The sequence below is a fragment of the Strongylocentrotus purpuratus genome, unplaced genomic scaffold (assembly GCF_000002235.5).
Source record: "Strongylocentrotus purpuratus isolate Spur 01 unplaced genomic scaffold, Spur_5.0 spur5_scaffold_13, whole genome shotgun sequence".
Lineage (NCBI taxonomy): Eukaryota > Metazoa > Echinodermata > Echinoidea > Camarodonta > Strongylocentrotidae > Strongylocentrotus > Strongylocentrotus purpuratus.
The window spans coordinates 31,309,542-31,453,720 of NW_022145598.1; the positions used below are offsets into that span (position 1 = coordinate 31,309,542).

At 37.7% G+C, this 144,179-nt stretch overlaps 4 protein-coding genes and 1 long non-coding RNA gene across 10 annotated transcripts in view; 4 read left to right on the forward strand and 1 right to left on the reverse strand.

Annotated features, from left to right (window-relative positions):
• The window catches only part of LOC115923113, a 3,099-nt gene extending 588 nt beyond the window's left edge, over positions 1–2,511 (forward strand). Inside the window, exon 2 of the mRNA XM_030983356.1 lies at positions 1,509–2,511. Within this exon, the coding sequence (XP_030839216.1) occupies positions 1,528–1,878 (351 nt within the window). The 5' untranslated portion in view covers positions 1,509–1,527 and the 3' untranslated portion in view covers positions 1,879–2,511. The remainder of the gene's footprint in view (positions 1–1,508) is intronic.
• Positions 2,512–26,505: 23,994 nt separating this feature from the next.
• On the reverse strand, positions 26,506–31,225 carry LOC115923114. Of its 2 annotated transcripts, none has more exons than XR_004063795.1 (5): positions 30,990–31,225; positions 29,141–29,288; positions 28,144–28,446; positions 27,102–27,260; positions 26,506–26,669 (listed from the first exon to the last, which is right to left on the reverse strand). It is a non-coding gene; the product is annotated as an uncharacterized LOC115923114 (long non-coding RNA). The 2 variants fall into 2 exon arrangements; XR_004063794.1 differs by having other exon boundaries at positions 29,141–29,293.
• A 21,427-nt stretch (positions 31,226–52,652) lies between these two features.
• Positions 52,653–66,174, forward strand: LOC105442855 (low-density lipoprotein receptor-related protein 1). The gene is made up of 7 exons (XM_030983357.1): positions 52,653–52,876; positions 55,911–56,162; positions 56,585–56,750; positions 59,130–59,257; positions 61,480–61,776; positions 63,516–63,782; positions 64,629–66,174. The coding sequence occupies exons 1-7, from the start codon at positions 52,813–52,815 to the stop codon at positions 64,760–64,762; spliced, it is 1,308 nt and encodes a 435-aa protein (XP_030839217.1). The 5' UTR covers positions 52,653–52,812; the 3' UTR covers positions 64,763–66,174.
• Positions 66,175–82,200: 16,026 nt separating this feature from the next.
• Positions 82,201–97,276, forward strand: LOC115923115 (low-density lipoprotein receptor-related protein 8-like). 3 transcript variants are annotated; one of them, XM_030983358.1, is made up of 7 exons: positions 82,201–82,317; positions 84,323–84,574; positions 84,989–85,154; positions 86,146–86,273; positions 92,775–93,068; positions 95,151–95,417; positions 96,311–97,276. In XM_030983358.1, the coding sequence occupies exons 1-7, from the start codon at positions 82,254–82,256 to the stop codon at positions 96,472–96,474; spliced, it is 1,335 nt and encodes a 444-aa protein (XP_030839218.1). In that variant the 5' UTR covers positions 82,201–82,253; the 3' UTR covers positions 96,475–97,276. The 3 variants fall into 3 exon arrangements, with proteins under 3 accessions (XP_030839218.1, XP_030839220.1, XP_030839221.1); XM_030983360.1 differs by having other exon boundaries at positions 96,314–97,276; XM_030983361.1 differs by lacking the exon at positions 92,775–93,068.
• A 13,679-nt stretch (positions 97,277–110,955) lies between these two features.
• On the forward strand, positions 110,956–126,030 carry LOC115923116 (prolow-density lipoprotein receptor-related protein 1-like). Of its 3 annotated transcripts, none has more exons than XM_030983362.1 (7): positions 110,958–111,285; positions 113,295–113,546; positions 113,961–114,126; positions 115,118–115,245; positions 121,800–122,093; positions 124,174–124,440; positions 125,326–126,030. In XM_030983362.1, the coding sequence occupies exons 1-7, from the start codon at positions 111,222–111,224 to the stop codon at positions 125,472–125,474; spliced, it is 1,320 nt and encodes a 439-aa protein (XP_030839222.1). In that variant the 5' UTR covers positions 110,958–111,221; the 3' UTR covers positions 125,475–126,030. The 3 variants fall into 3 exon arrangements, with proteins under 3 accessions (XP_030839224.1, XP_030839222.1, XP_030839223.1); XM_030983363.1 differs by having other exon boundaries at positions 110,959–111,285; positions 125,329–126,030; XM_030983364.1 differs by lacking the exon at positions 121,800–122,093 and having other exon boundaries at positions 110,956–111,285.
• Positions 126,031–144,179: the final 18,149 nt, after the last annotated feature.

Genomic DNA, 144,179 nt, shown 5'->3' on the forward strand with positions numbered 1-144,179 from the left:
AAATTAAATAGCGCTTACGGCCATACAATGGTAGCTGCGACCATGAAAATGTGATTTTTATTATGGTCTTCAAGGATTTGTGGGAAGGGGCAAGGCAAAACTATTTTTGTTGATTAAAACGTACATTTTGCACTGGGGGCAGGCTGTAGATTTCCTTTTTAAAATGAACTGCCCGAAAGGGCCAATGCTATCTGTAATTTCTTTTCTTATGCTATTTTTTCTTTCTTTTTCTATTTAGAATATTTTGTCGTAAGATGTCTTCTCCTCGAGTCCTCGAAAACTACATTATTTTGCTAATTTCTAAATAATAAAAAGGTTAGGGCTTTCAGGTTATTCTGTTAAAATACGTTTCAGCATTTTGTGGAAAAGTTTTTCTGAGGGTTTGGGGCAAAATAGCTAAGAGCATCTGATGGAGAAAATTTCCTCCATGTTGGAGGAAAATGAAAGTATAATATATTTTCTTTTTTAAATTTTAAAATCGTTTAATGCTTTTGGGTATCTGGATGTCCCAAATACTTCTTCAGGCGCTGCCACGGTATATTATTGTTTTAGCCATAAATTCCGTAATAAACTGGAGAGAGAGCGACTTGTTGTAGTATTTTAGGGGAAGATCTGTAAACATCGGGTTTTCACACTTTGTGCTCCTGAATATCTAGATATAGTAGTTACCCCCATTTTAAAAGTAAACCACAGTGTTCTAAATTAGTTGGACGTAGAAACAATATTATGCCTGAGCATGTGTTCTATAAAACTATTATTAAATTGAGTAAACCATAATTATTTAGCACTCTAGCAGAACAAGACAATGTCAACCTACACCGGATGAAGAATGGCAATATGCAGATTAAATAATTTGCCAAACGGTATTCATGCCAGACTGGGTAATTCATTGATTGAACCACTACACCATGACTTGACATGACTATACCAGAGATTTGAACATCTTGTCAAAGGACTGTAGAGCCAGGCTAGGATTCAAATTTCTCATTGAAGTTGAGCGACTGAACCACTACACCACGGCGTCGCGATCAGTCAAACACTGTGGTTTACTTTTAAAGCTCAACTGAGTGGGATAAAACTTTGTCATTAGTGTGTCTATTGTCTCTCATGAATAAATCATAGGAACAAAAGTAATAATAGTAATAATGAAGCATGATTGCAATGCCAGCAATAATACTGTGGATAACATGAATACAAAATAACAAAAGTAAAGAAAAAATAAAACAAAACATATTGCTCACATGGGTAAAATAAAAGTAAAAACTACCCCTGTTCCCCCACCGCCACCCCTCCCTCTACCCCATACTCTACCCCTGTTCCCCCACCACCACCTCCCTCTACACCATACTCTACCCCTGTTCCCCCACCGCCACTCCTCCCTCTACCCTTACTCTACCTCTGTTCCCCCACCCCACCCCTCCCTCTACCCTATACTCTACCCCTGTTCCCCCACCGCCACCCCTCCCTCTACCCTTACTCTACCCTCTCCTCCTCCTCCTCATCCTCAGTCGCCTCGCTAGCCGTCCAATGAAGTCTCCAGTCATCGTCTTGCTGTCCCCATTCTCCTTCCTCATCCCTCTGCATAACCTCGATCATCTCAAACACCTCCACATTCACCTCCTCCTCCTCCTCATCCTCAGTCGCCTCGCTAGCCGTCCAATGAAGTCTCCAGTCATCGTTGGGGTGCCCCCACTCTCCTTCTTCTTCTCCATCCATCCGGTGAACCTCGATCTCCTCGAACTCGATCTCCTCGAACTCCTCAGCCCCCAGCACCTCCTCTACGGCCTCAACCTCCAGCACCTCCTCTGCCTCAGCCTCAAGCACCTCTTCTACGGCCTGATCAGCATCCACCGCCGCCAGCGCCTCAAGCGCCGCTAATTCAGCTTCCTCTTCTTCTAAATACAGGGTCATGTTATCTGGAAAAAAAGTCCAGTCCGAATAAATGAAAGCACAGGATTTATGTGAATTCAGTCAAACAAGGCCCGGATCCCTTACAACTTTTTAGATATATTTTCCCGCATACGTAATCTAAAAACGATCCGGACATTGAAGACCGCGATGGAAAAGAGTGCGAAGAAACGAAATGAATTGGGATTATTAATCATTATCAGTTATTTTTTGTTCAATATTAAATCACGCGGGGCGTCGAAATTTCGTTTAAGGAATTAAATATGGTAGTTGAATTCATGTTAATGATATGCCTTACCAATAGCAACTTGTTTCTGCAAAGTCATGCGTTATGGTGTCATCATTATGAAAGCCAAGAATGAACTTTTATTTGATGTATTCTTTTAATCATTAATGATCATAACTCATTCTCTGTCTTTTCAAAATCATTATGAACCAAATGTAGCAGCTCTCGACTTGTTTTTGATAATTAATGTTTTTTCTGCCTGAGCTCCTACTGTCTTAATACAGCCATGCATGATTTAGTAATCATTATTTTGATGCCGTACGCTAGAAGAGAAAAATTATCTTTTCAATAATGTATGCATTAAATGAAAACATTATTTGCGTTTATTTGTTGATAAAATTGGGTTACCCTTTTAACCCTTACTGCACTGGGCTTTTTTAAACATCTGACTGGGGAGGGGGGGGGGGGGGGCTGGGGCTCCCTCCCTTTCTATGATCTCGGCCGTCGAATGTCCGATGAACACGAAAATTTGCATGTTTGAAGATATTCACGTAAGAAACAAGATGGTATAATTCGTTTTTCCTAATATGCAAGTTGTTGTCATTAAACCCTAATTGATTATGCAAATGCTAATGTCATACATTTTACAGAAAAAAATGTACATATTTGTCTCAAGACTTTCGAAGAATCTTGAAAATGCATTGAATAAACGTTTCCTTCATTTCAAATTCATGACATTTCATCATTTTTATATTTGGAAATGCAAAGGTTAATTTGCATAAATTATGAATACGCATATTTCATCATTTTATTTTCTTATGTATTTTAATGTTTTATATTTCTTATTATATCTATTGTTTTATTTCTAATGTATTTGCTCGGGAACATATCAAAGCAAGTTGATATCAATTTATATCTCACACTTGTTTGAAGAAATCTAAACCTGTGTTCACATTTTTGCTTGTACATGAATATGCAATTATAGCACTCTTTGATGACATGCGCATACTAATAATGTGACACCTTACAAGTATATCTGATTTCGACGAAAATGGTATCAACATAATGAGTAGGACCTCGGTGCGTAGTTGCGTAGAAACGACAATTTAAAATTCCAGGGGGGGGGGGGGGGCTCCTAGGCCCCAGTACAGTGAGGGTTAATACAGGGACAGCATAGATATACACTTATGATACGCACATAAACAGAACCCTGTTCCTTATATTTTGACGTTGACAAATCATGGAATGAAATTTTCTCCAGCTATCTGATGTAAAAGATACATGGAGATATTTCCCATAATATTGAATTTAATGTCGCCAATAGCCTAACACTAATTTCATTTTAATTTTGATAAAAAAAATGAACATGGTATGGAGTAAGCAGCAGGCCAAGATGGATCAAACACTATATTTCAGCGGCTTTCAAGGTGTGTTAACTTTGCATAATAGACCATGCGAAGCCGTAATGAAAAAAGGCTCCAAATTTTGATATTTTTTATTTTGAAATAATAGTCATACTATTGAATGGCTTATTTCGGCCAATACATGAAATATCGAACTCAATATGCAGAAATATTTCGTTCAATATTTCCTTGTATTGACCCTAAAGCCATCCAATAGTATATTCTTCTTGTATCCATGATTGCAAGATATTTTTAATGTGAGGAAACCCAAAGAAGAAAAAAATGTGTCATGCGGATAAAGTCTTTCAATTCCACAAGTGGAGAAAGATATAATAAACAAATTATAAACTTACGATGCTGAGTACACTTAGGAGCGACGCCAGGAAATCGGGAATCTCGGCTGCATAAACGGCCTTGACGCGTTACTGACGAACACTTAGTAGGTCGGTTTAGGTATAGATTGACTAACCTGTATGACAAAAACAATATCTAAATATCAGCTTGTCATTTATGGAATAACTATCTATTATCAATATAGTGATTTTTGAGGTGCAAGCGACCCCAACATAATTATACAGGCATATTAACACGTTCGTGGGGAGGGGGTCGTAATAAGTTGATTTCTATATCGCAACAGGTCCATGATCGCATTTACGCATTACTCCATTCTTTTTGACACAGACTACAATTTTGTGAGTATTTGAAAGCCCTTATCACAATATCTGCTTCATCTGTGTAAAATTCTAAAAAGTGATTAGGATTTTTTAACGGGCGAGGGGTCAATTTGTCCAATTCCATGACAACAATTATTGTTAATCATAAAAACAAAAACAAAAAAACAATTGACTGACTTTTAACTTAAATGAATTCATCAGCTGCAATTCTTCTCACATTCTGAGTTTGTCAATAAATTAAATCTTCGATGTAATTATATCGGTTATACCTTTAAAATGGAAGCATATTTGCTAAGACCCATCTAAGACAAATACGAAGAAGGAATTATTGTAGCATGAGCAAAGTTACTTAAGTATAGGTGAACTAATTCATACATTGTGTGTTGACAAACTCTTTAAAGTTCCAATTTCCCAAAAGAAATGGAAAAGTATTCTTTCAAATTAAGTTGTTAATTGGAATCAAATTTACATTATTCCTTTTAATGTTATTTTTCGACAAAGTTAAGGTATTTTCAGTTCCAAATAACTCACAACTTGTAATTTACTTTATAATTTCTTTCTAATAACTTTCCCTTTGTCGTCTTACTTTCATCATCATTCCTCTCCTCCATGTCTTCACAGTTCTAACTGTTCCATTCTTCTCATTCCACTCCCTCCCTCTCTATCTCTCTCTCCCTCTCTCCCATCTTCCGCAGGTCTTCCTGTTTTTCTTTCTTACTTAACCCTCTCTCTTTAAATCGTTCTCTCCCTGACCTTTTCCCTCCCTTTCAGTATTTGTTTAATCATGTTTTTATGGTAAATCCTTATATATTTTGTAGCTTTATAGACATTCAATGTGCATTACGGTTCGAAATTCAACAAATCTTCTAATAATCAGTATTTACTTGTTATAACTCAGTTAATCAGCCTAAATTTCTATTTAAAATATGAATATTCATCACTTAACAATGATTTCAAAAATAATAATAATGCCGAATCTATTTTATTTGTATCATCAATTTGTTTGCAAGTAGGGAATATGTAATATTATAGGGAGTTACGATCTATCCGACTGTGTATTTTTTGTACTTGTCTATATATCTAAGTTTTGTTGAAATGCTTTTTAATACTTGTAAAACTTGCAATGTAATTTAGCTTTCGGGCTACCATTTTGCAGTTGTCTAATAAAACCATTCTACTACTACTACTACTACTACTACTACTACTACTACTACTACTACTACTACTACCATTTTCTTGTTGTCAATAAGTATTCAAAGGCTGTTGGTATATCCCATTCTGATGTACGTACGTTTTGTTCAGAAGATTCTTAGATGATGTTGAAAAATATACTCTGAAAATAATATTAAGTTAACAAGTATTAATTTCATCTTTGTCATCCCAGGTTGAAATTATTTCTCATTCAATTTCATTATTTGATGCACAACATCATATATTTTCATGTTTTAAATGTTTGAAGGGATCTTGATCACTTCCATGTTTTCAAAAGAAATTGAAATATCATTATGAAGTTGAACAACCAATATTTGTATGCGCAATAAGAGAGGTATATTTTATTTCTCGATAGATGGAGGTATGTCCAACTTAAATAAATACTAGAATAATACCAACTAAATACTAGAATCTTGTTTTTCATTGTACCTTTCTTTGTCAAATGTATTTATACATCATTTTGTACATTTGCTTATACTGTTTTATGCTTTGAAAAAATTGAATAACGACATTAGTCGAAGAAAAAAAAGTGAGAGATTTGAGACAGAAACATCATTGTATTGCTCTTAAAGATAATGTGTCCCTCTTGCGGCCTAAACCAAATTAATGCAGAATATTGCAGGGACTATGAATATGTCACGTGTGTCTTATCTGTGAAATGTATAGTTTGCAGTCTCCTATAGTATTCAAATTATGCAAGGAAATCCGTTTTAATTCATAGACTTTACTTTCAGACACTATTGAGTGACAGACTGACTTTTGTTTTCTTTGGTAATAACATTCATAAAATGAGATGTAAAGGGTACATGAGCATTTTGTTTTACACATCAATAACCCGATTCTTTTAATGGCCAAAATTAAGCAAACTGAATCTTTGCGCAGCACAAAACGTACGATCAAACGGTACTAAAAACCAGACCATTTTCTACGCATAATTTTCAAAACGTGTTGCGAAAATTCCTAACGGTCGATATAATTCCAAATATCAAAAAGGCAATTGCCAGTTCTAATCTTTTCAGGGGAGTTTTCAGTACCTCTTGTTTATGATGGGATTCACACAAAATTATATTTTCAGCCTGCAAAAGGAAAACACACCACCTGAGTGTGTACTATCATTTTGTTGGTATTTATGAAGAGCAAAGGAAACATGCACAGAGTTGGTATTCAGGGAAATTTTAGATATGAAAGGTGTTAGTATTGGGGATGTAAATATTAATAATTTTCGTTATGCTGATGAAACTATACTTTGCGCAGAGAATGAAGCAGATTTAAAACATGTATTGGATATTGTAAAAGTCAAAAGTAGGATTAGTTAACCCTAAAAAAGCCGGGCTATTTGAGGTCTTAGTACGGCCGGGGGGGGGGGGCATTATGGCCCCCTTAAGATCTCGGCCGTGAAACGGGCCGATCTCCGCGAAAATTTGCATGCATGTCAAGTGAAGTGTATAGTATAATATGATAATTTAAATTTTCTGAAAAATTCACTCATTTGCATATTTATGGTAATTTATGCAAATAAGGTAATACAATTACAATTTTACCCATAAATCATACATTATTCATATTTAAGCATTCTTTTTCACTTCATATATTCATTAGACCATTTGGAATAACAAAACGATACTAAAAATATTATGAAGAGCCAGCTTTTTCCTTATGTTATCTCTTGTTTTCATATTTCTTATGTATTTAATTGTTTTTTATCAACTTATGTATTTTATTGTTTTTGTGGTTTTATTTCATTTCTTACTACATTTCAACTATTTTGACTCCCAAAACAACCACCTAAACTTTAAACAAGACCCAATAACCAATGTTTGATCTGTTTTTTTAGGAAAAATGACATTTCCTTATGTTTTGTACAGAAATCACAAAAAAATGAGCGATTTTCGGGCTGACATGCAAAGACAAAATGTCACATGACCTTGTAACTGTAGGCCCGGTTTTCAAAAGAAATCTTTTAAAAGATGCGCAAGACTCGAAAGAAAAAAGTCAGCGAGCGGCGGGGCGCCATCCATATGCGTTCCAGAACAATCAGGAAAATCATGGAGGGGGGGGGGGCATAATGGCCCCCGGCCTTATTCGGGTAAAGGAGACACAAATAAAATACTTTTGAAAATATGTCTTGTTTATATCTAAGGCTTTACCCACTTAACTTAACCGATCATACGCTTTTATTTCCACATTGTAAAATCCCCAAAGGAGTGGGTAATCTGCCATGGTAGGCAAGCCATAGTTAGAAGTGTATTCTCTAGTTTTCAGACCTACATTAATTTTGAGGTAAATTCTATCTTCGAATGTGTAAACTGAATAGTTTAAACATATTTGTTAACGTTTGGAATGTTGAAGTTTTGTAATTTTGATGTGCTGACGCCTAAAACATTGTACACGAATTTCATTACATCGTATTTTTCTAAGAATAATATATTGGTGTATTTTTATAAACTATCAAATGAAAATATCCAGGTGATACCCATCTCAAGAACAAAACTGATTCACCGGTCATGTAATAAAATTATTTCCTGGAATCATTTTTAATCTTTAAAAAAAATTCCTAATTCATTTAAATATTGGTATTGCGACTAAGGCTATGGCTAGGCTCTTTTTACTCGCCGATAGTATTAATTTCACGAGATACTAGCTAGTAAGCTCTTCATGAAACAGTTAAGGAAGATCAGAGACATCTCCGAAGTTGGCGGATAAAGTTATGACTGTCTTGTCGTTGGTTTCTAGGAACGGGCCCCTGGTCTATTGTCATGAATGATCTAGAAGAAGTACCGGTAAACAGCGATGGTAGACGAAGGCGTACAATACTTTGCCTCCTTCCTTCCCCCTGTTAGCCGGTCATATCAATTTCCATGTAGGTCTACGGAGGAGGATTAAGGTCTTGATCTTCCCTCGCAATTCGTCGTTTTTCGGGTTGTAATAATCAATGAATTGAATTTCAGATCATTTTTGAAACCCCCTCCCTGATGTAGTGTTGTTTAATTTGGGCTTGGAAAATAATACAATATTCAGATTTTCTGGATCGGGCCAGTAGGGATGAGAAATACCGTGTGAGTAAAAAAAAAAGTTAACACCTACAAAATTGCTAATTATTTTACAAATCATCTATGAACAGTAAATTATTAAACATCTTATGAAAGAGTGTTTTATCCCGAATCATTTAGGATCATTTTTGTGTGGTATGTGTTCACGCTTGGGGGCATTGTTTGCGAGAGTGCAAAAATCGAGTTGCGCCGAAGTGATGCCTACAGTATGTGATATGCTGGGATTAAAGTGAGAGAATGAATTCAATGTATGCTTTTTTGCAGAAAAAAAAGTCACAAACACACACATGCACATACACACACTCGATAACAAATGTTCGTTAATATTTGATATGTGTGGCATGATTAATTTTGTTAGGGATTTTATTTGGATCTGCAATGACCGAATTAGTACCCAAATCCCAATTGTTTTATTCCAACATCACAAAAGAAACTTTGACGCAAGTCGATTTCTGCACTCTCGCAAACAATGCCCCCTGTTTATCCAAGCGTGTATGGACACATACCACACAAAAATGATACTAAATGATTCGGGATAAAACACTTTCATAAGATGTTTAATAATTTACTGTTCAAAGATGATTTATAAAATAATTAGCAATTTTCCAGGTGTAAACTTTTTTTACTCACACTGTAGATGCTACCCTTGTTGATGGACTTTGGGAGGATACTAGTACAGCAGGTCGTTAGTACAATATTCCTAGCCTTTCAGTGCCACCCCTCCCATCTAATAAACAAGACTGATTCACCGGTCATGAAACGAAATACGCACAATTATATTTCACAAATAATTGTATAATTTAATCTACACAAATTAAGTATATTGCATATCTTATTCCCTGATACTATTTTTAATCACATTTTCATTCCTAATTCATTTAAATAATTGCAGTTTTCCTAAAATTACTTTTTGTTTAATCCGGTAGAACTGCGACTAAGGCTATGTCTTGGCTCCTCTTCTTGCCGATAGTATCGATTTCACGAGATGTCTAGCTAGTAAGCTTTTCATGAAACGGTTTAGAAAGATCAGCGACATCTCCGTAGTTGCCTGATAAAGTTATGGCTGTCTTGTCGTTGGTTTCGAGACACGGGCCCCCTGTGGGTTTTTTTTTCATCTGCGAGCATCACTTTCCTATCGTGGAAAAAATGTGCTCGCTCAAGCCTAAATCATGCAGCTTGGACCCGGTGCCATCGTGGCTCATAAAGACTTGCGTTGACGAACTTTTGCCGATAATCACATCGACAATCAACCTCTCCCTCATGTCTGGTGAAGTCCCCGAAGCGTTTAAGACCTGCCTCATCACACCTCTCCTAAAGAAGTCATCGCTAGACAGGAATGACTTTAAGAACTATAGACCAATCGCCAACCTACCCTTCCTTGACAAGGTGTTGGAGAAATTCGTATCCATTCAGCTCAGGTCTTATCTGGAGTCCAACGACTTATTCCCAGCGAACCAGTCGGCGTACCGGCATCATCACTCAACAGAGACAGCCTTGTTAAAGGTTGCCAACGACCTTCTGTTAGCAGCTGATAACGGACTTGAAGCCTGTCTAGTCCTTTTAGACTTTTCATCTGCATTTGATTGCCTGGACCACGCGACTCTCTTCAATCGGCTCGAAACCTGCTACGGCATAAAGGGATCTGCTCTGGAGTGGGTAAAGTCATATCTCAGTGGTCGTTTCCAGAGAGTAACTGTAATGGGGTCACTGTCACAATCCTTTCCTCTCCGTTGGGGAGTGCCTCAGGGGTCGGTAGTGGGCCCCCTGTTATTTACCCTCTATACTGGTCTTCTTTGCCATTTGATCAGTTCGCACCATGGTATCCAGCACGCCATGTACGCTGATGATACCCAGCTTTACCTCGTTATGAGGGCTGATGTCGGTGACAGAAGAGATGCCATTAGTAGACTTTCAGATTGTTTAAATGATGTCAAGACATGGTCCTCAACCAACAACTTGAAACTTAATGAAGCAAAGACTGAAATGCTACATATATCGTCTAGGTTCAGGCAGCAGACTGATGATTTCCCCCCTCTGGATCTTTCTGGAGTTTGTGTGCAGAAGTCGGAGTGTATACGAGATCTTGGTGTAACTTTCGACAAGCACCTCTCCCTTGCGCAACATATACGCAACAAGTGCAGAGCAGCTTCTTGGGGAATAGCCAGGATTGGCAGAATTAGGAAGTATCTCGACAATCCTGCTACGGAAAAACTTATCCATGCATTCGTTTCATCTCACCTCGATTATTGTAATAGCCTTCTAGCCGGTCTACCTCAATCCCACATTGCACCCCTTCAACGCATCCAAAATACTGCCGCTAGACTAGTCACACGTACCAAGAAATCTGAACACATTACCCCAATCATACAGTCTCTTCACTGGCTACTGATACGGGAACGCATTGTCTTCAAAATCCTCCTCCTTGTCTACAAAGCTATCCACAACCAAGCCCCCTCATACCTACAGAGCCTCATCTCACTCCGATCCTCATTAGCTTCTTCTGCATCTCGACGTTTACGCTCCCATGCTACTGCCCACCTTCAACTGCTGCCTGGACCTCGCACCAAGACACGCTACGGAGACCGCTCATTTACAGTTATTGCCCCCAAGTTATGGAATATTCTCCCCATTTATATACGAGAAGCCCCTACATTAGAATCAATTAAGTCTCTCCTGAAAACCCACCTCTTTCCATAACTGTGATTACCCTCCCTCTCCCCAAGTTATTTATTTTAAGCGTACTTAATACTACCTTGCATTTTAATGATATTGTAATTTCTATTGCATAATGTTGTATTTAAGATTTAAGATGCATAATTATTACATTGAATGTAATAATTTGTATTTAGGTTTTATTTGAATATTTCACATGGTTTATGATAATTCTGATTCCATATCTGGTGTATTTATAATTTCAATCAATTTTGATGCAGTCGACTGACTGATTGATACCCTTCATGTATGATATGTATTTTGAGATGCAAAATTCTTATATTGAATGTATATAATAGTTTGCATTTAAGTTGTATTTACATATCTCATATGGTTTATTATAATTCTGAGTCCATATCTGGTTTATTAATATATATTTCAATCAATTTCGATGCGACCTTATTTTGAGTAATGTCATATTCTTCTTTGCCGTTTACTTGTAATTCAATGTTTTTAACATGTTCCTTTAGTATTTCTCACTTTCCTTCCTTATCCTTTCTTCTTTCTCGCGCTTAGAAACATTGTATTAAGCGCATTATAAATGTAATGTATTATTATTATAAAAATGTGCTCATCTGAATAGGTCGAATAGGGAATAGCTTCATAGTAGTTTCTCTCCTCCACCCCCCCCCCCCCCCCCCTCTAAACAAAAGAAGAAAAAAAAATGAAAAAACAAAAAAACAAACTTGAAGGAATTAAACAATAATGATAAGCGGGAAGAAACTTACTCTTCATACGTTAGTTCCGCCTTGTGTTGCCAGCATGTTTTTGTAGCGTGTCGTGTTTTGCGCTTACATCTCTCGCGTCCTACGGTCTTCGTGAGGCAAACGCATCTGTGTCGGATAGCCCCGTACATACTAGCGTGCTCGAAGTCAATATTCATCTACGTAATGAAAGCAGAGCAAAGAAAACACATACAATTAAATGACTGAGATATTTAATCAAATTTGAATGGAAAATTGAATTGAAAAACTAATTTCCATCATCACAGTCAAAGACCAAAAGATGGATAAAATGGATGACAAAGATAAAATGATTGTTTTACAGAGTGAACGGTATTACAAAAATACATATAAAGTGACATTATTACAAGTACATATCATGTCACCATATTACAAATAGAAAATGAAATGCTATGCTGATAAGGCTTGATCATTCAATGCACACCATGCGCATTGGAGATAAAGATATTGGTTAGGCCTACAAATAAAGAAAACTGGATTGATTTTGATCGAATATCAAATTGTATTTCCCAAGAACGGGTCGTAAAACCTATCGGGGTTCTGGTGTCTGGACCGAATCTCACTTCCCTTTTAAAAATCAATTTGACTTTCCTTAATTATCAAACTAACACATCTGCCTCCGCCCTAGCCATTTCAAGGTGTTTTCTTTTTGGATAGGTTTTGTTCACCTTAATATCTCCAATTCTCATTCAAAATAAATTTTCTTTCATTATAGTTTTAAGATGTCCCTCTATGAAATTTGGTACAATTTGAATATGACTGTGCTATACAGTGCGTGAAAAAGCATTCCCAATCCTTGATATAATCCCATTATAATCTGTGTTACCTTGAGTTATGTCATTTTAAAGAGTAATTAAGATTATGTATAATGACACGGATGACTGAGCAACAGCTATTTTCAAGAAGCATTGTCAAAATCCTTTTCTACCAAGTTTAGAATGGAGAAATATATATTTTTCAAAAGCCCTTGCGCATTATTATTTCAGTCCAAAAACAATTGCTGATTTTACATTCATATTGTACATTTGAATGGAAAAGGTGAATCTGTCAACTCAGACAAAAAAAAAAAAAAAAAAATCTTTATTATGCTGACACAATATTGGCTTTTCTCATATTACCTTCTAAGGTAAGCCATGTGATTTCATCCAAAATTGAGAAAGTTTACTTGGGATACTATCCCTTTTCCAAGAAATTTTACTGTCAGCATCTTTGTTAGTTATGATAATGTGTTCTTTCGCGCATTTAATAAATCTTTGAGGTTAGTAAACCTCTAAGCTTTCATGTGCTGCTCGAAACAAATAACTTATAAACCTTATACACATCAGAAATGTGAAATGTAGCTATGGATAAATGAGCGGAAAGAAGTTAAAAATGAAGAGACAAGAATATAGGCTGAAATAACTCAAGATTGTCACGGTGATTGAAATTAGGTCATTTGAAAGCTTAGATAAAATGGATCGCTTTAAATGATGAAGCGCTACAGTTTGAAGGAGAATTTCATTATTAAAATGATTTATAAGACCAAAGTAAAATATGCACGACGCGTTACTTTGGCATATCCCACATTTAGTGCATGATCTCAAACGTTAGACAAGGAGATTTGACAGCACTTTTTAAAAGACACTGATGATCGATCAACCGTAGCAGGAAAAAAATCCCAATAGTGCAGGGGCAGAAAACAAGTTACTCATACCGCGAAATACATTCACGATCACATTGATTGTGAATTTGTAATCCCAAGCTACCAAAGTTGGGTATACGTTCTTGTTTACACACTCATTACCTTTAAACGTAAATTATTATGGGACCGGGCTTGCCCGGTGATGAACGGAAAATACCTCCAAGTATTGTAATGCCATGATATTTGCTTAGTTTGTTTCGACATGTTCCTTATTGGCATATGATTATATATATAATCAAATCGTGTTTCTGAGGATTTCAAGATTAACATAAACATGATATATATAAAAATTTAACCACACATTCTGCTGTATAATGTCGCTACATTATCATGTACTTACGGTGAATCGAAAGGTGGATATCTGCAGAATCGTGTTGAACAATGGCCTAAGGATAAAATACAACAAAAGAGAAAAAAAGGTCATTAAAGCGAATAAGATATGTTAGTACATAGAAGTTAAAGGAAACCTCATCCCAAAATATAAGTGTATAGCTTTTCTGAAAAAATGAGATGTATTCATGCCCTATAGTGTATAATACTCCTTACGAAAATATACAGAAGATATATAAATGAATAATTATGTTATTGACATGATGCCTTTTAGCATGACATGGGCGCAGCCCATTTTCTTGAAAATGTCACTAACCAGTTAAAGCTACATTTAAAGATACTATGTCCCTTTTGCAGCGAACAAAAAATCTGTAGAAGTTTGCAGGAATTACGAATATGTCATGTATGTCCTATCTGTGAAATTTAAACGTTAGCAGACTATGCAAGGAAACCTGTTTACTTGCTAGACTTCACTGTCAGACACTAATGAGTGAGTGACTGGCTTTTCTTCTTCTTTGGTAATAACATGCATTAAAATGAGCTATATAAATACATGAGCATTTGTCTTCATCAATAACCCACTTCTTGTAATGGCCAAAATTAAACTGATTGAATCTTTGCGCAGCATCAAACGTACGATCATTCGGTACAATGGTCTGAAAATCAGACTATTACTTACTGGCTCTAAAGCTCTTAAGTCGATTCAAAAACTAATAGTCGTTATTTTCCCACTTAAAGACATTTTCAAGCCCCTTGTTTTTAGGGAAGTTCTTAATTAGTATTATCTTCAAATGCTGTTGGAATTTAACCATTTCATTTTGTTAGCCTGCAAATGGGACAAAGTACCTTTAAGTGAGTTGGAATGACTTTTTCAATTAATAACAAATACCTTATTTTTCAACGAGAAAAATCAAAGATGAAAAGATAAAATTCATATTTGGTGAAATATATGTATGTAACCAGTGGCGTACCAGGATTTTTTTCAAGGGGGGGGGGGGAAGTTAACAGTTTTAAATCGGGCCGAAAATTTCGCAACGACTCAGCCAGCCGCTGAATAAGCGGGGAGGGGGGGGGGGGGGGGGAGTAAGAGCACATTTTTTTAAATTTTGGTTCCAAAAATTTCGCAACGACTCAAGGGGGGGGGGGGGTAAGGTCACTTTTTGGGGGTCACCCTTTGGTAGAAATATATATATATATATATATATATATATATATATATATATATTTAAAAAAAAAATATTTCTTAATTTATTTTTTGTTTATTATTAAAACAAAATGAGGGAGGAGGTTTCCTAAAAAAAAAAAAAAAATCACCCACATAACAAAAATTGAGGAGTAGGCGTATGCGCCTGTATATAACAAGGGATTTATTATTGTAACTTATTTATTGAAAAATACTAAAATGTAGTACAGTCAAACCTCCGGACCGCATGACCGTTACCAAAATCGCGGAAAAAGGGGTCAATTTCAAGCAATGTCCGCGGACAAAATATTCCTCGAAATATAGAAAATAGGGGTGCACAGGTGTCCTCGAAACTGATAAATAGGGGTCAGGAAAAAGGGAAAAGAGAAAACCGGGAAGAAAAATTCTCGGAGCCGAGCCTTGTCCTTGAAATATGGTTAAAAAAAGGGGTAAATTTGCGAAAGTGTCCTTACAATCTTATAAATAGGGATATTCTAAAATACGATTTTGTCCTTGTTTTGACGTAAAAAAGGGGGTTAAATATCACAAAATGTCCTTAAATATTGACCGCAATAGGGGGGTATTTGCATTTGTGGTAACGGTCATATGCGTCACCCTCTGCGGAGGAGTGACCCCACCGGGACGAAACCGGGGACGAAACCTCCCTAATGTTGGCCGAACTGGCAACAACTAATGTTTGCAGTTTGGATTCTGTCTATTGAAATACTAGTATTCTTATCAGGTGAATGAAATAGTTTGTATCGAGGCACTTCACAAAGACGTATGCATTAAATTTGGTTACATTAGAAAATTGCCTATTATTGGCATTGCATTGCAATACCTCCATAATATACGTACGCGTTCACCGAAAAGTGAAACCGCGTATTCTATCGAGCCGGTCTATTCCCCCCCCCCCCCCGGTCCCGAACATACAACAATCTTCTGTGTGCCCATGCCGTGGGCCATTATGCATTGGCGTACAGAGGATTTTGTTATGTTGGGGACCGGGGTAAAATTCAATGAATTCTTGAACATTTATTGCATTTTTTTTTTTTTTTTTTTTATTTGTGGGAACTGCCCCCTATCCTAGCCCCGCTGCGTACAATCATGGTTCAGTGACAAAACAATGGCCTCGTAACTGTGAGGCCCCAGGATCAAAACCATGTCGATGTGCCATATTAGTGCCCTTTTGTGGTGCATTAATCCTCATTACTGTCATTTGTGACTTAAGGGCGTAGGTCCCCTAGTTGATAATCAAAGTAGCATACACATGCTTCAGCAGTCACGCAAAACAAACACTGACAAATTATTTATTCAATAAAATCTGAGAATGTATACTATCTAGATCTATTAGGAATAAATAATTGTCAAAATAATTCCATAAATTGTGGTAACAAAAAATATTCCAACTATATGAACGACAGTGTAGTAAGAAAATTGTATGACCAGGGAGCTGTCATACAAGGAGTGGAAACTCTTGTAATTTACTTAATCGCATGCGTGAGTTCTAAAGCGTAACAATGGGATGCGTAACATTCCACTTGGCTCTGCACTGTTAAAACAAGTATAAAAAACTGCGGGTTAAAAAATTGTTGACTAAAAAACGCTCAACCTTGGTTAAAAATGTAGTGTTGATTAAAATTTACTTTTAATCTTGCGTTGGTTAAAAACAGTGTTGATCAAAATTATTCCTTTTAACCTATGTTGGTTAAGTCTAAGTCGTTGGCAAAAATTGTAACCCAGCATGGATTAAAAACAAAATTCCGACAGTAATGATAGCCCCCTTCTGGTTAAAGTTTAATCAATGTTGATTAAAGTACTGGTCACGTGACCCAACGGAACGATATCGAAGCGCGTAGCTAGCGATCGCTCGACATACAAATAAAGTACATGCAAAGTACATGCAGTTTACGCGTGCGACAAAATTAATAATGGAGGTTGTCGCGAGGACCTGAGAAATGGGGGTTTGGACGGTCTAATCTCCGTGTTTTCAGGTAAGAAATTATTTTAATATTATCATCATCAATTCTAAGATTGTAAGGAAGAAGTGAAATAAGGTTCTTGCTCAAATCAAAAACGATTTGTGTCCCCTAGGCTGTACGTAGCTCAACCAATAAGTAACATTTCACTTGCACCGTGCACCTGGCTCTCTCGTAAGCACAGTACACACACACTCATCAGTCTGCAAGAATCTTCAACCGTGAAGGAGGCAGACCAAATTACAAATGGAGAAGTGTAGGCCTATTACGGATCACCTACCCAAATTGCATGCATGAATAATAATCTTATTTTTAAAATCTAATTGTATCTAATTGTTTAAAACAATTAAATATAAAATAAGATGTCATCATAAAGTGAAACGTCTTTATGCATGCAATTTGGGTAGGTCATCCGTTACATGATTTACTGGCTGAGCTGAGCTACAACCTACGGGCCGGGATAAAAAGCGTTTTTAATTTGAGCAAGAACCTTATTTCACTTCTTCCTTACAATCTTAGCATTGATGATAATCATATTAAACAATTTCTTACCTGCAAACACGAGGATAAGACCTTCAAACCCCCGTAAGTTTAACCAACAGTGGTTATAACTGTAACCAAGTTAACCAACATCGTGTGAATCAAAAAAGAATTAACCTACAATGGTTACAATTTAACCAACGGCCCATGTAAGTTTAACCAACATAATGTGAATCAGCCCCGAACAAAGCATAAATAACCAACAAAAGATTAAATTTTTAATCAACAAATGGTTAAAGTTTAATCAACACCATTTTAACCAACATTGAGCAATTTTTTTTAACCAATAATTGATTAAATTTTTTAATCAACCACAGGTTAAATTTTAATCAACAGGCTGTTGGTTAAAGTTTAACCAACGATTGTGTGATTCACCTGGTAATCCGTGGTTGATTAAAATTTTAACCAACTTGATTAAAAATTGTAATACTTGTTCTAACAGTGTGGGATTCCATGCTCCGAGCCGCTCTTTCACTGCGGGGAATTTCGGAGGCCAGCACCAGCTTCACATTTATAAAATTGACTGCAAAATTTCAGTGTAAATTATACATTTTATATGGTGATTGTATTGTGAATAATGCATCAATTTTTTTTCAAGTTTAGTACTCCGCCCTTCCTATAATTTGTGTGCCAAAGTTGGTAAAAGAAAAATCATATCCTGACGACACCTCAATATTTTAGGATAGTCCGATATTTTTGCATGTTTTAATGTCCAGTCATTTAATCCATGATTTACAATCTTCGATAACTTTAAGTTACTAATGTGTGCTTTCGCGTGCTTTTTGTATTTTGCAGTTGGCAGAAAAAGTATGAAACTATAAAAGTTTGTTTTTGCTTATTCAACTCCTTACACATTCAAAAATTGATGAGAAATCATTGAAACGGACAACAAACATTTGCTGACATACCATTTTCTGATGTAGGAATTCTAAATCCTGATATTACATTTGTTTTTATCTCACCACCTGCCAAACAGTTGCTGAGTAGCACATAATATTTCGGCGGCTTGGAGCATGGGGTTAGGGGCGGCGATTTCTTTTCATGATTTCTTTTCATGACCTTTACAGGTTTTGTATTCAAAAATTACATTCCTTAGCAAAACTATAGTATAAACGAAATACAGATTTTCTACAATATTTACTCGTACATTTTTAATGATATTATGCGAGGGAGCGTAGCGACCGAGCAAGAAGATTTTTGCATTTTTACTAGTCTAAACACTGCACTCCTGGGCCATCCAGAGCCTAAAAATGTGTTGCAGTCTTTAGTCAGTATTTGCTATACATTTTTGGGAGGCACTTTTCAAATTTCCCGAGGGGAGTGATCCCCCTAAAAAAAAATGAGGGAGACGTGTCCCCCTCCGTCCCAAGGGATCGCCGCCCCTGCATGCGGTCAAAGGAGAGCGGCTTGATTCCACTCCGTGTATGACAGCTCCCTCGTATGACTTACAAATAGTAAAATTGTATACGCCGTTAACAGTACTAGTAGGCATAATAATAGACCTTCGTAACAAGTGTAAACATTCAAATTTTCATGAAAAGTACAAATTAACAACACGACAACAATGATAATGATAACATTAATACAACAATGATAACATTAAAAACAACAATAACACAACAACATTTACAACCGTTAATGATACCGGCATGACACATTAGCATTTATGGAGGAGATGGTAAAACATTAAACATGCAAACGTTCTTTACAGGCAGCTTTTGTGAAACATATAAATAATTCTATCCGCTCCGGTAAGACAAATATTCACATTACAATTATGGGCATGGATTAATTTTTAGTCATGAGTAATTTAAGAGAGAGAGAGACATACAATCAATTTCTACTGATATAAAGCAACGCGACAATAAAGTAGGCTTAACACAGACTTGACCATGATAGGAGGTACCTGGAGTAAACATGCAGAATTTTATGATAAACATCGTTTAAACTAACTATTACAAGCATCAACAAAAATAACCACAACAACAACATTTAGGAGTTAATAGTTTTAAATGATGCCGACATGACTGTAACATATTATACAGACCGTTATTAGTCAATGTTTGTTTTTAAAGTGATCTTTATCGGCAGCATTTGGCGAAGAAATGAGCACATGAAAGTTCTATCTGATTTGATGTATACAAGTAATACAAATCTCAAAAACAGATAGGTACATTTTCAGTCATGAGGCTTTTAAAACAGAGAAACGGTCATGTTATATTGACACACAATAAACGTGATAGGAAGATGAGGGTTGGGCGCCATGACAGGTTCACACATAGCTTCATCACTATCCTGGCTGTGTATTAAAATCTGTTCTGTTGATTCTCAACATTTCAAACACCACTGTACAGAACTCAACTGATTTCAGTCAAATCGGTACTTTAGTGACAATTGATGACACCTAAATAGCAGTAAGATACAATTTTTAAAACTTTTTTTTCTCTTTTTTTCTTCTTCAATTCAATTCAATTCATTTATTTTTTCCTCTTTCAATCGTTCATATTGACAATGATGGTACATTTTAACATATTTACATATATACATATAGATCAATTTGCACAATAAAATACATTAAACAAATGAACATGAAATTCAAAGGGAAGGAGGGCCGACTAAAAAGCAGAGCTTGTAGGGTGTAAACCCCCCTGTAAAAGTAATTATTATTTTATGAGAAAAAAACAACAACAATAACAATAAATGATTCAGTAATACAAAAAATCACTTTTAAACGCAAAACATTGATAAATACATACATGTTTAAAAAAAATAAAAAAAATAAAAGTTGCATAAAGTCACACTACAAATTATATTTGATTGGGGAATACAATAGCCTAGTAACTATTCTGAAGAAATACACTGTATAATACCATTTGAAAGAGAATTCCACAGTTTTGGACCTGTAAAAACAAATGTCTTTTGTGCAAAAGATGTTTTATTTAATGGTAGATGAAAAGAGCTCGCCTGGCGAGTGAGGTAACTATGAATCGAATCATTTCTTACGAACATATCATTAAAAGGCAAAGGTAATTGTTTAGCGTTGAGCTTGTACATTAACTGTCCAAGCTGAAAAATATACAAGTCTTTAATTTTCAAAAAAAAATTATTCAGAAAAAGATTATTCGTGTGTGCCCAGAAATCTGCATTAATAATAATACGAATCGCTCTTTTGTGTAATATAAAGAGTCTATTAAATTGGAAAGTTGCTGCACTGCCCCAGGCAATAAGTCCGTAATTCAAGTAATGAAGAATAAGCGTAGAATACAAAGATAACATAATACAATGGGGTAGGAAGTGTCTTAATTTGCTAAGGATACCAGTGTTGCGAGCAATTACTTTGCAGATGTTGTCAGTGTGCGCTTTCCAAGATAGTTTTTCATCAATAACTAGCCCCAAAAATTTAGTTGACCGATGTTAGGGAGAATAATTAAAAAAATCAAATCGTGAGTCTACTATCAATCTTGCCGATCAGCCACATCGTATTCATTGGGTGCATGTGTGTGTATTTTGTACCATATATTGACTATTCATGTGACTGTGCAATTGCTGCCTCTTAGCACGTAGTGCAGCTCTAATTGGCATTGACAATTAGCATTGACTCGCTATGCTTTGCTGGATAGGACAGGACTACACACGGATACAGGACCTTTTTTATACCATGTTCTTATTCTATAAATCGAAAACAAAATTCAGAGTTAAAACCATAAATGGGTTAGATGACCCCTGCATGTTAAATAAATCGTGTTAAATAATCTTAAAAAACAAAATGAACATGAAAACGATTTCTACAAACTAAGGCAACTTTTGACGAAGAAAATCTAAGACACCAACAATCACTCAATATTAGTTAGAAATTACATACCCAAACATAAAATCACATTATTTCTAATGATACGGAAAGGGAAAATATAACCGAGAGCATATCTACTGTTCATATCAAACCATAATATTGTTAGACATAAAACATAGTGAAAGAATGACCACAAATATAAGAGAGACAAGGAAGGTGGTGTTGACTTACGAAATTCTGTGAGACAAGTCTGCAGATTAGTGAAGGCTGTTGGTATTTATACCAGATAATGATCAGAGACGCTCGCATTGAACATGACCATTGAACTATATCAAACTCAATGGATTAGCTTGTCATCTTGACCAGTAACTTGGAGTTCTATTCTTATCTTCCTTGTCCATCGCCAGCTCTCTGAAAAACGGCTTTGTCATGTTGGAAGTAATCATTGTCCCCGTCACCTCTGGCAAATTCGTAGCCGTTCACGTCTCAAACTGACGAAGAAAAGCTCCAAGCCTGCAACAAAGCATTGGCAATGTTTTACACTCAGGATAAAGGGGAAACATTCTGGGACAATTATCATGCAAATCTGCTGAAATAGTCATGTCTTTGTCATCCCTCTTGGCAATAGATGCTTTCTAATAGTATATGCTGTAAAGTCAGACTTTAATTCCTCTCCCTGATCAGGGTTTTAGGTGCCCATTCAATCCTTCAACATCATGCTTTGTAGCCTAACCAGGAGAGCCAAATTTGTTTTGTACAACTGTAACTTCAGTCCATGTATACAGTTTCTTATACTTACAACAGCATTGGTGAACTTTATTTCTGCAGGATTATGCAACAATAAATGTGCAGTAAAGTTTCATTATACAGGGTTAATTAAGGTTCAGTACGAAACTTATTGGTGAATGTAAAATGGGGATTTCACCGGCCAAGCATCCGAGGTGATGCTGAGAGAGGGACACTGTATTAAAATACAAAATCAAGAAATTTTAAAAGTTTTCACCCCCCCCCTCCACTGAATCGCAACAAAGAGAGATAGAGAGAGAAAGGGGGAGAAAATGTAAGAGAGAGAGAGGGGGAGAGAGAAAGAGGGCGAGAGAATGTGTGTGTGAGAGAGAGAGAGAGAGAGGATAGTAAACCCTCCCATAACACAAGTATAAATATTTCCATTAGCAGTGTACGTGGCCCTTGGTAATTCGCATTTCAGTTCCGCACCCCCCCCCCCCCCCCCTACCAGTGCCCGCTAAATGGCTTGACCGAGGCTACACTCTTCGATATCAGGTTAGGGTTACGTAATTTGTTCAAATGTTTGGGAATTACCTTATGAATGTACATTTTAATGTAGAAAAGATATCACACATGCTAATGAGGGTCTTGGGGCTATTTGTATTACATTCAACCTTACCCCCCCCCCCCCCTTCCCATCAACCCGCCAGTGTCCGTTAAATAACTTGGCCCAAATCACGGTACTAGATTCCTATACTAGTTAGGGTTGAATAATTATTTCAAATGTGGGAGCCTTACCTTATGAAAAGACATTTTAAGTGTAGACAAGATAACACACAATGTGCTAATGATGGTCTGAGGTTTAAACAGCAAAGGAATATTTTCTGAAACCAGCTATATTCTTGATTTGATTAGGTTTGGTAAAAATAAAACGGCTATATTATTAGAAGTTTATAAGATGAGTGCAGAAAAATATTTATCGTCTCAGGTTAAATATAAGTGCAATGTTGCCATGCCATAATTAGCAGTATGATTATAGTTAATAGCCTTTTCGAAAGTGAGCGCACGGAATTGAGGCATTTCTTGTCAAGTTAATATTTTCATTGGGGGCAGTAGTATCAGTGTATGGCTGCATATCGTGGAGGTGTCGTGGTATGATGGTTCATTTATTTGACTCTCAAGCCAAAGTTTGAGGGTTCGAATCCCAGCGCAGCACTAATGTCCTTTGGCAAGATGTTTTGCCAATCTCCACCTACGTGTTAATGGGTACCTGGTAACTGGCCTTATATTAAGTACAGGGCCCTCAGGAAGAACAATGTTAATGGTGATGATGGTTCACTGGGTAAACAAATTATTATCATTCACCATTTGTATTGCCTGTATTATTATCATCATTATTAATAGCATTGTTACTAATGTGACTCTTGATTTATTTATAGTATTCGGGTTCTATCTAATATTTACTAGAATCTCACCATCTTTCTGTTACATTGTTTATGGACGCTTGATTTCATTCGGAATAAATTAAATTCAGGTCGTGTCTGCATTGCAAACTTGTAATGCAAACTTGTAATGTGTAAGTTTTGTGGCGAGGTACCCTTGAACTTGGTTGCATGCGACAGGGAAGATATATACTTTGTAGTTTTCAAAGCATTGCGAAGATGAAACCTTATTAATTGACTTTAGGAGAGAAAAACACAAGCTAGGAATGACCTTCATTTATATCCCCCCTTTTCACTTTTCACTCTATTAAATATTATAGTATGTGCAATCGGCTGGTACAACATGAACAAACTAGTAAATGATCCGCATCCATGGCGAGCTGCGTCAACTTAGTGGAGTAATGGTGTGACAAACACACAGACAATAAACGGACGAGTCCATTGTGATCTTGAAGGGTAATGGCCCGAATTCACAACGGAAGTCTGAGGATAAACCCGGTTTGATCAGACCAAGGTTTGTACAAACCTCGGTCTGAGCTCAAACCTGGTTTATTTTCAAACCCATTCCACAAAGGAAGGTTTGTATAAACCTTGGTCTGTAATTCCCAAACCTCCGACCAAGGTTTGTAAAACTAGTCTCAGCCATAGGGTTTCTAACATAATTTTTATGGGCTAGGGTTTAAATGTTAAGAATTGAAAAAACTGTTAAACTAAGCATTCTTAGTACGATCCGGACATCTTAATGAGCAATCTTGAAAAGATGATGGTTAGAACATCTCTGAAATAAACTTTTTCATGAATTAATCGAACAAAACTGGCGCGCCGGTGCAGAAAGTGCCCCACGTACTCACATTTGTGTGGTGCTGGTGAAGCACTCGATCTGACCCAGAACAAATTGACATCGGCACCTGAAAACCTTCGTTAGATAAATACATCTAAGGTTGTCAAGGGCTCTTTTAAATTAACTGTAAGAGTATTATTGTTTTGGGGGTTACAAATTCTTATCAATAAAATCACCTAATAATAATAATAATAATAATAATGATTTAATATGAATTAAGTTTTTATTGTGATTAATAAATTAATTCATTTGATTGCAATTGTTAATTACTATAGATTTATAGTTATTTTGTTAGAATGGTCAATCAATTATTATTTTAACTAGTTCCCCGTTTGTTTCCCCAACTGGCTATTTTTTCACATCAAAATTGTAACTAGTAAATGATTTGTTTCCATATAATATTAATTTAAAAAAATTCCTCTATGGCCATCTTTTCTTTCTCTCTCCCTCCCTGTCTCTTTCTCTGTCCCCGTCCCTCCTCTCTCTTTCTACCCATTTTTGTTCTCTCTCCCTCCCTTTCTCTCTCTATTAATTCTTTTTCTTTCTCCCCTCTCTCTCTCTATTCATCTTTCTCTCTCTCCCTCCCCGTCTCTTTCTCTGTCCCCGTCCCTCCTCTCTCTTTCTATACCCATTTTTGTTCTCTCTCTCTCTATTAATTATTTTTCTTTCTCCCCTCTCTCTCTCTCTCAATTCATCTTTCTCTCTCTCCCTCCCTTTCCCTCTCTATTATTTTTTTTCTTTGTCCCCTCTCTCTCTCTATTCAACTTTCTCTCTCTTCTTCTTCTTTTTTGCAATGAAACACATAATGCAAAACCATGCAAACTGCAAACACACACATCTGCACCCCCCCCCCCCCCCCCAAAAAAAAATGGAGAAAGAGAGAGAGATAATCTGACACATATCTATTTCAGTTATCTTTGTAAATATATGAAAGCAAGAATATTGTATTTGTATTTTCATGTTTTACATAAATAATTGAGCATACAACACAATAGTAATCTACCGTTTGTTCAAACAATGCAGTTCACATTTGTAAATTTTGTAGCATGCTTATATGAAATATAGCCCACTAGAGGTTAAGAGAGGCTCTGGAAGGCCAATTAAAAGTCTCACTGTAGCGCTATTAGCAGAAAGAAAATCAGAAATACAACAAAATGGGTGACGAAAATTCAAATTTGCACATAAAAGTTCTTTAATTCTGACTTCGCTTAGTAGAGTAAATAATATTTGTTTGAATACTCTCCCCTAGCTGACAACCAAATAATTTATATTGACCCACCCCTCAACTCAGCAGTGTATACAATGCTAATTATAGTTAAATCGGGTGCATTTAATCTATAGAGAACACTTAATTACAAATACCGTCAGAGTGACAACAAATACTTATCAAATAAACATAACGTCAAAAATATTCATAAATAATCAACAGTTCAACACCCAGGTTCTTGATGTAATGCTGCATAACTACGAAGTATTGTGGGAACACCAGGGAGGGGCCTACTCTTTCTTCTCAGTCGTTTTCTTTACTGTCTTCTTTGCTTTTTGGGGGGCTGCCTTGACTTTCTTTGCGGCGGCTGCCTTCTGCAGTTTACATTTTGAGGTAATTCCAGTTGCAATCGAGTTAAATCTGTATTTTATAACTTATTACCGTATACATTGAAATTTTTTGTGGAATCCTTAATTAAATAATGTATAGCTCACTAAATAGATAGATAGTGGTGGTTATTTTACTTGACAGCTAAGAAAGCAATAAATACTTGTTAGTAAGCTCCAGTGTTAGCTGTTTTAGGCTACACTTGGCCAAACCAATGCTATATTTGCACAACGTGAATTTCCCCAATATGGGCAACAGGAAAGCATAAAAATAATTAAGAAGTGTCGAGATTGATGAGGCATGGAACGTCCTCATCCTTGCATTTAATAAATATGCGCTCAATCACATATCTCCCTTTTTTGTGTGTGAAGTGTTAAAGCCCCACTGTACTACTTGTAGCTACTTACTCCCTCTATATAGAAAACTTCCCCAATCTGTGCCTGTTAATCCCCCATGATCCTCTTTTTCTTATGTTAATTGAGAACTGAATTGATGAGATAGCCTCCCGTCAGTGACCTCGCTGGGTTGTCTAATCCTCTTTGGCTGAACTAGTACAGATGGCCTTTAAAGCACATCTGTGGTCGACCCTCTGAATGAAGAAATGGCTTCTGATGAGGCAGAGAAGGCATGGATACCTGCAAAATTGAATGGACCAAATAAACAATATCATAAACAATATTCTTAATTTCAACTTGTTCATTTTTTTTCTTGGAGAGGGGTGGGGGGGGGGGGGGGGGGGGGGTAATACTATAGAAAGGATACAATGTATTGTACACATAATCAGGAATTATTCAATCCTGTGTCACTAATACAAAACCTATGAGGTTCCACTTGACAACAAACTAATCAAGTTGCATCCAGATATCAAAAACATTAATTGTGATTTGTGAACTGAAATTTAAAAGCACATGAGCTCGTTTGAATTAATTACTTAATGCGAGTTGTTACTATATTACCAAATGAACATTCCTAACATGTCACATGTTGGCCAAATACAAAAAAAGAAACAAGATTGATTAAGAAAAAGAATAAACAAATGTTTTCTTATAAAGAAATAATCTACCTACCCTATAGTCTATCTCCAAGAATCAACTGTTATTCATATGCCCTAGCATGAAGCTGTCAATTCAGTGCACACTCAGAAAAGATCCTGGCATCGTGGCTGCTACCAGTCCAGGCCATCTTGCAACGATACTAGTTATTTTCCCAGCATAATCACAGACAACCTGTCAATATGAAATAACATGTTGGCATTAATTAGTTATGAAAACTCACTCATTTCACACTTCAGATAGGCCGTGAAATGTATAAATTTCACTTGTTATTTATGGTAATTAATGCAAATGCAGTTGAATATGTGATAATTGCTTTCAATATCTATTTATACAACAAAAATTGGAAGAAAATGCTAATTACCCTATATTTATTGACTGATGAAGTATTTCTTCATTTTTAACTCATGTTTTCATTGTTTATCTTGTAACAATGTAAACAAAAATAATCTCACTTTTAACAAAACATTTCGAGCCTAAAACAACAAATGCTTTGTGTGTGGGGGGGGGGGGGGGAGGAGGGGGTACCCACTCTCGCATCTTTTTATTGGAAATGAACCTGTTTGTTTTTCTATAGTTTAAAATATATAGTGGTAATTGCCATTGATCAATTTACATGCTTCTCTTTGTTGTTTTTTCTTTCATTGATCAATGGCAAAAACAGTGGCCCAATTGCCATGGCCATCAACAAAATATCAGAAATCTAGAGGTCATATCCGTATTGCCAATAGAAGGATGGAACAAGTTTTGATTTTTCAAATTTCCCTTTCGTTAAAAAGATATTAACGAGTGTTAGGATTTTTAAGTTTAACTATCCATTGGATATTCTTAACTGTGTACAAAGGCAGTGAAATGAGTACCTGTACGCGAATATTACTTTAATATCCATTTGGCCACTAGAAATCTTGCATTAGTTTACCAATGAATTGGCATGGATGTACAACACACAAGACTGGAGAGTGTATATATCTAATGTGAAAATTTTGCAACCTACAAAAAAAAGGTCTAAAGGGAAAGCCGTGCTGGATCCAGTCATGATGTATTCATTTATTCTCACCTGAACATCGATGGAGTACCTGTTTTTCCTATTGAAGTAGTACCTGGCTCTTGCCCCACAAGGGCTCCTGATGTAAACATGTGTCCCATTAACAGCAACTCTTGGAAATCTGCAGTACTGGAAAAACTGCTTCTGAATAGTAGTCACTTTTTGCCTTGTTGTAACCTGTAGGAAACTTCATGACTTGTCCCTTTCTTCTGACAACAGCTTCGGAAACATCTCTCACTACTCTCCATTCGGCAAACAGATGAATGTGACACTACATGCCACCTCCTCACCATGCATCCTTTAGATCGAATTACCCTTAAAAAAAAAAAAAAAAAAAACAAGCATTCAAATAAATCATTTTTTTGCTGGTTTATGCTATATATTTTTGCATCCCTAACTGTCACTGTCACTTTAAAAAAAAATTATCCTGATTTCTAGATGTGGTGTGAGTCAGTTTAACGTAAAAGACAAAATTGTCCATGCCTTTTCTAATCTCCTTTACGGCTTCACCTTTTGTAAAATAAGTTTAAGTAGTTAAGTAGTTTTACACAAAACAACAAATCACAAACCTGTTTCCAACACATAATCTGAATAATTTCCTCATGTATTAAAGCCAAATAACAGTATTGGGAAATGCCCCACACACAAATTAAGGCTTCCATCACCTACAGTACCATGTAAAAGAATAAATATCATAACTAATTTATCAATGTATCGAATATGACAGAAAATGCTTAGAAATTGAATAAATTTATGTAAATGCACATGTGTATAATTGCATTGGGGGCTTGCACGGTCGTAGGCAGACCAGCGAAGCAGGGCAAACGAACAGTGAATTTAGGCGGTCAACATGAATTGAAATATTTCTGCATTTTAATAACGACACTAGGGTTGGATTTTACAACAGAAGCCCTTTTTTTGTATAGCTATGTTAACAATATTCATCAAGTAGTTTGGCCATGTTTTCGGCAACTTTCCCAATACAGAATTTGAATTCAAAGTAGCCTACCTCAATCTAAAACAAAAGGCTCATCATCCAGCGGGTTTTCCCAATCTCAGACTCAGAGGCCTCTGCCCGGTTGTGCTGCTATATATTGCTTCAGCTCCTCCTCCAGGTACACCAGCTCATTATGCTGAATCAGCTGCATTTCTACCATCTTTACTAGAGTGAAAATAAAATTAATCAAATGTTTAAACAATGTTTTTAAATCAAAGAAATGTTATTAGACTATTTGTGCTTGTGACTTTGTGGGTGATCCTTGCTCTGGAGACTAACCCAGTTAATTAAGACATAGAGTAAAGTACCCGGTTTTCGGCCACTTAAGACAAAATCCTATTTATTGGACTCTTTACTTCCTATTTATTATCATTTCTTGTTCAAATCATGAAGCAAATATTATTATTATTTAAACAAAAAAAGAATCCCCCCAAAAAATCACGAATTGCCATGACAATATTCATTTCAATTTTCACTGTTTTGGAGCCGGTTATCGGCCGAGCGTTTCAGTTTACGGCCGCATGTACAAAGTCAATAGGAAGCGCTCGCGCGCGCCGTGCGTTTCTGCGCTGATGTATAGCACAAGCGGGCGGAGCAGGTATCCCACGCCGGAGCTCCCGGGTGCTCGCCTGGCCGAATACAGGCACAGCGGTGATCGGAAGTTGGAATCTGAATTAGACAGACATATCGTGTGTGCGTCGCGGTGTGCGGCTGCATTGATTTAATACATGCGATGAGATACTTTTGAGCTTGCGACCAGCACAAAATCGGGCTCTATATCTGAAAAATACTTGAAATAAAGCTCATTTTATGGTACCCATATTTCTTACATACACGCGTAAGAAACTCGATTTTTCAGATTTGGGTAGCGGGACCGCCGATTACATCGCTAAAATGTGATATTTTAGGATATATTTTTCATTGCAAATGTGGTTCTTCAGTGACACTGGCATGGTATGGTATGTGTGGGATATGTGTTATGCTATTATGCGATGTATTTTAAAGTGATTTTACCATGTATCCAACCAATTGGCCGAAAACCGGAGCTGACCGATTACCGGGTACTTTACTCTAGAACCAGATCTAAATTTAATAAAACTAAGCTTTGCTTGTCATGACTCATACTAGATCTAGTCATACTCATAGACAGAAATAACCGTCTGAGTGATATGGGTCATTTCTTTAATAAAAATAATATTAATAAAACTGACATTTGTTGACATTCTATAATCGGAGGTCTAGGTCTAGTGGAGCCAGACGTAGTCTCGGTGAACAACCGGCGATATAGAGAGACTGAAGCTTTTGGTCTAGACTATGCCTGTCAGTGTGATTCATTTTGGGGAACATTGGCATTGCTGATGCCATTTCAATTTCTATTTATTTAGGTACCAGTGTCAGTGAAACAAGTCAAGTGATGGACATCATATAGGGTCTAGACCTAGATGATAGATCTACTACTAGGCTAGAGCCTGGTATTATTATCATTATCATGAATTTGTAATAACTAGTGTAGGTCTAGGCCTAGTCTAATTGGCATGTGTCATGGCATTGCTGACAACAAGACGAAATTAAACATGACAGTCATACTGACATACTCAGATATACTATGATATAGTCTACTGTAGGCCCGGCTAGGCCCAACTCCAGCCAAGGGTCAGAGGGTGCGAGCTCCGCCGCCGCCTTGGGCGTTGGACTCGAGCTCCCTCGGACTCAGTCTCTGAACTCTGGAATTTAGAGGCCGTCGGAAATGTAAACACCTAACATTTCATGGAAAATGGAAAGTTATAAAGCATATCACATATTGAAATGTCAATAAAGTAAAGAGTATGGATTCGACTACATGTACAGGTTTTATACTTACGATTTTAAGGAAAGGATCGAGAGATTGAGAGATTTCAATTGCAGTAAAATCGGGCTGACCAGATACTATCGCAGATTGTTTTGGCGGTGAATTATTTGGACAAAATCAATCGAGCATAAATTATCTCCACCCAGTGCTGCATCCTGATTGGTTGATAGCTCTCAAACCAGGTTTGAGAAATTACAAACCTCCTATCTGAGCAGTCTGTAAATTTCGGGTCTGATGACTTGCTTTGTGAAATGTAATTTCAGACCAAGGTCTGAACTCAAACCTGAAACGCGTCATATGACGTACGAAAACCTTGGTCTGAGCTCAAACCTCCTTTGTGAAATGCATTTCAGACCAAGGTCTGAACCAAGGTCTAAAACGCGTCATATGACGCACATAAACTTTGGTCTGAGCTCAAACCTTGCTTTGTGAATTCGGGCCAAAGAGTCCGAAAAGATAACTGCCCCCAGGGGCGTACGCAGGAGGGGGGGGGGGGGGGGGTTCAAACCCCCCCCCTTTGGTATTTTTATGTGTGTAAACCCCCCAAAAAAAACCAAACCCCCCCCCTAAAAAAAAAGTGTCCGATTGAAAAAATCCTGCGTACGCCCCTGGGTACGAGCATATGCGTACCCTAAATAACACTGAGTGGGGGGGGGGGGGGGGGCGGGTAGTAGACTTACTTATCTGAGATTAGACCAAGTGGAACATTAACCAAATGGCTTTTAGCCTAAATGGTCATCAGACCAAACGGAACGATTACTAGACCATGGACCCATAGGTCCCCGGAATAGGTCCATGATGACTAGACAATGCGGAGTAAATGGGCAGGGTGTATACCATTACGGGAATATACCAATTGGGTATGCGGACTGGGCAATTTACCATCATCGTTTGCCTCATGACATTCACCATGAGATGGCGCTGTTCATCATATGCCAATCAGCAGCAGCAGAGGCCAATGGCATATTGATATTCTTGTTCTCTCTCAAAATATATGCTACTTTTTCTGTCGTACTGATGATGGGGGGGGGGGGGGGGTGGAATTAAAGGTGGTGGTACACTTTGGAGACGGAGGACCAACAACGCAGCTAGGGAAGGAGCGAGTTGCCTTCTGGTCTATAACCAGTTCGACTACTATCCAATATTTATTAGTCTATTCCCCTCTACACCCAGCCCGTCTACTATCCACATGGTCTTACAATAATTTCGTCTTGTTATCATGTGGTCCAATGACCAATTAGGCTAATATCCATTTGGTCTAATTCCAAGTTTGTATAATGCCCGTTCCGTCAGTCTGATAGTCATTTTGATGATTATTATTGTTTATGCTTAAATGATTATTAGACCGTATTGATAGTAGACAAAAAATAGTAATTAGACCCAAAGCATAATGTTCTTGGTTGGGGTGGCGAGGGAAGGTGAACAGTTACCTGTCTTGATGGGTGTGGCCCACTCCCCCCCCCCCCCCTCCCCACCGTAAGTCTATCAGAGCTAAATATTAACTTACTTGGATTCGAAAGAACAAAATGATCCGATTCGGGGTGATGAAGGAGTAGGGGCCAAAAGCTACATGTATAATGGGTTCAAACTTCAAAGGATAGAGACACAAACTCCTTAAGGTACTGGTCACCTTTTTTTTTTTTTTAATTCAATTTTGAATAATTTTTTTTTTGTGCCCCCAGTGCCCCCCGTGCCCCCCGTGCCCCCCCCCCCCGGACCCGCCAATGCCAGTTTATAACTGGTCTATTTGCATACTTCCAGTTGCACCAGTTGATAACTGGTCTGTGGGCATATTTCCAGTTGCACCAGTTCATGTGATTGTGGGAATATTGCCAGTTGCACCAGTTGATAAATGGTCCGTGGGCATATTCCAGTTGGCAGTCGATAACTGGTCTGTGAATTCCAACTGGACCAGTTAAAATTCAACTGGTCTGGGTCAACTGGCCCATTTCAATTTCCAGGGTTACCAGTTGGCTTCAACTGCAATTCAACTCGACCAGTTGCAACTGGTTTTTCCTTCTGGGGAGGCAGGCTAAAAAGTAAACAAGCTTGACCTCAAACTTGACTTTTGTGCTCCTAGCTTCGATGAAGGTAAGTAGAAATTATCAATCATAGGGTCGAGGCCTAACCCAAAGAATACAACAGAGAAAGTAGATTCAGAAGTTGCAGTATTTAGAAGAAAGCAGTCAAGGAATAGTATTCCTCCCTGTAAATTGTGAAAGTCCCCAGGATTGCAAACAGTTGGTAAGCTAAAATTACATTATTATCAAAGTTTATAAATTATATGTGCTGTCACTTATACCATAATACTTGGTTCAATAACTTATTCATATTTGTGTATTTCAAGCTCAAAGTAGAGTGATGGAATTTGACACTAGCTCTCTATCAAGCATTATACTGCATGTACATGTATACTTGTACACATACACACAAACACACACCCACACACACACATACAGTGACAGTGATAGGCGTTAAGTCAGATTTAATTAATGTGCTATATAAAATAGATATAATCTCTATCTTCCGTGTTATTATTAATATGTGCTTATGTTCAAAGAAACTTTATATTGGTTGATTTATATAAGAATATTATATATTATATATATAACACATCAGCTATATGGTGTTGGGTTGTTTGGAAGATCTCTGCGCCTAAGCACGAGATCATTAGTAGTATATTATAACGTTGTAAAGTTGTATCAGTTTATCATTTACATTAGTGTTGTTGTTATGAATTAGTTTAAGAATCACATATATGATCCATCATTTCCGCCAGACTAGTAGATATATTCAGATACTTATTCTGATAATTAATACAGCAAAAAATATAAAATGCACTGCTCAACCGTGCATGCATGATGTTCATTTTTTATTGGAAGAGTTTATAAAGGGCCGTTTCGCAGGGCACTTTATAACGTGTGCAGTACCCGCACGTGCTTACCAGTGTATGTTGAAACTTTCGACCCTGCCCATTATTCTGATATACTTTATTTCTTCCACGGTTGCATAATCATAATTATGATATTATCTTACAGAGGAATAAACCAACCTTCCAGGCGCGGATCCACGGGCCGATTCTACAGGCCTGGCCCCCCAGACCCCCAAAACGGCGTTAAAAAATAGGATAGTTACGTACATTTTACCTTTTTATTAAACAAAAGCGGGGCCCCCCCCCCCGATATTTTTAAAATTTTGCCCCCGCAAAATAAAAAAAAAGTGGTCCTCCTCTCCAGCAACCCCCCCCCCCCTTCCCCCGCTTATTATTCACCGGCCGGCTGAGTCGGCGCAAAAAAAAATCCTCATAAACTGGACCAAAACAAATCTATATTTGTTTTGGTCCAGTTTATGAGGAATCATATTTCAAACTTATTTCAAACTTATCATATTTCAAACTTGTTTCAAACTTTCGCCATTCTGTTTTTCTTATTTTACTGCTTCCATACAAATAAACTGGTCACAAGTGTTTAGATTGCCTCTAACTCCCTAAAATGCTTACACGGTTTTGATTTAATTAAACGAGCGCGCTCGCTAAATTCGATTCAACAACTAGTGCTCATTATTTTCCCACAAATTATTACGTTCTGTTGATGATGATGATGATACTGGTTTTGTTGATCTGTTGATTCACGGACGTAATCATCCCAAGATATGAAACATGAAACTGTAGATATATTGTGAATTAGGCAGACATGATAAAACAAAATATTTAAAAATTGCTTCAGAGAGGGAGAGAGGGGGAGGGGATGGGTGGAGAGACAGATTGATTGATTGATTTTTATTCGACAAGCTTCCAACATACAACAATATACAATAATAACAGATCAAAAATAAGTCAGCTTGAACAGGATAACCCACGAAAGCTCGAGAGCTTATTTCCAGTGGGGTCCCTTACAGACATGTATACAATTAATAAATTAAAATAGTAATATTTACAGACAGATAAGAAAATTAAAAAAACTACTTATTAAAGATAATAATAACAACATTAAACTGATGATAGAAATGATATTAAGTACAAGAAGAAAAAGAAGAAGGAGAAGAAGAAAAAGAGGAGAAGGAAGAAGAGGAAAATAATGATGAATTTGTAGAATTTCTATAACGTACGAAAACATAAGTATATACAACATGAAAAAGTATGAACCGACAGAAGAATAACAATTTCAATCATATAACATGTCATTCACTTCTCTTCTCTGACTGTCAAGTATTAGGTATTCCTTTAATTTCCTCTTAAAATGATCATAGTTTCCTATTTCTTTTACACCATTGGGAAGGGAATTCCAATGTTTTATGGCATTGTAATAAAACGAATTTCCAATACTACCTACTCTTTCTGGTAAGTTAAAGTTGAATCGTCTATTTCTTGTATTATAATCATGTACGTCAGTAACAAGATCGAAGTTGGATCGAATATAATGATTCGCCCTAGTATGATATATTTTATGCACGTGATGCAATGCGAGTTGTTTTGATCTTTGGTCGACTTCAAGAAAACCAGCTTTAGAAAGTTCGCTATAGCCAACATGAGTTCTTGGACCAGAACAGTTGATAAATCTCACCATTTTGTTCTGTATAATCTTCAACTTCTTTTGATCTGACTTGTTTATGTTACTGTACCATGCAGGGTTAGCATAGTCAAATAAACATTGAATAAGAGCAAAACAGAGTGTACGTCTTGCTTTTAAATCCATACAACTTTGATATCTGTACAAAAATTTCAGACGAGAATTTGCTTTTTTTACAACTGATTCTACTAAAGATGAAAATGAAATTGCGCTAGCCAACTCAATGCCTAAATACTTCACAGACTCTTTTCTCTTGATTGCTTGATTATTGTGTGTCACTTTGAATTCAAATGACTTTTTAGAACTACTTTTAGAACAAAATAAAATGCTTTCTGTTTTTCCCAAGTGTAAAGAAAGCTTATTATCAGTCATCCAATCGACACACGTAGACAGCTGTTCACTGAGCTTTTCCTCAATATATTTAGGATCAGGATTTGAATAGAGTAGTACGCTGTCATCTGCGTACAATAATAGTTTGAAGTCTTTTATACAAATACACATATCATTTATATAACTTGAAAATAGAATTGGGCCTAAAATACTTCCCTGAGGAACACCGCATGTTATAGGCATTAGTTTGGAACGAATATCATGAATGGCCACTACTTGGTGCCGATTAGATAAGTAGGATCTGAACCAATCTAAACTTGCCTTATCAAAACCCATTAGTTGTAACTTCTTCAATAAGACGCAATGATTAACTGTATCAAAAGCTTTTTGCAGATCAAGGAGCACCATACCAACAAAGCGTCCTTGGGAAGTTTCTCTCCTCAAATAATCAGTCAAATGAATTAGACATGTTTCAGTCGAATAATCATGTCGAAAACCAGATTGAAATTCATAAATTATATCATTTTCTTTGAAGTATCTTTCAATTTGAACACAGACCGATTTTTCTAGAATCTTTGATGCTACGCTTAAAACACTAATAGGTCTATAGTTGCTAACATCAGTTTTATCTTTCTTTTTATAAAGTGGAGTCACTTTTGCTATTTTCATATCTTCTGGAAAAGTACTCGTCAAGATAGATAGGTTCATTAAGTAACTTAGAGGCTTAAATAAAACCTTCGCACCATCTTTTAGAAATTTAGCTGGAATCAAGTCTAACCCAGTACTTTTTGATACATTCAACTTACGTAACTCTTTGAAAACATATTGTTCACTGATTGGTAATAACTCGAAGCTGTTTTCACGTACACCTTTTCTTTCGTAAAAGTCACGAATACAATCATTGTCTGCGCTGAAAAAGTCTTTGGAAGGGGGGAGTTTGTCTACTAATTTGGCAGCCACATTTGTGAAATGAGAATTGAATTCATCAGCGATGGCCATCTTATCATGACATAATTCCCCATCAATTTTAATGACAGATTCTTGTTCTTTTCGCTTCTTATTTTTCAATCCTAAGCTTTTTAGATTCTGCCAAAGTTTTTTCGAATCTTGTTTATTTTCTTCTATCTTGTTTTGTAAGTAATCGAGTTTAGCCTTTTTCACCTCTCTTTGGACCATATTTCTTAATACTCTGTATCTTTTATAGAGCTTCTCATCTTTTGCTCTTTTCCTCCATTTTTTGTATACTATATTTCTCTCTTGAATTAGGGAAAGAATATCTTTAGTCACCCAAGTTTCTGATCTTTGTTTTATTCTTATCCGTTTCAGTGGCGCTATGATATTCAAATTTGAGATAAAAACATGTTGAAATATTGACCATGCCTCATTTACATCTGTACAGTCAGTTATTCGTGACCAATCAACAACAGATAGTTGAAGATTGAAAGACTCTTCTGTATATTTTTTCATGGATCTGATATCATTAGTCCTGTGATGACCTATAGCCAGTCTAACATTTTTCCGTGTACAGAAAGTAAAACAATGGTCGCTAATACCTAGATCAATGACACCACTTTGACTTATTTTATTTTCTTTGGTACAACCAACATGATCCAATAGAGAAGAACATGTAGGTGTAACGCGTGTTGCCTCTTTAATGAGTTGACTAAACCCATGAAGACTCAACAAGTCAATATATTTTTTAGCCAGTGGCGATTTGCGAAGAAGACAAATATTCATGTCTCCTAAAAGAATTATTTCGTCATCCTTCTTTAATGTATCAAGAATATTGGACAATTTCTCGATAAACAAATTGTTTTTCGGAGGTCGATACAGAACACCAACAACAATTGGTTTTGATCTTGGTATAAGCAAATTTATCCACAGGGATTCCGTATCTCCAGTACTTATAGCATCCATAATATTAAATGCAATATCATTTCTGATATAGAAACATACACCACCTCCAGAGCCAGAGGATCGATCATGGCGTATGATTTTATATCCGTCTATTTCAATTTCTTCATCATTTATGGAATTGTTTAACCATGTTTCAGTGAAAGCAATAATAGACAGCCTTTTTCTTTTTAAAAGAATTCTAAGTTCCGATATCTTGTTTAGAATAGACCTCACATTAAGGTGTAAAAAATGAAGACCTTTAACTTTAAACTTTTCTTCAAATTCTTGATAAAGAGAAGTGTTTTCATCTCTGAGGTTTGGCTGAATTACTCTTGCTATCGCTTGCTTTTCAGGTGTAACGCGCGTTATCTTAAAATAGTTTTCTTTTAGTCTATCCTCGTTTTGGCTTTCTTTCTCTAAACAATCGTCGTTAAATAATGAGTCACAAAAAGATGGCAGACAACATGTTAAACAATTCCACTTCTCATCAGGGCATTCATAATATAACCTGCGGTACTCTGAAAAACTGATAGCTTGACAATTAGTGTGAAACCATTTTTTACAATAAGAACACAGAAGGCCGTGTTGATTACATTTGACTGGCTTATCACAGTTCCCACAAGGGAACTTATATTTTCGACCGTCAACTATAATTTTCGGATCATCACTAGATTTTGTCAAACTTTCACTTAATTCAATACCCTTCTTACAAATTGAAGATATTTCGCCCAGTCTTTCATGTCCACCTTGGATGGTCTGAAGGCTGGTTTCGGTCGTGACCTCTGATCGACTGCACTGAAATCCAAAGATCTCCCAGAAACAGATTCGGCGTAGGACTTTACGGGGCTGCTTTTCTCCTCATCAGAATGAAGACTCTGGTTTTCTCGGTAGATGGCTTGATGCCGCCTTGCTCCTGCAGGTTCACTGCCTGTAACTTGATCGGACGACCGTTGAGTCCAGCCATGGCCTCGTGTTGTCGGTTGGTCAGCACTGTTGATGAGGCGTTTCAGGTTGCCTGCCAAGATTCGTTGACCGGCTCTGTTGAGGTGAACGCCATCACGCCCGAGATGCTGCTCGCTGATATCATTGTTGATGATGAGGCCCCATCTGTTCTCGCTGGCTGCCAACTCCATCAGATAGTTGATCTCATCAACCCGCTTCTTGTCCGCTTCACTCTCCCCTCTACGATGGATGATCGTAGAGACTGAGACGTTAAACCCCTCGGCAGCAACAGACTTGCCGAGGTCTGTGATTTGGTGGCAAACTTCACCAGCACCCTCAGAGATGTTGTTGGTGCCAGCGTGGATGATCAGTTCTCCCCCTGGCTTGAGAAACTCGCAAGGTGAAGAGGTGAATATGTCTCTCACTTTTGCACCGGGAAAAGAGACGCACCTCACATTCTTGCTGCGGGAGAGATGTCTTCCGTCGATGTGTTTTATCATGGAATCACCGACCACAACTACATCTCGTTTGTTGCGGATCACACTATGTCGGTGGCGGTATCCCTCCATCTGCTCATGGTATGGTGGTGAAGTAGAAGTAGAGTAAAGTACCCGGTTTTCGGCCACTTAAGACAAAATCCTATTTATTGGACTCTTTACTTCCTATTTATTATCATTTCTTGTTCAAATCATGAAGCAAATATTATTATTATTTAAACAAAAAAAGAATCCCAACAAAAAATCACGAATTGCCATGACAATATTCATTTCAATTTTCACTGTTTTGGAGCCGGTTATCGGCCGAGCGTTTCAGTTTACGGCCGCATGTACAAAGTCAATAGGAAGCGCTCGCGCGCGCCGTGCGTTTCTGCGCTGATGTATAGCACAAGCGGGCGGAGCAGGTATCCCACGCCGGAGCTCCCGGGTGCTCGCCTGGCCGAATACAGGCACAGCGGTGATCGGAAGTTGGAATCTGAATTAGACGGACATATCGTGTGTGCGTCGCGGTGTGCGGCTGCATTGATTTAATACATGCGATGAGATACTTTTGAGCTTGCGACCAGCACAAAATCGGGCTCTATATCTGAAAAATACTTGAAATAAAGCTCATTTTATGGTACCCATATTTCTTACATACACGCGTAAGAAACTCGATTTTTCAGATTTGGGTAGCGGGACCGCCGATTACATCGCTAAAATGTGATATTTTAGGATATATTTTTCATTGCAAATGTGGTTCTTCAGTGACACTGGCATGGTATGGTATGTGTGGGATATGTGTTATGCTATTATGCGATGTATTTTAAAGTGATTTTACCATGTATCCAACCAATTGGCCGAAAACCGGAGCTGACCGATTACCGGGTACTTTACTCTAGTACTAGTAGGTGTTGACAAAGATCGGTCTGAGCTGTCATCAGTTGCGTCGTTGTCAACAGTTGCGTCGCTGTCATCAGTTGCGTCATCAGAGATAACTTCAGAATGGGTGATGTTGGTTTTGGAGAACAACTTCAGGTGCTTGGCCTTGTAGTCACGAAGTTGATCTTCAATTGGCATTGATACACTCTTGGCACTGTTGTCTGATTCCGTGATCTCGGATAGTATTTCAAACCGGTTATGCGTAGCAATTGTCGGGAAATATTTGGTGGTAGGCCTAGATACTTGTTGTTGTGCCCTCAGATTCCCTTGCTCCTTCTCCTTCTCCTTCTCCGTCTCCTTCTCCTTCTCCTTCTCCTTCTCCCTTGCACTACATCCTGACTTATGGATCCTGCTGAGTATCGTCGTAGAAGTAGAAGTAGAAGTATGCTGTTCGAATAGATTGTTGAACTTCTTCTCGATAGTATCTAGCCTACTATTCAAGCCTTTCATTTCACTCAGTACATTATGCAGTAGTTGTCGGCAGTCTGCGTCATCATTGAAGACATCATCTGGCTTTTCATGTTTATCTTCATCTACATCACCAGCGGCATTAGTGTTCCTTATTTCGTCTAGGCCTACTGCATTTTCTAGTCTTTCAAGAAGGATCGCCTTTACTCCGTTTGTATGCATACCTCTTTTCTGTAACTCAGCACGTAGTTGCTTCACGCGGAGTCCACGTAAATTTGTTGGTAAAGTTTCCATGGTTACGTTGCTGCGTTGGTATCTGCTGGTCCTTTGCGTAACTTAACTAGTATGGCGCAATATTTTTGCGCACAATTGTTTTGATGCTACGCAGAGTGTTCAAATTTGAAATATAAATTCGCTAAAAAACTGGATTAAAATTGACGAAAAACGAATATATCTCGGAAAATGTTCACATACCGTCGAAAAGAGTGAAATGTCCACAATCACAGGAAAATTTCCAAGACGTAGATGTATAACAGTCAAAAGAAAGTGCACTATAAACGCACAAAATATGGGAATTTACGGAGCACCACAAACACACGTCTGCCTCTGTCAGAGGTTACTGTTAGAGAGAGAGAGAGAAAGAGAGAGAGAGAGAGAGAAAGAGAGAGAGAGAGAGAGAGAGAGAGAGAGACTACATCATGCATGTACACGTAAAATGTTAATTGCGTCTTGCCGATATTTATCACATCGATTAGGTAATAAGGAAATACACCAGATGAATACATTTTTTCTTTAATTTTTGAGATGTATCTTTTAAGAACCATTCAACATTCTTTCACACAAAATACGAAATACAACATACACAATAAAACGATAGAAGGGGTAGGGGAGTGTACGGGACATGATACATCTCTCGTCCATTTCCTTTTCTTTAATCTTAACATTAATGTATTCGATTTTTTTTAAAGAGAAGAATAAAACAACATTCCACAACAACACCACCAACCCAAAATAATGTGCCCCCCCCCAACCTCTAGAGATTACGCCAGCCATAGTGGAATGGGCAACGTTCTTCGCAAACACAGTGTATGTGTGTGTGGGCGGGTGTATTTTGGAGAAAGATGTGAATTGATAATAGTTTACAATCTTAGTTTTTCATTTCTTGATGAAGGATATCAATCACATGTACCATGCATTCTTTTCGAGGCACCTGTAAAGTTATGGATGAAGGATGAAGGATATCAATCACGTGTACCATGCATTCTTTTCGAGGTACCCGTAAAATTATGGATGAAGGATGAAGGATATCAATCACATGTACCATGCATTCTTTTCGAGGCAGCCGTAAAATTATGGATCTTCAGTGACTGGTTTCTCAGAAACTAGTGCATATATAAAGCCAGTCACAGAGAAATTATGATTTCGACCGGAGTCTCTTCTAAGTGCATGGTATAATTGACTTTATTCAAATATAGAATTTCTTGGTCAATTTCGTAAGTTAGCCACACAAATGCAATTTATGTTCATTCAATTTCGCCGATTCTGTCACCGCAGCTGTTAATTTTCTTTCAAATTCGATTTTTAGCGTTTAAATTCATAAAACGATTATTCAAAAAAACATTTTATTTTCATTCGAATTATTAAAACGTGTTTCTTTTTCTTAAATTTTCATTCAATTTAAAGATACTAAAATTTAAAGAGTAGACAACGATTTAAAATGGTTTATTGACAGGCTGACAAAATGTAGGTCAAGAGGTTGTTTACATTTTTGAGGGAAATTCACGCGCTAAGAAATGTAATACTTTGTATTACATTGGAAGGAAATGTACAAGCGTATTTACGCTTATCAAGCAAGCGCGGAAAATACCGCCAGCAAATTAAAAATAGCACGAAGGGGCTTTCATTCTAGTTATGGCTTTCATTTTGAATGGACAAGAAGAAAAATTTACGGAGTCTAAAACATTATTAGAGGATTTGGATTAATACTAAAGTTAGCACTGCACTGGAATAATTAGTTGGATATAGATCTATAACGCTGAATTATTTCTTCTCGTGAGCGACCAGCGAGATTATACTCGGGTTTTGGGCTGGCCTTTGTCGTTTGGCCTGATTAGAAAGGAGAGTCCATATCATTATTTTGGTCTGGTCGCACATCACACAGTGGCATCACGGCATAGGCGGGATCGAATGCTGCGTTTCACGGACGTGGCAGTCACCGGCAGTGCACCACATCGCCGGGTGAGTCTCTCTTTAAGGGAATCGAAAACTGATCCGAGGGGAAACGGTTGCACCATTTCAATACACGAAATTGAGGCGGGTAGTTGTCCCGTAAAGGCGTAGACCGAATTTTCCGTCTCTTTCGTTCGTTAGCCTCTTATTGGGGTAGGGTCGGCTCTCTCTTTAGAGACGGAAGCCGTTTATACACATGTCCTTGCTAACGCCACGGCCAGTTCTGGTCGTAGCGTTTTGCCCCCAAAATCCCCCAAAATGTCATTTTACCTCGAGCATGTTATATTGTAAATTAGGCCTAGGCTATAATAAATCAGTTCCACTTACCAACTTGACTGAAATAATCAGTTTAATAGTCCCTTTTTAGGAAATTATGGGTCAAAATCGAAATCCATTTTGAAAATCTTTTTCAACATGGATTCCGATTTTGACCCATAATTTCCTAAAAAGGGACTATTAAACTGATTATTTCAGTCAAGTTGGTAAGTGGAACTGATTTATTATAGCCTAGGCCTAATTTACAATATAACATGCTCGAGGTAAAATGACATTTTGGGGGATTTTGGGGGCAAAACGCTACGACCAGAACTGGCCGTGGCGTTAGCAAGGACATGTGTATAAACGGCTTCCGTCTCTAAAGAGAGAGCCGACCCTACCCCAATAAGAGGCTAACGAACGAAAGAGACGGAAAATTCGGTCTAGTAAAGGCGGTCCTTAGATATTTGAAAATGCGCCCGGGAAGTGGGGAGGCTTTCTGTTGCTCATATGGTTCGCTTCCTCTCACCAGGCATGAGTTCAGTGCCATGATAAAGGGATGCATGTCATACAGAGGTATGTTGGCGGCGAAGTTTTCCGCCCATTCTTTTCGTATAGGTGCGGCTACAACCGCTGCTATGGCGGGCTGCTCGGACGCCCAAATACAGCACATGGGTCGATGGGCTTCCTCCGCGCATCGCAGATAATTGTTGTTTAAATATGAGCAATGTTGCAAAGTACCGTTGGGGTTGATTTGATTTGATTTGATTTGATTCGCCAGGTATACGTACAAAATATAACAGAGTGAACGTGTCCGGGGCCAATAATGAAAGGGTGAGGCGGCATACACAGGAATGAATATATGTACAACACACAGAGGAATAAGTCCCTCGCCTCGAGAGGTTAAATAAGCTAATAATAATAATAGCAATAATAATAATAATGGTGCTACAACATGAAAATGAAAACGAAGTCAAGCAGACAACAAACATACATGCAGAACAAGAGCAAGAAAACACTAGAAATGCAATCGTGTCACAATGATGTGCGTGCAATGACGCCGTGTTTCTACGTGTCAAACGAATGAGCTTCTCTCGCCCTATCCAGAGCAATTTGTACGAAGTCTGTAGCTTCTGTGATAGTGGGGATAGGTAGGGCGAAAGAAAGGCCTTAATAGTGACCTTGATGGGATGGTAGTGACTATGCCTACGAAGTTTGAAAGAAATTGGGATAGGGGAAAGGACGTAAGGGCTCGCAAGCACTGCATGCAAAAACCAAGGGGATTTGATGCATGTTCGTCTTTGCAATAAAGATCGTTCTTGGGGTCAAAAGCGTGAACCCGATATGCCCCATAGAATGTGCGTGTAATGCATGAGCGGAAAACGTACAGGATCTGTATTATGACCGGAGTTAAATTGTTTTTTCTCTCTCTCTTTATGTCTCTTTATGGGCCGTATTTGGTATTATTAGAAAGAGAATTTCATGATTGTTATTGTAAATTACTTTTTTTTTTTCTATGATAATCTTATGGAAACACGTGATTTAAAATAGATTTATAGGACAAAATGGCGTCTTAAATAGCCCCATCGACCAATTTTAAAAATCCGGCCAAGAGGTGCCCTGGGTATTGGAACTCGGCATGTCGCTGCAAATTTTCAACAAAAAAAAAGGATGTTTAAGGGGCGAAAAGCAGTCTGAAAAAATGACGTCATAGCCGATACGTGTTAGATTCGGGCGGAAACTCGGCGGAATTCGTGTAGTGACCTTTGTTCAAATGCGATTTATTCACAATTTTCTGTGTGAACATATACTTTACTTGGTATCATTCGAAAGGGCACTTCATTGCGGTCAGTTTGACACCATTGTTATCTTCGCGCAATGTATTGCACGCATTAAACGCGCTATTATGTAATGCATAGTAAATTCATCATTTTTGGTGATTACTTTGCGCTGACATATTCGAATTTTACCAAATTTGGTAAACAGTTGTCACGTATTAGGATACATATGTCTGCCAAGTTTCATTGATTTAGGTATAAAGATCGCCATTTTAGAGCAAGTTGAATTTATTTCAGAATTTTCTTGAAAATGGCGAATTTGGAGGGCAATTTTCTCAAATCTGGTCAGTGATAGGGTATATAATTTTGTAAATGGCTGGAAAGGGCATATCATCAAGTATCTAAATCCAAAAAAAAGGGTACGGGTTTGCCAAGCCATTATGGAGATGCGGCCACAGAGAGAAAGCCAATTCCCAAAACTTTAGAGGGCGCTATTTATGTTGTGCAAATCCATTGGAGCGTGAAATTTGGCATGGCTATATTCAATTATGAGATAAAGATACTGTGACATTTAAATACAAAAAGGAATTCACATGAGAAAGTTATGGCAGTTTTAGATTATTTAGGGGTCCATTTTTCAAGAACTTGAGAGATTTTTGACGAAGTCGGTTTCAGATTTGAATTTTGAGTACGAAGATGGCATTTTAAAGGTCAGGTTATACGTCGCAGACAAAAGAACATCTCTTAGACTATCTAGAGGAATTTGTTAGAAGTTTGTAGGATCTAGGATAGTGGAGATAGGAAGGAAGAAAGAAAGGCCTTAAAATGGACCAGAAACGGACAAAATGGCGCCTGGACGGTTATGCATGAGTGATTTCGAAAATCGAAGAATGTAGTGACCTTGATGAGATGTTAGAGACTATGCCTATGAAATTTGAAAGGAAACGGACATGAGGAAAGGGCATAATTAGTGATGACAAGCACTACGTGCAAAACGAAAGGGATTTCTGGACGATAAGGAAAACCAGGAGAATATTAATGGGGCAGAATGTGAACGAAAACAAGGCAATGACGAAGGTCGTCATTGCAACAATGGGATTTCAAGTTCACATTAACGCATGTTCTTTGGAATACAAAATGCTGCCCAGTCTTTTCTTATTTTGTCCACAGAACAAATATGGATAGTAGGCGACTCTATCGTTTTCTGGGCCCATCGCAGGGCGGAGCGGACTGGCTGCGCCGATATGGATTTGAGGACGGTCATCCATTGGGCTGGAAAGCGGGGCCTTCGCTTGGACCAAACAAACGCATGGCTAGAGTCGATTACCAGTGGCCTGACGAAGCCGACCGTTTTAGTGTTACACGTGGGCACGAATGACATAGAGGGATGTTCGAAGAGGGCGATGGCGAATGCGGTGAACAGATTAATCACATCGAACACTGAGACGACAATAATATGGTCTGACATCCTAGAACGGGTAGAATATAAATGCTGTAGTCCGGAGAGCAGGAAAAATTAGACGATAGAAGGAGGGCCACGAACCGATACGCTCGCGCCTTGGCCGGCAGGAATGGGGGAAAGGCCATTCCACACCCCGACATAAGGCATAAGGATAGGGCTTTATATAGGCCGGACGGATTGCATCTCTCCAATGAGGGTTTGGACAGGTTTATCACTGACCTGAAGGAGGGCCTGTCCTATCTCGGTTCATCCAAGTAGTTAAACAATGATAATGTTACAAAACACGTTGTTTGTTCTTATATTTCAATGTTCTTATAGTTCAGTGTTCTTATATTTCAGCGTTCTTATATTTCAATGTTTAAGTCTGTTCGGGTAGCAAAGTAAATCCCGCAAAAAAGTTTGAGTCCGGCACCGCAAGATCATGTTTTTGTTGTTGGGATAAGAGTGCCTTATTTTGGGAGTAACAAAGTTGTGGAGAGTAAATAATGGTTATATGGGGCAGGTTTAGGTGGACATTGGTAAATGACCAGTTTTGCGAATGCTTCATTTCGAAATGGGCATTAACGGTTTAGTCACTTCTTTGAGGGGAATGAATTAGGCATAATGATGTGCCGGTGTTGTCGAGATAAGTTTATTACGATAAATAGGCGGGGGCCTAGCATAACTTTAGGCATCACTCGATTTTATAGGCGGGGGGGCTGATATAATGACTTAATGTATATAAGTTTAGCCTAGGCATCACTCGATTTCATAGGCGGGGGGCCTAGCATTGCATTTGTAAGCATTTTTTATGATTCAATATATCTGTGTTATGTTGTTATGACACCCAGAAAATCAAAATGTGCGAAATAAGCGTCCATCTCAAAATGTTAATAAAGCCACGACATAAACGCAAATTTGGTTGTTTGTTATTTTTGTTAGCCGTGAATAATAAAATTTAAAGAGTAGACAACGATTTAAAATGGTTTATTGACAGGCTGACAAAATGTAGGTCAAGAGGTTGTTTACATTTTTGAGGGAAATTCACGCGCTAAGAAATGTAATACTTTGTATTACATTGGAAGGAAATGTACAAGCGTATTTACGCTTATCAAGCAAGCGCGGAAAATACCGCCAGCAAATTAAAAATAGCACGAAGGGGCTTTCATTCTAGTTATGGCTTTCATTTTGAATGGACAAGAAGAAACATTTACGGAGTCTAAAACATTCCCACCACCTCCCCATTATCTCCACCAATAAAAGTATTTTTAGTATATTAGTGGCATAAAATAAGTATTGCTTGGTGGTTCGAAGTAGCCAAGGTATACGTATTAGTACGGAAAGGATTTAGGGTTTCAGGTATGAAAGGTACGGATAGGGTTTATGTAATAAATTGGTCAGTGATTTATGAAGTTAATGCAGAGCCGGGGGCATTAGGCCTGGTCGCACATCAACTTGCGTCGTGCACAAAGAAAGTGGGCCGTAGGGGAATTTTTCCCATTGGGTTTCGCCCCTACCCGGTTTTGTATGGGTAAATCACTAATCACATGGTACTGATAAGTTTATTGATCAATAATTGTCATCCGATAATTTTCGACCCCACTCAATTTTTACATGCGAGGGGGTTGCCAATGTATATTCAGTCGAATTTGTTCGCATGTCAATTCTTAGTTTTCCGGCCCCCATTCGATTTAAATGCGGGGGGACCTAGTTGTACCTACACACTTTCAAACTCAGGGTGTCACGCTTTAATCTTAGGCATCATCCGATCTTACAGGCGGAGAGGCTGGTATATATATACATCTATATTCTATAACTTTAGGCATCACTCGATTTTATAGGCGGGGGGCTGATATAATGACTTAATGTATATAAGTTTAGCCTAGGCATCACTCGATTTCATAGGCGGGGGGCCTAGCATAACTTTAGGCATCACTCGATTTTATAGGCGGGGGGCTGATATAATGACTTAATGTATATAAGTTTAGCCTAGGCATCACTCGATTTCATAGGCGGGGGGCCTAGCATTGCATTTGTAAGCATTTTTTATGATTCAATATATCTGTGTTATGTTGTTATGACACCCAGAAAATCAAAATGTGCAAAATAAGCGTCCATCTCAAAATGTTAATAAAGCCACGACATAAACGCAAATTTGGTTGTTTGTTATTTTTGTTAGCCGTGAATAAATGTACTATATCCCTTTTGCAGCCAGCATCAAATCTGTAGAACTTTGCATAAATTATTAATATGTTATGTTTGTCCTATCTGTGAAGTTTAAACGTAATTAGCAGTGTCCTAATATTCAAATTATGAAAGGAAATCTGTTTACTTGCTAGACTTCACTGTCAGACACTATTGAGTGACTGACTGGCCTTTTTTTCTTCTTTGGTAATAACATACATAAAATGAGCTGTATTGGGTACATAAGCATTTGTCTACATCAATAACCACTTCTTTTAATGGCCAAAAATAAACTGATTGAATCTTGCGCAGCATAAAACGTACGCCCATTCGGTACAATGGTCTAAAAATCAGACTATTACTGGCTCTATAGCTCTTAAGTCGATTTGACAACTAATAGTCATTATTTTCCCACTTAAAGACATTTTCAAGCCCCCTATTTTTAGGGAAGTTCTAAATTAGTATTATCTTTCAAATGCCGTTGGAATTTAACCTTTTCATTTTATTGGCCTGCAAATGGGACATAGTATGTAATAGCGTCTTCCGTGAATTCAAATTCGTTTCTTTGCATACAATTTAACACGTTTAGCAGAAAAATTAAACATGTAAATCTTACCCAGTATGATATAGAACCCCACAAGCTTAGTTCCATGCTAAATCCATTTCAAATTGTATAGGTTGGTAAGCAACAAACATGTTATTTATCCTCACTAGGGGTGTATACCCACTAAATCATCACGATTTAGCAACTGAACGTTCATGTGTTAAGTAGATATAACCTAGCCACATCAATATAGAATTAGCATGGAACTAAGTAAGAGTGTCTTTTTTATGAATATGCAATGATATAAGTGCAAGCAAAGTGTGTGTTTACAGACTACAGTTGTATTTATTAGAGTGGCGTACCATAATGGTGGGGGGGGGGGGGGGGTATCAATTACGATTGTGACTGAGATGGTAATTGTGACTGTGATCACGATCGTGATTGTGATTCAGTGTGATGGTGATTCAGATTTTGATGTGATTATGATTGTGATTGAACTGATACTCATAGATTGTTCTTAACATGTTCAATACAGACTAAATAAAATTAACACAGATATAAATGGCTTCAAAGAGATTACGAACATCGTATAAATTATCAAAAACAAAACCAAACAAAACATAAAAAATGAATCAATGTATAGAGTATTGATACCCTCCCCCTACCATTATGGTACGCCACTCCAATACATACAAATACAAATCAATGATTATGAAAAGTTCATGAAAGATTTTGTGAAATGTATGCAAGCAGTATGATACAAATCATATAGCCTGGGCAAAAGCATGGGGAAATCAAGTTTTGGGGGATAAAAAAAGAAATTAATGGGACAAATATATAAAGCAATTGATAAATAGTGAGGCAATGACGTCACAAACTGATAACCAAATTGGCAATTTGTGTTGTGATTTTCTAAGTCCCATAGCTCTTTATACTTCATAAAAATTCATAACTTCCCTGTTAGTTATCCGATTTTACTTAAATTTTGTTTGCTCTGTTTGTCTTGTTTTTTCTGCATCTATTAAAAGCAAATTATTTTTAAAGTGGAATTAGACTTTCCCATAATTCTCTCATTCCCTCTCTTTATTGCATAAAGAAACTATGAATATAATCTTTTGCTTTGATTAAGAACATTTGAACATTTTATCAGTATCAAACAGGGAAAAGAAGTGGAGAGGAAATTATTCAAAACGAACATTTAAGATACCTGCTAAATGTTCATTCGTGATAGATACGAATGCAAGTATGCTGTGGAAAAATTCATTATAGAGCGATGATAAATCAATTATTTGACGTCGATTGATTCGTTCATTTTACATGAATGCGGTGACTTGTCGGTAAAAGACCGGCAGGCTGTGGTATCTACTCAATCTATCAAACGATACGAAATCTAGCTGTAGTTAATACACAGACAAGAAAATAAATAAAGCATGTAGATGCTAGAATGATGACGATGACAATGATTACAAGTTTGAATACAAAAATAATCTAACAATGTGTTCTGAGGTCATATTTATTGCAATTTTAGGCAGTTTTATCCACCAGCGTGTTATTGAACAATATGTATGCTCGATAAAAAATGTTTGTAAAAGGTATGTTATTTTCCCAGCTCAGCACATGTTCGCAACCTTAGCAGGTCTGAACAAAAAATGATTCTAAGAAAAATATTTAAGAATCTATGAAATATATTTAGATGTTTGAATAACAAAATATGAGTTGTTTTCAGCCCTGCAAATCAACAGGAATCAACTTATGTTTGGATGTCACCCGACATTAAAAGGGACTTGGTAAAATTATTTAGATGAGATAAAATGGTGCTAAGGAAGTGAATTCAATGCTAGATGTACAATTAAAGATAATCTGAAAGTTTGAGTGAAAACAGACCATTATTAATGATACAAATTGGGAAAAAATGAACTGATCGATTCCTGAATTCTCCCAACTGTATTATTATAATTTAACTACATACTAGGTGAATGTAAATCGTAACAAAGCAATGAATTGGCTCTATATACCATTCCAGACATTTAAGTGTTGGAAAAAAAGAAGCCTGTTTTGTGTCTTATTTTCATGGAAAACAGTTGGGAAAGAAATAAATCAAAAATTGGATGGGAGAATTTACTGTTAGAGGGTGTCGCATAGTGACGCCTTCAAAGAAAACCATAATATCTTTGTGGTTTGAGACTTTGTTCAGGATTTGTTTGCATTTTAGAGGGTTAGTACAGTAGAATAAATATAATAAGTAACATTTCATACCAAAATTACGCAGTTTTTTTTATCAACCTTCCGATGTTACCGAGATATCGCTTCTTGCTCTGTTGAATTTGTTATATTTTTAACGCTACAAATTTCCTGTTGTTATTTTCTGCATCCTCTCTCTCTCTCCACGTTCTCTTGCAGGTGCGGATCCAGGGGGCCGAGCGGGCCTTGGGGTCCCCCCCCCCCTTGTGCAAAAAAGAAGAAGAAAAGAAGACACTACCTTGTTTGTTTTTTTGCTCAAGGGGGGGGGGGGGGGGTTGAGTATAAAAAAAGCGCTGACTACCCCCCCCCCCCCCCCCCCCACTGAGCGAAATATCGGCCGGCACGATTTTCAAATTTCAGCACACTAAATTTCAAATTAATTTCCAATTTGGGCCTCCCCCCCCCCCCCCTAAGAAATCCTGGATCCGCGCCTGCAACCTTCTAATGATACTAAACACAGCGGTAATTATCCATGACAAGAGAGATATAATCCATCAATCTAGAGTTTCCCATTTTTTGGAGGGGTTTATTTGGGCTGGGAAGTTTCAGATGAATACCTGCATACGACGACCCAGTTTCACTGCAGTGAACCACTTACTTGATTGGCTCACCCGAGATTTCAGTGAGAGTCTCCCGTTTAAGCATATTTCATAATTATGTGGTGACGCTACTGCTCACATTTTGTAACTTTTAAAGTTAGCAACTAAAATGTTCATACCCCTACCAAGTTTTGTCATTTCTAAGTATGTAGAAAATTTATTTGTCCCGATCTATACTATACGTCTAAAGTATTCAACAATTTTTTTTTTCTGTCTCTTTCTGTCTCTGTCTCTCTCTCTCTTTCTCCTTTTACCAATATTTGTTCCTACATATTCGTATTATTATGTATCAATTGAGGATAGTCATGCTATCAAGCTTTGCTTACTTTATCAGCTCTTCTGTATGATGTTTTCGATTGGTTACTTTTATTATTCGACATTATATTCTTTTGAAATGTGTAAAAATGTGTAATGTTTTGTTTGTTATATATGTTTGTAAAAATGCAAAAGAAAAAGAAAATCAAACAGAAATTAATAAATCAAATCAAATTAGGCCCTTATTAACCAGTCCACTTGACTGGCTCACCAGACATTTCAGTGAGAGTTTCACCTTCAATTGACTACGTACTACCTGAAATGATACAAGAATTACCTTGTCATTACATGTACAAATTAAATGATCCAATTATTCATGCTGGTAGTTCGCCTTCGGAATGCCACTCTATATTGATACAGATATTAAGGTACGAGGTCGACTGGACTTTTTTGCAACCTTGATTTTTGCAAATCGACTCAACGAATGTGCTAATCATCTGGAGCGAAATACCCTCATATCTAACCCAAGGCTATTCAGTAATATCATTTGACCAATACTCGACCATTAGCCTTCAAGGAGTATACAGGTGTAAAATGAGATTATGAAAGCTGCTGTTAAACATTATAAAAGCCCGTTCTCAAGACATATTTTAAATCAAAACATTTATTGCTTCTCCCAACCAGAACCAATTTTGGTAGACACAGAAAAGACGCAGTTCATATTATTCTACGGGAGATAATTCCGAGATGGCGCGTGGAGGAATGTGGCATATTTTGGTGTTGGTCTACACAATCTTTGGTATTCACATGAGTAAGTATCAGTAACTCTTAAACAATACAAATAATACAACTACATTTACAACACGCAAACATTTAAAGCGACTGATGTCCTACAAGACTCTGAAATCAATCATAAAATAATTGTTTCTTACGTTTTAGTTATTACTCCTGGGAGGTGTTTCACAAAGATTCTAAGTCGAACTTAACTCTAAGTTGGACTTAACAATTATGGAGAGCCATTTGTAGCCTTATAATAAATATATTCAACAGCAAAAATTCAAGTATTTGTTAGACTTTTCATAAATTCCCCATCAAGAACATAAAATCTCCCATGATAATAGAAAATATGAATGATTTATATCAACTTGTTATGCCTTTTAAAATATTTATAAAGAAATATTTTCAAAGATGCTAATGGCTTTCAAACTTAGAGATAAGTTCAACTTAGGATCTTTGTGAAACACCCCCTGGGTTGGGACAGGGGAAAGTATATGAATGCCTTACCAAAGGACAGAAACCCTGCGGCTGAGTCTCAAAATCGAACAATGAAATGATTGATTGATCGATATGCATTCTCTGGTGCTATGCAAAGGGGGTACATCATAGAAAGGATTTAGATCTACACTTTTAGAAGATAAAAGAGAGATAGAGAGACTTTTAGTGGTTTGAGCCGATTAGTGACGTCTAATATTGAAGTTTAAATTTCATATATAATAATTCGAATCAGTGCCGTAATCCAAATATAATATGTAACAATTAGAAAAAATAGAAGAAACAAAATTTTAGAGAAAACAGACGGCAGCGTAAACGTGTCTCGTTATCGGCTCTTAGTCATCAGTATGGGACGTATTAAGTTAAAAAGGTTAGTACCTCTGCCAGTTCTCCCTCCTCCGCCCCATCGCTGACCAAATTTCATCAATTCGAGGATATTTTATGAGTTTTTGATCCGACCTTATATTGGTCATTTTTTTTTTTTTTTTTTTTTTTTTTTTGCATCAAGGCGATCTCCATCAAAACAGGAATATTATCGATAACCGTCGACAACAAAGTTTGAGGAATATTCTATAGTTGATGAAAAAAAAAGTTGTGAAGATTTATAGGTGTGATGGATAAAAACAGCATTGGGTAAATTTGTGCTTTAGATGTGTCATTCGACTTAAAAGTCCTTAGACAAACGACAAGTCGATCAGATAGATGTAATTAAAAGGCAAAAAAGTGTCATTTAAAGAAAATTCTAGAAAGGACGAAAACAATAAAGAAAGAATGGGAGGCCTATTACTTTGCTCATTTTACGTTGCTCATTTATCCTTTACAACTACAATCTTATTGACAAGTTTTAATTTGCTTCTTGTCTTTAGAATGTATTTCTAAGATATCTCCATGACATTTTACAAATGACATATTAATCAAAAATATGTCAGTGGTGAATTTAATCAAGAAATAGTGAATTAAAATAACTTGAATAGAAAGGTTTTTCGGGAAATGCAGAAGAGTCGGGTACTTGATTATTGTTTACTGAAGCTATTCACGAACCATGAACATATATATATATATATATATATGTGTATATATATATATGTTATATTCCTAAAATGTCCTGGTTCTAAGTAGCCAATTTAAACAGAGCAGAACTCCCTTTTACAGCTTCTTTTTCTTACCGTGTAAATTTCTATTCAATTATGCGTTTGAACCATGATCATACCTTACAAGTTTTATAAAATTGACGTGACCCTTCGAACCCTTGGCTTTACATTCGTTAACCAAATTAAACAATTAAAAAACGGATCTTGACTGTCGAGTCGTTAGTTTATTACTCTTTATAATTACACGAAAAATAGTAAAGATACGATATTATCATGTTTTAAAAAATCGAATAGCCGGAAAACATGTAAAAGGTTTTTAGAACAAATTTCGCACTTGATGACAAAAATGTCTATAAACACTGTCTTGTTAGAATACGTTATTCCTGATTTCAAATAAGTATAATTTCTAGTGATTAAACAACGTGGTTTCATCAGTAAATGACATAGACAGGGAAGGCACAATTTGCTACAAAGCAATTTTCAAATTCGTTGCACTTTTTTTTTATTGGTTTTACATAAATTAATCTTGTTTTTATGCATGGGAAGGTTGAGAATGATGTGATAGTTATGATCTTAATGATTTTTTTTTTTTAATCAAACTTTTTGATAGTTTATTAAATATGTATTTTTGAAACTATTGTAAATATATTTTTTATGTATTACTTGTTGTTGTTGGTTATTTGTGTTGGGTGCACAGATAGTAAGATCGAGCTCAAAAAGATACGATGACGATTGTAGAAGCAGTAGTAGTAGTAGTAATAGTAGTAGTAGTAGTAGTAGTAATAGTAGTACTCTCTAAAAGAAATCGAGTGATCACGGACGTCACTCCTCTGGAGAGTGAAAATGTAGTGAAAATAGAGTGACCATTCACTTTTTTCTTCTTAGAGACCACTCGAAAATCAATCGCATTCACTCCTAAACAAGTGATCCCTGACGTCACTCCCAAGAAAGTGAAAATAGAGCGTAAATTCCCATTTTTTTAGAGAGAGAGTAGTAATAGTATTCTTTTATTTATTTATTCATTAAGTCAGTTCGTGTCACTATGATGGGGGGGGGGGGGGGGGGGGGTATGTCCGACACACGTAACAAACAAAAAGCCTTCTCTTTTGCTTTTGAATTTAACGAGAAATATTCACCAATTAGCTCTAAGCATCATTAATATTTGTCCTGGATAATTTAGTCCAACATACGTCTTAGATGATTAACGAAATATTGTGTGCAACTTCTTCAAATTGCTGTTTTAAATAAACAGTTTACTGTCCGGTTACACAACCTGTCCGGACACACAACATCTGGGTATAAATGTTACCAGGTGTGGTAGAACTAACTTGATCGATTATTTGCAAGGGTTACCTACTTCAGAAAAGAAAGAAAGACTTTAATAATGACGCTTTTTGATAAGCTTTTTAATAAGCAATGTATTCCTGAATCCCATGTAATCTACTTTTTTGGTATATACTTCACAATCGTCTTGCTACACAGATACTGCTCAGATATTTATTGGTGATACGAATGTCCCTGGTATCCTCTACGCTTTCCTGCCGGAACCACGGGATGATACCAACATCATGGACACCCTCTTCAACCTGATACCTCTTCCAGAGAATAGTGGAATAGATGGAATCGACTATGATCCAGTGAATGAAATGGTGTACTGGAATGATTTCAATAGGGATCAAATAAGTCGAATCCAACTTGACGGCACGAACCGAGAAGTCATTGTATCTACGGGCTGTGAGTGAATAGCAATATGCTTACTTTGCAAGTGCAATGTTTCCATATATTTTACAATGAATTGTCATTATTTATTTACCATGATTAATCATAGTAGGGTAATAACGCAATATACTTTGCGGATACTATCTGTCATTGTTAATTCGAACATTAACAGTGGGCGCATACACACCACATGTGCAATACGATATAACGTGTTGAAAAGAGGGTAATACCTTTAAAAATCCCTCCTGATAAAACGCAACGTTTCATTGGCAATTTTAAAGCTAGCCCATCACCATGAATCTTATTCATGAAGATAAATTGCAAGTGCGTAATCGATCTTGTGATAAAGTAGCGATGTAAAATAATATTATTATTATCATCATTCTTATTATTATTATCATTAAATTGTACTGATCTATCGTTTGAATTCATTTCAGCCCCTCATTCTATCGCTCTCGATCTGGTGAACGGGAAGATCTACTGGACGATGTATAATGACGAGGCTATCTCACGTGCCAATCTCGACGGTAGCTCGGTACAAGAACTCTTCCATTATACGAATTTTGTACAACCTACTTCAATCTTGGTGGACCCCGTCAATGGGTAAATTATTATTATTATCACATTAATTGGCAATGGCTGAATAACATTATCGTTAAATGCACATATTGTGAAAAAAGAAAACAGGCTGACTATAAACCCATCAGAATCATTGTTGTGTAACGGGGCCTTGAAGCTGTAGATTAGGCTTCTACCAACTTTTACACTTCGTAGGTATCAAAGCTTCCATCCACTTTTGAGGACTATCTCATGCCAATCACACAAAAACCGTAATGACTCATGCCTATAGTCAGGCGCGGATCCAGGATTTCTTAGGGGGGGGGGGGCCCAAATTTGAAATTATGCGAGCCAAATATTGGTACGTAATGGTGACCAACAGTGACGTAGTGCGGGAGGGGGGGAGGATCGGTGCAGGGAGGGGCGATTTTCCCACACCCTCCTCCGCGAAACGCGGAAGCTTTGACGTTTCATTAAATTATTAGAGAAAGAAGACGATTCGTTGTACCGTTCTCGAAAATAAGTCTCGTCTGTATTTAGTTTTTCCCCTCTCGCGCGAAGCGCGGAAAATTTTACGATTTATTAAATTATTAGAGAAAGAAGACAATTCGTTGTCGAGTTCTCGACTCTTAATCCTCGTCTGAATTTAGGTTTCCCCCCCCCCTCCCGTGCGAAGCGCGGAAGCTTTTAAATTTCCTAAAATCATTAGAGAAAGAAGACGATTCGTTGTACCGTTTTCGAAAATAATCCTCGTCTGAATTTAGATTCTTCCCCCCCCCCTCCTCCCGCGCGAAGCGCGGAAGCTTTTACGTTTCATTAAATCATTAAAGAAACAAGACGATTCGTTGTACATTTCTCGACTCTTAATCCTCGTCTGAATTCAGTTTTCCCCCTTCCGCCCGAAGCGTGGAAGCTTTTATGATTCATTAAATCATTAGAGAAAGAAGACGATTCGTTGTACCGTTCTCGACTCTTCATCCTTGTCTAAATTCAGTCTCCCCCTCCCCCTCCCGCGCAAAGCGCGGAAGCTTTTAAGTTTCATAAGATTATGAGAGAAAGAAGACGATTGGCTGTACAGTTCTCGACTCTTAATCCTCGTCTGGATTCAGGTTCACCCCTCTCGCGCAAAGCGCGTAAGCTTTTAATTTTCATTAAATTTGTCTGCTCCTTTTTCTTCCTACGTCCTCTTCCGATTTGGGGGGACCGCCCCCCCCCCTTTCCTGGCTACGCGCCTGCGGTCAGATAAACACATTTTGATACCTTGTCTAACCCCGCAAGCTCAGGGGTTTAAGGCAATAAATTACGGTCAGATAAGCATTCAGGGGCCCGTCTTAGGGCCCTGGTGGGGTCGAGACGGCGGAGCCGGCCCCGGAAGCTCAGGGGTTTTAGGCGTTTAATTAAGGTCAGATGAGCATTTTTTTGTATACCTTATTACCTTGTGACACTGGCATGTCACTATTTGGCGTGGGGTCCAGGGGCGGAGCCCCAAAAAATCAGGGGTTTTAGGCATTAAATTACCGTCAGATGAGCATCTAAGGGCCCGCCGTAGGGCCCTAGGTGGAATCCAGGGGGCAGAGCCCCCGGAAGCTTAGGGGTTTTAGGCATTAATCACGGTCAGATGAGCATATTTTGATGCCTCATTATTTTTTAACACTGGCAGTTAACTATTCTTTCTTTCTAGCTCTCATTCTATTTTATTTCTCTTTAATATACTTTTTTTCAAAAAAGTGTGGGGGGGGGGGGGGGGGGGGAGGGGATCGGGGCTCCCGATCCCCGCCGTACCTCGGGCCCTGACATATAGGAATCTCAAGAATCATATTTCTTGCCTGGCTGTAAATTTAGGAATTTGTCATTTTCCAACAAACACATACAAACGTATAATTTACTAAAAGGTGTGGAAAAATCTCGGAAATTATGTCATTTCAGCATTATTTGTAATCCACCGTTGTGGAATTAGAAATAAACCACGTTTGAATTTGATTTCCCCCAAGCCCCCCCCCCCCCCTATCAGTACGCCAGTATCTCCTCTTTTCCCTTTTTCTTTCCCTTTCCTTCCTTCTCTCTTATTTTTTTGATTGGGGGGGGGGGGGGGGGGTCAACAGCCTGGGAGGCAAGGCCCTTTCGCCCCCCCCCCCCCCCGATCTCCTTCTTCCCTTCTTTCTTTTCTTCTTCCTCTTTTTTCTTTCCCTTTCTCTCTTCTTTCCCTTTCCCTTCTTTTCCTTTCTTCTAACTTTTTTTTTGCGGGGGGGGGGGGGCAAGGCCCGCTCGGCCCCCCTGGATCCGCGCCTGCCTATAGTTTTAGTACTTTAGCGCCTTGACCGTGACAGGGATTCGACCCAGGAATCACCTGATCCACAGTCCGCTGAAGTATCTCGCAGACCACACACCTCTAATTTCAAAATTATGATTATTTCATCTTGAAAGGTTTCTTGTCTGGTCAACACGCATAGTCAATCAAGTTGTCAAGGCAACACTAAACGCAACTAACGAGGAGGTAGTGAGACCCATCTATGCTGAGGGGATGTTCAATGAGGAATGTGCTGATGACACCAGTAAGATACTTACTTAATTGTGTTTCGTTGTGAGTCGGGCATTTTTTATTGTCACGTCGACATAGTGAACTGCAACATAAAAACTGACGATCTGACGATCTGCGCACGCGCCTTGTTATATCCCTGTCCACACTACCAGAATCGAGAACGCGTCCACCCCCCCCCCCCCCCCAGTCCGTGAACGGAGAGATACCATTCCTGTTCCCAAAGTGTCCGGTAAAGGGGTACTTTTCACGCACCAAAGTCCGGCTCGTAGTACACACAAATCCGGCTCATAGTACACACAAATTACACACCGGACTTCGGGGGGGGGGGGTGTTTTAAAGAGGACGGAACATGCATATGCGTACCCTAGATAACACTGAGTGTGTGGGGGGGGGGGGGGCGTCCACCTCTGTTTTAACGATCAGCTCAAACTAGAACGCCGTTCTGTATAGTACGTACCTAACTATCTGTACCAGTAGAAGTCAGTGGTACCGGTTCGTGTTCTGACCACATTTAAAGTGTCGCGGACGGGGGGAATGGATATGACGAATGGGTCACATCATCTTGTTCACTAGTGCGGCGTGTGGGCGTTGACTGAAATCGAAACGTTTTCAAATGGAACCAACCGATTTGTAGCCTGCTCGGTCGCCGCTGGAATTAAGGCATCGCCCAGTGATTTTTGGAGAAGTCGAGCAGGCTGTCGAGCCCAAGCGATGGCTGAGCGGTGCTCTGTCGATTTCCCGTCGATCGCCGGTCGATTTTAGGTCAAAATTGGGCGAAATCGGAGAGCTTCTCTAGTGAACGACTGATGACCCACCGATTCCCGAGCGGTCTCCTACCGGCCACCGGCTGATTTTAATGAAATTGCCCGGCGGCCGGCCGGTGATCGGCGGGGCACCAAAATACGCTCGGTGCCCGGGGGGGGGGGGGGGGGGGGGGGGGTCGCCGCCCGGGCACTGGCCTAATCGAGCGTTCGCCTTCGACCGATATAAGTCAAATCGAAGCTGCGAGGTCAACGGCTGCCGGCCGATTTTGAACTCGCCGCCCAGTGACCGACCGATCTCCCGGCGACGACATGGCAGTAACTGGACGGCGACCGTTCAGCAGCCTTTGACCTAGCGGCTTTGATTTTAGACCTAAATCGCTCGACGGTGAACGCTCGATTAGGTCGGTGCCCGGGAGGCGACCGCCCGGCCACCGAGCGTTTTTTGGGCTGCGAGTGAAAAGTGAGCAGGCGCCGCCGAATTTTAACTCCGCGCTGAAACTTCAGCAGCGACCGAGCGATGCCCTAAAAACAAGTGGTGCCCGGGTGGCCGCTGCTCGATGCCCGGGCGAAATTGGCTAAGAACTCGCCGCCCGGCCGCCGAACAGGCTACTTTTGGGGGTTGTGACCATAGCTTAACTGGGTGAACACGCGCTCTGGACGTAGACGGCGTTCTCGTCGACACAATCGAAAATGCCTTATTTGCTACGGTAGGACTGTGTCTTTGACTCGCCAACCTAAGAGTCACCGTGTCCAAAAATGAATGCAAAGTTAAGGGTTTAAATGTTGTATGTTAGTTTTTGGCATGCTAACGGATTGCCGTATAGGATATGATTAATGCGGAGAAAAGAAAACAATGCAAATAGGATAACATCTTATGTATCCAACAAGCATCCCTTCCATTATTGGGTCTTGTAACACAAAGCTTAGCAATGGATTGTGCTATTGATTTTTGCGATTGATTGCATTGATCACTATGTGCAATCAATCTTAAAAATCAATCGTACAATTGCTTAGATTTGTATAATGGGGCACTGATCACCGAGCACCAGTTATACGTGGTAGATCTAGTGACGAAACCGTTAGTCTGTCGTTACTTCCATATTTTGTAACCATTATGTAAGATAAAACAGTACACATTTACAATTGGAGTGTACCCAATATTATTAGATAATACTTTACCTCACAAATATGAATGTTCCCTTTATTCCAAATATATTGGGTACACTTTTATGGAGTATATGAGCATGGCAATTATTTACTAAGAATCATTTACCAAGTCTATGGCATATATCTATGATATATATGTATATATATTTCATTTTGAAGGGGAGGGGTAGTTTTGAGGCTTTTATATCGGTCAAAATTGCCAGAAAGAACCGTTGAATAGAACAAAGGGTAATAGCCATATTCAAAAAAATTGTGCAGCCTGCATTTATCATCTAATATTTTTTCTTACTATTTCTTATACCAGCCCGCTTGTTTTACTACACGAAAAGGACTGAATTAGGCGTCACGAATCTAGACGGGAGTGGGAATAGAACCATCAAAGTATTCTCCACCGAAACAACGGGTAGTTCTCTCAGCAAGTACGGCAGCAGGCTGTTCTGGTCAGCTCAGTCACGTTCTACCACGAGTTATGCCATCACGAGCTTGATCAACGAGTATGATATGAAGTCATCCACTCTCACGATTCACAACAGTACGGTGACATTGACGAGTGGCAACGATCTTGCCATCAGCCCTGTGACTACTCGGATCATATCAAACAGTAAGACGCCTGTGTCTCAGGCCGCGTCAGATCTCTGGATAAAAACATGAATATACAAATTATACTATTTTTGAGAGCCATTAATGTCTGGTGTTTTAAAATATAACTTTGTTTTTTCATTTTTTTCTCCACTGTATCCGCTTTTCTATGTTATTTTAAGAAACACAAAAAAGATAACATGATACAAATAATTTAACAAGTTAGTCTGTTTAATGAGAACTCATCTGAGCATGCACAACTCTTTGCGCAGCCAGGAGGCATTATTATTCATTTATTCATTATTTCTTTTAATAGAGTAGTTTCATTCAGTTCCACTGGAAGCCAGTGGACCTGCTTTTCAAGAAAGCCCTGCATTATGCAATAACAGTGTCAAAACATAAGAATATTAATGCAATGATAAATAATTGTACATAGGCCTACATGTGAAATGTCAAATTAAACATATATCTTTTTGGAAATATCACTATTTTAAGCATACAATATCTATAATTATTGCACTAACTAGACCACGGTTAGGGTTGTGGCTCTTACAGGAGATTCTCGCTTGTGACACCAGCGGAGGCGTACTTGAACGCGAAGACCGCGTATTACCTGGTATAGACACATTGAAACCAGATATTTTTCCGTTTAAATAATGCCTGCTTAGTCATTTATCCTTCTATCATGAGTATGGTCTCGTAGTATGCACTTAAAAGACATGCGCTTTGAAATTATGGTATTTTAAGCAATTATTAATTCAAAATCATTTCATATGTTTTCATAACCAAACTAAACCAAACGTATCAGCCATCCACTCAGGTTAGACAATTGAGTTTCTGAATCTGTCACTTCATGCTGTATGAAATTATTAATGCGCGACTTTTTGTTGAGGTTTTTTTTATGTCATATGTTTACTAGAAATTAAGCTTCCAAATCATGTACACATTTAACTAAATATCATTTTGAATTATTGAATAATTCACGCGTAAACTTGAGGTTTCTTTATAGGGCCTAAAATAAAAACCTGTTGTACTGCCCTAGGGTTAGGGTTAGTGCCAAAACATGGGTCGGTCGGTCGGAAAGTTTTTTTTTTTTTTTTCGCCCTCTTTGGGCCGATATTTTTCAGTTTTGAATGTTGTTTTTTCTTCCCGCCCTCTTTCGGCTGCTATTTCTCAGTTATTAATGCTTTAATACATGTGTTTCAGCGTCATCATTCCATTCATATCTTTTTCACCTCATAATAATCCATGGTTTGCAATGTTGTGTTGATCGAGATGTTTACAACTTTACGCTAGTAGGATTTTGAAACTAAGGCAGAAGACGAGTGAGAATTTGGGAATGATTTGATTTCATGCATTTATATCCCATTTATCCCAACAAACAAAATATTATTTTTTTTTTTATTATTTAATAATAAACATATTCTAAAAAACGGTAAAAAAAAAAAAAAAATTAAAATGCCGACCGTAGATTTTCAGATTTTTGGGTCGGTCGCAAAGGGCAATACAACAAGTTTTTATTTTAGGCCTAGGGTCACTTCAATTTTCTTCTTCTTCTTCTTCTCTTTTTGCATGCAGCGTTCAGCGTCAAATGCACGCTGCTCAAACATATATTATGAACACAATACGAATGTAAATATATATTTGCAATATAACTTTTTATATTTATATAAATATATATATATATATATATATATGTATATATTTCTTTATGAACTAGATTCGACGATTGATATTAAAATCATGTATTTTTTTTAACAGCTCCATATAATGAACCCGTTGCCATCCAGGGTTGCCCTGACAACATCGTCGTCACTATCGACGACAACGCTTCGAATGCGCCATCGATCTCATGGACCGAGCCCGTACTCAACAGCTGGTCTAGCTGTCCCACAATGGTCTTTCTAGGACCAGGAACTGATGGAGGCGATTTCCCTTTGGGCATAACCGAGCTGTCCTATCGGGCCAGTGATGCGGCAGGAAATACCGATGATTGCCAATTTTCGGTGACTGTACGCAGGTCTAGTGGTCAGTTATTATTCCCATACTATTATTATTATCATCATCATTATTATTATCATTATTATAATCCTTATTTTAATTTTGTTATTATTGACTTTTTTACGATTTTGATTATCACATGATCATTTTTATGATTATGATTTATACTTATTATTACTATTATGATTGAGATCATTTTTATTATTGGCAGTACCATTGTTAATTTTGTCATCATTATTATTATTATCACAAGTATCATTGTTGCTGTCGTTGTTGTGATTCTTCTTAACATTATCTGTTTATGTTATCATGATGATTAGCTGCTTGAATGGGACGAGGTGAATCCCCCCAACAAGATTGTTATGAAAAACCAATCTTATATATTAGGTTAATCTTCAGGGTGTGGAACAATCAATCAAGTCAGAAAACGTGTTTGCAAAATAGAATCTTGATAAGTATTGGTTGAGTGTCCGTGTATAGCCAACATTGTCCTGACGCACTATTCGATTCATTCAAGTATCGGCTAAATAAGGCAGTGGTGCTGACTATGATGTGCAAAATTATATCATTTCATTTTAAATTAGTATTATTATTAGTTATTTTTTTTATTTGTTATCATTATTATCATTATCCTCATTATATGATTATTTAGTTTTGTTTGTACAAATTAGTATTTGTTGATATTAAATATTGATAATACCCCTTTATTGGTGCATTTAAAAAACATACCAATTTTCACTGACTCACTCCCATAATTTTATTTTGCTCATTGCGCCATTGCATTGTTGTTTTAAAAACAATGATTTTTCACACCTCGCTCGAATAAATGCTCTCTTTAATGTTTTTCTTATGATGTTTGTTTTGTATCAGCAGATGTAACATTGCCCCCGACTATGGAACTGCCTGACTGTCGTCAAGTGAATTCGGGTAGCACTGCGCTCGTCACTTCATGTTCTTCCGTTCTTCTAGTCCTTTGTATCGCCCTCTTCCTCATCGTCCTCAAATAGGTCATTGATCGTCCACACATCTTCGCCCTCTGCTGGTTGGTCGTTTAATACCTGTGCAGAGCCACGGTGAGAAAATGGAGAAAACAAAGAGTGGTGCCGTGCTTTTGCTCCATTGTCTATGTCGTTGAATAATAAAGATATGAATAGGGCTAGGTTTGTAAGAAGTTAAGGTAAGGTTTCTAATAGGTTAGGTTTAGTTTTCTAGGTAGTGTTAATTTTTGGAATTCGGTGATCCCGGGTTGTTGTTTTTTTGCAGGGGAAATTATCGTAGAATCGAAGAAAAAGTGGCGATGTGCCCATCAGTGACGTATTTCTTATCTTACACTATTGTACTGTGGTTTGAGTGTAAAGGATAAGTTGAGGAGTTTCTGATATCGTAGTTGTTTATGCGTTTGGAAATCATTGTTATTTAAGTAAATCTATATATATGGATTTCGTTTGTTGGGAATGTTCTGATACTCCTATAAAATACATAATTCATATGAAAATCACATAACCACTACAATATAATGTATTCATGATACTCTTATATATCAGTTATAAAGGCTACCTTACCAGGTAAAGTTTAGGCTCTGCAATCCAATATTTCATTATCTCTTTCATTAGCTAGTTTACAGAATTTGGATGGCTTGAAAACAAAGCATTTTGTTGCTTATAAATTATCTATATGCGCAAATTGATTTGGAAAAGCTGTATGAGGGTTGTTGCCCTTATTTTTTGTCGTAATCAGTCAAATCTGTCCAACGACGTGAGGCTCCCCTGGACGACTTGTGAACAAGTTAATAAACTCTTTGATTAAAAAGCAAGAAACTTTACCTGGTACATTTTTCCTCTTGTTATCGTTATAAACCAGCACATGGACTTGGTATCGGATGTCATTTATATACGTGGGTGGGGGTGAGTGTGTGTATAAATCGTAATTAACCCTATCACGAAGAGGCACTCCTTTCTCATTCTCCTTATAATATATGTATATAGGGCCTCTTTTCGCTCTTCTACGCGCTTCTGCCCTCTCTCGTTCTATATCTCTTTACTTCTCCGTTTACCCCACCCTTTCTACTTCGTTTTGCATAAACGTGTACCTCTCGATTCGCAGATTGTTGTGCCATGACTATCCACTCAGTTATTTAGAGTGAATTAGAGTGCTGTATCTGTGTCATGTCGTAAAGATATTATTGGCTTACATATTGGTGTAAATTAAAAAAAAATCTCAAGTAGAAATCGAATGTATATCACTTTTATTAAGATCTTGTTTGTAATATGGATTTGTTTTGTTGGTTCTACATGTCTATATGGTATTCATTAAACTTCTAAATATACATGCTAGGAAGCAGTATTATTAAATTCAGTATTCACTTAGAAATTGTTACATTCATGAAAGCATAAATAAAGGAAAATGCAATTCAAATTTACTATGTATATTGGTATTATGTCAAAAAATGTTTTTTATTCAGGAAATGATATTATTTAATGTAAGAATTATTTCAACATAGCCAATACATCTTCGAAAATAACATTTTTCTCTGTAGAAATTATATGTATATGTATTACAACAAATAAATAAATACAAGATGAAAAAAAATACAATGTTTATGATTGATATACATATTTACATTCGTTATCTGCATCACTATTATTAGACTATTCTTTGTTTATTTAGTAATGAAACTGGAACCAAGACCGATATATTATCCATAGCCGGGTTGGCCGGCATTCGCGATAGATGAAGTGAAAATTTTATCCGTGATGGGACAAAAACATAATATTTCATTAACAAAGAGTTCTTGTCGAGTAATGATCGCATTGATTAAAATGAAATATGACTTTATTGGGAATTGGTTGCTAAGGTGACGCATAGGTATGACAGGAAATGGTGTATAATGATTACTTCCTGGAATCACTGACCAGAACATTAAAGGTACTATGTCTCTTTTGCAGGCCCCGATAATGAAAAGTTAAATTCCAACTGCATTTGAAAGATACTAATTTAGAACTTCCCTAAAAAGGGTGGGGCTTGAAAATGTCTTCAAATGGGAAACTAACGACTATTAGTTGTCAAATCGATTTTAGGGCTATAGAGCCCAATAGTCTCGATTTTCAGACAATTGTACCGAATGGTCATACGTTTTATGCTGCGCAAAGATTCAATCAGTTTAATCTTCGCCATTACAGGAAATGGGTTATTGATGTAGACAAATGCTCATGTACCCTTGAGAACTCTTTTCATGTATGTTATTACCAAAGAAGAAAGTCACTCAAAAGTGTCGGACAGTGAATTCTAGCAAGTAAACAGGTTTCATTGCATAATTTGAATATGAGGACACTGCTAACGTTTAAATTTCACAGATAGGACATACATGACATATTCATAATTCCTGCAAATTTCTACTTAATTTGAGGTTGGCTGCAAAAGGGACATAGTACCTTTAACTAGGCTTTAATACTGAAGATAAGATGCACGGCACCAGTGGCGTAGATAGGTTCGTACACCTGGGGGGATGACTGAGGGGCGGACCTAGCTTTTTGCTAAGGGGGGGTTGACCAAAATAATGACGATGCGGAGCATCGTCCACGAGCCGCGAAGCGGCGAGCCGATTTTTTTTTGGGTGTTTATTTGAACCCCGTAAGTGATGTTTTCCTGGCATCTATTAACACAATGGAGACCATAAAAAGCAGTGCATGATAACGTCTTTTTAAATCAAGTAACAGTTAAATACACAGTTATATCCAGAGTTATCATGTGTTTGGTTAAGTTGCCAGATGAGTTGAATATCTTCTCACAATATTTGCACTTGAAAGGGTTTCTCTCCAGCGTGCGTTCTTTTTTCTTTCTTTTTTTCTTTTGTTTTTCTTCTTTTTTCCCCCTTTTTTGTTTGTTTGTTTTTTGGGCCGCCCAAGGGGGGGGGGGGGGTTTAAACCCCCTAACCCCACCCCCCCCCCCCCCCCCCCCCCCGTAGATCCGCGCCTGTTTAATCTTGTGGTTATCTTGTGGTTTCCAAATCACAAGATAACCACAAAATACTTGTAAGATTTTCTTTTTTTTACCGTCTGAATTGGCTTTCACCGTGTGAATGCGGCTAATAACAATAAACACAATTACAATAATGATGAGGATTATTATTATCATCATCATAATTATTATTATTATTAATATTATAATTGTTATCATTATTATCACTACTATTATTATCATCATTATGACTTATTAAGTAAGCAAATATCATTCCCCAAAACCTGGGGGGGATGATTGTACATGCCACCCCCCCCCCCCCCCACCTTGTGAGGTGGGGGGGATGCATCCCCCTCATCCCCCCCCCCCCCCCGTTGTCTACGCCCCTGCACGGCACACAGAGATGGGTATGGGTACACGCAAATGTACCATGAATGTAAGCCGTACACGCTTCAACTATTTTTTATCATATTTCGAAAATCGGGCATTTGAGGAATTATCCTTTGCCGGGAACCTTCTATGACATGCGTACTCATATCATTTACCATAAACACAATGTAACAGATTATTGCACCTTTATAAAACAATCAACCCTTTCCTTATTGTATTTTTATATTAACGAAAAGAGTCGTTATTACCACACATGCAGTTAATATAACATTTTATATAAATCTTGATTATGCTAATGAAAGCAAAACAAAATAAACCAGAATCTTGGAAGGCCCTAAAACAAAAGTAGTTTTAATGATAAAAACAGATGATAGTTGGCCAAGTGCTGAAGTCATCAGTCTACTATATATTCAATTAATTGTTTATTATTTTGGTAGTTTGTAGTTTGCAAATTTTGGAGAACAAGGATTTGGTACATTTCGTAAAAGATTAAACTGAAAGATACGTACATTCTGGGTCCTATAGAAGCATTTGCTAATAAACTGAATTACTAACAATTATAAATCTCGTTTTCTATCATCACAGTATTGTCCTCATCCAGGCGCGGATCCAGGATTTCTTAGGGGGGGGGGGCCCAAATTTGAAATTTTGCGAGCCAAATATTGGTACGTAATGGTGACCAACAGTGACGTAATGCGGGGGGGGGGGGTCGGTGCAGGGAGGGGCGATTTCCCCCTCCCTCCTCCGCGAAACGCGGAAGCTTTGACGTTTCATTAAATTATTAGAGAAAAAAGACGATTCGTTGTACCGTTTTCGAAAATAATTCTCGTCTGAATTTAGTTTTCCCCCTCCCGCGCGAAGCGCGGAAAATTTTACGATTTATTAAATTATTAGAGAAAGAAGACGATTCGTTGTCGAGTTCTCGACTCTTTATCCTCGTCTGAATTTAGGTTCCCCCCTCCCGTGCGAAGCGCGGAAGCTTTTACGATTCATTAAATCATTAGAGAAAGAAGACGATTCGTTGTACCGTTTTCGACTCTTAATCCTTGTCTAAATTCAGTCTCCCCCTCCCCCTCCCGCGCAAAGCGCGGAAGCTTTTAAGTTTCACAAGATTATGAGAGAAAGAAGACGATTCGCTGTACAGTTCTCGACTCTTAATACTCGTCTGGATTCAGGTTCCCCCTCTCGCGCGATGCGCGGAAGCTTTTAATTTTCATTAAATCATTAGAGAAAGAGGACGATTCGTAGTACCGTTCTTGAAAATAATCCTCATCGGAATTTAATTTTCCCCCTCCCGCGCGAAGCGCGGAAAATTTTACGATTTATTAAATTATTAGAGAAAGAAGACGATTCGTTGTCGAGTTCTCGACTCTTAATCCTCGTCTGAATTTAAGTTCCCCCCTCCCGTGCGAAGCGCGGAAGCTTTTAAATTTCCTTAAATCATTAGAGAAAGAAGACGATTCGTACCGTTTTCGACTCTTAATCCTTGTCTAAATTCAGTCTCCCCCTCCCCCTCCCGCGCAAAGCGCGGACGCTTTTACGTTTCATTAAATCATTAGAGAAAATAGACGATTCGTTGTACCGTTCTTGAAAATAATCCTCATCGGAATTTAGTTCCCCCTCCATCCCGCGCGAAGCGCGTAAGCTTTTACGTTTCATTAAATCATTAAAGATTCGTATTACCGTTCTCGCCTCTGAATCCTCGTCTGAATTCAGGTTCCCCCCTCCCGCGCGAAGCGCGGAAGCCTTGACGTTTCATAAGATTATGAGAGAAAGAAGACGATTCGTTGTACCGTTCTCGATTCTTAATCCTTGTCTGAATTCAGTCCCCCCCCCCTCCCCTCCTGCGCGAAGCTTTGACGTTTCATTATATTATTAGAGAAAGAAGACGATGCGTTGTATCGTTCTCTATACTCTTAATCCTTGTCTGAATCAGGGGCCGTCTTAGGGCCCCTGGAGGGGAGGTCGAGGCGGCGGAGCCGGCCCCGGAAGCTCAGGGGTTTTAGGCGTTTAATTAAGGTCAGATGAGCATTTTTTTGTATACCTTATTATTTTGTGAGACTGGCACGTCACTATTTGGCGTGGGGTCCAGGGGGCGGAGCCCCAAAAAATCAGGGGTTTTAGGCATTAAATTACCATCAGATGAGCATCTAAGGGCCCGCCGTAGGGCCCTAGGTGAAATCAAGGGGGCAGAGCCCCGGAAGCTTAGGGGTTTTAGGCATTAATCACGGTCAGATGAGCATATTTTGATGCCTCATTATTTTTCAACACTGGCAGTTAACTATTCTTTCTTTCTTGCTCTCATTCTGTTTTATTTCTCTTTAATATACTTTTTCAAAAAAGTAGGGGGGGGGGGGGCTCGGGGCTCCCGATCCCCGCCGTACCTTGGGCCCTGACATGTAGGAATCTACTAAAAAGTGAGGAAAAATCTCGGAAATTATGTCATTTCAGCATTATTTGTAATCCCCCGTTATGGAATTAGAAATAAACCACGTTTGAATTTGATTTCCCCCAAGCCCCCCCCCCCCCCCTATCAGTACGCCAGTATCTCCTCTTTTCCTTTTTTCTTTCCCTTTCCTACCTTCTCTTATTTTTTTGATGGGGGGGGGGGGGGGGGGGTCAACAGCCTGGGAGGCAAGGCCCTTTCGCCTTCCCCGATCTCCTTCTTCCCCCTTTTCTTTTCTTCTTCCTCTTCTTTCTTTCCCTTTCTCTCTTCTTTCTCTTTCCCTTCTTTTCCTTTCTTCTCTCTCTTTTTTTTTTTTTTTTTTTTTTGCGGGGGGGGGGGGGCCAAGGCCCGCTCGGCCCCCCCCCCTGGATCCGCGCCTGTCCTCATCAGCATCCGCATTAATGTCATATGCTTCTAGTGGCGCATGCATTCCGACGCCATCGCTCGTCACGTGATTAGCTTTTTTCATATTTGACACCGCATACAGCGCCCCCACATCGGCCGCGTTCATAGTAGTTTGTGTATGGCAAGGCGTAAACCAAAGAAAGGTCAGCTGTTTGGTCCGGCGATGCATCGGATCGAGACTTGTTTGAGGAGGATTTAGCTGAAAGGTCTGGCATTGCATACAGAGCTGCAGGATCTGGTATTGGAGCGTCTTTGTGGGAATGGTATTCATTTTTCTTCTTATCTTCGACGTCCATGGATGCCATTTGTTGTACAGAAGCAGGCGCGTCCCTTTTCAACTTTCTATCGGGGAACAAGATACAATAAAGAATGTTTAACAGGTCAACATGAATTATCTGCTTTGATATGATCTTATACACAATATTCAACATGACCCCTCCTATCATGTCTATAAAAATGGAGAAAAACAAGCAAGAACAACGTGATAAGCATTTTTATATATCCTCAGAGTATGGTCTAGACAAGTATCAGGGGACATGAGTTTATTTGTATGCACGTGTGTGTGTGTGCGTGTGTGTGTGTGTGCGCGCGCGCGTACATAATATTAACACATTATTGAACAATACAAACTCATTCCACGAAATATTTCACCCCTCCCCAGGGTCATGTGACTTCCCTGTTGGCTAAAACATATTTCTTCGATTTTACTTTGGACAATGTACTCATTGTAACTTATTTAGACAATTTTCTCTTCGCCTTCAAAACCATACCTCCGTTTGTACTTGACGAAAACGACGATGACTACGATGATAGTTATTAATAGAAATAATCCTCCCACACCAGCACCTGCGTACAATAAAATGGTTAACAATGATTGAAAATTTATTTTATCAACTGCTAATGCCAAACAGAAGTGAATTAAGATGTTAATAATAAATTGAACCAAACATGCTAAAATTTCGATTTCATTTAGTCTTTCTTCATTTTTTGGCATCTGGGTTCTTTTTAGATGACCAATTATGGCATGTATTTTCACATACTAAAGCGTGATGCTCTCTATTTGAAGATCAAGATCCGATGAAGTAATTAGTGTAATACTTCTCCTAAAGGAAAGAGTTCAAGAATTCCGACAAAAGAAAACCCTTTTGTCCATCGCAGCTCATCTCATTTCTTCTTGCAGTAATAATTGAGACAGAAGGCTTCATACCACAGTTATTCTGATTATCGAAAAATAGTAATACAGTGAAACCTGTCTATACAGACAAGAAAAGTGGTCTCTGCAAGCAGGTGGTCTTTATATACAGGTTCCTTCAGTATATGTTTCAATGAGAAACCATTTTTTCAAGAAAAACAAAAAATGTGGTCTCTGTAGGCAGGTGGTTAAATTTAAAATTTGCCTCTTTTTCTTTTTAATAAGAGTCACTTCCCCTTCTCACTTCTTATAATTACCCCTTTTAAAATCTGATGGGTGCCTTTTTTCCGTCGACAAAAGCCCATTTCCCATTGTCATAAGTGCCTTTTTCATCCCTGGTGAGTGCCTCTTTTTTTAGGTGTAAGAAGTGCCCCATTTTAACCTCTGATAATTAGCCTTTGTACTTTGACACGTGCTCCTTTTCTTTTCGAATAAGTGTCTTATCCTTTTCGATAAGTGTTCCCTTTTCCTCTCTTCATTAAACGTGCCTCAAGCGACTAAGAGAAATTTTCCCCAAAGCACGCTCGCTACGCTCGCTCACATGTAGTGTTACTAATCAAAGGTCTTTTCATTCTTCCGTTATGAGAAAGTGCTTATAACCCCATCAGGATTGGGTTTTTCCTCTTTATAAGATTTAATTTTCCGCACTGCGACCTCACAAATCTTAAATGTTTTCCTCACTCGCAAATGAATTTTCAGACCCTCACACCCAACTGTAAAGTATGATGCTTAAGCTATATCTTATATGATGTATAAAGAGAAACAAATATTGAAATCATCCCTGATAATGTAATCATAATATATGGGTATATACCAATATCTAAAAACTTGTCTATTTCGCTTTGAGATTTCCCTTTAAAGGTGCCCCTTTTCCAGAAAGTGCCCTTATTTGTTGGTGCCCCCCCCCCCCCCCCCACTTTGAAAGTCGCTCCGCCACCTCTGTGACTGTGTACATGTGTTAATGCTCCAACACCCAAGAGCGGTCGAAAATACAATAAATTAATACATTTAGTAGTTACATATTTTCATAGGCTGTTAAGTATAAAATTGAACACGATGACGATCGTCAAGACTCAAGACGAGTTCAGGGACAAGAACAAGGACACGGATGAAGACAAGGAGAAATTAGCTCCCAACAAGTGGGGGAGGAGGGGTGAATATATTTCCTAGCAACGGCGCACTAAATCTTGTAATGGGAAGGGGTAAAATGCATCAATTTGGAGGACAACATAAAATTATTAAAATAGGATATATATATACAAATTTGTTTCCAATTAAAATGTCTACTTAAAGGTATGGACCAGTTTGGGAAACACCCCTCTCAAATAATGAAATTGAAGCTGTTAACCAATCCTGACTGTGAAAGAATATGTTTTTGACTAAATACGTGATGATACAAATTTTGCGGGGAAACCGCCTACTAATTTATATATATTTGGAAAATTAACTTAAATTTCTTTTTATCTCAAGTTGCCCCCCTCCCTAATTTTCAATTAAGCCCTCTTTTTAATAACTCACTTTTAACTCCTTTTGAACTCCTCCCCCTACTCCTATATCAAACCTTGAAACGCCCCTAAATACATCCACTCTATTTCCCGAAATTTACATAGGGGTGTCAACTTGGAGGGAGGGGGGGGGGGGGGAGGGATAAGGGTACAAGGGTAGGGGGCACAGGAAATTTGGAGGACAGCTTAAAGTTTAAACAAAAGAATATGTATATACGTATTTTATTCAATTAAAATGTCTTCTTTCCCCCCCTTTTAAATGTTTTTTTCCTTAGTATACATTCTTAGATTTTATTGAATAATAATTTGACAACATGTGTTTTGCGTGACTGCGAGAGCATGTGTATGCTACAATGCTTATCAACTAGGGGACCTACGCCCTTAAGTCATAAATGACAGTAATGAGGAGTAATGCCCCCACAAAAGGGCACTAATTAGCACATCCACACGATTTTTGATCCAGGGGCCTCACAGTTACGAGGCCATTGCTTTGTCACTGAATCATGACTGTACGCAGCGGGGGCTTGATAAAGGAGTAGAAAAATCTTGAAAGGAAATTAAAATTTATTAAAGTTAAAAATTCGGGGGGGGGGGCAACTTGATTAGATATTTCATTAGGAAAAATATTAAAATAAAAGAGAAATCTAAAGAGTGGGGGCAACTGAAATAGACGTTTGAGGTTTTTTTTAAAGGGGTTGAAATGGATTTATTTTTACATTAAAAATTAGAAGGGGACAACTTGAAATGATATCAAAGAATGAAAAATATTAAATTACCAGTTAAATTTAAAGAGAGGGGCACCCAATAAATATTTGAGTGTAAATTTAACATGTAATATTAACAACATTATTCAAAGGGAGGGCACAAATGAAAAATACACCTAATAAATAATTGGTTTTTAGATTAAAAAAATAAAAAAGGAGTGTAAGGGGAGTGCACCAACTTTAATAAACATTTGAGTAGAAACAGATTTACAGCCCCCCCCCCCACTGGTATTTATTTTAAATGTTGGTATCCTCTTTTAGAATGCAAGGGGTTTCTTGTGCCCCCAACCTCATAACCTCATATCCTGGCGATTTATCACGCCAAAAAACCTGTAGATCGAGAGGGGGAACGCCCTTGCCTGTCTCCTCGCAGCAAACATAACAGAGAGAGAGAGAGAGAGAGATAGAAAGAGAAGGAATGAAAGGAAAAGGAAAATAAAAGAAGAAGAAGAAAGATAGGGGAGATCACTTGCGATTTTATCCAGCTAACATGGTGTGGATCGAGGGGGAACGAAAGGCCCTTCCTCCCCTCCCCCACTCAGCAAAGAGAGAGAGAGAGAGAGAGAGAGAGAGGGTGAAGGAAGGGAAAGGAAAGGGAAAGGGAAAAAGGAGAGAAAGGAAAAGAAAATATAAAGGGAAAAAGACATTTAAAAGGGGGAAAAGAAGACATTTTAATTGAATAAAATACGTATATACATATTCTTTTGTTTAAACTTTAAGCTGTCCTCCAAATTTCCTGTGCCCCTACCCCCTATAGGTGTAAAACAAAAATATTCCACCTTTATGAGCGACAGTGTATATACGCATAATACAACTGATCTTTATAATTTCTTAACGTGATAAAGCTTCTTCTCCCCCTGCAAACAAAAAGAAAATAAAGTTATTTAATAAAAAGATCTTGCGACAAATAACCATTGTGATTCAAATTGATGCAAAGGTTTTTTGAATAAGCAATGCTTTTCCACTAGAATCTTCTTTGTAAAAACGACTTTTACAAATCTCAGCCATGCAATTCTGCCACTGTGCTTTAAGATTAATATCAGAGTAGGAGAAGTGTATTCTTTAATGAGTATTTTAAATTGAATGGAACGTCTCAATTCAGTAAGCATGGCTAAGATTTGTAAAAGTTGTTTTTACGAAGAAGATTCTGGTGAATAGCAGTGCTTATTCAAAAAAATATTTGCACAATTCGAATCACAATCATTATTTGTCGCTTAATCCCTTTAAATGACCTTGTTTTCTTTCTCGTTTACAAGGGGAGAAGAAGCTATGTCACGTTAAAATGGGTGTGCTAAAGTATTTACGATCAGGTAGAGGGTAGAGAGCGAAGCGTAAATTGGTGTGGGGGGGGGGTTAGGGGGCGGAGCCCCCGGAAGCTCAGGAGTTTTAGGCATTTAATTACGGTCAGAGAAGCACAAATATTTTGATGCCGCATGTGTGTCACTGGCACGTCACAACATTTTTGTTGAATGACGTAAATCATGGTCTGAAGCAATATTTAATTCAAATGAGACACTTGCTAAAGACTAAAAATTTTAATGTTGACCATATATTTTCGTAAGTACATTTTATAGGTGAAAATAAATTGTCTGTTTAAAATATAATACAAGCGAGTACAATGTCTTCTCTTCCTCTCACATATTTCTAAAGTTTGTGGCAGATTTGTTTTGTAGAGCAATATAAACATGTATAAGCAAGAGTCGCTGAAAGTTGCGTTATTCACGCACGAATTTTGCAAAAGTAGTGAGTAATTAAGTCTAGGACGCAACCAAAATTTCCAGGTAGGTATCCGGAAGTTGGAGAAGAATCATTTTCGCATCGTATACTGGTTATAATTTCAATGATTTACACATCTTTCCAATCTGTCATATAGTGTAACAGTAACGACCCATCTGTGACCAGGGGCGGATCCAGCCGGCGGAAAGAGGGGGGGGGGGCCAAATCTTGAGAAAATATTTAGCGGCGAGCGGCGGGGGGGGGGGGGGAAATGTTTTTGTTATTTTTAAGGGGAGTCAGGGGGTCAGGGGGTCGCTTTTGTTTTTTATAAGGTAAAACTTACGTTACTATCCCATTTTTTTAACCGGTTTAAGGGGCAAGGGGGGGGGCCGGGCCGCGAATTTGCGATTCCCAAACCATTAAGCTATGGGAAACATTTTGAGCAACGTGATTGGTTAAAAAAAAGTTATAAAGACACGCCCACATCGACGCGAGCCATCTCATCATCGCGGTGCGAATGTGTCTGGGGCCAAGTCCGAGTGAACCCTCAAACCTTCAAAATGATTTTCCAAATCTGCATGTAAGTAGATATTTAGACCCTGTATTTAATTATTTTATTATAAAGTCGCCATGATCAGATCTCTGTCTATGACTTTTGGAATGATGTTTGCATGAATGGGCTGCACATAAACAATGGATAACAATGGGCCTGTATGTGCCTGTAGCTAGCTCGCGTGTGAAGTGCATTGTACCTAAAAACATAGCGTATGTGCAGTCCTGAGTGTTTTGTTGAGCCTAGCCATGCATTGTTTGAACATAGACAATAACACAAGTTACATGTAGATTTAGATGATACACACCTTCAGGAGCAGAATTTTAAGGCATGTGAGTAGTTTGCAGGCACATACCTGTGCAAAATACAGAGTCTGAATTGTGAGACTACAGTAGGCCATTTCATGTAGATAGACTTCCCTCAGACATGATATCTTTCGTAAAGTGTCAAATTAGAGTCTGTGCTTGCAGACTAACATTGTGAGTGTTTGTGTGTCTGTGTCAGCTGTGAGCGAGCCCGAGTGCAGTAAATGACGTAATATTTCTTTCCTCGACCAATCACGTTGCTCATAAAGTCTCCCATAGCCGAATGGTTTGGGAATCGCAAATTCGCGGCCGGGCCGGTAGAATCGGCCCGTGGATCCGCGTCTGGGAGACTCGTATAGTATACTCGTGACACAGGCCCCGTAACTATATCACGAGAATGCCCATTTGGATCCAGGCATACTCGTGATATATAACTTACTAGTAATTTAGTTAAAAAACAAATATTACCGAGCGATTACAAATTTGTAGACGAACATGCACGTGGTGGATATGATATATGCATGTCTGCGATCACGAATGTATCACCGATCTCTAGCTAGCTCTTTAGCATAGAAATAAAGATCGGTGCGCGCGCTGCGTGTAATTTCTATGACATGCAACGAGGGGTATGATTGGTTAACATCAAACTAACGGTATTGTGTTTTACTTACGGTACTAAATTAGATAGACAATTGCGTTAATGAAAACTAAAGAGCTTACGTAAGTAAAATAATGGTAAAATATGTATACGTTAGCTTTATATCATGTTAGTACCGTAACTGTTGAGTAACGCAAACACTACTCTGCAAAATCACTGGATACTAAGTGTACGTTATTCTTTCCTTAGTGATTACGTTACTGGTTAAGTTCATGGCGGCGATGGCCTTCCATATAGAAGAGCTCGCTAGTGCTATACGCTAGTGTGAATTTACATCGAGGACAACGTTTGCTTAACCTTTTCTTGAAACACTTGAATGGTTATGGAATCTGTTTGTGTTTCTAATTTTCAAATATTAATGTTATTCTGCATCAAAAATAAAATATTTGATTTCTACTGTGGTATGTAAAGGCATGAACTTACGTTAATACATGTACAGTACATTAAACAAAAATTAACCGAGAAGGTGCACCATGGTAATACATTTTAACAAACACATCAACATATTACCTTGACGTCTCATCACCATAGCCATTGTAAAACCATATATTAATGATACATGTAAAATATAAATTGAAGCAATTCTCGTCCATTGGCTGTATCCTGAGTGTGATTTATATAATGGATTTTGAGTAATATTTGCATCTACCTGTAGGTGAAGAATAGATATAGTGCATTAACTAGAATATATGGAGATGTGGAGAAATCAAGTTGCAGCTCAATTGGAAGGAATTTATGAGAAATATTAAAGCAAGAGAAACTGAGAGATGAGGAAAGCAAGAAGTTATTGAAATTAAGATATAACTCGCGAGATACCCTTGCATTAATGAATCCTTTATATAACGTTGTCTGGAGAGGAAGTAGACGATTTGTTTTTTTAAATTGGAGATTAGTGTAAGTATTAGAAAAACGGAAATAGAATTAATGAGAAAGTTTGTTTTTTAAAATCTTAAATCGTGATCAATACATATAATTAGATGGGGAATCTCCAACTCATGTGCGATGTCACACCTACGCGTAACGCATGTCCCACACAAAAAAAAATGAGAAGAAAAGAGACAATAATGTAAAAGAGAAGAAGATAGAGAAAAATGAGAGAGACAGAGAGAGAGACAGAGAGAGAGCGTGAGAGAGAGAGAGAGAGGTAGAGAAAGAAATAAAGAAAGAAAGAAAGAAAAGAAGGAAGAACATGAAACTTAAAACTACACTTAGGCCTACAGATTACATTTCCGACTGAGTTGGCTTGACATATTGGCCCGAATTCACAAAGGAGGTTTGTCGACAAACCTTGGTTTTCGTACGTCATATGACGGGTTTTACGCGTTTTTTACAAACCTGGTTTGTAAAGAACAAAAGGAGGTTTGGCGAAAAAAAGGGCCCGAATTCGTAAAGCAAGGTTTGAGCTCAAACCTCCTTTTGTTTCGCAAAACCTCCTTTTGTTCTTTACAAACCAGGTTTGTAAAAAACGCGTAAAACGCGTCATATGACGTACGAAAACCAAGGTTTGTTGACAAACCTCCTTCGTGAATTCGGGCTATAGAGGTTTGGCGAAACAAAAGGAGGTTTGAGCTCAAACCTTGGTCTGAGCTTTAACCTTGCTTTGTGAATTCGGGCCTACATGTGCCCAAGAAGTCTGCGGACGAAAGTACAACAATACGAAAACAGAAGTTATATAAAATTGTCTTTAAGAGAGAAAGAGAAGTTATTTCTAGAATGAAAAGAAAGGGGCTACGTGACTTTCAAGGAGGAAATTACAATTTCTATCGCTCGTAACGACTATTTTGAATTTCCTATTTTTTTGTATAATTCAAGAACTTCCTGGGGCTCCGCCCCAGGACTCCCGGCAAAGGCAAATTATTTATACAATTTCTTGCTGTCTGCTGCCTCGAGATCACTGGACTCTGACAGGAGCGAAGAAAGGTAACAATGTATAGCAAGAATCCCTATTCAGTGAAGGATTTATCCTTTTTATGCAGATGCATTCTTTTACCTTTCTTGACCAGAAGTGCGTTTCAAACTCAATGATGAGGGCATCATCCCATTGAATGTTGTGTCCAGTATTGAGGGCGTGTCACTATGAATATGACTGACAAAGAAAGCGGACAAAATATAGAGTTCCTCAGGTAGACAAAGGAACATCCCTTCACTGCTATTATGTAAACATGTGTAGAACAGGTGTCACATGCATATTCACCTTTTTACATAATAGCAGTGAAGGGATATGTTCCTTTGTCTACATGAGGAACTGCATATTTTGTCCGCTTTCTTTGTCTGTCATATTCACAGTGTGTTCAGCTATTTGCTGCCTAATTTGAAGGCTTAAAAAGAGCACACAATAGGGGCAGTGCAATTTAAAGGGATGGATTAGAGTTTATTTCTAAAAATGAATTGAAGAAAATCCTCCGTACGGCCTATAAGGAATCTAGATCTATTACGAATAAATCATTGTCCAAATACTTCCATGAATTGGGGTAAAAAAAAAATATTCCAGCGTTATGATTAGTACTAGTTATGATCTCAAGAATCACAAATTGTATTGTCTCTCCTAACTAGAGCCAATTTTGGTAGACACAGAGAAGACGCAGTTCATATTATTCTACGGGAGATAATTCCGAGATGGCGCGTGGAGGAATGTGGCATATGCATGTCTGCGATCACGAATGTATCACGGATCTCTAGCTAGCTCTCTAGCATAGAAATAAAGATCGGTGCGCGCGCTGCGTGTAATTTCTATGACATGCAACGAGGGGTATGATTGGTTAACATCAAACTAACGGTATTGTGTTTTACTTACGGTACTAAATTAGATAGACAATTGCGTTAATGAAAACTAAAGAGCTTACGTAGGTAAAATAATGGTAAAAATAAGTATACGTTAGCTTTATATCATGTTAGTACCGTAACTGTTGAGTAACGCAAACACTACTCTGAAAAATCACTGGATACTAAGTGTACTTTATTCTTTCCTTAGTGATTACGTTACAAGTTAAGTTTATGGCGGCGATGGCCTTCCATAGAAGAGCTCGCTAGTGCTATACGATAGTGTGAATTTACATCGAGGACAACGTTTGCTTAACCTTTTCTTGAAACACTTGAATGGTTATGGAATCTGTTTGTGTTTCTAATTTTCAAATATTAATGTTATTCTGCATCAAAAATAAAATATTTGATTTCTACTGTGGTATGTAAAGGCATGAACTTACGTTTATACATGTACAATACATTAAAAAAAAAGTAAACCAAGAAGGTGCACCATGGTAATACATTTTAACAAACACATCAACATATTACCTTGACGTCTCATCACCATAGCCATTGTAAAACCATATATTAATGATGCATGTAAAATATAAATTGAAGCAATTCTCGTCCATTGGCTGTATCCTGAGTGTGATTTATATAATGGATTTTGAGTAATATTTGCATCTACCTGTAGGTGAAGAATAGATATAGTGCATAAACTAGAATATATGGAGATGTGGAGAAATCAATTTGCAGCTCAATTGGAAGGAATTTATGAGAAATATTAAAGCAAGAGAAACTGAGAGATGAGGAAAGCAAGAAGTTATTGAAATTAAGATATAACTCGCGAGATACCCTTGCATTAATGAATCCTTTATATAACGTTGTCTGGAGAGGAAGTAGACGATTTGTTTTTTTAAATTGGAGATTAGTGTAAGTATTAGAAAAACGGAAATAGAATTAATGAGAAAGTTTGTTTTTTTAAATCTTAAATCGAGATCAGTACATATAATTAGATGGGGAATCTCCAACTCATGTGCGATGTCACACCTACGCGTAACGCATGTCCCACAAAAAAAAAATGAGAAGAAAAGAGACAATAATGTAAAAGAGAAGAAGATAGAGGAAAATGAGAGAGAGAGAGAGAGAGAGAGCGCTAGAGAAAGAGAGAGAGAGAGGGAGAGAGAGAAATAAAGAAAGAAAGAAAGAAAAGAAGGAAGAACATGAAACTTAAATTTACACTTAGGCCTACAGATTACATTTCCGACTGAGTTGGCTTGACATATTGGCCCGAATTCACAAAGGAGGTTTGTCGACAAACCTTGGTTTTCGTTAGTCATATGACGCGTTTTACGCGTTTTTTACAAACGAAACAAAAGGGCCCGAATTCACAAAGCAAGGTTTGAGCTCAGACCAAGGTTTGAGCTCAAACCTCCTTTTGTTTCGCAAAACCTCCTTTTGTTCTTTACAAACCAGGTTTGTAAAAAACGCGTAAAACGCGTCATATGACGTACGAAAACCAAGGTTTGTTGACAAACCTCCTTTGTGAATTCGGGCCATAGAGGTTTGGCGAAACAAAAGGAGGTTTGAGCTCAAACCTTGCTTTGTGAATTCGGACCTTCATGTGCCTAAGATGTCTGCGGACGAAAGTACAACAATACGAAAACAGAAGTTATATAAAATTGTCTTTCAGAGAGAGTTATTCAGGTGTAAAATGAGATTATGAAAGCTGCTGGTAAACATTATATAAGATTCCAAGCACGTTCTCAAGAATCACAAATTGTATTGCCTCTCTCAACCAGAGCCAATTTTGGTAGAAACAGAGAAGACGCAGTTCATATTATTCTACGGCACATAATTCCGAGATGGCGCGTGGAGGAATATGGCATATTTCGGTGTTGGTCTACGCAATCTTTGGTTTTCACATGAGTAAGTATCAGTAACTCTTAATTACACGCAAACATTTAAAGCGACTGATGTCCTGCAAGACCCTGAAATCAATCATAAAATAATTTTTTCTAACATTTTAGTTATTACACCTGGGGGGTGTTTCACAAGGTCTTTCGTCTTCTGTGTGCATGGCTGATCGTCAACGAAACGGAGTTAAGTCTTTTGTCAACTCTGTTTGTTGCTACGGCAGGTAGCAAGTGAAAACGAACTCGTTTGATCAAATTATGGAAATGCAAGCCTTACTGTAAACAAACAGAATTTTGTTATTCCTGGCTCATTTTTCCTGATTAAGGTGTCATTTAAAAGGGCAGAAATTGAACTTTCTAGAAATGTGATTTTCTTTTTAACATTTAGATACCACCAGTCAAATGACTTTTTAGTTTCCTCTCTTCAAATTGCTTTTATCACTAATGCGTGGGATATGAATCATATGAGTTGCATCAAATGAAAGAGGAGGATCTAAGCTTTACAAATATGTGTCACTTGTTAACTATAATATGATAAAACATCGATAATTCTCGGTTTCGTTTTTTCTGGGACGCACTGTACTATATTCCTAAAATGTCTTGCTTCTAAGTAGCCAATTTAAACAGAGTAGAATTCCCTTTTACAGTTTCCGTGTAAATTTCTATACACCAGTTTACGGTTGTGTGCGCCATTTTAAACAAAGCCAATGACCTAGAGGTCATGTATTTATGCGTAAATTGAGATTGCGCCCATGCAAATTATGATGATATCACTGCCTACGAGCTGCATTGTGACCGCACATCATCATTTGCATGGGCGCAATTTTAATTTACGCATAAATACCACTGGTCAAAGGTTATTGGCTTTGTTTCAGGGCCAATGACCCGAGGTCAACTGTCTGCGCATGCGCACTGATACAACCGTAAACTGGTGTATTCAATTATGCGTTAGAACAAGGATCATACTTTACCATATCAACAAGTTTTATGAAATTGACGTGACTCTTCGAACCCTTGGCTTTAAATTCGTTAAACAAATCAAAAAATTAAAAAAAACGGATCTTGACTGTCGAGCCTTTAGTTTGTTACTCTTTATAATTGCACGAAGATACGATATTATCATGTTTTAAAAACATCAAATAGCCGGAAAACATGTAAAAGGATATTAGAACAAGTTTCGCACTTGATGAAAAACAATATATTTAACTCTGTCTTGTTGCGTTATTCTGATTTAAAATAAGTATAATTTCTAGTGATTAAACAACGTGGTTTCATCAGTAAATGGCATAGACAGGGAAGGCACAATTTGCTACAAAGCAATTTCTATATTCGTTGCACTTTTTGCTATATTGGTTTTACATAAATCAATCTTGTTATTATGCATGGGAAGGCTGAGAATGAGGTGATAGCACTATATGATCTTAATGATTTTAATTTTTTAATTAAACTTTGTGATAGTTTATAAATATGTATTTTTAAAAATATTGTAAATATATATATATTTTTTATTTATTATTTGTTTTTGTGGGTTATTTGTGTTGGGTTCACAGAGTGATAGTAAGATCAAGCTCAAAAAGATACGATGACGATTGTAGAAGCAGTAGTAGTAGTAGTAAGGCGCGTACGCAGGGGGGGGGGGGTTAAACCCCCTCCCCTTCAGTTTTTTTTTATGTGTATGTTTATCGGCAACCCCCCCCCTTTTTTTTTTCTTTTTTTTCTTCATAATAATAATTATTTTTAAAAAAATGATATGTCCTCTTACCCCCCTCCGACATAATTCTTAGATGATTAACGAAATATTGCGTGTAACTTCTCCAAATTGCTGTTTTAAATCAACAGTTTACCAGGTGTGGTAGAACTAACTTGCTCGATTATTTGCAAGGGTTACCTACTTCCAAAAAGAAGGAAATCCTTTAATACTGACGCTTTTTGATAATCTTTTTAATAAGCAATGTATTCCTGACTCCCATGTAAACTTCCTATCTTTGTATATACTTCACAACCTTCTTGTTACACAGATACTGCTCAGATATTTATTGGTGATTCGAATACCCCTGGTATCCTCTACGCTTCCCTGCCGGAACCACGAGATGATACCTACATCATGGACACCCGCTTCACCCTGATACGTCTCTCAGAAAATAGGGGAATAGATGGCATTGACTATGATCCAGAGAATGAAATGGTGTACTGGAATGATTTCAGTGGGAGTCAAATAAGTCGAATCCAACTTGACGGCACGAACCAAGAAGTCATTATTTCTACGAGCTGTGAGTGAATAGCAATATGCTTACTTTGCAAGTGAAATATTTCCATTAATTTTACAATGAATTGTCATTATTTATTTACCATGATTAATCATAGTAAGGTAATAACGTGATATACTTTGCGGACATTCTCTGTCATTGTTAATTCGAAAATTAATAGCCGGCGCATACACACCACATGCAATACGATATAACGTGTTGAAAAACAGGGTGATAACATAACAAATCCCTCCCGATAAAACACAACGTCATTGGCACCTTCAAAGCTTGCCCATCACCATGAATCTTATTTATGAAGATAATTTGCAAGTGCATAATCGATCTTGTGATAAAGTAGCGATGTAAAATAATAATATTATTATCATCATTATTATTATCATTACATTTTACTGATCTATGGTTTGAATTAATTTTCAGCCCCTCATTCTATCGCTCTCGATCTGGTGAACGGGAAGATCTACTGGACGATGTATAATGATAAGGCTATCTCACGTGCCAATCTCGACGGTAGCTCGGTAGAAGAACTCTTCAAATATACGAGTTTTGCGCAACCTACTTCAATCTTGGTGGACCCCGTCAGTGGGTAAATATTAGTTAAGTTGAGATAAAAATGTTCATTGGTTGGGGTTAATCTGGGCCCAATAACACAAACGTTGGAATAAATTGCAAAATGGAGGTGCGAAGCATATAGTGGTTCATTCACTTGACTATCAAACCATGGGTTGAGGGTTCGAATCCAATCCCGGTTTTTTGACAAGACATTAATCGGATGAGGCTTCCATGAATACACAAAATTGTTATTATCATCATATCAGATGGCAATGGGTGAATAGAATTATCGTTGAATGCACATATTGTTAACAAGGCTGACTATAGACCCATCAGAATCATTGTTTCAAATGTGTAAATAATTGCATACCCTTGTGTTACGTGGCCCAGAATATGTAGATTAGGCTTCTACAAACCATTGCACGTTGTATGTAAGCTTCCATCCACTCCAGATCTGTAAACTATGCCAATCCTTCACTGAATAGGACCTCTGGTTATCCACATTCACCTATATCTTCTTTCTAGTGATCCTGAAGCAGCAAATAGCAGGAATCTTTGTTTTCTTGAAAAATCACTTGGCTCCAGAAAGTCCACATAAAAGGATGAAGCCTTGGCTACTATACTAATTGAAGTGTTCATAGGTGCCCAAGCTACATGTTATTAGTGTAGTTTTACATAATCTCTTTCAGTTTCTTCTAAATACCACTCTTAAGTGGTTGGGTAAATCAACTGGTACGAATGAAGCACGAGCACGCTGCAATCAACAGTATGTCCATTGATTTAGCATACCTATACTTTATAAATAACTCTACTGCGATTTCGTGAGTATCATATTAAGTACGCAGGCTTTAGCTAATCTGCCACTGAAATTCTACATGAAGTCTAGAATACAGGGGGTCTTACCAAGGAATATTAGTACCTTGACAAGGATTCGAACCAGGAATCACCTGATCCACAGTCCGCTGAAATACCCAGCAGACCACAACACCTCTAATTTCAAAATTATGATTATTTCATCTTGAAAGGTTTCTTCTCTGGTCAACACGCTTAGTCAATCAAGTTGTCAAGGCAACACTAAACGCCACTAACGAGGAGGTTGTGAGACCCATCTATGCTGAGGGGATGTTCAATGAGGAATGTGCTGATGACACCAGTAAGATACTTACTTAATTGTGTTTCGTTGTGAGTCGGGCCTTTTTTATTGTCACGTCGACATAGTGAACTGCGACATAATGACGTCATTTTGACGATCTGCGCACGCGCCTTGTTATCTCCCTGTCCACACTACCAGAATCGAGAACGCGTCCACCCCCCCTCCCCCCCCCCTACCACTCAGTGAACGGAGGGATACCTTGCGTTTCCGGTAAAGGGGTACTTTTCACACCAAAGTCCGACTCGTAGTACACACAAATCCGGCACGTATTGACTTTACACACCGGACTTACAGTGAGGGCTGTTAGGGCTAAATAGGGGTTGTTTGGTGCAGATTCTTCTAAACGGATCATGATGTTCTTTCATCGATTTGAGGTCTCCTTGGGGCTGCCATAAAAATGACCGCCATCTGATAGTTACAGGTCAATAGTAATTTCAAAAGGACAAGAGCTAAAATGATAACAGTTTATGTATTTATGGAGCTTTCGGGGTCAGAGAATCTGGATATCATTGTCTTTTACCAATTTGAGGTCTACTTGGGACTGCCATGCTGGTCATATTGGTCAAATCTAAAATGGCTGCCACCTTTGAGTAAAAGGTCAAGTGTAGTTCCAAAAGGAAAAGGGCTAAGTGTACATAGTAAGGGGGTTTTCGGGGTCAGAGAATTTGGTTATGATGTTGCTTGTATCAATTACAGGTCTCCAGTGGGGCTGTCATGCTGGCCATATTGGCCAAATAAAAAATGGCCGCCATCCGAGTTAAAGGTCAAGCGTAGTTCCAAAAGGAGAAAGACTAGTATGATAAAAGTTGATAAATTCACGGGGTTTCCGGGGTCAGATAATCTGATTATGATGTTCTTTTATCAATTTTATGTCACCATCCTGTCCTAAGCTACAATGAAGTCCATTTCCTGGTTGAAGAAGATGAGGGAAGATGCGCCAAATTCACACTTGAGTGGGTATAAATCTTGGCCTGTGCCCATATGTTTCATCAATATGCAAACTTTCCTCTGTGAAATACATTATAAATTCGTTTTTCGAGGGTTGGCAATGAAAATAAATAAACAGTAGAAACAGACCTTGGATAAAGAAATAAACAGCTCGTTCAATATGTTTTGAAGCATTATATTCAAAGACCCGGACAGCTTATATCTTTATTATCCATATAAATAACGTCTATAATCACTCTCAGATGGGGGATAATACCAATACGAAATGCATTAAGCAACGTCTAGACATAAAGGTCGAATCTCGACTTTATTTTTCTCATTCTTCTTTACATTTCGAAGCGTTGCATGGGATCTTAATCCTGTTTTGTCTACATACATCAATGCCCCCATTTAAGCATACTTGGAATCTGGTCACGCTTTGAAAAGTTCGTGGCTTAGCATTTGGCTTCTGTTGATGATCAAATAAAGAAAGCACCCTTTATAGATCAGGGACAGTGTGAAAAATAGCACACAGTAGAAGCCGTGCAATTTGAATATCAAGGGATGGGTTAGAGTTTGTTTCCAAAAATTAAAATGAAAGGGCTATTTTACTTTCAAGAGACCTTTCATTTCATTTAAGAAATAACCTCTCTTTATATCTTAGAGACACTTTCTCTTGAGAGTCAAATAAACTCGAGAACATCCAGGGCCTCCGCCCCGGAACCCCTGGCAGAGGCTCTGCCAGGCCCCTAAAGCTGTGCCATATTGTACGGATCTATTGGAAAGCAAAATGAGCCCAATAAATATTTTGTATATAATATGTATACATACATTTATATATAGATATACATATAGTTCTCCTATGCAAACTTTCCTCTGTGAAATGCATAATAAATTCGTCTTCGAGGGTTGGCAATGAAAATAGATAAACAGTAGAAACAGACCATGAATACAACAATAAACAGCTTGGTTATTTGTTTTGAAGCATACTCTTCAAAAACCCGGACAGCTTAAACTGTATTATCCTCAAAAACAATCGCTCTTACATTGTTATGTAATTAGTCATGTTTGGCCCCATTTAAAACTCAATGATCTATTACATTAAATTAATCATTAAGAATCAATACAAATAATGATTGAATAACAAAAAAGTATTTTGATATTTGCACTAACCTAGACAATTTTGATTGAATTTTGAAACTTTGAAACGCTACTATTACGACTACTTATATTATCGCTTATTTAGGAGCGCTAAAAACAAAAGTACCATAGCTCTTACAAAATCGCAGAATTCGAAGAGAAACCTAAAATGTGTACGTTATCGATTAACATACCATTACAATAAATTTCGGCGATTGCACTCTCTTTTTAAGATATTGGCACACACAATGATGGACTTAGCTCATGCTGCAATCATAATTATAAACCTTTAGTTCAGTCAGGAATCACATGACGTGTACAAGAGTGTTCGACAGCCCCCCCCCCCCCCACCCCCACTGGCAATAATAATAATAATAATAATAATGATAATAAATATATATATATGTTTTAATTGCTTATTCACCGGCTGGCTGAGTCGCCGCTAAATATTTTCTCACGAATTAGGACCCCCCCCCCCCCCCTCTTGCCGCCAGCTGGATCCGCTACTGCGTAAGTCCCCTCTATGTGAAATTTGATGATCTTAACACGCAAGGGGGACTCGCACCACGAAGAATATATAAACAGTTTTATAGTGTTTAGGCCTACTAGATAAATTGGCTTGACTAAATAAATCAGTAATATCATTAAAAACGAAATTTAATGAAAGTTATATTTCGTCTTCAATAATCGTTAAAGCAATGTATAATTAATAAATATAATATTCATTTATTCAGCCTATCTAATGCTTGACTAAATAAAGTTTAATTATTGTTTGCTTTATTTTAAATAGTGAAGGACTTTAATAGGCCTACTAGATAAATTTGCTTGACTAAATAAAGTAATAATCCATTAAACGCTTGCTTTGGTGGGTACAATTTTGGAAGTTAGGATATGTTTTTCAGAGTAAAAAGTGTCCGTGGATCCGAGTCCCTGGGAACTTGGATCACGATAATGCCGATAATACTTTACCGATGACCAGATTCCAGGTAAAGTTTACTATAAAGAACCACTTCCGACTTTCAGAAATGATTTTCGATGACTGATGTGTCAGATGTGATCATTCACAAAGGAAAGGCCAGCACACACAAAAAAATGTGACCTTTGTAAAAGTTCGTTCCCGATTTTGGCGCATGCGCAGTGTGCAATTACGAACTCGCTTATTAATAAAAGAACATCATAATCAGATTATCCGACCCCGGAAACCCCATGAATTCATCAACTTTTATCATACTGGTCCTTTTCCTTCTGAAACTACGCTTGACCTGTAACTCAGATGGCGGCTATTTTGGATTTGACCAATATGGCATATCCAGAGGGCGCCCTTCTTGGCGTCCGGCAGAAATCGTAATAGTATAGTATTAATGACTGCTTTGAGAGAAATAGTTGTTTTTATACGCTCAAGGGAAGGTTAGAATTGTGCTACTGCCCGAGGCGTGCCAAAGGCAATAGCCCAATTGTTACCTTCCCGAGAGCGTATAAAAACAACTATTTCTCGAATATTAAAACAGTCATTAATACTTTTATATCCGAAAAAATTATGACACCACCTTGGCCTTTCTCTAGTTTATCTGCACGGTTGTTTTTATGAGTGTTTCTTTGAGAGTAGACTAGATCTAGATTCTAGTCTAAGCAAGATATTTTTACAATTTTGGGGGTGGGCTGGCCCTGTGGGGAATATGGAGAAAAACCTGCGCTTTCATATGACACCTCACGTATTGAGTATCACCTTTAGGATCACGGGCAATATTAGTTTAAATCTCTGCAGGTAATTAAAACATCGACCAATCTAGCATGAGTGCGCAATGGCCAATGGAAATGCATAGGGATGTGTGTAATCTCTACGGGAAGGATCTACATCTGTCCGTGACGTACAATCACCAGCATCTGGTTGTCGCGTACTAGAATCTAGATCTAGGCCTACTGAAAAAAAATATGGAAGATTTCACGTACCCTTTTTGGTGTTCTTGCTGTTAGCATGTCTCGCATTTGATCCTCATCCAGAAGTTGAAATCTTGGGAGAGTGTCTTCAGCCATTTTTGCCTTGCTTGAATCGAGAGACTGCCGTCTTCGCACACGTACGGTATCCGCGATCCCTCAAACCATTCTTTAATATGTAAAACTATGGGTATTTCACCAAGACTGAACTATTCCCTGTAACCATGGTAACTGGAATTTTAGAACTATTTTTTTTAACTATTACATGGGTTTGGAATTTTACCGGGAATTTTACAGGAATAGTTAAAGTTTATGAATGCAATTTCGACCAATCAGGTGGCTGGATTTCTTAAGTGAGGTATATAATATGGTATAATATACATCTAGGCCAAATTTGGTGCTTTTAGAAGAATCTGCACCAAAATATCCCTAACAGCCCCCACTATTAGGGGTGTTTTCAAAAGGAGGGCGCATGCATATGCGTATCCTAAATAACACTGAGTGGAGGGGGGCGGGCGTGTCCACCTCTGTTTTAACGATCAGATCAAACTAGAACGCCGTTCTGTATAGTACGTACCTAACTATCTGTGCCAGTAGAGGTTAGTTGTACCGGTTCGTGTTCTGACCACGTTTAAAGTGGCACGAGCGGGGGTAATGGATGTGACGAATGTGTCACATCATCTTGTTCACTAGTGCGGCGAGTGGGCGCTGACTGAAATCGAAACGTTTTCAAATGGAACCGACCGAGTTGTATCCTGCTCGGTCGCCGCTGAAATTTAGGCATCACCCAGAGATTTTTGGAAAAATTGAGCAGGCTGTAAAGCCAAAGCGATGCCTAAGCGGTGCTCTGTCGATTTCCCGTCGATCGCCGGTCGATTTTAGGTAAAAACTGGGCGAAATCGGGGAGCTTCTCCAGTAACCGACTGATGACCCACCGATTCCCGAGCGGTCTCCCACCGGCCACCGGCTGATCTTAAAAAAATTGCCCGTCGGCCGGCCGGTGATCGGCGGGGCACCAAAATACACTCGGTGACCAGGTCGTCGTCGCCCGGGCAATGACCTAATCGAGCGTTCGCCGTCTAGCGATATAAGTCAAAAATCGAAGCTGCGATGTCAAAGGCTGCCGGCCGATTTTGAACTCGCCGCCCAGTGACCGACCGATTTCTTAGCGACGACCGGGCAGTAACTGGGCGACGATCGGTCAGCAGCCCTTGACCTACCGGCTTTGATTTTTGACCTAAATCGCTCGATGGCGAACGCTCGATTTGTTCGGGAGGCGACCATTCGGCCACCGAGCATATTTTGGGCGGCGAGTGAAAAGTGAGCAGGCGCCGCCGAATTTTAACTCCGCGCTAAAATTTCAGCAGCGACCGAGCGATGCCCAAAAATCAAGTGGTTCCCGGGCGCGTAATTTTTCTGCGGCACAGATTGGGGCTTTTTTTTATTTTAGAGGTCTTGATTTAACTCTAACCCTAACCCTATATTTTCCTTAGGCTCAACACGTACCTAACTCCAATCTGTGCCGCAGAAGAAAAAATATAACGCTTACCGGGCGGCCGCTGATCGGTGCCCGGGCGAAATTGGCTAAAAACTCGCCGCCCGGCCGCCGAGCAGGCTACTTTTGGGGGTTGTGACCATAGCTTAACTGGGTGAACACGCGCTCTGGACGTAGACGGCGTTCTCGTCGACACAATCGAAAAGGCCTTATTTGCTATGGTAGGACTGTGTCTTTGACTCGCCAACCTAAGAGTCACCGTGTCCAAAAATTAATGTAAAGTTAACGGTTTAAATGTTGTATTTTACTTTTTGGCACGCTAACGGGTTGCCTTAATAAAGGAAATGATTAATGCAGAGAAGAAAAAAAATAATGCAAATATGATTACACCTCATGTCTGCAACGAGCATTAAGTTATTTGACAATCAAAGATCCCTTCCGTGGATTCCATAACATAAAGCTTAGCAATGGATTGTGCTATTGATTTTTGCGATTGATTGCATTGATCACTATGTGCAATCAATCTTAAAACTCAATCGTACACTTACTCAGGTTTTATACTGGGACACTGATCATCGAGCACCAGATATATAAATCTAGTGACGACACCTTAAGTTTGTCGTCACTTCCATATTTTGCAACCATTATGAAAGATAAAACATTACACATTTGAAATTGGAGTGTACCCAATATTGGATGATATTTTACCTCTCAAATATGAATAATCCCTTTATTCCAAATATATTGGGTACACTTTTATAGAGTATATGAGCATGGCTATTATTTACTAAGAATCATTTACTAAGTCTATGGCATATATCTATGATATATATGTATATTCATTTTATTTTGAAGGGGAGGTGTAGTCAGTTTTGAGGCTTTTATATCGGTCAAAATTGCCAGAAAGAACCGTTGAATAGAAGAAAGGGTGATGGCCTTATTCACAAATTGTGTGTAGCGTGCATTACTCATCTAATATTTGTTCTCACTATTTCTTATACCAGCCCGCTTGTTTTACTACACGGAAAAGACTAAATTAGGCGTCACGAATCTAGACGGGAGTAGCAATAGAATCATCAAAGTATTCTCCGAAAAAACAATGGGTAGTTCCCTCAGCAAGTACGGCAGCAAGCTGTTCTGGTCAGCTCAGTCACGTTCGCCGAGTTTTACCCTCACGGGCTTGATCAACGAGTATGATATGAAGTCATCAACTCTTACGATTCACAACAGTACGGTGACATTGTTAAACGGCGACGAGCTTGTCATCAACCCTCTGACCACTCGGATCATATCACACAGTAAGACGCCTGTGTTTCAGGCCGCGTCAGGGCCCCGTTTCACAAAACTTGATATCAATAACAAATCACAAGCTACTGCTATAAGCTACTAAAATCATGGCATGTGACTGGTTGAGAGCAAATTTGTCATAGAAATTTAGCATTTGTTATAGATAAACAGTGTTATGAAACGGGCCCCAGATCTCTGGATAAAAACATGAATATACAAATGACACTATTTTTGAGAGCTATTAACCTCTGGTGTTTTAGAATATAACTTTGCTATTTCGTTTTTTCTCCACTGTATCTGCCTGTCTATATTATTTTAAGAAACACAAAGCAGATAACATGATACAACAAATTCTCAAGTGAGTCTGTTTAATGAGAAATCATCTGAGCATGCGCAACTCTTTGCCCAGCCAGATGGCATTATTATTTATTTATTCATTATTTTTTCAACAGGGTAGTTTCATACAGTTCCACTGGAAGCCAGTGGACCTGCTTTCCAAGAAAGCACTGCTTCTGTGTGCAATAACAGTGTAAAAACATGAAATCAATAATGCAATAATTAACAATTGCACATACATGTGAAATATCAAATTAATCATATATTTTATATCATATATCTATTATTAATTATTCGAAAAAATAAAACTATATTGAATTCTTACACTAAACTAGACCACGCCTAAAACAAAAGCAAAATACATAACATAGAAATAAATAATTATAGCAGGAATAGAGTGCAGTAGGCCTATTGTACTTTTTAAAGTTTACCAAAATATTACAGAGTTATATAATCAGTTGTTTCTAAAATATATGAAAAAATAGCCGTAGCGTAATTTAGCTTTAAATTTGCATCCATTGACTTTGCATCAGTAAGGGTTAGTTTTAGGGTTACTTAGCGCGAAGACCGCGGTTTACCTGGGGGTGTTTCACAAAGACTAACATTAACTTATTCACCTGGTTTCTCTCACCATAATGATCTTTTTATTACAATTTTGTCCTTCACTAAAGAATTACTAAATAAATTAAATTCTGTTAAATTTGTGATCATGATTTGTACGTCTCTTGAGAGACTGATACTACTGTAGTCAATGATGAGATCAAACAGTGGCATGAATGGCCTGCCATAGTGAATTTCAACTTAAAATCGATTTTATTCTTTGTGAAACACCCCTGGTATTACTAAAAACATAAAAGCTGGAAAGTTCTTTGTTTAAATAGTGAAATCGGATAAATATTATACAGGATATCCTTGAAAAAGAAAAGTAAAAGTTAAATGGTAAATTAATCAATAATTCAAAATTACTTTTTTATTACTGTAAACCTAAATTAAAAACCTTAATTTTGTCTTCTTTCATACAACACCAAAATATGATCAATAAATCACGCATGACCGATTTCAGACACCCAAAGAGGCGATGTTGGAAATCAAATTGACCCAAAAAAGGCAAATGGCTGTTTCATTTACTTAATTAAGTCTTTTGAAATAATTAATTGGGACGATAATTTTTGTTTGATACACGTCATTCAAAAGCTCTATTCTATTATTTCGTATGATACGATGATTTTAATTTGAAAGATCATGCATAACTTAATAGCCACAATTTGTTATTGGAAATGCACATTGACATTTGTTTAGCAGCCTCTGTCACTTCTTACAAGAAAATGTCAATGTGCCTATAATCAGTTGCAAACTAGGATACCTGCTTATAAGTCTTGTGTGGACCTTCCATCATGATAATGGTCTCGTATGTGCTTGAAAGAAATGATGGTATTTTAAGCAATTATTAATTCAAAAATCGTTCCATATGTTTTCAAAACCAAAATAAACCAAACGAATCAGCCATCCACTTATTTAGGACAATTTGGTTTCTTAAACTGTCACTTCATGCCGTTTACAATTAATAATGCGTGACTTACTGTTGAGGGTTTTGACGGTATATGATTACTAGAAAAGTAAACTTACCAATCACATACACATTTAACTAAATATCATTTGGAATTATAGAATAATTCACGCGTAAACTTGTTTTTTTTTTAGGTATTATTTAATTAAATTCGACGATTGATATTAAAGCTATGTATTTTATTTAACAGCTCCATATAATGAACCCGTTGCCATCGAGGGTTGCCCTGACAACATCGTCGTCAACATCGACGAGAACGCTTCGAATGCGTCATCGATCTCATGGACCGAGCCCGGACTCAACAGCTGGTCCAGCTGTCCCACAATGGTCTTTCAGGGAACAGGAACTAATGAAGGAGATTTCTCTTTGGGCATAACCGAGCTGTCCTATCGGGCCAGTGATGCGGCAGGAAATACAGATGATTGCCAATTTTCGGTGACAGTGCGCAGGTCTAGTGGTCAGTTATCTTTCCCATACTATTATCATTATTATTATTATCATCATTATTATCATCACTATGTTTCATTTTTGTTATTATTGAATTTTTAAGATTTTGATTATCATAATTATGATCATTAATTATCATGATTGATGCATATTATAATTATGATAAATATCATTTTTATTGTTATTGTTATTGTTATTTTTGTCATCATTATTATAATTAGAAGTATCATTGTTGTTGTCGTTGTTGTGGTTCTTCTTAAGATTATTTGATTATTTTATCATAATGATTAGCTGCTTGATTGAACGAGGTGAATCCCCCCCCCCCCCCCCAACAAGATTGTCATGAAAAAACAGTATTAGGCTATTCTTAAGGTGTGCAACAATCGATCAATTCAGGAAATGTGTTTGCAAAATAGAATTATTATAACTGTTGGTTGAATGCCCGTCCAAAACCAGCACTGTCCTGACGCACTTTTGAAGTCATTCAAGTATCGGCTAAGTAAAGCAGTAGTCCTGACTATGTGGTGCAAAATTATATACTTTCCTTCTAAATAAGTATTATTAGTAATTATACATTTATTTGTTATTATTACTATTTTATCATCATTATATCATTATTTAGTTTTGTTTATACAAGGCAATATTTTTTGATATTAATTATTTATATTATATCATCAATATAGTGCATTTTTTGCACTGGCGTAATGCGAAATTTATAGTTTTCTTATACTAGTACGTGGGAGAATTAGTACCCCTTCAGTGGTGACTGACTCACTCCCCTAATTTTATTTTGCTCATTGCGCCATTGCATTGTTGTTTTTAAAAAGAACGAACTTTCGCACCTCGCTCGAATAATTAAGTCCTCTCTTTAATTTTTTTCTTATGATGTTTGTTTTGTCTCAGCAGATGAAACATTGCCCCCGACTACGGGACAGCCGACTACGGGACAGCCGACTACGGGACAGCCGACTACGGGACAGCCTTCGGGTAGCACTGCGCTCGTCACTTCATGTTCTTCCGTTCTCCTAGTCCTTTGCATCGCCCTCTTCCTCATCGTCCTCAAATAGGTCATTGATCGTCCACACATCTTCGCCCTCTTCATTTAAGCTGGTTGGTCGTTTAATACCTGTGCAGAGCCACGGCGAGAAAATGCAGAAAACAAAGAGTGGTGCCGTGCTGTTGCTCAATTGTCTATGTCGTTGAATAATAAAGATATGAATAGGGCTAGGTTTGTAAGAAGGTAAGGTAAGGTTTTTAATAGGTTAGGTTTAGTTTTCTAGGTAGTGTTAATTTTTGGAATTCGGTGATCCCAGATGTTTTTTTTTTGCAGGGTAAATTATCGTAGAATCGAAGAAAAAGTGGCGATTTGCCCATCAGTGACGTATTTTTTATCTTTCACTATTGTACTGTGGTTTGAGTGTAAAGGATAAGTTGAGGAGTTTCCGATATCGTAGTTGTTTATGCGTCTGGAAATCATTGTTATTTAAGTAAATCTATATATATATGGATTACGTTTGTTGGGAATGACACTCACAATGAAAATCACATAACCATTACAATATAATGTATTTATGATACTCTTGTATATCAGTTATAAAGGCTACCTTACCAGGTGAAGTTTAGGCTCTGCAATTCAATATTTCATTATCTTTTTCATTAGCTTGTTTACAGAATGTGGATGGCTTGAAAACAAAGCATCTTATTGGTTATAAATTATCTATATGCGCAAATTGATTTGGAAAAGCTTTGTGAGGGTGTTTGCTCTTATTTTTTGTCTTAATCAGTCAAATCTGTCCAACGACGTGAGGTTGCCCTAGACGACTTGTAAACAGGATAATAAACTCTTTGATTAAAAAGCAAGAAACTTTACCTGGTACATTGTTCCTCTTGTTATCGTTACAAACCAGCACATGGACTTGGTATCGGATGTCATTTATATACGTGGGTGGGGGTGAGTGTGTGTATTAATCGTAATTAAAGAGAAGGTTGAGTTCTGGGAAGAGGTGAAAAATAATTTGTGAGCATTACTCATTCTTATTATGCAAGTGTGGAAGAACATCAGATAAGACATGTTCCCTGAAACTAGCATGGCTCTTCAAATACCTTCATATTTTAAATATGCATGTAACATCGTAAAAATCGGGGGCCGGCTTTTTACGCCACGTGTTCGTGTAGTCCCATATACATCTTTTGGTGTACAGTGTTTGTAACTTTACCATGACTTGGCCAAATTTCTTATCATTTTGATGATTCCAGAACCTTGCAATACACACAAATTCTTATATGCTAGATAATCAACCTTTTCTGGTCGGTTCCACACCGTTTCTTTCACAATGCAATCGCATGACCAGAACTCAACTTCATATTTAACCCTATCACGAAGAGGCACTCCTTTCTCATTCTCCTTATAATATAATTATATAGGGCCTCTTTTCGCTCTTCTACGCGCTTCTGCTCTCTCTCGTTCTATATATCTTTACTTCTCCGTTTCCCCCACCCTTTCTACTTCATTTTGCATAAACGTGTACCTCTCAATTTGCAGATTGTTGCGCCATGACTATCCACTCATTTATTTAGAGTGAGTTAGAGTGCTGTATCTGTGTCATGTCGTCAAGATATTATTGGCTTACATATTGGTGTAAATTTAAAAAAAAAATATCAAGTAGAAATCCATTGTATATCACTTTTATTAAGATCTTGTTTGTAATGTGGATTTGATTAGTTGGTTCTATTAAATACGTGTCTGTGATATTCATTAAACTTCTAAATATACATGCTAGGAAGCAGTATTATTACATTCAGTATTCACTTAGAAATTGTTACATTTATGAAAGTATAAATAAAGGGAAAATGCGATTCAAATTCACTATGTATTATGTCAAAATATTGTTTTTATTCAGGAAATAAAATTATTTCTTTGATGTCGTGTAGTTTGTTAATGTAAGAATTCCTTCATCATAGCCAATACATCTTCGAAAATAACATCATTCTCTCTAGAAATTATACGTATTACAACAAATAAATAAATACAAGATGAAAAAAAAATACAATGTTTATGATTGATATACATATTTACATTCATTATCTGCATCACTATTATTAGACTATTCTTTGTTTATTTAGAAATGAAACTGGAACCAAGACCGAGATATTATCCATAGCCGGGTTGGCCGGCATTCGCGATAGATGAAGTGAAAATTTTATCCGTGATGGGACAAAAACATAATATTTCATTGACAAAGAGTTCTTGTCGAGTAATGATCGCATTGATTAAAATGAAATATGACTTTATTGGGAATTGGTTGCTAAGGTGACGCATAGGTATGACAGGAAATGGTGTATAATGATTACTTCCTGGAATCACTGACCAGAACATTAAAGGTACTATGTCTCTTTTGCAGGCCCCAATAATGAAAAAGTTAAATTCCAACTGCATTTGAAAGATAATACTAATTTAGAACTTCCCTAAAAAGGGTGGGGCTTGAAAATGTCTTCAAATGGGAAACTAACGACTATTAGTTGTCAAATCGATTTTAGGGCTATAGAGCCCAATAGTCTCGATTTTCAGACAATTGTACCGAATGGTCATACGTTTTATGCTGCGCAAAGATTCAATCAGTTTAATCTTCGCCATTACAGGAAATGGGTTATTGATGTAGACAAATGCTCATGTACCCTTGAGAACTCTTTTCATGTATGTTATTACCAAAGAAGAAAGTCACTCAAAAGTGTCTGACAGTGAATTCTAGCAAGTAAACAGGTTTCATTGCATAATTTGAATATGAGGACACTGCTAACGTTTAAATTTCACAGATAGGACATACATGACATATTCATAATTCCTGCAAATTTCTACTTAATTTGAGGTTGGCTGCAAAAGGGACATAGTACCTTTAACTAGGCTTTAATACTGAAGATAAGATGCACGGCACACAGAGATGGGTATGGGTACACGCAAATGTACCATGAATGTAAGCCGTACACGCTTCAACTATTTTTTATCATATTTCGAAAATCGGGCATTTGAGGAATTATCCTTTGCCGGGAACCTTCTATGACATGCGTACTCATATCATTTACCATAAACACAATGTAACAGATTATTGCACCTTTATAAAACAATCAACCCTTTCCTTATTGTATTTTTATATTAACGAAAAGAGTCGTTATTACCACACATGCAGTTAATATAACATTTTATATAAATCTTGATTATGCTAATGAAAGCAAAACAAAATAAACCAGAATCTTGGAAGGCCCTGAAACAAAAGTAGTTTTAATGATAAAAACAGATGATAGTTGGCCAAGTGCTGAAGTCATCAGTCTACTAATATTCAATTAATTGTTTATTATTTTGGTAGTTTGTAGTTTGCAAATTTTGGAGAACAAGGATTTGGTACATTTCGTAAAAGATTAAACTGAAAGATACGTACAATTTGGGTCCTATAGAAGCATTTGCTAATGAACTGAATTACTAACAATTATAAATCTCGTTTTCTATCATCACAGTATTGTCCTCATCAGCATCCGCATTAATGTCATATGCTTCTAGTGGCGCATGCATTCCGACGCCATCGCTCGTCACGTGATTAGCTTTTTTCATATTTGACACCGCATACAGCGCCCCCACATCGGCCGCGTTCATGGCAGTGTGTTCGTATGGCAAGGCGTAAAGCAAAGAAAGGTCCGGCGATGCATCGGTTCGAAACTTGTTTGAGGAGCTGTTAGCTGAAAGGTCTGAAATTGCATACAGAGCTGCAGGATCTGGTATTGGAGCGTCTTTTTGGGAATGGTATTCATTTTTCTTCTTATCTTCGACGTCCATGGATGCCATTTGTTGTACAGAAGCAGGCGCTTTCCTTTTCACCTTTCTATCGGGAAACCAGATAAAATAAAGAATGTTTAACAGGTCAACATGAATTATCTGCTTTGATATGATCTTATACACAATATTCAACATGACCCCTCCTATCATGTCTATAAAAATAGAGGAAACAAGCAAGAACAACGTGATAAGCATTTTTATATATCCTCAGAGTATGGTCTAGACAAGTATCAGGGGACATGTGTTTATTTGTATGCACGTGGGTGTGTGTGCGTGTGTTTGTGTGTGCGCGCGCGCGTACATAATATTAACACATTATTGAACAATACAAACTCATTCCACGAAATATTTCACCCCTCCCCAGGGTCATGTGACTTCCCTGTTGGCTAAAACATATTTCTTCGATTTTACTTTGGACAATGTACTCATTGTAACTTATTTAGACAATTTTCTCTTCGCCTTCAAAACCATACCTCCGTTTGTACTTGACGAAAACGACGATGACTACGATGATAGTTATTAATAGAAATAATCCTCCCACACCAGCACCTGCGTACAATAAAATGGTTAACAATGATTGAAAATTTATTTTATCAACTGCTAATGCCAAACAGAAGTGAATTAAGATGTTAATAATAAATTGAACCAAACATGCTAAAATTTCGATTTCATTTAGTCTTTCTTCATTTTTTGGCATCTGGGTTCTTTTTAGATGACCAATTATGGCATGTATTTTCACATACTAAAGCGTGATGCTCTCTATTTGAAGATCAAGATCCGATGAAGTAATTAGTGTAATACTTCTCCTAAAGGAAAGAGTTCAAGAATTCCGACAAAAGAAAACCCTTTTGTCCATCGCAGCTCATCTCATTTCTTCTTGCAGTAATAATTGAGACAGAAGGCTTCATACCACAGTTATTCTGATTATCGAAAAATAGTAATACAGTGAAACCTGTCTATACAGACAAGAAAAGTGGTCTCTGCAAGCAGGTGGTCTTTATATACAGGTTCCTTCAGTATATGTTTCAATGAGAAACCATTTTTTCAAGAAAAACAAAAAATGTGGTCTCTGTAGGCAGGAGGTTTAATTTAACATGTGCCTCTTTTTCTTTTTATTAAGAGTCACTTCCCCTTCTCACTTCTTATAAATAACCCTTTTAAAATCTGATGGGTGCCTTTTTCCGTCGACAAAAGCCCATTTCCCATTGTCATAAGTGCCTTTTTCATCCCTGGTGAGTGCCTCTTTTTTTAGGTGTAAGAAGTGCCCCATTTTAACCTCTGATAATTAGCCTTTGTACTTTGACACGTGCTCCTTTTCTTTTCTAATAAGTGTCTTATCCTTTTCGATAAGTGTTCCCTTTTCCTCTCTTCATTAAACGTGCCTCAAGCGACTAAGAGAAATTTTCCCCAAAGCACGCTCGCTACGCTCGCTCACATGTAGTGTTACTAATCAAAGGTCTTTTCATTCTTCCGTTATGAGAAAGTGCTTATAACCCCATCAGGATTGGGTTTTTCCTCTTTATAAGATTTAATTTTCCGCACTGCGACCTCACAAATCTTAAATGTTTTCCTCACTCGCAAATGAATTTTCAGACCCTCACACCCAACTGTAAAGTATGATGCTTAAGCTATATCTTATATGATGTATAAAGAGAAACAAATATTGAAATCATCCCTGATAATGTAATCATAATATATGGGTATATACCAATATCTAAAAACTTGTCTATTTCGCTTTGAGATTTCCCTTTAAAGGTGCCCCTTTTCCAGAAAGTGCCCTTATTTGTTGGTGCCCCCCCCCCCCCCACTTTGAAAGTCGCTCCGCCACCTCTGTGACTGTGTACATGTGTTAATGCTCCAACACCCAAGAGCGGTCGAAAATACAATAAATTAATACATTTAGTAGTTACATATTTTCATAGGCTGTTAAGTATAAAATTGAACACGATGACGATCGTCAAGACTCAAGACGAGTTCAGGGACAAGAACAAGGACACGGATGAAGACAAGGAGAAATTAGCTCCCAACAAGTGGGGGAGGAGGGGTGAATATATTTCCTAGCAACGGCGCACTAAATCTTGTAATGGGAAGGGGTAAAATGCATCAATTTGGAGGACAACATAAAATTATTAAAATAGGATATATATATACAAATTTGTTTCCAATTAAAATGTCTACTTAAAGGTATGGACCAGTTTGGGAAACACCCCTCTCAAATAATGAAATTGAAGCTGTTAACCAATCCTGACTGTGAAAGAATATGTTTTTGACTAAATACGTGATGATACAAATTTTGCGGGGAAACCGCCTACTAATTTATATATATTTGGAAAATTAACTTAAATTTCTTTTTATCTCAAGTTGCCCCCCTCCCTAATTTTCAATTAAGCCCTCTTTTTAATAACTCACTTTTAACTCCTTTTGAACTCCTCCCCCTACTCCTATATCAAACCTTGAAACGCCCCTAAATACATCCACTCTATTTCCCGAAATTTACATAGGGGTGTCAACTTGGAGGGAGGGGGGGGGGGGGGGGGAGGGATAAGGGTACAAGGGTAGGGGGCACAGGAAATTTGGAGGACAGCTTAAAGTTTAAACAAAAGAATATGTATATACGTATTTTATTCAATTAAAATGTCTTCTTTCCCCCCCTTTTAAATGTTTTTTTCCTTAGTATACATTCTTAGATTTTATTGAATAATAATTTGACAACATGTGTTTTGCGTGACTGCGAGAGCATGTGTATGCTACAATGCTTATCAACTAGGGGACCTACGCCCTTAAGTCATAAATGACAGTAATGAGGAGTAATGCCCCCACAAAAGGGCACTAATTAGCACATCCACACGATTTTTGATCCAGGGGCCTCACAGTTACGAGGCCATTGCTTTGTCACTGAATCATGACTGTACGCAGCGGGGGCTTGATAAAGGAGTAGAAAAATCTTGAAAGGAAATTAAAATTTATTAAAGTTAAAAATTCGGGGGGGGGGGGCAACTTGATTAGATATTTCATTAGGAAAAATATTAAAATAAAAGAGAAATCTAAAGAGTGGGGGCAACTGAAATAGACGTTTGAGGTTTTTTTTAAAGGGGTTGAAATGGATTTATTTTTACATTAAAAATTAGAAGGGGACAACTTGAAATGATATCAAAGAATGAAAAATATTAAATTACCAGTTAAATTTAAAGAGAGGGGCACCCAATAAATATTTGAGTGTAAATTTAACATGTAATATTAACAACATTATTCAAAGGGAGGGCACAAATGAAAAATACACCTAATAAATAATTGGTTTTTAGATTAAAAAAATAAAAAAGGAGTGTAAGGGGAGTGCACCAACTTTAATAAACATTTGAGTAGAAACAGATTTACAGCCCCCCCCCCCCCCCACTGGTATTTATTTTAAATGTTGGTATCCTCTTTTAGAATGCAAGGGGTTTCTTGTGCCCCCAACCTCATAACCTCATATCCTGGCGATTTATCACGCCAAAAAACCTGTAGATCGAGAGGGGGAACGCCCTTGCCTGTCTCCTCGCAGCAAACATAACAGAGAGAGAGAGAGAGAGAGATAGAAATAGAAGGAATGAAAGGAAAAGGAAAATAAAAGAAGAAGAAGAAAGATAGGGGAGATCACTTGCGATTTTATCCAGCTAACATGGTGTGGATCGAGGGGGAACGAAAGGCCCTTCCTCCCCTCCCCCACTCAGCAAAGAGAGAGAGAGAGAGAGAGAGAGAGAGGGTGAAGGAAGGGAAAGGAAAGGGAAAGGGAAAAAGGAGAGAAAGGAAAAGAAAATATAAAGGGAAAAAGACATTTAAAAGGGGGAAAAGAAGACATTTTAATTGAATAAAATACGTATATACATATTCTTTTGTTTAAACTTTAAGCTGTCCTCCAAATTTCCTGTGCCCCTATCCCCTATAGGTGTAAAACAAAAATATTCCACCTTTATGACCGACAGTGTATATACGCATAATACAACTGATCTTTATAATTTCTTAACGTGATAAAGCTTCTTCTCCCCCTGCAAACAAAAAGAAAATAAAGTTATTTAATAAAAAGATCTTGCGACAAATAACCATTGTGATTCAAATTGATGCAAAGGTTTTTTGAATAAGCAATGCTTTTCCACTAGAATCTTCTTTGTAAAAACGACTTTTACAAATCTCAGCCATGCAATTCTGCCACTGTGCTTTAAGATCAATATCAGAGTAGGAGAAGTGTATTCTTTAATGAGTATTTTAAATTGAATGGAACGTCTCAATTCAGTAAGCATGGCTAAGATTTGTAAAAGTTGTTTTTACGAAGAAGATTCTGGTGAATAGCAGTGCTTATTCAAAAAAATATTTGCACAATTCGAATCACAATCATTATTTGTCGCTTAATCCCTTTAAATGACCTTGTTTTCTTTCTCGTTTACAAGGGGAGAAGAAGCTATGTCACGTTAAAATGGGTGTGCTAAAGTATTTACGATCAGGTAGAGGGTAGAGAGCGAAGCGTAAATTGGTGTGGGGGGGGGGGTTAGGGGGCGGAGCCCCCGGAAGCTCAGGAGTTTTAGGCATTTAATTACGGTCAGAGAAGCACAAATATTTTGATGCCGCATGTGTGTCACTGGCACGTCACAACATTTTTGTTGAATGACGTAAATCATGGTCTGAAGCAATATTTAATTCAAATGAGACACTTGCAAAAGACTAAAAAATTTAATGTTGACCATATATTTTCGTAAGTACATTTTATAGGTGAAAATAAATTGTCTGTTTAAAATATAATACAAGCGAGTACAATGTCTTCTCTTCCTCTCACATATTTCTAAAGTTTGTGGCAGATTTGTTTTGTAGAGCAATATAAACATGTATAAGCAAGAGTCGCTGAAAGTTGCGTTATTCACGCACGAATTTTGCAAAAGTAGTGAGTAATTAAGTCTAGGACGCAACCAAAATTTCCAGGTAGGTATCCGGAAGTTGGAGAAGAATCATTTTCGCATCGTATACTGGTTATAATTTCAATGATTTACACATCTTTCCAATCTGTCATATAGTGTAACAGTAACGACCCATCTGTGACCAGGGGCGGATCCAGCCGGCGGAAAGAGGGGGGGGGGCCAAATCTTGAGAAAATATTTAGCGGCGAGCGGCGGGGGGGGGGGAAATGTTTTTGTTATTTTTAAGGGGAGTCAGGGGGTCAGGGGGTCGCTTTTGTTTTTTATAAGGTAAAACTTACGTTACTATCCCATTTTTTTAACCGGTTTAAGGGGCAAGGGGGGGGGCCGGGCCGCGAATTTGCGATTCCCAAACCATTAAGCTATGGGAAACATTTTGAGCAACGTGATTGGTTAAAAAAAAGTTATAAAGACACGCCCACATCGACGCGAGCCATCTCATCATGGCGGTGCGAATGTGTCTGGGGCCAAGTCCGAGTGAACCATCAAACCTTCAAAATGATTTTCCAAATCTGCATGTAAGTAGATATTTAGACCCTGTATTTAATTATTTTATTATAAAGTCGCCATGATCAGATCTCTGTCTATGACTTTTGGAATGATGTTTGCATGAATGGGCTGCACATAAACAATGGATAACAATGGGCCTGTATGTGCCTGTAGCTAGCTCGCGTGTGAAGTGCATTGTACCTAAAAACATAGCGTATGTGCAGTCCTGAGTGTTTTGTTGAGCCTAGCCATGCATTGTTTGAACATAGACAATAACACAAGTTACATGTAGATTTAGATGATACACACCTTCAGGAGCAGAATTTTAAGGCATGTGAGTAGTTTGCAGGCACATACCTGTGCAAAATACAGAGTCTGAATTGTGAGACTACAGTAGGCCATTTCATGTAGATAGACTTCCCTCAGATATGATATCTTTCGTAAAGTGTCAAATTAGAGTCTGTGCTTGCAGACTAACATTGTGAGTGTTTGTGTGTCTGTGTCAGCTGTGAGCGAGCCCGAGTGCAGTAAATGACGTAATATTTCTTTCCTCGACCAATCACGTTGCTCATAAAGTCTCCCATAGCCGAATGGTTTGGGAATCGCAAATTCGCGGCCGGGCCGGTAGAATCGGCCCGTGGATCCGCGTCTGGGAGACTCGTATAGTATACTCGTGACACAGGCCCCGTAACTATATCACGAGAATGCCCATTTGGATCCAGGCATACTCGTGATATATAACTTACTAGTAATTTAGTTAAAAAACAAATTTTACCGAGCGATTACAAATTTGTAGACGAACATGCACGTGGTGGATATGATATATGCATGTCTGCGATCACGAATGTATCACCGATCTCTAGCTAGCTCTTTAGCATAGAAATAAAGATCGGTGCGCGCGCTGCGTGTAATTTCTATGACATGCAACGAGGGGTATGATTGGTTAACATCAAACTAACGGTATTGTGTTTTACTTACGGTACTAAATTAGATAGACAATTGCGTTAATGAAAACTAAAGAGCTTACGTAAGTAAAATAATGGTAAAATATGTATACGTTAGCTTTATATCATGTTAGTACCGTAACTGTTGAGTAACGCAAACACTACTCTGCAAAATCACTGGATACTAAGTGTACGTTATTCTTTCCTTAGTGATTACGTTACTGGTTAAGTTCATGGCGGCGATGGCCTTCCATATAGAAGAGCTCGCTAGTGCTATACGCTAGTGTGAATTTACATCGAGGACAACGTTTGCTTAACCTTTTCTTGAAACACTTGAATGGTTATGGAATCTGTTTGTGTTTCTAATTTTCAAATATTAATGTTATTCTGCATCAAAAATAAAATATTTGATTTCTACTGTGGTATGTAAAGGCATGAACTTACGTTAATACATGTACAGTACATTAAACAAAAATTAACCGAGAAGGTGCACCATGGTAATACATTTTAACAAACACATCAACATATTACCTTGACGTCTCATCACCATAGCCATTGTAAAACCATATATTAATGATACATGTAAAATATAAATTGAAGCAATTCTCGTCCATTGGCTGTATCCTGAGTGTGATTTATATAATGGATTTTGAGTAATATTTGCATCTACCTGTAGGTGAAGAATAGATATAGTGCATTAACTAGAATATATGGAGATGTGGAGAAATCAAGTTGCAGCTCAATTGGAAGGAATTTATGAGAAATATTAAAGCAAGAGAAACTGAGAGATGAGGAAAGCAAGAAGTTATTGAAATTAAGATATAACTCGCGAGATACCCTTGCATTAATGAATCCTTTATATAACGTTGTCTGGAGAGGAAGTAGACGATTTGTTTTTTTAAATTGGAGATTAGTGTAAGTATTAGAAAAACGGAAATAGAATTAATGAGAAAGTTTGTTTTTTAAAATCTTAAATCGTGATCAATACATATAATTAGATGGGGAATCTCCAACTCATGTGCGATGTCACACCTACGCGTAACGCATGTCCCACACACAAAAAAATGAGAAGAAAAGAGACAATAATGTAAAAGAGAAGAAGATAGAGAAAAATGAGAGAGACAGAGAGAGAGACAGAGAGAGAGCGTGAGAGAGAGAGAGAGAGGTAGAGAAAGAAATAAAGAAAGAAAGAAAGAAAAGAAGGAAGAACATGAAACTTAAAACTACACTTAGGCCTACAGATTACATTTCCGACTGAGTTGGCTTGACATATTGGCCCGAATTCACAAAGGAGGTTTGTCGACAAACCTTGGTTTTCGTACGTCATATGACGGGTTTTACGCGTTTTTTACAAACCTGGTTTGTAAAGAACAAAAGGAGGTTTGGCGAAAAAAGGGCCCGAATTCGTAAAGCAAGGTTTGAGCTCAAACCTCCTTTTGTTTCGCAAAACCTCCTTTTGTTCTTTACAAACCAGGTTTGTAAAAAACGCGTAAAACGCGTCATATGACGTACGAAAACCAAGGTTTGTTGACAAACCTCCTTCGTGAATTCGGGCTATAGAGGTTTGGCGAAACAAAAGGAGGTTTGAGCTCAAACCTTGGTCTGAGCTTTAACCTTGCTTTGTGAATTCGGGCCTACATGTGCCCAAGAAGTCTGCGGACGAAAGTACAACAATACGAAAACAGAAGTTATATAAAATTGTCTTTAAGAGAGAAAGAGAAGTTATTTCTAGAATGAAAAGAAAGGGGCTACGTGACTTTCAAGGAGGAAATTACAATTTCTATCGCTCGTAACGACTATTTTGAATTTCCTATTTTTTTGTATAATTCAAGAACTTCCTGGGGCTCCGCCCCAAGACTCCCGGCAAAGGCAAATTATTTATACAATTTCTTGCTGTCTGCTGCCTCGAGATCACTGGACTCTGACAGGAGCGAAGAAAGGTAACAATGTATAGCAAGAATCCCTATTCAGTGAAGGATTTATCCTTTTTATGCAGATGCATTCTTTTACCTTTCTTGACCAGAAGTGCGTTTCAAACTCAATGATGAGGGCATCATCCCATTGAATGTTGTGTCCAGTATTGAGGGCGTGTCACTATGAACATGACTGACAAAGAAAGCGGACAAAATATAGAGTTCCTCAGGTAGACAAAGGAACATCCCTTCACTGCTATTATGTAAACATGTGTAGAACAGGTGTCACATGCATATTCACCTTTTTACATAATAGCAGTGAAGGGATATGTTCCTTTGTCTACATGAGGAACTGTATATTTTGTCCGCTTTCTTTGTCTGTCATATTCACAGTGTGTTCAGCTATTTGCTGCCTAATTTGAAGGCTTAAAAAGAGCACACAATAGGGGCAGTGCAATTTAAAGGGATGGATTAGAGTTTATTTCTAAAAATGAATTGAAGAAAATCCTCCGTACGGCCTATAAGGAATCTAGATCTATTACGAATAAATCATTGTCCAAATACTTCCATGAATTGGGGTAAAAAAAAAATATTCCAGCGTTATGATTAGTACTAGTTATGATCTCAAGAATCACAAATTGTATTGTCTCTCCTAACTAGAGCCAATTTTGGTAGACACAGAGAAGACGCAGTTCATATTATTCTACGGGAGATAATTCCGAGATGGCGCGTGGAGGAATGTGGCATATGCATGTCTGCGATCACGAATGTATCACGGATCTCTAGCTAGCTCTCTAGCATAGAAATAAAGATCGGTGCGCGCGCTGCGTGTAATTTCTATGACATGCAACGAGGGGTATGATTGGTTAACATCAAACTAACGGTATTGTGTTTTACTTACGGTACTAAATTAGATAGACAATTGCGTTAATGAAAACTAAAGAGCTTACGTAGGTAAAATAATGGTAAAAATAAGTATACGTTAGCTTTATATCATGTTAGTACCGTAACTGTTGAGTAACGCAAACACTACTCTGCAAAATCACTGGATACTAAGTGTACTTTATTCTTTCCTTAGTGATTACGTTACAAGTTAAGTTTATGGCGGCGATGGCCTTCCATAGAAGAGCTCGCTAGTGCTATACGCTAGTGTGAATTTACATCGAGGACAACGTTTGCTTAACCTTTTCTTGAAACACTTGAATGGTTATGGAATCTGTTTGTGTTTCTAATTTTCAAATATTAATGTTATTCTGCATCAAAAATAAAATATTTGATTTCTACTGTGGTATGTAAAGGCATGAACTTACGTTAATACATGTACAATACATTAAAAAAAAAGTAAACCAAGAAGGTGCACCATGGTAATACATTTTAACAAACACATCAACATATTACCTTGACGTCTCATCACCATAGCCATTGTAAAACCATATATTAATGATGCATGTAAAATATAAATTGAAGCAATTCTCGTCCATTGGCTGTATCCTGAGTGTGATTTATATAATGGATTTTGAGTAATATTTGCATCTACCTGTAGGTGAAGAATAGATATAGTGCATAAACTAGAATATATGGAGATGTGGAGAAATCAATTTGCAGCTCAATTGGAAGGAATTTATGAGAAATATTAAAGCAAGAGAAACTGAGAGATGAGGAAAGCAAGAAGTTATTGAAATTAAGATATAACTCGCGAGATACCCTTGCATTAATGAATCCTTTATATAACGTTGTCTGGAGAGGAAGTAGACGATTTGTTTTTTTAAATTGGAGATTAGTGTAAGTATTAGAAAAACGGAAATAGAATTAATGAGAAAGTTTGTTTTTTTAAATCTTAAATCGAGATCAGTACATATAATTAGATGGGGAATCTCCAACTCATGTGCGATGTCACACCTACGCGTAACGCATGTCCCACAAAAAAAAAATGAGAAGAAAAGAGACAATAATGTAAAAGAGAAGAAGATAGAGGAAAATGAGAGAGAGAGAGAGAGAGAGAGAGCGCTAGAGAAAGAGAGAGAGAGAGAGGGAGAGAGAGAAATAAAGAAAGAAAGAAAGAAAAGAAGGAAGAACATGAAACTTAAATTTACACTTAGGCCTACAGATTACATTTCCGACTGAGTTGGCTTGACATATTGGCCCGAATTCACAAAGGAGGTTTGTCGACAAACCTTGGTTTTCGTTAGTCATATGACGCGTTTTACGCGTTTTTTACAAACGAAACAAAAGGGCCCGAATTCACAAAGCAAGGTTTGAGCTCAAACCTCCTTTTGTTTCGCAAAACCTCCTTTTGTTCTTTACAAACCAGGTTTTTAAAAAACGCGTAAAACGCGTCATATGACGTACGAAAACCAAGGTTTGTTGACAAACCTCCTTTGTGAATTCGGGCCATAGAGGTTTGGCGAAACAAAAGGAGGTTTGAGCTCAAACCTTGCTTTGTGAATTCGGACCTTCATGTGCCTAAGATGTCTGCGGACGAAAGTACAACAATACGAAAACAGAAGTTATATAAAATTGTCTTTCAGAGAGAGTTATTCAGGTGTAAAATGAGATTATGAAAGCTGCTGGTAAACATTATATAAGATTCCAAGCACGTTCTCAAGAATCACAAATTGTATTGCCTCTCTCAACCAGAGCCAATTTTGGTAGACACAGAGAAGACGCAGTTCATATTATTCTACGGCACATAATTCCGAGATGGCGCGTGGAGGAATATGGCATATTTCGGTGTTGGTCTACGCAATCTTTGGTTTTCACATGAGTAAGTATCAGTAACTCTTTATTACACGCAAACATTTAAAGCGACTGATGTCCTGCAAGACCCTGAAATCAATCATAAAATAATTTTTTCTAACATTTTAGTTATTACACCTGGGGGGTGTTTCACAAGGTCTTTCGTCTTCTGTGTGCATGGCTGATCGTCAACGAAACGGAGTTAAGTCTTTTGTCAACTCTGTTTGTTGCTACGGCAGGTAGCAAGTGAAAACGAACTCGTTTGATCAAATTATGGAAATGCAAGCCTTACTGTAAACAAACAGAATTTTGTTATTCCTGGCTCATTTTTCCTGATTAAGGTGTCATTTAAAAGGGCAGAAATTGAACTTTCTAGAAATGTGATTTTCTTTTTAACATTTAGATACCACCAGTCAAATGACTTTTTAGTTTCCTCTCTTCAAATTGCTTTTATCACTAATGCGTGGGATATGAATCATATGAGTTGCATCAAATGAAAGAGGAGGATCTAAGCTTTACAAATATGTGTCACTTGTTAACTATAATATGATAAAACATCGATAATTCTCGGTTTCGTTTTTTCTGGGACGCACTGTACTATATTCCTAAAATGTCTTGCTTCTAAGTAGCCAATTTAAACAGAGTAGAATTCCCTTTTACAGTTTCCGTGTAAATTTCTATACACCAGTTTACGGTTGTGTGCGCCATTTTAAACAAAGCCAATGACCTAGAGGTCATGTATTTATGCGTAAATTGAGATTGCGCCCATGCAAATTATGATGATATCACTGCCTACGAGCTGCATTGTGACCGCACATCATCATTTGCATGGGCGCAATTTTAATTTACGCATAAATACCACTGGTCAAAGGTTATTGGCTTTGTTTCAGGGCCAATGACCCGAGGTCAACTGTCTGCGCATGCGCACTGATACAACCGTAAACTGGTGTATTCAATTATGCGTTAGAACAAGGATCATACTTTACCATATCAACAAGTTTTATGAAATTGACGTGACTCTTCGAACCCTTGGCTTTAAATTCGTTAAACAAATCAAAAAATTAAAAAAAACGGATCTTGACTGTCGAGCCTTTAGTTTGTTACTCTTTATAATTGCACGAAGATACGATATTATCATGTTTTAAAAACATCAAATAGCCGGAAAACATGTAAAAGGATATTAGAACAAGTTTCGCACTTGATGAAAAACAATATATTTAACTCTGTCTTGTTGCGTTATTCTGATTTAAAATAAGTATAATTTCTAGTGATTAAACAACGTGGTTTCATCAGTAAATGGCATAGACAGGGAAGGCACAATTTGCTACAAAGCAATTTCTATATTCGTTGCACTTTTTGCTATATTGGTTTTACATAAATCAATCTTGTTATTATGCATGGGAAGGCTGAGAATGAGGTGATAGCACTATATGATCTTAATGATTTTAATTTTTTAAATAAACTTTGTGATAGTTTATAAATATGTATTTTTAAAAATATTGTAAATATATATATATTTTTTATTTATTATTTGTTTTTGTGGGTTATTTGTGTTGGGTTCACAGAGTGATAGTAAGATCAAGCTCAAAAAGATACGATGACGATTGTAGAAGCAGTAGTAGTAGTAGTTAGGCGCGTACGCAGGGGGGGGGGGGGGTTAAACCCCCTCCCCTTCAGTTTTTTTTTATGTGTATGTTTATCGGCAACCCCCCCCCCCCTTTTTTTTTTCTTTTTTTTTTCATAATAATAATTATTTTTAAAAAAATGATATGTCCTCTTACCCCCCTCCGACATAATTCTTAGATGATTAACGAAATATTGCGTGTAACTTCTCCAAATTGCTGTTTTAAATCAACAGTTTACCAGGTGTGGTAGAACTAACTTGCTCGATTATTTGCAAGGGTTACCTACTTCCAAAAAGAAGGAAATCCTTTAATACTGACGCTTTTTGATAATCTTTTTAATAAGCAATGTATTCCTGACTCCCATGTAAACTTCCTATCTTTGTATATACTTCACAACCTTCTTGTTACACAGATACTGCTCAGATATTTATTGGTGATTCGAATACCCCTGGTATCCTCTACGCTTCCCTGCCGGAACCACGAGATGATACCTACATCATGGACACCCGCTTCACCCTGATACGTCTCTCAGAAAATAGGGGAATAGATGGCATTGACTATGATCCAGAGAATGAAATGGTGTACTGGAATGATTTCAGTGGGAGTCAAATAAGTCGAATCCAACTTGACGGCACGAACCAAGAAGTCATTATTTCTACGAGCTGTGAGTGAATAGCAATATGCTTACTTTGCAAGTGAAATATTTCCATTAATTTTACAATGAATTGTCATTATTTATTTACCATGATTAATCATAGTAAGGTAATAACGTGATATACTTTGCGGATATTCTCTGTCATCGTTAATTCGAAAATTAATAGCCGGCGCATACACACCACATGCAATACGATATAACGTGTTGAAAAACAGGGTGATAACATAACAAATCCCTCCCGATAAAACACAACGTCATTGGCACCTTCAAAGCTTGCCCATCACCATGAATCTTATTTATGAAGATAATTTGCAAGTGCATAATCGATCTTGTGATAAAGTAGCGATGTAAAATAATAATATTATTATCATCATTATTATTATCATTACATTTTACTGATCTATGGTTTGAATTAATTTTCAGCCCCTCATTCTATCGCTCTCGATCTGGTGAACGGGAAGATCTACTGGACGATGTATAATGATAAGGCTATCTCACGTGCCAATCTCGACGGTAGCTCGGTAGAAGAACTCTTCAAATATACGAGTTTTGCGCAACCTACTTCAATCTTGGTGGACCCCGTCAGTGGGTAAATATTAGTTAAGTTGAGATAAAAATGTTCATTGGTTGGGGTTAATCTGGGCCCAATAACACAAACGTTGGAATAAATTGCAAAATGGAGGTGCGAAGCATATAGTGGTTCATTCACTTGACTATCAAACCATGGGTTGAGGGTTCGAATCCAATCCCGGTTTTTTGACAAGACATTAATCGGATGAGGCTTCCATGGATACACAAAATTGTTATTATCATCATATTAGATGGCAATGGGTGAATACAATTATCGTTGAATGCACATATTGTTAACAAGGCTGACTATAGACCCATCAGAATCATTGTTTCAAATGTGTAAATAATTGCATACCCTTGTGTTACGTGGCCCAGAATATGTAGATTAGGCTTCCACAAACCATTGCACGTTGTATGTAAGCTTCCATCCACTCCAGATCTGTAAACTATGCCAATCCTTCACTGAATAGGACCTCTGGTTATCCACATTCACCTATATCTTCTTTCTAGTGATCCTGCAGCAGCAAATAGCAGGAATCTTTGTTTTCTTGAAAAATCACTTGGCTCCAGAAAGTCCACATAAAAGGATGAAGCCTTGGCTACTATACTAATTGAAGTGTTCATAGGTGCCCGAGCTACATGTTATTAGTGTAGTTTTACATAATCTCTTTCAGTTTCTTCTAAATACCACTCTTAAGTGGTTGGGTAAATCAACTGGTACGAATGAAGCACGAGCACGCTGCAATCAACAGTATGTCCATTGATTTAGCATACCTATACTTTATAAATAACTCTACTGCGATTTCGTGAGTATCATATTAAGTACGCAGGCTTTAGCTAATCTGCCACTGAAATTCTACATGAAGTCTAGAATACAGGGGGTCTTACCAAGGAATATTAGTACCTTGACAAGGATTCGAACCAGGAATCACCTGATCCACAGTCCGCTGAAATACCCAGCAGACCACAACACCTCTAATTTCAAAATTATGATTATTTCATCTTGAAAGGTTTCTTCTCTGGTCAACACGCTTAGTCAATCAAGTTGTCAAGGCAACACTAAACGCCACTAACGAGGAGGTTGTGAGACCCATCTATGCTGAGGGGATGTTCAATGAGGAATGTGCTGATGACACCAGTAAGATACTTACTTAATTGTGTTTCGTTGTGAGTCGGGCCTTTTTTATTGTCACGTCGACATAGTGAACTGCGACATAATGACGTCATTTTGACGATCTGCGCACGCGCCTTGTTATCTCCCTGTCCACACTACCAGCATCGAGAACGCGTCAGCCCGCCCCCCCCCCCCTCCCCCCCCCCCTACCACTCAGTGAACGGAGGGATACCTTGCGTTTCCGGTAAAGGGGTACTTTTCACACCAAAGTCCGACTCGTAGTACACAAAAATCCGGCACGTATTGACTTTACACACCGGACTTACAGTGAGGGCTGATAGGGCTAAATAGGGGTTGTTTGGTGCAGATTCTTCTAAAAGGATCATGATGTTCTTTCATCGATTTGAGGTCTCCTTGGGGCTGCCATAAAAATGACCGCCATCTGATAGTTACAGGTCAATAGTAATTTCAAAAGGACAAGAGCTAAAATGATAACAGTTTATGTATTTATGGAGCTCTCGGGGTCAGAGAATCTGGATATCATTGTCTTTTACCAATTTGAGGTCTACTTGGGACTGCCATGCTGGTCATATTGGTCAAATCTAAAATGGCTGCCACCTTTGAGTAAAAGGTCAAGTGTAGTTCCAAAAGGAAAAGGGCTAAGTTTACATAGTAAGGGGGTTTTCGGGGTCAGAGAATTTGGTTATGATGTTGCTTGTATCAATTACAGGTCTCCAGTGGGGCTGTCATGCTGGTCATATTGGCCAAATAAAAAATGGCCGCCATCCGAGTTAAAGGTCAAGCGTAGTTCCAAAAGGAGAAAGACTAGTATGATAAAAGTTGATAAATTCACGGGGTTTCCGGGGTCAGATAATCTAATTATGATGTTCTTTTATCAATTTTATGTCACCATCCTGTCCTAAGCTACAATGAAGTCCATTTCCTGGTTGAAGAAGATGAGGGAAGATGCGCCAAATTCACACTTGAGTGGGTATAAATCTTGGCCTGCGCCCATATGTTTCATCAATATGCAAACTTTCCTCTGTGAAATACATTATAAATTCGTTTTTCGAGGGTTGGCAATGAAAATAAATAAACAGTAGAAACAGACCTTGGATAAAGAAATAAACAGCTCGTTCAATATGTTTTGAAGCATTATATTCAAAGACCCGGACAGCTTATATCTTTATTATCCATATAAATAACGTCTATAATCACTCTCAGATGGGGGATAATACCAATACGAAATGCATTAAGCAACGTCTAGACATAAAGGTCGAATCTCGACTTTATTTTTCTCATTCTTCTTTACATTTCGAAGCGTTGCATGGGATCTTAATCCTGTTTTGTCTACATACATCAATGCCCCCATTTAAGCATACTTGGAATCTGGTCACGCTTCGAAAAGTTCGTGGCTTAGCATTTGGCTTCTGTTGATGATCAAATAAAGAAAGCACCCTTTATAGATCAGGGACAGTGTGAAAAATAGCACACAGTAGAAGCCGTGCAATTTGAATATCAAGGGATGGGTTAGAGTTTGTTTCCAAAAATTAAAATGAAAGGGCTATTTTACTTTCAAGAGACCTTTCATTTCATTTAAGAAATAACCTCTCTTTATATCTTAGAGACACTTTCTCTTGAGAGTCAAATAAACTCGAGAACATCCAGGGCCTCCGCCCCGGAACCCCTGGCAGGGGCTCTGCCAGGCCCCCTAAAGCTGTGCCATATTGTACGGATCTATTGGAAAGCAAAATGAGCCCAATAAATATTTTGTATATAATATGTATACATACATGTATATATAGATATACATATAGTTCTCCTATGCAAACTTTCCTCTGTGAAATGCATAATAAATTCGTCTTCGAGGGTTGGCAATGAAAATAGATAAACAGTAGAAACAGACCATGAATACAAAAATAAACAGCTTGGTTATTTGTTTTGAAGCATACTCTTCAAAAACCCGGACAGCTTAAACTGTATTATCCTCAAAAACAATCGCTCTTACATTGTTATGTAATTAGTCATGTTTGGCCCCATTTAAAACTCAATGATCTATTACATTAAATTAATCATTAAGAATCAATACAAATAATGATTGAATAACAAAAAAGTATTTTGATATTTGCACTAACCTAGACAATTTTGATTGAATTTTGAAACTTTGAAACGCTACTATTACGACTACTTATATTATCGCTTATTTAGGAGCGATAAAAACAAAAGTACCATAGCTCTTACAAAATCGCAGAATTCGAAGAGAAACCTAAAATGTGTACGTTATCGATTAACATACCATTACAATAAATTTCGGCGATTGCACTCTCTTTTTAAGATATTGGCACACAAAATGATGGACTTAGCTCATGCTGCAATCATAATTATAAACCTTTAGTTCAGTCAGGAATCACATGACGTGTACAAGAGTGTTCGACAGCCCCCCCCCCCCCCCCCCCCCCCCCCCCCCCCTGGCAATAATAATAATAATAATAATAATAATGATAATAAATATATATATATTTTTTAATTGCTTATTCACCGGCTGGCTGAGTCGCCGCTAAATATTTTCTCACGAATTAGGACCCCCCCCCCCTCTTGCCGCCAGCTGGATCCGCTACTGCGTAAGTCCCCTCTATGTGAAATTTGATGATCTTAACACGCAAGGGGGACTCGCACCACGAAGAATATATAAACAGTTTTATAGTGTTTAGGCCTACTAGATAAATTGGCTTGACTAAATAAATCAGTAATATCATTAAAAACGAAATTTAATGAAAGTTATATTTCGTCTTCAATAATCGTTAAAGGCAATGTATAATTAATAAATATAATATTCATTTATTCAGCCTATCTAATGCTTGACTAAATAAAGCTTAATTATTGTTTGCTTTATTTTAAATAGTGAAGGACTTTAATAGGCCTACTAGATAAATTTGCTTGACTAAATAAAGTAATAATCCATTAAACGCTTGCTTTGGTGGGTACAATTTTGGAAGTTAGGATATGTTTTTCAGAGTAAAAAGTGTCCGTGGATCCGAGTCCCTGGGAACTTGGATCACGATAACGCCGATAATACTTTACCGATGACCAGATTCCAGGTAAAGTTTACTATAAAGAACCACTTCCGACTTTCAGAAATGATTTTCGATGACTGACGTGTCAGATGTGATCATTCACAAAGGAAAGGCCAGCACACACAAAAAAATGTGACCTTTGTAAAAGTTCGTTCCCGATTTTGGCGCATGCGCAGTGTGCAATTACGAACTCGCTTATTAATAAAAGAACATCATAATCAGATTATCCGACCCCGGAAACCCCATGAATTCATCAACTTTTATCATACTGGTCCTTTTCCTTCTGAAACTACGCTTGACCTGTAACTCAGATGGCGGCTATTTTGGATTTGACCAATATGGCATATCCAGAGGGTGCCCTTCTTGGCGTCCGGCAGAAATCGTAATAGTATAGTATTAATGACTGCTTTGAGAGAAATAGTTGTTTTTTATACGCTCAAGGGAAGGTTAAAATTGTGCTACTGCCCGAGGCGTGCCAAAGGCAATAGCCCAATTGTTACCTTCCCGAGAGCGTATAAAAACAACTATTTCTCGAATATTAAAACAGTCATTAATACTTTTATATCCGAAAAAATTATGACACCACCTTGGCCTTTCTCTAGTTTATCTGCACGGTTGTTTTTATAAGTGTTTCTTTGAGAGTAGACTAGATCTAGATTCTAGTCTAAGCAAGATATTTTTACAATTTTGGGGGTGGGCTGGCCCTGTGGGGAATATGGAGAAAAACCTGCGCTTTCATATGACACCTCAAGTATTGAGTATCACCTTTAGGATCACGGGCAATATTAGTTTGAATCTCTGCAGGTAATTAAAACATCGACCAATCTAGCATGAGTGCGCAATGGCCAATGGAAATGCATAGGGATGTGTGTAATCTCTACGGGAAGGATCTACATCTGTCCGTGACGTACAATCACCAGCATCTGGTTGTCGCGTACTAGAATCTAGATCTAGGCCTACTGAAAAAAAATATGGAAGATTTCACGTACCCTTTTTGGTGTTCTTGCTCTCAGCATGTCTCGCATTTGATCCTCATCCAGAAGTTGAAATCTTGGGAGAGTGTCTTCAGCCATTTTTGCCTTGCTTGAATCGAGAGACTGCCGTACTAAAAATGCCGACCAATTCTTTGCACACGTACGGTATCCGCGATCCCTCAAACCATTCTTTAATATGTAAAACTATGGGTATTTCACCAAGACTGAACTATTCCCTGTAACCATGGTAACTGGAATTTTGCCGGGATTTTAGAACTATTTTTTTGAACTATTACATGGGTTTGGAATTTTACCGGGAATTTTACAGGAATAGTTAAAGTTTATGAATGCAATTTCGACCAATCAGGTGGCTGGATTTCTTAAGTGAGGTATATAATATGGTATAATATACATCTAGGCCAAATTTGGTGCTTTTAGAAGAATCTGCACCAAAATATCCCTAACAGCCCCCACTATTAGGGGTGTTTTCAAAAGGAGGGCGCATGCATATGCGTATCCTAAATAACACTGAGTGGAGGGGGGCGGGCGTGTCCACCTCTGTTTTAACGATCAGATCAAACTAGAACGCCGTTCTGTATAGTACGTACCTAACTATCTGTGCCAGTAGAGGTTAGTTGTACCGGTTCGTGTTCTGACCACGTTTAAAGTGGCACGGGCGGGGGTAATGGATGTGACGAATGTGTCACATCATCTTGTTCACTAGTGCGGCGAGTGGGCGCTGACTGAAATCGAAACGTTTTCAAATGGAACCGACCGAGTTGTATCCTGCTCGGTCGCCGCTGAAATTTAGGCATCACCCAGAGATTTTTGGAAAAATTGAGCAGGCTGTAAAGCCCAAGCGATGCCTAAGCGGTGCTCTGTCGATTTCCCGTCGATCGCCGGTCGATTTTAGGTAAAAACTGGGCGAAATCGGGGAGCTTCTCCAGTGACCGACTGATGACCCACCGATTTCCGAGCGGTCTCCCACCGGCCACCGGCTGATCTTAAAAAAATTGCCCGTCGGCCGGCCGGTGATCGGCGGGGCACCAAAATACACTCGGTGACCAGGTCGTCGTCGCCCGGGCAATGACCTAATCGAGCGTTCGCCGTCTAGCGATATAAGTCAAAAATCGAAGCTGCGATGTCAAAGGCTGCCGGCCGATTTTGAACTCGCCGCCCAGTGACCGACCGATTTCTTAGCGACGACCGGGCAGTAACTGGGCGACGATCGGTCAGCAGCCCTTGACCTACCGGCTTTGATTTTTGACCTAAATCGCTCGATGGCGAACGCTCGATTCGTTCGGGAGGCGACCATCCGGCCACCGAGCATATTTTGGGCGGCGAGTGAAAAGTGAGCAGGCGCCGCCGAATTTTAACTTCGCGCTAAAATTTCAGCAGCGACCGAGCGATGCCCAAAAATCAAGTGGTTCCCGGGCGCGTCATTTTTCTGCGGCACAGATTGGGGCTTTTTTTTTTTTTTTTAGGTCTTGATTTAACTCTAACCCTAACCCAATATTTTTCCTTAGGCTCAACACGCACCTAACTCCAATCTGTGCCGCAGAAGAAAAAAATAACGCTTACCGGGCGGCCGCTGATCGGTGCCCGGGCGAAATTGGCTAAAAACTCGCCGCCCGGCCGCCGAGCAGGCTACTTTTGGGGGTTGTGACCATAGCTTAACTGGGTGAACACGCGCTCTGGACGTAGACGGCGTTCTCGTCGACACAATCGAAAAGGCCTTATTTGCTATGGTAGGACTGTGTCTTTGACTCGCCAACCTAAGAGTCACCGTGTCCAAAAATTAATGTAAAGTTAACGGTTTAAATGTTGTATTTTACTTTTTGGCACGCTAACGGGTTGCCTTAATAAAGGAAATGATTAATGCAGAGAAGAAAAAAATAATGCAAATATGATTACACCTCATGTCTGCAACGAGCATTAAGTTATTTGACAATCAAAGATCCCTTCCGTGGATTCCATAACATAAAGCTTAGCAATGGATTGTGCTATTGATTTTTGCGATTGATTGCATTGATCACTATGTGCAATCAATCTTAAAACTCAATCGTACACTTACTCAGGTTTTATACTGGGACACTGATCATCGAGCACCAGATATATAAATCTAGTGACGACACCTTAAGTTTGTCGTCACTTCCATATTTTGCAACCATTATGAAAGATAAAACATTACACATTTGAAATTGGAGTGTACCCAATATTGGATGATATTTTACCTCTCAAATATGAATAATCCCTTTATTCCAAATATATTGGGTACACTTTTATAGAGTATATGAGCATGGCTATTATTTACTAAGAATCATTTACTAAGTCTATGGCATATATCTATGATATATATGTATATTCATTTTATTTTGAAGGGGAGGGGTAGTCAGTTTTGAGGCTTTTAAATCGGTCAAAATTGCCAGAAAGAACCGTTGAATAGAAGAAAGGGTAATGGCCTTATTCACAAATTGTGTGTAGCGTGCATTACTCATCTAATATTTGTTCTCACTATTTCTTATACCAGCCCGCTTGTTTTACTACACGGAAAAGACTAAATTAGGCGTCACGAATCTAGACGGGAGTGGCAATAGAATCATCAAAGTATTCTCCGAAAAAACAATGGGTAGTTCCCTCAGCAAGTACGGCAGCAAGCTGTTCTGGTCAGCTCAGTCACGTTCGCCGAGTTTTACCCTCACGGGCTTGATCAACGAGTATGATATGAAGTCATCAACTCTTACGATTCACAACAGTACGGTGACATTGTTAAACGGCGACGAGCTTGTCATCAGCCCTCTGACCACTCGGATCATATCACACAGTAAGACGCCTGTGTTTCAGGCCGCGTCAGGGCCCCGTTTCACAAAACTTGATATCAATAACAAATCACAAGCTACTGCTATAAGCTACTGAAATCATGGCATGTGACTGGTTGAGAGCAAATTTGTCATAGAAATTTAGCATTTGTTATAGATAAACAGTGTTATGAAACGGGCCCCAGATCTCTGGATAAAAACATGAATATACAAATGACACTATTTTTGAGAGCTATTAACCTCTGGTGTTTTAGAATATAACTTTGCTATTTCGTTTTTTCTCCACTGTATCTGCCTGTCTATATTATTTTAAGAAACACAAAACAGATAACATGATACAACAAATTCTCAAGTGAGTCTGTTTAATGAGAACTCATCTGAGCATGCGCAACTCTTTGCCCAGCCAGGTGGCATTATTATTTATTTATTCATTATTTTTTCAACAGGGTAGTTTCATTCAGTTCCACTGGAAGCCAGTGGACCTGCTTTCCAAGAAAGCACTGCTTCTGTGTGCAATAACAGTGTAAAAACATAAAATCAATAATGCAATAATTAACAATTGCACATACATGTGAAATATCAAATTAATCATATATTTTATATCATATATCTATTATTAATTATTCGAAAAAATAAAACTATATTGAATTCTTACACTAAACTAGACCACGCCTAAAACAAAAGAAAAATACATAACATAGAAATAAATAATTATAGCAGGAATAGAGTGCAGTAGGCCTATTGTACTCTTTAAAGTTCACCAAAATATTACAGAGTTATATAATCAGTTGTTTCTAAAATATATGAAAAAATAGCCGTAGCGTAATTTAGCTTTAAATTTGCATCCATTGACTTTGCATCAGTAAGGGTTAGTGTTAGGGTTACTTAGCGCGAAGACCGCGGTTTACCTGGGGGTGTTTCACAAAGACTAACATTAACTTATTCACCTGGTTTCTCTCACCATAATGATCTTTTGATTACAATTTTGTCCTTCACTAAAGAATTACTAAATAAATTAAATTCTGTTAAATTTGTGATCATGATTTGTACGTCTCTTGAGAGACTGATACTACTGTAGTCAATGATGAGATCAAACAGTGGCATGAATGGCCTGCCATAGTGAATTCAACTTAAAATCGATTTTATTCTTTGTGAAACACCCCTGGTATTACTAAAAACATAAAAGCTGGAAAGTTCTTTGTTTAAATAGTGAAATCGGATAAATATTATACAGGATATCCTTGAAAAAGAAAAGTAAAAGTTAAATGGTAAATTAATCAATAATTCAAAATTACTTTTTTATTACTGTAAACCTAAATTAAAAACCTTAATTTTGTCTTCTTTCATACAACACCAAAATATGATCAATAAATCACGCATGACCGATTTCAGACACCCAAAGAGGCGATGTTGGAAATCAAATTGACCCAAAAAAGGCAAATGGCTGTTTCATTTACTTAATTAAGTCTTTTGAAATAATTAATTGGGACGATAATTTTTGTTTGATACACGTCATTCAAAAGCTCTATTCTATTATTTCGTATGATACGATGATTTTAATTTGAAAGATCATGCATAACTTAATAGCCACAATTTGTTATTGGAAATGCACATTGACATTTGTTTAGCAGCCTCTGTCACTTCTTACAAGAAAATGTCAATGTGCCTATAATCAGTTGCAAACTAGGATACCTGCTTATAAGTCTTGTGTGGACCTTCCATCATGATAATGGTCTCGTATGTGCTTGAAAGAAATGATGGTATTTTAAGCAATTATTAATTCAAAAATCGTTCCATATGTTTTCAAAACCGAAATAAACCAAACGAATTAGCCATCCACTTATTTAGGACAATTTGGTTTCTTAAACTGTCACTTCATGCCGTTTACAATTAATAATGCGTGACTTACTGTTGAGGGTTTGACGGTATATGATAACAAGAAAAGTAAATTTACCAATCACATACACATTTAACTAAATATCATTTGGAATTATAGAATAATTCACGCGTAAACTTGTTTTTTTTTTAGGTATTATTTAATTAGATTCGACGATTGATATTAAAGCCATGTATTTTATTTAACAGCTCCATATAATGAACCCGTTGCCATCGAGGGTTGCCCTGACAACATCGTCGTCAACATCGACGAGAACGCTTCGAATGCGTCATCGATCTCATGGACCGAGCCCGGACTCAACAGCTGGTCCAGCTGTCCCACAATGGTCTTTCAGGGAACAGGAACTAATGGAGGAGATTTCTCTTTGGGCATAACCGAGCTGTCCTATCGGGCCAGTGATGCGGCAGGAAATACAGATGATTGCCAATTTTCGGTGACAGTGCGCAGGTCTAGTGGTCAGTTATCTTTCCCATACTATTATCATTATTATTATTATCATCATTATTATCATCACTATGTTTCATTTTTGTTATTATTGAATTTTTAAGATTTTGATTATCATAATTATGATCATTAATTATCATGATTGATGCATATTATAATTATGATAAATATCATTTTTATTATTGGCGTTACCATTGTTATTTTTGTCATCATTATTATAATTAGAAGTATCATTGTTGTTGTCGTTGTTGTGGTTCTTCTTAAGATTATTTGATTATTTTATCATAATGATTAGCTGCTTGATTGAACGAGGTGAATCCCCCCCCCCCAACAAGATTGTCATGAAAAAACAGTATTAGGCTATTCTTAAGGTGTGCAACAATCGATCAATTCAGGAAATGTGTTTGCAAAATAGAATTATTATAACTGTTGGTTGAATGCCCGTCCAAAACCAGCATTGTCCTGACGCACTATTGAAGTCATTCAAGTATCGGCTAAGTAAAGCAGTAGTCCTGACTATGTGGTGCAAAATTATATACTTTCCTTCTAAATTAGTATTATTAGTAATTATATATTTATTTGTTATTATTACTATTTTATCATCATTATATCATTATTTAGTTTTGTTTATACAAGGCAATATTTTTTTGATATTAATTATTTATATTATATCATCAATATAGTGCATTTTTGCTCTGGCGTAATGCAAAATTTATAGTTTTCTTATACGTGGGAGAATTAGTACCCCTTCAGTGGTGACTGACTCACTCCCCTAATTTTTTTTTGCTCATTGCGCCATTGCATTGTTGTTTTTAAAAAGAACGAACTTTCGCACCTCGCTCGAATAATTAAGTCCTCTCTTTAATTTTTTTCTTATGATGTTTGTTTTGTCTCAGCAGATGAAACATTGCCCCCGACTACGGGACAGCCGACTACGGGACAGCCGACTACGGGACAGCCTTCGGGTAGCACTGCGCTCGTCACTTCATGTTCTTCCGTTCTCCTAGTCCTTTGCATCGCCCTCTTCCTCATCGTCCTCAAATAGGTCATTGATCGTCCACACATCTTCGCCCTCTTCATTTAAGCTGGTTGGTCGTTTAATACCTGTGCAGAGCCACGGCGAGAAAATGCAGAAAACAAAGAGTGGTGCCGTGCTGTTGCTCAATTGTCTATGTCGTTGAATAATAAAAATATGAATAGGGCTAGGTTTGTAAGAAGGTAAGGTAAGGTTTCTAATAGGTTAGGTTTAGTTTTCTAGGTAGTGTTAATTTTTGGAATTCGGTGATCCCAGATGTTTTTTTTTTTGCAGGGGAAATTATCGTAGAATCGAAGAAAAAGTGGCGATTTGCCCATCAGTGACGTATTTTTTTATCTTTTACTATTGTACTGTGGTTTGAGTGTAAAGGATAAGTTGAGGAGTTTCCGATATCGTAGTTGTTTATGCGTCTGGAAATCATTGTTATTTAAGTAAATCTATATATATATGGATTACGTTTGTTGGGAATGACACTCCTATAAAATACATAATTTATATGAAAATCACATAACCATTACAATATAATGTATTTATGATACTCTTGTATATCAGTTATAAAGGCTACCTTACCTTGCAATTCAATATTTCATTATCTTTTTCATTAGCTTGTTTACAGAATGTGGATGGCTTGAAAACAAAGCATCTTATTGGTTATAAATTATCTATATGCGCAAATTGATTTGGAAAAGCTTTGTGAGGGTGTTTGCTCTTATTTTTTGTCTTAATCAGTCAAATCTGTCCAACGACGTGAGGTTGCCCTGGACGACTTGTAAACAGGATAATGAACTCTTTGATTAAAAAGCAAGAAACTTTACCTGGTACATTATTCCTCTTGTTATCGTTACAAACCAGCACATGGACTTGGTATCGGATGTCATTTATATACGTGGGTGGGGGTGAGTGTGTGTATTAATCGTAATTAAAGAGAAGGTTGAGTTCTGGGAAGAGGTGAAAAATAATTTGTGAGCATTACTCATTCTTATTATGCAAGTGTGGAAGAACATCAGATAAGACATGTTCCCTGAAAAGCATGGCTCTTCAAATGCCTTCATATTTTAAATATGCATGTAACATCGTAAAAATCGGGGGCCGGCTTTTTACGCCACGTGTTCGTGTAGTCCGTTATACATCTTTTGGTGTACAGTGTTTGTAACTTTACCATGACTTGGCCAAATTTCTTATCATTTTGATGATTCCAGAACCTTGCAATACACACAAATTCTTATATGCTAGATAATCAACCTTTTCTGGTCGGTTCCACACCGTTTCTTTCACAATGCAATCGCATGACCAGAACTCAACTTCATATTTAACCCTATCACGAAGAGGCACTCCTTTCTCATTCTCCTTATAATATAATTATATAGGGCCTCTTTTCGCTCTTCTACGCGCTTCTGCTCTCTCTCGTTCTATATATCTTTACTTCTCCGTTTCCCCCACCCTTTCTACTTCATTTTGCATAAACGTGTACCTCTCAATTCGCAGATTGTTGTGCCATGACTATCCACTCATTTATTTAGAGTGAGTTAGAGTGCTGTATCTGTGTCATGTCGTCAAGATATTATTGGCTTACATATTGGTGTAAATTAAAAAAAAAATCTCAAGTAGAAATCCATTGTATATCACTTTTATTAAGATCTTGTTTGTAATGTGGATTTGATTAGTTAGTTCTATTAAATACATGTCTGTGATATTCATTAAACTTCTAAATATACATGCTAGGAAGCAGTATTATTACATTCAGTATTCACTTAGAAATTGTTACATTTATGAAAGTATAAATAAAGGGAAAATGCGATTCAAATTCACTATGTATTATGTCAAAATATTGTTTTTATTCAGGAAATAAAATGATTTCTTTGATGTCGTGTAGTTTGTTAATGTAAGAATTCCTTCATCATAGCCAATACATCTTCGAAAATAACATCATTCTCTCTAGAAATTATACGTATTACAACAAATGAATAAAGACAAGATGCAAACAAATACAATGTTTATAATTGGTATAAACATTTACATTCATTATCTGCATCACTATTATTAAACTATTCTTTGTATATTTAGTAATGAAACTGTAACCAAAAACGAGATATTATCCATAGCCGGGTTGGCCGGCATTCGCGATAGATGAAGTGAAAATTGTATCCGTAATGGGACAAATAATATTTCATGGACAAAGAGTTCTTGTCGAGTAATAATCGCATTGATTAAAATGAAATATGAATTCATTGGGAATTGGTTGCTAAGGTGACACATAGGCATGACAGGAAATGGTGTATAATGATTACTTCCTGGAATCACTGACCAGAACATTAACTAGGCTTACTGAACATAAGATGCACGGCACACAGAGATGAGTATATGGATACACGCAAATGTACCATGAAAGTTAGGCGTACACACGTAAACTATTTATACATATCACATTTCGAGAATCGGGGCATTTGAGGAATTATCCTTTGCAAGGAACCTTCTATGACATGCGTTACTCATTTCATATGCCATAAACATGATGGAAAAGATTATTGCACCTTTATAAATTAATCAACCCTTTCATTATTGTATTTTTATATTAACGAAAAGAGTCGTCGTTACCACACATGCAGTTAATGTAACATTTTATATAAATCTTGATTATGCTAATGAAAGCAAAACAAAATAAACCAGAATCTTGAAAGCCACTTGGAAGGCCCTGAAACAAAAGTAGTTTTAATGATAGAAACAGATGATAGTTGGCCAAGTGCTGAAGTCATCAGTCTACTATATATTCAATTAATTGTTTATTATTTTGGTAGTTTGTAGTTTGCAAATTTTGGAGAACAAGGATTTGGTACATTTCGTAAAGGATTAAACTGAAAGATACGTAACATTTGGGTCCTATAGAAGCAATTGCTAAATAACTTACTTACTAACAATTATAAATCTCGTTTTCTATCATCACAGTATTGTCCTCATCAGCATCCGCATTAATGTCATATGCTTCTAGTGGCGCATGCATTCCGACGCCATCGCTCGTCACGTGATTAGCTTTTTTCATATTTGACACCGCATACAGCGCCCCCACATCGGCCGCGTTCATGGCAGTGTGTTCGTATGGCAAGGCGTAAAGCAAAGAAAGGTCCGGCGATGCATCGGTTCGAAACTTGTTTGAGGAGCTGTTAGCTGAAAGGTCTGAAATTGCATACAGAGCTGCAGGGCCTGGTATTGGAGCGTCTTTGTGGGAATGGTATTCATTGTTCTTCTTATCTTCGACATCCATGGATGCCATTTGTTGTACAGAAGCAGGCGCGTCCCTTTTCAACTTTCTATCGGGAAACCAGATAAAATAAAGAATGTTTAACAGGTCGAACATGAACTTATCTGCTTTGATATGATCTTATACACAATATTCAACATGACCCCTCCTATCATGTCTATAAAAATGGAGAAAAACAAGCAAGAACAACGTGATAAGCATTTGTATATGTCCTCAGAGTAAATGGTCTCGAAAAGTATCAGAGTACATTTGTTTATTTGTACTTGTATGCACTTGGGTGTGTGTGCGCGCGCGCGCGTGTGTGTGTGTGTGTCTAAATAACTTATTTAGTATATTTTTCTTGAGTTGAGAGTGTTAGCAGACATCCACTGAGTGAGTAGTGTGTGTGTGGGGGTGGGTGGGTGAGTATGTGTGTGGGTGGGTGAGTATGTTTGTGTGATGGAGGGTGAGTATGTTTGTGTGATGGAGGGGGCAGTGAGGGGGCAGGGAGGGGGCAGGATTGTTCCAGTAAAATTACCTCCAGATTTGTTTAAGTTTTTTTTTGTAATATATAAGTGAATAACATTTACAATTGACATATTATGTTTAGGTACCTATACGTTTACTTTGTTGCTAAGTTATATTATACTGCAAATAAGTTTGTGTTTAATTATGTTTATGTAAAAGCATCAATATTGAACACGTTTATTTTATTCAATTGTATGTTATGGTTTGTATTACTCATTTGGAGAAATAAAACAAAATTGTTAAACAAAAAATCAAAAAAAAAGTGTGTGTGTGTGTGTGCGCGCGTACATAATATAACCACACTATTGAAAAATAAAATCTCATACCACGAAAGATTTCACCCCTCCCCATGGTCATGTGACTTCCCTGTTGGTTAAAACATATTTCTTCGATTTTTCTTTGGACAATGTATTCATTTGCAACTTATTTAGACAATTATCTCTTCGCCTCAAACCATACCTCCGTTTGTACTTGACGAAAACGACGATGATTACGATGATAGTTATTAACAGAAATGATCCTCCCACACCGGCACCTGCGTATAATAAAATGGTTAACAATGATTGAATAGTTATTTTATCAACTTTTAATTGTACAAAAAGTACATCATAATATAATATGCCCAAAAGAAGTGAATTTAGATGTAAATAATAAATTGAACCAAACATGCTAAAATTTCGATTTCATTTAGTCTGTCTTCATTTTCTGGCATCTGTTTTTTTATTTAGATGACTAATTATGGCATTTATGTTCACATAATAAAGCGTTATGCTCTCTATTTTAAAGATCAAGAAAACATGAAGTAATCAGTGTAACTCTTCTCCTCAGCGAAAAGAGCACAAAAGAAAACCCTTATGTCCACCGCTGCTCATCTCATTTCTTCTTGCAGTAATAATTCAGACAGAAGGCTTCATACCACAGTTATTCGGATTATCTAATAATAGTAATACAGTGAAACCTGTCTATACAGACAAGAAAAGTGGTCTCTGCAGGCAGATGGTCTTTATGTACAGGTTCCTTTAGTACATGTTTCAACGAAATACCATTTTTTCAAGGAAAACAAAAAATGTTGTCTCTGTAGGAAGGTTTTTTTTGTATAGACAGGTGGTTACTAAAGCAGGTTTGACTGTACAAATAATAATAAAAACAAAAATAATAATGAGAAGAAGAATAATTAAAATGATAATCACAATAATAACAATAACTCTCAAGGGCGTTTCACAACTTATGTTTATGTTTAAACCACACAATACAGTAAATGTAGCTTAATACTGAACGTACCAAATCATTCAATCCTATACATATTACAAGCAAAAGCATAATGACTCGAAAATTCAGAATATTTCATTCTGATCATCTTCCAAAAAGGACATAGTGACGGGCTGAGATTTGACCCCTCAACCCTTGGAGAACATTTTTTGGTCTGTTTATAATATACTCAGACGAGAGAGTGTGTGTGTGTGTGTGCGTAATGTGTTTGTGAGGTAACGCTGCATCGGTGTTGGTCCTGTTCTACCCCATGACTCAAAATAAGCATAATTTTATTTTTCGTCGTGTACAGAGATGAAACGAAAGAAAAACAAACTTTGTAAAATATTACCCAGCTTTATAGATGTCGTTGTTGACAAAGTTGTGTCGGTGTCCTCCAGACCCGTTATCATCTCAGGATGCGTTGTGAGTGTCGAATAGGTTGTTATCGATGTTGTATCTGTTGTCTGTGTGTCTGACGGGGTTATAACCACAGAAACTGAGAAGGGAAGTCAGGAGAAAATGCAATTTTTAAAATGTGGCCATTTTTTTTCATTTAGGTTTTATTTGTTTTAATTGACAGAACAATTTCAAATGAGGAAGCATCTCCAAGTATGAAACTATTTTCACATGCTACATATAACTTTGTAATTCATATCATATTTTGCACATGATAAAATGTTTCGATACCAGTAGTAAGCCGGATTTTGCTTTGTGACTGCAAATCATCTCCACGTGTCACAATGCATTGAGCATGGGGTAGTTACACCAAGATATTAAAGATAATTCGCATGTTTCCAGTGAAAAATTGATATATGTGTTCAAATAGAAATTGAAACTTTTGTGTTACACAAGGCAATCCTTCTGTTAACTGATGTATATGGTGCAGTACCAACGTACACGTGTGGCAAAGGATAGGTTAAAACACGACCGCAACTAATTCCTAAAAATCTACTTAAGGGCGATTTCAATACCCTATTGTTTGTCCCATAGAAATCATGTTCGATTTGCGCATGACTTTATTGTCAAGTTCGCATATTTCAATATGTGACAAACAAGGCTATTTTTATTGCCTTATGTTGGTTTTTCGAGAGCAGTGCTAGCGCGTAGTAAAAAGTCTGGATTGTGCATGAAAAACTTACGGTTGAAAATAGCGATTTTACCATTCCCACCACATGAGCTGTATGCATCTCCTGTACATGGTAACTGGCATCTTTCATCCTCTACCATCCCTTGCTTCCCATAGTTTGCACTCGCCTCACCACAGTTGCATATATTACCACCCTTTACTCCGGCGTATACATAATTCACGCCAGTCGTACGCCTGCAGTAATCGATACATGATTCGATGTTTAGCTGATCAGATTGGAGAGGGTTGCCTGGCAGGACTCGATTGTTAGGAAGGTCGTTGAAGCATCCGAGATATTGTTCATCTGTAGAAAAATAATATTGTTTTATAACCAATGCGCCGCTGATTTGGTTAAACAAAATTTACAGAGTCTATCGTCTTGAAAAGGTAACAAATATGCTCTTCTTTTACCTTCAACTTCAAAATAAGCATAATCAGAAAAATTAAAGAAATCCGTCTACTCCTGTGTATTAGTAGAGTTATTAGCCTTTTAAAACAAAAATTTTACCTCACGCACCCCCCCCCCCCTCCTATTAGAAATTGAATTCATTTTTATCGTTTTCATGAATGAAAGAAAAAAACATATCTCGTGAATTGATGTATGTGCTGACGTCACACGAAATGCCTTTCTATGTGGTTGACGTCACATTGTTTGATTAAAGACCAAGTTGGGGTCTGGATGTACCATTACGTACATTTTGAAAGAAAATGTCTGGAAGAATTTTGAAAAGATTATTTAGATAGTAAATAGAAAATGTTGTAAAAAGTCAAATATCGGAATCATCATATTAATAAGAGATTGACTCAACTAGATAAAAATCGCATGCACTGACGGCAGAAATGGGTACATGGGACTACACTCACAAGACATTATTATTTGTTCAACACCTGTTGGCTATTTCCTGTCATATTTTTCTTCTTATGAGGGCATTTATGGAGCAATCCCTTTTACTCTCTGACATCATGGAATGAGAATGCTTACTAATTATCTTTCCCTTTACCAGAGCATGAATTCATTTAAACATATTTGAAAGATATTTTTGTCAGAACTATGATTCAGTACCGTAACAAGCAGCTGCGCCTGGTTGGCGCCTGTTAGAAGAACAAGTAGTACTATACTGATTGCAGGCTCCGATGGTTTGTTCATCTGAGAAATAACAAGAAGAACAACGATAATACCATATCAATATTAAATTATATAAAAAATGATAATAATGATAGGCCTACTGTAGTAATGATAATGATGATAAAATGATAATAATGATAATAACAATAACGATAATAATAAGAAGAATCGTAATTATTGTTATTGATTTTGCTATTATTATTACCGTTTATTATATAATTATTATAATTATCATCATTATTTGTATGACCATCGTCATTATCATCATCATCATTACGACTAGATTGAGTAAAGTTCACGGGGTGCTTAATGTTGCCTCCCCCCCAAAAAAAAAAATAAATAAATAAAATATTTAAAAAAAATAAAAAAAATAAATAAAAGAAATATATATATATATATATATATATATATAATAATAATAATTGTCGTACCAAAAAAAGAACAAATGTTGATTATTTTGTCAAACACTTTTTCAAACACTGGCCTGCACCTTCCAGTATCCTCCGGCACGCCGGAGTGAATACTTCCCTAAAGATAGGCAGGATAAGCAAACCGTCTGGAAACCAAAATGCGTGCAAGTCAGGGGCGGCGATCCCGGGGGGACGGGGGACACGTCCCCCCTCGATTTTTGAAGGGGGATCGTCGTCCCCCCCCCCGGAAAATTTGAAAAAGTGCACACATAAAATGAACAGCAAATACTGACTAAAGACTGCAACACACTATTAGGCTTTGGAGGGCCCAAGAGTGCAGTGTTTAGACAAATAAAAATGCAATAATCTCCTTGCTCTGGAGCCATGCTCCCTTGCATAACATCCTTCAAAATGTACAAGTTAATATTGTAGAAAAGTGAAGTGTGAAAAAGTACATTGTTTGTTTCATACTATATTTTTGCTTAGGAATATAATTTTGTAATACAACAAACTTCAAAACCTGTGAGGGTATTCACTTTTGTCACCTTCACCCTTCTCATTCACTATGCTCACTCACTCGGGCTTGGGGCAGTCTCCCCCCCCCCCCCCTCCCGAAAAAATTCAAACGTGGTTTATTTCTAATTCGATACCGGTGACAAATTTATAAGTGTTGCTGAAATGGCTTGGTTTTCCCTGCGCTTCCGGGGGCTCTGTCCCCTGTACCCCACATGGGCCCCGAGGTGGGCCCCTGGTTGCTCAGCTGACCATAAATAAATGCCTAAAAACTGAGCTTCCGGGGGCTCCGTCCCTAGACCCCACCAAGGGCCCTAAGGCGGCCCCTGGATGCTCACCTGATCGTAAATTAATGCCTAAAACCGCTGAGCTTCTGAGGGCTTCGCCCCCTGGAACCCACTCCGATTAGTGACCTGCATGCAAGTGTCACAAATAAGGTATCAAAATATGCTCATCTGACCCTTATTAAATGCCTAAAAACTCTGAGCTTCATGGGGCTCTGCCCCTTGACCCCCGCCGGGGCTTTGCCCCTGGACCCCACGCCAATTTACGCCCAACTTGCTTTGCTCTATCTGATCGCAAATACTTTAGCCCCCCCCCCTCCCCCTCCCTCCCCACTCCCACTTTGAAAAACATTCCGCGGGGCCTGCATGTAACATGTAAGAGCGGTGATGATGCGGATTTTTTTTTCTCCCCCTCCCCCCCAAAAAAAAATAAATAGTTTCTGCTTATTCCGTCACTCCTCCCTCGTTCCTCGCATTTCGTCCTCCCGGTCATGAAAAGAAATCGCCGCCCCTGGTGCAAGTGGACATGGGGCAATATATAATCAGTAAAATCATCAAATCATCAAATCTGATTATGAATGATAAAAGAAATAGTACAATGTAGGTTTTACTAATTACCTCCCGCGCAATTGAAGTTTGTCGTTGGAGCCTCGTTTCCAATTCCAAACGTTGAGTTTCGGATGTTCCTGTTCGCTCCACTAAAACCTAGCTGCCTACAGATCACCTTCACTACATTGATATCCAAGTTTGCTCCACAAACTGTGTGCCAGGAGAGTCCATTGTCTCTAGAGTATTGGACAGTGCCTTCATACTGCGAGGATCCGTTTGTCAATCGCACCTCTGTACACGACGAAATTTTATTTTATAATCATTTTGAGTCATCGTGGTCATGGACTAAAACAGGGCCAACACCGTTTCCACTCAAACACACGCACAAGAATCTAACTCTCTCTTGTCATTTCACCTTGTTTCCTCAATCTAATTCGGGCAATTGCTTCCCTAAAATGCAAACTATCCTGCAAATGATGTGATCTGGTAGAAATCAGGAATATTAAAGTACGCCATGCAAAGTATCCTACCCAAACGTAAATATAAACACATCTTTTGCATTCTATGATTTCTAAAGATTAATGTCAAAATGAACTCAACCCTTTAAAGTTGGCCTGAGAGAAAATAACAGAAAAGAAAAACAAGAAAGAAAAACCTAGTCAAAGAACATCGAATAATGAAAACTTGTTGTTTTGAAAGTTGAGACCGATAAGGTATTCAGGGTATACAAATATTCCTAATGTATGGTGTGAGACTTCATGTGTAGAAAACTGATCGATTTTGTTATGAAAAGATTCAATGAAAATGAATCGACATCTAATATTTCCGTCATTCATAAGGGGTCACATACTTCCTTTCATGAAAGAAAATCTATTAAAGTTTTTGATAGATTTCTTATCATATTTCATTCATTCATTTGTGTAATCAATATTCAATAATCTCGAATGTAGACCTATTTAAAGTAAAATGCTACAGTCACACGTTTAAATTTGAACAAGTTTGTCATTGTGTTACAATGAGTATATTACAACTATCAAACAAACAGTTTGAGTTGTTGCTACAGCTTCTGCATTTACTTATTGTTGAATGCTGTGAGGTATTAAGTCATTAAAATATTTGTTTATAATAACTCAGTCTTCATGGTCTTGCTGTGAAAGTCACATGGCACTTTAAATACACAAACATACATATAATTAATGACAAACATGAAGAGTGAGGTTTTAGTCCTAACACTGATATTCTTATCATATTTCGACTATGGGAACATTGGAAATGTTTGAAGTGCAATCCTTTTCAGGGTATATTTGTTATACAATATTCGCCGACACCAGCATGAAAAGATTCGCAAAGCTTAGAAAGTACTTTTTACCTTTTCATAGATCACCCTTGAAGTATCTTTGATAATTAAATTCCTGAAAGCTACAATAAATCCGTGTTTAGTTTGACTTACGAATCGTCCCCAGATCTGACTGATGTGCTGCTCGGCTGCAAAGCAAGAGGGCTGGTAGAATGTGGTAAAACACATGGTGCAAGTTCATCTTCGAGATGTATTAAATATTATTCTGACTACGAAAAGTTAAGATTCCAAGTGATATTTTCCGTCCCATACACGCTTCGATAAACTTTCGCAGGCCTAACCCTCAGTGTTGATCTGTTTCGCTGAAGTATGTTGCGTTCATCTGCTAAATTCTTCATTCATGTACTGCGAAAAGCATTCCCATCCGTAATACGCACTCTATCTTTCAAAACTAATAGCTAATCCTGATTGTTTAATATCATGAGAAGAATGAAATGCTGCGATTTATCGACCTTTCTCTGGTGGATAATGACTATGAGTAATATGTATTCTAATAATTATGAAACAATATGCAACACGGGCATGAAAGGCAACTCTTTCAGGTATCCTAACTTCCTCCAAATGAATTTAGTTCCTTGTTTAAAGAGGCATAGTAGTGGGCTCTCATGGAGAATTCGACACCAATTGAGTGTTTATAAAAACTGATCAAGTGTTGTCAATTTTTTTATTTGATTTGATTTGATTTGATATATTTGTTTCTGCATCTTTTTTTTTTCTTTTTCATCATACATTTTCATGAACATAATATGGTTTGATACAATATTTTAAGTGTATATAATTTTATACAGATAATAAACGAAATTAAACAAATATATTGAATGCATAATTAACATACATTAGATGCAGGAGGGCTACATAAATAAGCAAAGTAGCTTTACGTGCCCGCAGCCCTCAACTAATTAGATACACAAAAAAAAAAAAAAAAAAAGAAGAGTGTGACTTGCAGAGAAGAAAAGGAAAGGGGAGAGAAGGAGCGTTGATAATAATACAATAAATCTTATACATCTCAATCACCTGGATTTGGCCTTATGTAACGTTATGCATTTTCTACCAATTGCCCTATATGATGAAAACTTACTTACATCTTCCTCACTCGAGGGACTACGGGTTTGCTGTGTGTAATTTTTCATCACCCATTAATGGTATTTCCAACAACTCTGGTGTCAGCGAATTATTACCTCATGCACATCGAAACTGACTACAATCTCCCTTTAAACGCCTTACGAATAGGTGATTGTACAATTTCTCAATCGCGGTTCAAAGAGCTGCTTCCTCTAGCTTCGGAAACGAAATGGCTTCAAAGAGAAACATCTCATTTCTAAACAACACGGACCGTTATTCAAAGTGAAAGATCAAACTGATGTGCATAGTGTAAACTGAGCACTTGGAGATAGAGAGTCAGGTATTTTATTGGTAATGGGAAAATGAAAACATCAAGCAGGGCGAACACATTTTGAAACGGCTATGAGTATCTGATAAAAAATCTTCTTAACACATTATTGAAGAAGAGAATATAATTGGATTGGCATTGGTTTTGGGGCACTGGGGGTGGGGGGGGGGGCTTTAAGTGTAGATGGATACCTTGAGAGAGCTCTTTGTTATGAAGGGGTGCGGGAGGGGCCCTGTCTTCTTCTGTGTTAGTATTTTATCCAGCCATATATCATTCTCTTTCCATATTTCTTCTTCCCCCATCCCTCCGCCGGCCGTAGGGCTCCCACTTGAGAAGACCCAAAGTCCCATCACCTAGCTGCGCAGTACGGTGGGTCAATGAATCCATTCTGCGCTGGGAGGAGGGGTAGGTACAAATTATCTAAGCTAATGGAAATAGTGTAAGGGACCAACGATTGGGTATACCCGAGTTTTTGGAGACGTGTGGTTACTATATCTAGCTTCTCATCACTGATTCCATGTAATTGCTTGGGGAGAGTGGGAATGAACTTCGCTGCCCCCCCCCCCCCCCATCCTCCATCCCATTGTAAACCACTGACATACATGTTTCTATTTAAAATGCCCTGGTTGGACAAGCTAGTTAATTTACAAGATTATGCACAACCTATCATGTTTAATTTGTTAACCATATTCCACACATGATACCTCCCTCTCTTTAGGCAATTATGCAAATTATGCTTGGTATTAACGTAGACATGACCAACACGTGTTCTCCCGTCAACACCTGTATTTAATAGCCATACTCCTTTTTTTTGGGGGGGGGGGGGCGGGGGAGGGGGTGGAATTCAATAATGAAAGGTAGACTTAGGGCCTTTGTTGACTGATGTAAAACACAGGCTTCAATATGTCTCATTCTCAAGAAACCTAAATCTCGATAAATCTATTTGTGACATTACTTCCAAAATTATATACTTGGAAAGTGTGTAAATAATTTATTTCTGGACTAACTTCACAGAATTGTTCTTTCCCTGTTCTATTATTATACAATGTAGTCTTATATTGCAATTAACCTCAATACAACTTGTATCAGAGTGTTCGCTTGGCCTTTAAGTCATTCAATCATTTCCGCAATACGGAGAAAAGTGCCGGAAAGAGTTTCCTCCTGCTTAAAAAAAGCAGTTCTTTTCAGATTTCCCTTAACATTTTACGTTGATTTTAAAAATAGCCATGAGATAAGCGTCTAAATTAGGACATTCTGTAGAATCTCACAAAAATAACCATGCAAATAACTTCTGGAACTATCTGATATTCTTTTACTTTAAATACTACATACAGTGCACCCACAGAGTTTAATCTTTAATGTTTTTTTCTTCAGGTACTTGGACACTCCGACGCCATTTTATTAAAAAATCAGTCTCTTAATAAAATATTTCAATGGGTTAGGGTTAGGGTTAGGGTTAGGAATAGGGTTAGAGTTAGGGTTAGGGTAAAATGAGAAAAAAAACTGACCGTTTTTGCAGCTAGCGGGGCCTAGTTGCCCCCGGGTCCTAGTTAGCTCGGATCCGTTTTAAATCTATGTTCTGTATATACAGTATAATTATCATATTATTATTATCAATATGCTACGCTTTCAGTCATGGCTTATTATGGTTGATATTCATTATGTATATCTTATTATTAGTATTATGATATTCATTTGTACATGTAAAAGGAGGATTTTGGTCGTTCAGTATTATTTTATTGAATTTCCAAAATCATTTTCAGTCGTGATGTTGCAATGTTGTTTTTGTTATTGTTGTTTTAAATAGAGTCGGGCTAACTCGGACACGGGGACTACTCGGCCCCGCTGCAAAAACGGTCATTTTTATGTAATTTATCCTAACCCTAACCCTAACTCTAACCCTAAGCCTATACCTAACCCTAACCCTAAACCCAACCCTAAACCTGCAAAACTAATCGTCTTTGCAGCGGGCCGAGTTGTCCCCGTGTCCGAGTTAGCCCGACTCCATTTAAAACAACAACAACAACAAAAACAACAACAACAACAAAAACAACATTGCAACATCATGACTGAAAATGATTTTGGAAATTCAATAAAACAATACTGAACGACCAAAATCCTCTCAAAATGTATGGATTTGTTTTAATCAAATTTATCAGTTTTGTACTATAACCTGCCTCTCATTAACTATTTCTGATATATTGTTTTATTTTCTGGAAGGACGGTATACTTTTTTTGTATTCGAGAAAAATATAATTTTTGTTTAGTCCAGATTATTGTGCAGCTTAAAGCATCATTACGTTTCTCAATGAAACCAAAGAAAACATGTGTTATTAATCAAATTATCAATTTGGAGTTTAATTGATTATGTTTCTTATTTTTGTAACATGTGACACGAGTGCAGGGGCGTAAATCCGTACCGAGGAGTGGGGGGGATAATCGGCGATAGCCATCACATACTAGCACGAGCACACGCCCACACTAATGTACGCAAGCGCGTGCGAACGCACACACACACACGCACACACACAAACGAACAAACAACAAACAATATTAGAGAAAGAAGACGATTCGTTGTACCGTTCTCGAAAATAATCCTCGTCTAAATTCAGTCCCCCCCCCCCCCCCTCCCGCGCGGAGCGCGGAAGCTTTTACGTTTCATGAAATCATTAGAGAAAGAACGCGATTCGTTGTACCGTTCTCGACTCTTAATCCTCGTCTGAATTCAGTCCCCCCCCCCCCCCTCCCGCGCGAAGCGCGGAAGCTATTACGTTTCATTAAATCATTAGAGAAAGAAGACGATTCGTTGTATCCTCATCTGAATTAAGTTTTTCCCTTCCCCCCCCCCCTCCCTCCCGCGCGAAGCGCGGAAGCTTTTACGTTTCATTAAATCTTTAGAGAAAGGAGACGATTCGTTGTACCATTCTCGACTCTTAATTTCTTTAAAAAGGGTTTTTTTTTTTTTTCTCTCTCTCTGTAAAAAAGAAATGTAAAAAGGAGGTAATAAAATATCTTGAATATCATAGAAAAATTGATCAAATCCCGGGATCAAATTTCTGAAATTCCTGCTAGCTTTGAAAGCTCATTCAGGATTATTTCATTTTGAAAAGTAAAAGCATTGGCCCCCAGTCCCCCTTGATCGACTAAAGCTCACCTGAAATTGGGGGGGGGGGGGTGTGGTACATTTAGCAGTGTTCCGGATTTTTTTTTTTTTTTTTTTTTTTTTTTGGGGGGGGGGGGTCTCCAAGGTAGGAAAAGCCAGCGAAAAGCCGGCAAAGGGGGGATTCAGAAATGTTGGCAGTCCTGAGATAGGGTGGGGGGGGGGGGTGCTTCCAAAGGGAGGGAACGAGCTTACCCGTACCCTAAATAACACTTAGTGGGGGGGGGAGCCGGGCATCTACTGTACATGAAGGCACTTTTTAAGCGCTCGCGCGCTGGCGCGCTTTACGTCTGGGCTATAATAATACCTTACAAAATAACGAAAAATTATTCTGAAGTTTATGAAGTGCTTGTTCGCGCACGTCGCGCAACTACTCTTAATGATCGTGACATACTGTATACGTGAAGGCTTTACAGTTTTACATACATAAAAAAATAACTCATTTCTCATGCATTATGCTAAAATTGAAACAATCACATTTTTTTCTTCTTCTGCTTCTTCCTTTTTTTTCTCTTTTTTTTTTGTAATATCAGGGGGGATGATTGTACAGGCCATCCCCCCTACTTTAAGCCAGGGGGGGGGGGGGGAATGCAGCCCCCCATTCCCCCCCCGGGATTTACGCCCCTGCACGAGTGCCTTACTGGCAGATTCGGGCAAAAAAGAAAACATCGTCATTATTAGCATTGCTATTATTATTATTATTATTATTATTATTATTATTATTATTATTATCATTATCCTCATCAATATTATTATTTATCATTGTCATTTTGAATATATTATCTTCCTCCTTACCCCCCCCCCCTCCCCTTTTTTTTTTAAATATTGGTTTGTTTCGTTGTACGTTCTGCATTATTTATACGCATTTGTATCTGTTGTTGAAAGTTATAATATTTTGTTCGTATTTGAGCATCATGATTTAAGTTTTCTTCGATTAACTATCAAAAAATAATAAAATGCATTGTAAATAATATTACAAATAAATAACAATAATTCGATTCAATATCAATTTATTCAGCCAATCATTAAAAACAATTTACAATCAAATTGGTACTGATGACAGGCTATGGACCCCTGAAAAGCAAAGCTTGTAAATGGGGCCCATTAACATACAATTTAATATAAATATAATAAAAACATACTATGACAAACAAAACAAAAATACATATATGTATATTCATACTTATTACAAAACAATTATAAATATCTTGAAAACACACTTAGCCATACTCACTCACTCACACACGATGCAGTGCACTTTAAAGCATGTTATCAGAGAGAAAGTGAGAAAGAAAAAGGAAGAAGAGGAAGCACATGAAAAATGCGAAACGTGAGATTCAAACTTATAGTCCTACCCAGTATTAATAAGAGTAATAGTAACAATAATACGAATGATAATAAATCAACCTAAATATAATTATTACAAATCTGTCTTTAAACAATCCCTGTATAAAACATATCAACATCGTTATCAATACTAATATTTTTCTGGACAGAGCAAATTAAAGAGGAGCTTGCAAGTTACGTCACAGTGTTGCCAATTTTAGTTTCATTAAAGTTAAACAATCCATGAATTTCTTGTTATTAATCGATTTTATCAAACTTTCTCTCATTTTTTCTGCTTATATAAAAACAAACTGAACATCAGGATGGACTTTCCGTTTTAAGGTTAACTAAACTACAAATTCATGTTGACTTTTTTCATGACTTTTTTGATGTACATTTATGTCATATATATTTTTTTTCTTCAAATGCTTTTGTTCTACCTGCTAAGCTCCACCCCTCAAGTCATCATGACTGAGAAATAAGATACTTAAAACATCGAATTAGATTTGTATACACAAAATTCGTAATAAATCATTGTGAGTGTGCAGAATTTTACAGGTCATTAAAGTAATACAAATATATACATAGCATCAAATCAATAATTGGGTTATATTAGCCCTACAAAAAGAGGTGTAATAACTATCACTAATGTATTCAATCTTTTTCCTTTTCCATCTCTTTCCAGGGAAAATCAGACATTTGATAATGTCCTGACTCGAGTAAGTGTCGATGTTTTGAAAGCATTATCGATGCTCTTCTTCCTCGTGGCTCGCTACTACCGGGACAGATCTTAAAACGTCAGGGTATCTTTTCACGAAACCGTCTTAAGTACAAGTTTGCCGAAATCCCATTGATATAAGCTTGGTTTTAGTAGCTGGCAACACAATTGGGGGAGAAAGTTCAAAATACATCGTGAAATATATGTACAGTTTACAACTAAATTATATATACCTTCACCAAGTTTTGTGATATTTTGAGTATGTCAAAAAGTTGATTTGTACCGATTCATGTATCTTGAGAACGATACACGTACATACATGACATTAAATCTAGGACCTAAAGGTATTCGACAAAGGCTCTAATTCCAACCGGTTTAACTTTCATTCCTGAGCTACATAAAAAAGAAAAGAAGAATATTTACAATAATAATGAATATTTAGTTGTAGATCAAGCATTTGATGAAATGGTGATGCAATATACAAATATTTATTGACTTCTGTGGAAATGCATGCAATCGTACTTTCATACACAGAAGCTATTCTTGTACCGAGGTTACCTTTTATAAATATCACTTCATTCAATCGTTATTTATCAATTAATTCTTTCATAATCATCGTTCACCACCGAAATATACACAAATATGACAAAAGAATATGAAGATGCAACTTCAACCTAAACTCGATCACAGATCCAACCCCGAAATTTGACATAGTTACAGTATTTGGTTTTTATATAAACAAAATAATGAAAATAGTTTGCATGTTTATTTGAAGATTAAATGGTGGACAAAATAATAATATTTATCGAATTCTTCTTTTAAATCTTTCCGATTGCAAAGACTTTAGTTGTCAGGGATTCGAGGCCACTCACTCGAGCCAAATATTATGATTATTCTAGCTAAATCATGCATTAACCTTTCTTCCTCGAGTATATTTTTATAATATGTAATAACCTGTCTTTAGAAACTGTTAATGTTCAACCCAGACACATACTAGTATTCATGGGTTGTTACATTGTCGGTCTTAGACATTTCCTGAAGCCCATCTATGTGACTCTCATACTGCGGAATATTTCATCCAATTATGCCCGGGTTCTCGTAGTCATGTATTGCTTCAAAGTCGGTCTCAGGTTTTACCTGAAGCCCATGTCCGGGAATTTCATTACCTAGTGAATTATTCCTTCCAACTACACTATTTGTAAGGTCCTGGTATTCGTGTGTGATTTCATAGTCGGTCTCAGGATGCACCTGAAGCTTATGCAAGGTCTTACAATACTCTGGACCAGTTTGTTCATTGGTCCCATTGATAGGTACCTCATATCCGTCTCTCTGGGAGTTTACCTCTCGTAATGGTTCGTATACCTGGAATGTAGGGCCATCATGGGGAGTCGTAAGGGCAATGTATGGATCATTCCCGCCATGACAACCCGCAACGTCTGAGCTCCGGAGATCATGGACAGTGGGCGATTCAAATGTCGGGTTATCCTTTATTCCAGGACTCTCCCGAGGCTCTCCGGAGGCGGCGATACCTCTAGATGACCCGTTTTTTTAGCCTGATATAATAATGAAGACATTGTCGCAACTTATTAGAACGGATGTATACAATTAATGGTGCGAGGTTAACCACTATTTAGAGAGTTTACTAAACCGTAATGCAAACATTTCTCTATTTCTCTATCTTCCCTCAAGTATTCCTTTGTTTTATCGTTCTCATGGACTGTCGATCGATCTCGTTGCTGTG

What these genes read in the sequence shown, in the direction of transcription:
- LOC105442855 (XM_030983357.1), top strand. Translation starts at nt 52,813, where the DNA reads ATGGCGCGTGGAGGAATGTGGCATATTTTGGTGTTGGTCTACACAATC. An exon ending in AGTCATTGTATCTACGGGCT is followed by an intron (nt 56,163 to 56,584) that starts GTGAGTGAATAG and finishes AATTCATTTCAG; the next exon opens with CCCCTCATTCTATCGCTCTC. An exon ending in GGAATGTGCTGATGACACCA is followed by an intron (nt 59,258 to 61,479) that starts GTAAGATACTTA and finishes TTCTTATACCAG; the next exon opens with CCCGCTTGTTTTACTACACG.
- LOC115923115 (XM_030983358.1), top strand. Translation starts at nt 82,254, where the DNA reads ATGGCGCGTGGAGGAATATGGCATATTTCGGTGTTGGTCTACGCAATC. An exon ending in AATCTTTGGTTTTCACATGA is followed by an intron (nt 82,318 to 84,322) that starts GTAAGTATCAGT and finishes CTTGTTACACAG; the next exon opens with ATACTGCTCAGATATTTATT. An exon ending in GACAGTGCGCAGGTCTAGTG is followed by an intron (nt 95,418 to 96,310) that starts GTCAGTTATCTT and finishes GTTTTGTCTCAG; the next exon opens with CAGATGAAACATTGCCCCCG.
- LOC115923116 (XM_030983362.1), top strand. Translation starts at nt 111,222, where the DNA reads ATGGCGCGTGGAGGAATATGGCATATTTCGGTGTTGGTCTACGCAATC. An exon ending in AATCTTTGGTTTTCACATGA is followed by an intron (nt 111,286 to 113,294) that starts GTAAGTATCAGT and finishes CTTGTTACACAG; the next exon opens with ATACTGCTCAGATATTTATT. An exon ending in TTGGTGGACCCCGTCAGTGG is followed by an intron (nt 114,127 to 115,117) that starts GTAAATATTAGT and finishes TCATCTTGAAAG; the next exon opens with GTTTCTTCTCTGGTCAACAC.